General features: G+C 39.6%; 1 protein-coding gene and 2 long non-coding RNA genes across 9 annotated transcripts; 2 read left to right on the top strand and 1 right to left on the bottom strand.

Annotated features, from left to right (window-relative positions):
• The first annotated feature begins 26,177 nt into the window (after window positions 1–26,177).
• Window positions 26,178–28,559, top strand: LOC139082427 (uncharacterized). Its single transcript, XR_011538401.1, has 2 exons — window positions 26,178–26,240; window positions 28,420–28,559. It is a non-coding gene; the product is annotated as an uncharacterized lncRNA (long non-coding RNA).
• Window positions 28,560–56,178: 27,619 nt separating this feature from the next.
• C3H16orf87 (chromosome 3 C16orf87 homolog) lies at window positions 56,179–141,071 on the top strand. Of its 7 annotated transcripts, XM_070613550.1 has the most exons (6): window positions 56,179–56,317; window positions 85,386–85,482; window positions 119,100–119,196; window positions 132,745–132,781; window positions 133,505–133,687; window positions 140,029–141,071. In XM_070613550.1, the coding sequence occupies exons 3-6, from the start codon at window positions 119,161–119,163 to the stop codon at window positions 140,145–140,147; spliced, it is 375 nt and encodes a 124-aa protein (XP_070469651.1). In that variant the 5' UTR covers window positions 56,179–56,317; window positions 85,386–85,482; window positions 119,100–119,160; the 3' UTR covers window positions 140,148–141,071. The 7 variants fall into 7 exon arrangements, with proteins under 7 accessions (XP_070469651.1, XP_070469647.1, XP_070469650.1 ...); XM_070613549.1 differs by lacking the exons at window positions 56,179–56,317; window positions 85,386–85,482; window positions 132,745–132,781 and adding exons at window positions 114,309–114,639; window positions 136,154–136,239; XM_070613546.1 differs by lacking the exons at window positions 56,179–56,317; window positions 85,386–85,482; window positions 132,745–132,781 and adding an exon at window positions 114,301–114,639.
• On the bottom strand, window positions 75,298–79,661 carry LOC139082426 (uncharacterized). Its single transcript, XR_011538400.1, has 3 exons — window positions 79,407–79,661; window positions 76,603–76,671; window positions 75,298–76,217 (listed from the first exon to the last, which is right to left on the bottom strand). It is a non-coding gene; the product is annotated as an uncharacterized lncRNA (long non-coding RNA).
• Window positions 141,072–144,179: the final 3,108 nt, after the last annotated feature.

Here is a 144,179-nt window from a genome sequence, read left to right as displayed (position 1 = left end):
TGTAGGGGAGAAAGTACTGGAAAATCTAGGTTTCATCATGTTACTTAGCCTTTCTAAGCCTAGTTTTGCCATCTGTAAAATGCGGTAACATATGTATGTTCTGGCGCTGGGGAGAAAGTTCACTGAGGGAGCTGTGTAAAAGCCGAGTTTGGAGCCTCTTGTGTGGGTTGCTCTCATTCATCCTCGTCAAGAGAATGCCATGTACTTTGATTAAATAAATTGACTACCGATAAAGGGAAAAAGAAGATGGGGAGAACAAGGGAAACCAAAGACCTCTCTGAGTGTTCCCGGGTTAGCGAACTGGTTTGACCCACCGAGGGCCCTGGAAAGTTATTTGGGCTTCTTATCACTGGTTCCACCCCCAGCACCTGTGTCTACACTAGCTCCTCGTCAGCCTCTGTCTCGGTGGCCAGGTACTTAGTCTCCAGGTAAAAGATTCTCCCCCAGGGAGCTTAGCTTCCCTCAGGATTCCGCTGCCTTCAGTGTCACATTCTTACCCTCTCTGTCCAGTTGGGAAGATACACACCCCCCACACTCCCCTCCACTGCCAAAACACACTTAACCTTGACCTGCATATGATGTAAACACAGTCCCTCACTGTTCACCCAGAGTTGGTGTACTTCCTGCTGTCTCTGCTCCTGATCAGAAGCGACAGGGGCTGGGAAGGAGGGTGGGCTTAGAGAGGTAAACACAAATCCACTTGCACAACTGGGAAAAACAGTGCGCAGAACACAGCCCATCTACGTGGGCTCCCACGTCATCATTGTAGAAAACAAGTTAGTGTCCCAAATATGTCCTTTCCCAACCTGTCATGATTGCACAAGGAGGAAGCTCCCTTGCTTTCTTGTGCAACACAATTTATAGTTTGCAAAGCACTTTCTTGCTTATCACTGCATTGAAACTGATAGACATCATCCCCATTTTACAGATGAGCCTCAGAGAGGTTAAGTGACTTGTTCCGGTGGCACAGTTAAGTGTAGAGCAGGAGCTGTGATTCCTAACCCAGTGCTGCTCTCTGGGTTTGGAAATTTGAGCTGCCCCTTGCAACACACCACACGCAGCCCTTATAAGGCTCTGGGTGGTAGGTGTGATGATGACGGTGGTAATAGTGTGAACTTTGCCTTTATTTTGCCCTCTGGATCAGATTGGGGTGAGGCAGGAGCAGCCTCCTAAATATTAAAGATAAAACTGGATTGAAATGATCATGAATGCCCTCCCTGTCAGCTGGAGGAGAGCTTCAATACACAGCAAACTCTTGATGACTCACACAGTTGGGAGAGTCGTGTGTTGGCAAGACATGGTACCACTCTTCATTCCTTACTCGGCGAGTTCTTCCGGGGCACCTGCCATGTACCAGGGACTGGCATGAGCTCTGGGACGACAGTGAGTCACACAGATGGCCCCTGCCTGCACAGAACATACAGTTTCCTGGGAAGGCAGATATCAGTTAGATAGTCGCACACATAAATGTGACTACAAACTGTGTTAACTGCTGAGGAGAAAAAGGACAAAGTTTTATGAGCACTTCCAGCCCAGAGATCTGAGCAAAGGTTTCCCAGAGGAAGGGCCCTGGCAGGACGTAAGAGATAGCAGTACTGGCAGGTGTGGTGGACACGGAGATGTGCCCTCACTCATCAAGGGAGAACTTGCTTTCCACCAAGAGGGTGTGGTCAGCACACGGCCTCCTCCTGTCAGTGCCGCGGGGGTCTGCCTCACCTGCCCAGAGCTGCCTTGCTGCCACGCCCTGGGGGAGAAGCCCATCCCCAGTGACTGAGCCAGACTCGGGAGGCGCTGGGGCAGTGTTTGCTCCAGGGTTTCCCTAGGAGGTTGGCTGAGGCTTTGGCAGGCCTGCATCACAGTTTTTCTTTCTCTGCCTGATCTTCCCTCCTCCCACTTCTTCTTACAGGAGTGGATCCCTAATATCCGTCTTGCACCTCACTCTATCTCAGTGTCACTGGTGAGGGGGACAGCATGCCAGGCCAGGGACCACTGAAGGCCTACAGGTCTGAGGAACTCGAAGAAGGCTAGAGAGACTATAGGCACCTAGTGAAGGAGGGACAAGGCTCGAAGACAGGGGTCAGAGGTGAGCAATGTTAGGACGTGCAGGGCAGGTCCTAAATGGAAGAATTTTGGTTTTCATCCTAAGAACAATGAGAAGCCTCTGGAAGTCTTAAGGTAGGGGAGTGACATGATCATATTTATGTTTAAACTTCTGCTCCATGGAGGATGGATTGGAGGAGGGCAATGGAAGGTACAGGAGGATGAACTGGAGCACCAACAAGGTCCACTGTTGGCCTGGACCAGGGTGTGGGTGACAAGAAACGGGCGGGCTCTTCTGCATCCCCAGGACCTAGATATTACCTGTGACAAATAAAAATGGCAAGCAATAGGATATATTGGAGTATATGAGGAAGCCATTTGGTATAAACCTAATTCAACCTGACTTTGTTTTTTCCAAAAGGGCCTGACTGTGGCTGTTGAGCACGCATTGCATATCTGCTTAGACATTTCCTATGGCCAGAACAAAGGCCCTTGAGACAAAGGTGCAACTTCACTCCCCCTCCCACATTGGCATTTCCTTAGGGATAAGCATCTTTCCTTAGGCTAGGAACTGATTGCTGCACTCACCTTTGACCACCCAGCTCACCTGTGACCACTCAGCTGGAGACAACAGACTGCCACCCTGCCGTGTTCACTGAGACAGGAGACCTACCTGCTGTTTCCATCAATCGCTGTGCTGACAGAGCAGTCTCGCGACTATGGTAAAAGGGACATTTCAATCCTATGTGAAACACCCTGTTTGGGGGTATATAACCACTCTGTGCACCCCACTTCTTTGGTGCCCTTTCTTCCTTCGGGAAGAAAGGCCCCGGGTTATCATCCTCAGATTTAAGCTCAGAGTAAACTCACCCAAATTTTCATTTATAGATTGGTTATGGATTATTTTCGTCGACACCTGGCACAGAGATTTTCAGTAAATTTTTGTTGAATGAATGAGTGAGGAAGTAGATTATATAAGGTCCATGATCTCGAAGTGCTTGCAGTCCAGCCACAGATTACATAAGGTCCATGATCTCGAGGTGTTTGTAGTCCGGCCACAGATAGGCAGTGTGTGGTTACGTGTGGTAAGGGCAACCCCGAAGAGTGCAGAGCAGCCAGCCCTCAGAGTCAGGGAGAGCCACCCAACTGAGCAGGGATGATGAGAAATATTCGTAAATAACCACAGAGCAGAACAGAAAGTGAGAGGGTCTTCCGAGAAGAGCACATGGGCGCTGTGGGGCTGCAGGAAGAGACAGATGACCTCCCAGAACATCAAATTGTGGGGACCTGGAATTGGCCACCCCAAGATATGTCTCTTTGGCATCAGGATTATTTGAGGCTGATTGCTTTTGATAAACTGGGACAGGGAAGGAGGCTCTGAGGAATGGAATTTGCCCTTTGTTGGGACACCTTTGCATTTGTAGGGTAAATCTCTATCTGTAGGGGGTGCCTCCCTCTCTGTACCAGGAAGAAGAAGGGAGATGGCCTTCTCTCTGGAAGCTCTTAATCAATACCAAAGGCAAGGACTTAAATCTGCATTTTATTGTGCTCCTCTGGTAACCTCCTGTAACTAACTTCCCTCCCCCTCCCAACTTTGGCATTTCTTTAAGGATTAAGCATCTTTCCTTAGGCTAGGAACTGATTGCTGCACTCACCTGTGACCGCCCAGCTCCAGACAATCCACTTGCCTCCTGCTACGCCCTCGGAGATAGCAGTCCACTACCTGCTGTGTCCATCAAGCTCTGTGCCCGACAGGGCAATCTTGTGACTATTGTGGGAGGGACATTTCAGTCACATGTGAAACACCCTGTTTGGGGGTACATAACCACTCTGTGCACCCCACTTCTTGGGTGCCCTTTCTTCCTTCGGGAAGAAAGGCCCCGGGCCATGGTTCCTCATAAAACTTTGTTTAATTTTCTCTTGCTATTCTGTCTCATGTGAATTTAATTCATTCTCTGGCCAGACGAACCCACATTTGGGAAGAGGAAATGTCTTCCTCCCCTACAAAATTATGCTCAGGCTAGGTGCTTGGGTGACTCAAAGGTAACTCTTAGTGCCTCGCTCCTAAGGACGCTTGGGAGCTGGGTAGAAGTTAGTGCTCTTGGTAATCAAATGCCTTGGCTAATGGTCCAGGGCAGTGATTCTAAAGTGTTGACCAAGGAGCCTCTGAGTATTTGCTCAAAATGCAGATTCCAGAGCCTTGCTCTAGACTTTCTGGTCCTGAAACTCCAGGCGTGGGTTTGCCCAGGGATTTTCCTTTAGGCAGGATTCTGATGTGCCCTGAAGTCTGAGAACCACAGGTGCAGGGCAAGGCTGGGCGGCATCATGGTGGGAAAAGCCCGGATCAGGGAGTTCTGAATTCTGGTTCCAAATTTGTCACTAATTTGACGTGTGATCTTGAGCCAACGCTCTCACCCCTGCTTGGGCCTTAGCCTCCTCAGCCACAGAACTACCTGTATTTCCACCTGATTTCTGAGAACTGGCTTTTCTGAGAGCTTGAAGACATCCCAGCCTCCCCTTCCAACCCAACTGCCATGCCTAGTGACAGCTGCAGCCTCTGCTCACTGAGCCTCAGTTTCCTTACTTTTCAGGGAAGTAAGGGCAGTATCTGTGTCAGAGGGTTGCTGAGAGGATTAAAATGATATTTTAAAATTTATTTTTCTTATGGATATTTGGGTAGATTAGAAAGTCTGAAGGGATAAACACTCTATTGTTAGTGGTGGTTATCTTTAAGTGGTGGGATTATTGATGACTAATTTTTCTTTTTGACTAATGTTTTAAAACATAGTAATAAAAAACTTTAAAAAGTTAAAAACATATAAACACGGAATTACCATTTGATCCAGTAATCACATCTGGGTGTATACGCGAAGGATTTGAAGGCAGGTATTTGTACATCGACGCTCACAGCAGCATCACAGCAGCTGAAAGGTAGAAACAGCGCAAATGTCCAGCAACAGGTGGCTGGGTAACAAGGTACGATGAAATAGTATTCAGCCTTTACAGGGAAGGAAATTCTGATACATGCTACAACGTACAGGAAACTTAAAGACGTGCTAAGTGAAAAGGGCAAAGGCAAATTATGCAAGCACAAAAGCACAAATATTGTATGATCTCACTTATAAGAGGTATGTAGAGTAGGCAAATTTATAGAGACAGAAATTACAATAGACTACCGAGGCTGGGGGAGGGGAACCAGGGGTCATGGTTTAATAGGGACAGACCTTCAGTCTGGGATGATGAGAAAGTTCTAGAGGCGGATGGTGGTGATGGTTACACAACAATGTAAATGCACTTAATGCCACTGAACATACACCTAAAAATGCTCAAAATGCTAAATTTTATGTTCTGTATATTTTACCATAATAAAAAAATGAACAAGAATTTCCTGTGTAATGCAAGAAAATTTAAAAAGGGAAACACTGTAACTCTTAGGATGGCTATGGCCTTGTTTTAGACACCGCTACTGAGCTGTTTCTGGGCATCAGGACACATTTGCTCCAGCTTCTCTCTCCCTCTGTCTCTGCCACGTACCACTCAGCTCCCATCCTTGCTCCTCATGTTTTCCTTTCTAAAAATGGGCCTCATTTCTTTTAAAGTCGGGCTTGGGTTTTTAGGGGAAAGTTATGGGGCTTCATTAAGATCCCACCTGCTCTGAGACTCTGAAGCAAATTATTGCCTCTCTAAGAAGCACGTGTCAGTTGAGGTGAGCTAACAGCCAGGACACAGTATCAGTAAGCTTTCAAAACGACGTGCAAAGTGGGTTAAAGACTGACGTGATACAAAACCAAGCTCGACACAGGCGACTGGCACGTTCACCGTAAGCGTAATTTATGAGGATTTAGACTGAAAACGGCATTTCACAAAGGCAGGATTACAGTTCCGTATTACATTGATGACATTTCAAAGCAGAAGCAGGCACATTGTGGTCTTAGCAGCCGACTTGACAAAATCTGGCAGCGCTGGAGAATGAGGAGAGGAAAACGTCGAGGAGCGGCGGCGCAGGGGCCGCGTGGAAGCTGCGGGAGTGAACACAGGGTCTTTGATTCGGCGTGTGTGTTGCTCCTTGCAGGCCTAGGAGGAATCTTGGCCCTTACCCCTGCCGTGCGGGACATTTGGGAAAGACTTCAGAAACGTCCCAAGGGGCTCTTGTGAAGAGATCCTAGGCAGCAAACTCAATGACTTTAGCTATTCAGGCCCTAAACCCGACCAAATATTAAGCAATGGCTCAAATCAATATTCCTAGCTGGTTTTCCAAGTTTTCCCAGATATTTTCTTCATGAAGCCACAGAATCTTTCACCAGAGAACCTTGCAAAATAGTTTTGGGACCTAGGAACTTAGAAAAAATATTTATGAAATACCGTAATCCCTTAGGCTTTGGAGTTCTTATTTATTCTTTTAATTTTTAAATTCTAGTTCTTATTCATTCTTCAGGCCCCTCTGTGTTTTAAGAAAGCACATCTGTTTCTTATTTTATGCCTGGGGTAATGGGCACAAATATTTACCTAGAATATTATTTATGATTTGAGTTTAGCACCAGGGTGGCCTGGCACAGAGCTTTCTTTATTAATAACAGTATTATTAAGATTATAGCTACTATTTATTAAGCATTTTTAAAGTGTTGGGTACTGGGCTAAGCACTTTACTGCAGCATCTCTTACAAGCCTCAGAATGACCCTATGACATACTTACTACTACAATCCCCATTACATAAATAGGAAAACCAACGCTCAGAGAGATTGGGCCACTTATCACAATCACAGAGCTAATAAGGGGCTGAGCTGAGACTCGAACTTAGAACCTCAAAGGTTAAAGGCTCAGTCCCATGGGGCCAGTCCTGAGGCATAGTAGTTGGGTTCAGCGGAGTCCACTTCGGCAGCCTGGGTTGGCAGGTTCAGGGTCAGGGCATGGACCTACACCACACATCAGCCATGTTGTGGCGGGGACCCACACATAAAAAGTGGAGGAAGATTGACACAGATGTTAATTCAGGGCTAATCTTCCTCACCAAAAAAAAAAAAAAAGAAGAAGAAGAAGGTTAAAGACTCTGTCCTACAAGACTGTCCTGACTTCTGACATCAGTCACTAGTGAAGTTCCCAAGCTACCCATGCTTCTGCCCAGATAACTACAAACTCAATGATTCCTATGACACCCCCACCCCAACCCCCTGCTCAAGTTCAATAATTCTCTAGAGTGACTCACAGAACTCAGGAAAGTCCTATATTTATGATTAAAATTTGATTATAAAGGACACAACTCAGGAGAAGCCAAATGAAAGGGATGCATAAGGCAAGGTATGAGGGGGCAGGGGCACAGAGCTTCCATGCCCTTCTCTGGGAATGCCATCCTCCCAGCATGTTCAGATATTCACCAACCCATAAGCTCCCCAAACCTTTGTTCAAGAGTTTGTATCAAGGTTTCATTATGTAGGCATGATTGATTGCATCACTGCCATTGATGATTGAACTCAATCTCTGGACTCATTCACCTCCCTGGAGTTGGGAGATGGGGCTGAAAGTTCCAATCCTCTAATCAGGTACATGGTCAACCCCTCCCTTGAAACTATCTAAGGGCTCACCTTGTTAGCATAAACTCAAATATAGTTAAAAGAGGCTCATTATGAATAACAAAAGACACTCCTATCACTCAGGAAATTCCAAGGTTTTAGGAACTCTGTGCCAGGAACTGGGGAAAAAAACAAATGTATTTTTATTATACCACAACAGCATATAGTTGAATCCTGTTTTTTAAAAGCTATTCTGCCAGTCTATGTCTTTTGATTGGGGAGTTTAACCCATTTATATTTAATTACTGATAGGAAAGGACTTACTATTGCCGTTTTGTTTTCTGTATGTCATGATTTTTCTGTCCCTCATTTCCTCCATTACTGCCCTCTAACGTGTTTAGTTGATTTTTTAGTGACATGATTTGGTTCCCTTCTCATTTACTTTTGTGTGTGTTCTATAAATATTTTCTTTATGGTTTCCATGGGGATTGCATATAACAACCTGATATTATAGCGATCTATTTTAAACTGATACAAACTTAACTTTAACCACATACAAAAACTATTCCTTTATAGCTCCACCTTCCCACACTTTCTGTTATTAATGTCACAAATTACATATAGATTTATAATTATTTTTTATGCTTTTGTCTTTTAAATCCTGTAGAAGAACAAAAAGTGTAGTTACAAACCAAAATTATAGAATGTTGGTTTTAATATTTGTCCACTTCTTTATCTTTACTGGAGAACTTTATATTTTTGTATGGCTTCAAGTTATTGTCTAGCATGCTTTCATTTCAACTTGAAGGACTCCCGTTAGCATTTCTTGTGGGGCAGGTCTAGTGGTAATGAGCTCCCTCAGCTTTTGCTTACCTGGATATGTCTTAATTTCTCCCTTGGTTTTGAAGGACAGTTTTGCTAGATAAAGAATTCTCAAGGGCCAGCCCCATGGCCGAGTGGTTAAGTTCACACACTCCGCTGCGGCAGCCCAGGGTTTCACCAGTTCGAATCCTGGGTGGGGACATGGCACTGCTCCTCAGGCCATGCTGAGGCAGTGTCCCACATGCCACAACTAGAAGGACCCACAACTAAGAATATACAACTGTGTACCAGGGGGCTTTGGGGAGAAAAAGGAAAAGAAAATTAAAAATTAAAAAAAAAAATTCTCAGCTGACAGGTTTTTTATTTCAGCACTTTAAATACATCATCCTACTGCCTTCTGGTCTGCAAGGTTTCTGCTGACGAGTCCTCTGATAGTCTTATCACGAATATCTTGTAGTTGATGAGTTGCTTCTTTCTTGCTGCTTTAAAAATTCTCTCTTCGACTTTGTCTTTCAATAGTTTGATTATAATGTGTCTCAGTGTGGATATGATATCTTTGGCTTTATCCTAGTTGAGAGTTCATCGAGCTTCTTGAATTTGTATATTCATGTCTTTCCTCAAATTTGAGAAGTTTTCAGCCATTATTTCTTCACATGAGCTCTCTGCTCCTTTCTCTCTCTCTCTCTCTCTCTCTCTCTCTCTCGTCTCCTTCTGAGACTCCCATAATGCTAGTCCACTTGATGGTGTCCCATAAGTCCCTTAAGCTCTGTTCACATCATTCTTTTTTTCTTTTTGCTACCCAGAATTGATAATTTCAAATGATCTGTCTTCAAATTCACTCTTTCTTTCTTCTGCCTGTTCAAGTCTGCTGTGAATTCCTCTAGTGAAATTTTCAGTTCACTTATGGTATTTTTCAGCCTCAGAATTTCTGTTTGGTTCTTTTTGTAATTTCTGTCTCTTTGTTGGTATTCTTATTTTGTTCATATGTAATTTTCCTGATTTCCTTTATCTCTTTGAGCATATTTAGGGCATTTGTTTTAAAGTCCTTGTCTAGGGTCCGGCCTGATGGTGCAGCAGTTAAGTGTGCACGTTCTGCTTCAGTGGCCCGGGGTTCACTGGTTCGGATCCTGGGTGCAGACATGGAACCATGTGGTAAGCCATGCTGTGGTAGGCCTCCCACATAGAAAGTAGAGGAAGATGGGCATGAATGTTAGCTCAGGGCCAGTCTTCCTCAGCAAAAAGAGGAGGATTGGCAGCCTTTAGCTCAGGGCTAATCTTCCTCAGGAAAAAAATAATAAATAAATAAAGCCCTTGTCTAGTAAGTCCAAAGTCTATGTTTCTTCAGGAATTGTTTCTGGAGATCTATTTTGTTCCTTTGGGTAGGCCATGTTTTCATGTTTTCTTTGTATGCCTTGTGACCTTTGGTTCAAAACTTGGCATTTGAAAAAACAAGCACCTCTCCCAGTCTTTGCAGACTGGCTCTGTACAGTGAAAGACCTTCACTAGTCAGCCCGGTGTGAAGGCTTAAGGTCTCCTAGGGACTTTTCTGGGCATTGGCCTTTCCTGCACCTGTCTATGTGCTTTTCCCCCAATTCTCCCATACACACGGCAGGTTTTAAGTGTCTTAATTTTCCTAAGAGTCTCACTCCTGTTTTTAAAAGGGTCTTAGCTCTTCCACTGTCTTCCTCAATCAGTATCTCTCGCCCCATGCATGTCTGGGTTTGTAGTCTCCTTTTGGCTGTCACGAGCCATTCCCACTGCTTCCCACAGCTTCCCCTAGCCTGAGATCTGAGCTGTGCCATGTGTGGCTATCTGAGCTCCAAGTTAGGTGACACAGGGACCAATCAGACAGCTCCCACACAGATTAAAATGTTGAAAATTAGGTCCACTCTACTCTCTCTGGTTCATGGAAGAAAACTGGGGACTGGGCTGCTACTTTGCCTAAACCACTCTGTGCCACACTAAGGAAGGGGTGGGCAGTGGCAAGTAAAAACACCATGAAACTTCCTTCCATTTTGAATGTGACTTTTTCTTAATTGGACGTTTGCTTGGTTGTTGTAGAGCTTTGACTGATTTCCAGAGCTCTTATTAAGTTATTTTAGCTAGTGTCTAGTTGTTTATTTAATGTTTCCTTGGGGGAGTTGAGGGCCTAGATCTTCCTAGTCTGCCATCTTGCCAATGTCACTCTAAGCATCTTTTTAATAATGCCTGACCATAGTCAATTCTCTGTGGTCTCCACCAGGTAGGTAACAAGTGAAATGGGATAAGCCAGGGCCTGGTAAAGACACCAGGGATGTTGGTGTCTTTAATTCCTCCATGCTGAAAGAAGACCAAAATGTCAGAGCCAAAAGGGCTCTTGTCATTATCCAGCGGCTTCCCTTCTCCCTGTGAAGATAGGGACCAGTGGGGGTTTTTACTGCTGCCCAGACCATCGGCCAATTGGGATCTGAAATGAAGTGTTTCTCTCTCCCTTCCCAGGAATAAAGTTAGCTGCCCGCATTGAAAACAGCTTTAAAATTTTCTGTGTGCTTTCTCTTTGGTCCTCTCATTCAGTTTTCCAACCACCCTGAAAGGTGAGTGCGATTAACCTGTTGTGCAGATGAGGAAACTGGGACTGAGAGATCTTGAGATTTCTTCTAGGTCACGTGGGTTATCTAGTGGCAGAGTCAGAGTTTCCAATTTGAAAGCTATGTCTGTGCCATGTGATCAACTCTAATTCTGCCCATGGCTGAAGTCACATATCCAGTGTGGAGTCACATTCTCTGCCTCCATGGACAAAGGGCGTGCTTCCTCCTCATAAAGGTGACAGGGTGAGGGATTGGGGAGGCCAGATTCCAGAACGTGAAAGGAGTTCGGACCCTTTAGGACCATTGCTGATGGAAGATCCAGCAGGGATGCAAGTTCCAGTTGGAGGAGGATAGGGGCTGCTGCTCACAGGCTCCTTCCTTATAAGTGCAAAGAAAGGTGTCAGCTCTTAAGCTAAGATCACCATTCACAAGGAGAAACTTGAAGTATTTCTATACCTGGATAACCAGAACGGTGGCCTTCCAGCTTCAAGGCCCTGGTTCTATGCCTTCAGACTCTCTTTCTTCCTCGGATTCAGGTGCTGTGCTTGCTGGATTAGATATTGAGAGACAATTTGGTCCCCTTTTTCACTGCCTTAGGATGCAGAGAACAGAGGCTCTTGGCTTTTGAAAAGTTTGGGGAAACAGAGCAGAGAAAAATAATATATATGAGCAAAAGGCAAATGTTACAAAGAGCTGATGATCTTGTACTAGTCTGGAGCACCCAAGTCCCTGCTGTGGTCGGGGCCTCGCAGAAGTCAAGAAAGGCTCCAGCCACTCCATTGCTCAGGGGTCACTTTAATTAAGGGCGGAAAAAGGCCAAAGCAGGGTACCACAATTGTGATATCTTTTTATTTATTGATATATTTAATAAATTTTTTTATATAAAATTTTTCAAACTCACAGCAAAGTCGGACACCCATATACCCACAAACTAGATTCAACAATTGTTACCGTTTTTGCCATATTTGCTTCATCTATATACAATACACTTCATCAAATCAAAGATGCCATTGATTGTAAGACACTTCATTTTATATAACGATAAGAAAGAGAAAACACTACCATTTAATTGTTAAGACACCACCAATTTCTAAGATGCATTCCATTTTCAGGGTAAAGAAAAAAACGTGTGTCTAAAGAGTATGTGTTACATAACTCCATTATATGAACTTCTGGATCAGGCAAAGCTAGTCTACGGTGAAAGATCATTAGAACAGTGGTTCTCTCAGCCGGAGGCAGGAGAGAGGATTGACTGGGAAGAGGCAGGAGAAAATTTTCTGGGGAAAATATTCTGTATTTTGATAAAATAATGACATTTGTCAAAACTCATTTAACTATAATACTTAAGATCTGAATATAATGCATAATACTGTATGTATTATACTTCAATTAAAAAATTAAAATAACAAAATATGACTTGGAATCAATTTTTTTTGCTAGAGCATTTTAAAGTAGATTATAGTAAATTCTTCAGCATGTGTGTCCAAAAAATAAGAATATTCTACTCCACAACTACAATATCATTATCTCATGCATAAATACAATACCGTTATATCATACCTAAAAATTGAACAATAATTCTCTAATATCACCCTTAGTCCATATTCAAATTTCTCTGAGTGTAATTGTCTATTTTATTTTATTTTTATTGTTTTTAAAATTTCTATTATAAAATGAAACACATATACAGAAAGCCACACCAAACATACGTATAGCTTGGTGAATTATTGTAAGGTGAACACTCATAACCACCACTCAGGACCAGAGATAGAACTTTGCAGCCACCCCAGAAGCCATCTACATGCCTCCTCTCAATCACAATGACCCCTTTTTCAAAGGGGCCACAATTCTGAACAAGATTCCCTGAGTTTTTGGATGTTGATAACAGGTTGTTGGTTTCTGTGACTTCTATGCTCAGTTCAATTGGATATAAAATCTTTGGCTCACATTTTCTTTGCTTGATATCTTAATTATATGACTATTTTCTTCTAGCACAAACCATTGCTGTTGAAAGTCTAATGAAAATCTAATTTTCTTTCTGTTATAATTCACTTGGCCTTTTTGTCTAGATGCAAAAACAGCCAATTTCACTCTTTAAATGTCTTGGTGTTGGCCACTGTGGGTCAGTATTTTGGGTATAAGGTATGCCTTTTCAATATCTAATTTCAGATCTTTATTTCAAGAAATTTTTCTTGAATTAAAACTTTTAGTATTTGTCAAGTTGTTCCCTTGATTTGGTTTTCTTTTGTAGTTACTCCTATTGTAATGTTTTGTCACTTTCTCTCCAATCTTTTTTCTTTCTTCTTTCTTTATTTTTAATTTTAAAACTTTTGTCTTTTTTTCACCTTCTGTTTTTCATAAGGCAATATCTGCAGTATGTAGTTACTCTTGTTTTCTTTCTGGTTTAGTTTTGAAATAACTTATTTATTCCTAATTTCTCCTGAGTTTTATCACTTAATTGCCATATTTTTCTAGTTCTTTTTTTTTTTTTTTTTTGAGGAAGATCAGCCCTGAGCTAACATCTGCTGCCAATCCTCTGCTTTTTGCTGACGAAGACTGGCCCTGAGCTCACATTCATGCCCATCTTCCTCTACTTTATATGTGGGACGCCTACCACAGCATGGCGTGCCGAGTGGTGCCATGTCCACACCCAGGATCCAAACTGGCGAACCCCAGGCCGCCGAAGCGGAACGTACGAACTTAACCGCTGTACCACTGGGCCGGCCCCTGTACTTTTCCGGTTCTGATTTATGTTATTCTTTGACATCTTGTACCTTTTCAAGTGTCTTTTAGTTGGTTGTGAAATATTAGTTTATACTGTTGATCAGTTTTGCGGCAGGGAACTCAGTCGACTGGCTTTAAGAGTCCATGTTGCCTACACTGCTCCAGCCCCCTCAGAGCTGATCAGAGACCCCATGGACTCAGTCGATAATGGCCAAACCCCTGTCATTTCAACTGCCTTCCCATGAACACTTCTTTTGCTGGCCCATCAGATGCCCTGTTTCTTCCCTCTGCTGTCCCCTGTGTAAATATGGATGTCACGCAGGTCTTATAGTGCTGCTGGTGGTGGTCCTCACTCTCTTATATTTAGGAGTTTTGGGGGGACACCTTATTATCTGGCCTTGCTGTAGATGTTGGCCATAGTTTTTGGTTTTACTATCTAGGTGCTCTGTGTTTTTTGTTTCTTTGTTTCTTTTTTGATGGGGAGAAGATTCAGGGAGAATAAGAAACTATGACACCGCTATGTCTTTTCAGAATTCTCAGGGAGGGAAAGGGAGCCAGGTCAGCTCAGGAAGCAAACTGTTTTATTTGCTCCCATGGCCGGGCCAGGACCGGACCGTGTGCCATGTTCCTGAACCACGGTTAGGTGTGAATAGAAGATGGTTCCCAGAAAGCAAGCTGTATTTTTTAATCCTATACCAAAGAAGCAGAAACACAACAGATGTTCACTACAGTGTTTCGTATAAGGTTTCATTTGAGGGGTTCCAAGCATTAAAAAAAACAGTATGATAACATGCATCCAAAATAATCCAATTACATGGCTTATCCTTTAACTATCTATTTTAAAGTTAACTTTTAACTATATGAATAATTTACAAACACATTTCTTTGTAAGAGAGGAACACACTGGAAAAGGCTAAAGTCCTCTTTGGCCACTCCTCACTGACCCGGGTCCCCCGGCTATTTTTTGATGCCTGGCTAACTTCACCCCATCTTCACAAGACTTCTCATCCATGACTCTGGCCTGCTGAGGGGGCATTTAAAGTCGCTTTAACATTAACCAGAGGGAATGCAATTTTGCAAGTGAATCCATTAACAGCTATTTTGGGGGATTATCTATGTTGTTTTTGTCTTCCATTTGTGCAAAAATGTAAAACTTGAGAAGGGTTGACAATTTTAGAAACTTGACTGTTTCTCTGTTCTTCAGCTTGGTGAGGGCCCTCAGTCATGGTTTCGTCTTTGATCAGCAAGCTTACCATCATAGCATTGATAACTAATGGGCTTTCGGGTTGAGCTTTCACAAGGTTTATTGAGATTATTTTCGTTAGGATGCATTGTGATTCAAGTTGCAGAAAACCAGGCTCACATTGACTTTTAAAGAGGGATATATTGGCACTTCAGGAGTCGCTGAATTCAGGGCTCTCAAATCGGGTCATGGCCATATGCCCTGCCCAACTGCAGGGGGCCCATTATACTGTATGGCACAAGCCCTGCACTGTGTGCACTCTTGGCCGTGCCCCTGGAATCCTGTGCTGTGGGTCCCTCTCTTCGTTCTGCTTTCCTTGTTCGTTGACTCCTCCTCAGCAGCCTCCCTTCACAGCAGTACAAGAACAGTAGCAGCTTTTCTCCCACCTGCTCCCATCACCAAAACCAGGAGAGAATGGAAGACTTCTTTCTCCCCAGGAGCCCCAGGAAAAGTGCCCCATGGCTCCCTGGCTCTGATTAGGTCACAGGCCCAGCCCTGAGCCAATTATTGAGGTCGGGGGAATGCTGATGTGCCGATTGGCTCATGCCTGGTCAAGGTAGCCGCTTCTTCAGAGCTTCTTGAATGAAGTGGAAGGAGGAGGGAATCAGTCATGGTTAAGAGAGTGGCGCTGTGACAAGGGACAGCTCAGCCTGGCTTAGATGGCACCCCCCTCTTACAAGACAGCATATCACGGTGGTTGAGGGTGTGGACTGTGGAGCCAAATGGCCTTGGTTCTGATATTGGCTTTACCATTTAAGGGTTGTATTACCCTGGGCAGTTCCCAAACATCTTGGGGCCTCAGCTTCCTCATCTGAAAAGTGGGGGATGATAGCATACCCCCCATAAGATTGTTGTGACATAAAATTGACTAAATATGCGCAAAACACTTAGAGCGGTGATTGGTATGGGATGAGATCTAGATAAGTCTTTGCCATTATTGATAGAGATTAAATGATCCTGGGGAGAGTGTAGGGGAAACGCTCTGTACAGCAAGCACTGAATAAAGGGTAGGATTCCTTTGGCCTAAGACTGTGAGATCCAGTGACTGGACTACTCCCTTTCATCAGCTCATCCTTCTTGGCATGCAGTAAGCATTTGCATGCTGCGCTGCGGTTCGCATTGAGGAGCTCTGGGGACGAGGGCACAATTGTTGGAATGCCATTAAGGACAACCTATGGTGAGATTTAATTCACAAAAATTGTCCTAGAACTTTAGACTCTGATTCATGATTCCACTGACAGCTTCAGTTTGTGACCCAACACGCTGATTTATAAACCATTTCTAGCTCTCCTCTTCACTTCGTGCAGCCATCCCGCAGATGACTTCAGCTGCAAGTAGAGGGGAAGCTGGGGACTGCGATTGAACTTTGCAATGAAGCGTTAACTGTCCTTCTGAACAGTGCTTTCTTCATAAATCCCAGGTCTCAAACATGGCAATTAAGAGAAGCCTGAGAAACAAAAGAGGCTTGTGTTCCAGCCTTCTTGTCCAACTGCTCACTGTTGAATCCTCTGTGCCTGTGTCTTGGCATCTGATTTCCGTCAACAGTCTCCTCCCACCCCTTTCTTAGTAACAAGCTCAGATCCTGGCAGCAAATGGCACGTGAAGCTGGGCACATTTTATTCCACATAGACAAGGTTATATAAATCTTCCTGTTTTAAAGTAATTTCTTTTGCCCTTTATTTCCTTTCTGTACCTTTAGGAGTCTGCTTGGATTCCTAATAGGCCACATCCCTGGCTGGCTTTGTTCTCTGTTTCAAGTGAAACATGTTGATTCCCGTGATCTTTGTCCAGACATTCACATGTTTATCGAGGGCCTACTACGTGGCAGTCACCCTCCCAGGTGCTGAGGTCATCAGACAGCTTGTCCATATTCTTTTAAGCCAGTTTTTTGTCCAAAAAATTCTACTTTTGACATTGCCCCCTTTAATTTTCTTTCTATTTTTAAAGAAAGGCATTGGCTTAGCTGAAAGACCTAGTCCAGGGTACTTACCCCCGTTCCAAAGGGGTAATGCCATGAGACTGAGGCTAAGTGCCCCCAATATGCCAGGCTGGTCACATTTCCTGCTCTCCCACGAGCTTCGGAGGCGTCCTCCTTCCCTCTTGCTTGTGCCGTCTCGCTCCCCAAAGCGAGGCCAGCGTCATGACTCTTCAGGGAAACTCCCCTGATCCCTCTGGTTTGTAGATGCTCCTCCCCCAGGCTCCCTGAGCCCACCGTTCTTGGAGAAAGCATTGCAGTTGCAATGTGAGCATTGATTTACTTGTCTGTCTCCCTCACTAGGGTAGAAGCAGGGCAGGGACCATGTCTGATTGGACTTACTATCCCCACTGTCTAATAGAAAAGTATGAAAAGAATGAATGAACGAATATGTACTGAGTACCTACTATGTACCAGTCTCTGTACTAGGGTCTAGTGACACCAAAATCTTGTCTCCTTGAAGATTACAATCTAATAGAAAGATACACACCAGGTAAATAATCACATGTCACTACATAATCTTGAACTGATCAGTGCGTTGAAGGAAAAGAACAGGATGGTAGCAGGTTGAGTGGTGGGAGGACCCAGAGGTTGGATGAGCAGGACTCTTACCTGGGTAGGAATGGAGAGGGAGAGCTGGAGGTGCTTTGAGGCAGGAGACCCCGAGGGGTGCTGAATGAGTCAATGGATAAGTGAGTGAGTGGAAGAGGAAAGGAAACCAGCTGCCTGGTCGTCATGGGCATCTGCTGCCTTGGCTTGTCCTGTGTCCCTTCTTCAGGTGACAGTACCCTGATTTCTTTTCTTGGGAATCCAAGCCTCCCTCATTCTCATCCTGACCGATGCCTCTTTTTAGCAATGGACACTTGACATTACCAAATTGGGTATGTCATCTCCCAGGCCTCCTCCCACACAATTAGTCTGGGGATGAATTTGGACCCAAGGCCAAGTCTGGGACAGTCTTGACAGAACTATAAAGAAAGACATGCATTTCTTTCAGCACTTGGGAGTTTGTGCTCAAGAGAGAAGGGAAGAGATAGATGGAGACAAATAAATTCCTGATGATTGTTTTTGCAGCACCTGGATCCAGCCATGCCTGAAACTCATGTGGATATATTTGTGTCTAAATTCACATAAGTAAGGCTCTTAAAGCTGTTGATGAAACAATTCTCCCATCTTTTTATTTGGCTTAAGCTCATTTTCACAGGGCTTCAGTTGCTGGCAACTAAAAGTGTCTTTATTAATACAATTATTTTAACTAATGTCACTCACTTGCTAAATCCAAATGGGAGTGGGGGAGACCAGCTAAAGCAATTGTGGAGGTCCTTTGGCCAGGGGGAAGGACAGCCCAAACACACCAATATTTCCTGCACCAGGAGGCATTCTCCCTAAACCTCTATGTTCCACAACTCTTCCCAAGGCACGCAGACCCTGGGGTCTGAATCGGTGTTTGAGTATCTAGCAACAAATGCACTGAGGGAGGGCCTGTAGAGAGAGATACAAACTGGAACCTTCCCAGGTCTTGGCAGGGCAGGGAGGCCCAGGTACCCTAGGTGCTGGAAAACCACGCACTGCGACTGTGTTGGAGGAATGTGCAACAAACCTCATTTATGAGTGGAGAGCTGGCAGGTGAACTGGCTTTTGCAGAAGTGTGAATCCTGAACCTGCAGGGCCAGGCAAGCTGGGACTATCAAAGGCTTCTGTGAGCAACAGCTCTGGTGGGTCACAGCTGCCATCTAGTGCCAGATGTCACCTTTTGCAAGTTGTTTACTGGCTGTTTCCAGCTGGAAGGCCTTTTGAGGGCCAATTAGAGGCAGGAGGTCGTTACCTCTGCCTTCATTTCAGGAAAAACCTCAAAATCAGACTTTCAGTGTTATCTCTAATTTACCTTCTTATATGTACAGTCTCAGAGCCAAATTGACTGGATGGGGGAAAAGGGCAATCATGTCACAGTGTTAAACTTGTGTTTCACTCCAAAACTCTAGGGTACTATGAATTTCATAGATAAACAGATTAGATATCCAGGTAGGAATGGACGAATGGGTGGATGGATGGATAGATAGAGAGAGAGAGAGATAATTTTAAACAATAACCCTGTGATGGTTATATTTACAATTCAGGGTTCTGGCAGGAAACAGGCAGTACACTCCAAAGGGCTGACTCGGGAGAGTTTAATGAGGGCTACTCACAAAGGATCGGGAAGGGACTAAGAAACAGTCAAGATGGGAGAGGCACGCTAGAGTTAGAGACAGTAGGAAGCCACTACCGCCAGCAGGCCTGATGGAGAAAAAGACAGAGAGGCCCCAGCAGGAGCTACTCCGGAGGAGAGGACCACTTGACAGGTGCTGAGGCCTCAGCTGCTGGTTCTTGGTTGGGTTCCTGAGAAGCACACCCTAAGAGGAGGGTTTAAGTCTCAGTGATTTATTAAGGAAGCACTCCCAGCGCAGACGGGAAGTAGAGTGGGACAAACAGGGCAGAGAAGGTGAGAAAGCCAGGCGAGGCATGATTTCAGGCAAAGTCCTGGGGATGGTAGCTTCAGCCTGATCCTGGAAGGGAACTTCGGAGGGTCGATCCTGTCTCAGAAGGTCTGCCTGGAGGCAGAGGCTTAGCAGTGAGGCTCTCGACTTGCCCGTGACCGGTCAGGTGGGAGGGGAGGAGAGGAAGCCGGGCATTCACTCCAGGCGCTGGGCGGTCTACACGTCCAGTGAGGATGAAGTGCTAACTGTGGGGCACTGAGAGCACCAGCTGTGCACAGCCGAAGGCGCTGGGAGCTGGAAGAGCGCACTGAAGATCAGTCCAAGGGCGTCCAAAGGGAGGTGGTGGAGCAGGGATCTCTGTCTCAAGGGGGATGGGAGCCTGTGAGATGTGACGTGTCTGTTGACTCCTGAAGGAGGAAGATGCTGAGATGGACTTTTATCTCTGTCTCCAAAGATGGACTTTTTGGAGTACAAGAGCTTTGTTTAGGAGAGAGGGCAATGCCTGTGAATGATGAACAGGGAGCCTCAGAGCACAATCAGATTTAATGTTCTCAGCCAATCCCAGCCAATGCCTCTGGACTCCCTGGAGCAAAGACTGTCCATTAGAGGACTCATGTATTGGGCAGAATTGACAAGGCCCTAGTACCCCTACCATATGCAGTCATTGGCTGGTATTTGGCCAGGAAAGGCATGGATTCTGAAGGTGGTACAGCTGCAGGCTGTCAGTCAATGGTGCTCCTTGCAGCTGAATGGCAAGTTATTTTAGAAGGGAGATCCAAATGGGGCACCTCCACAGCTGCCACGCTACATGAAATGTAGTGTATCTGGTTGTCTCAACCATCCCCCCAACACCACGAAGGAACAGCCTGCCTGCAGGGAGTACAAAAACAAGGGGCAGAGGGCAACATCTTTTTTCTCATTACCTAGACAGTTCTTTGTACTTATTTTTGTTATTGTTATTGTTTATAGACTATTCCTTTGTGGAAATTTGTAAAGTTTATAACAAAATAAAAGAATAAACATGAAATGAGGGGCGTTGGTGGCTCACATGAGCACATGGATCCAGCTGTGCCTGAAGCCCATCACGTGCTTTTTTTTTTTTTTGCTGTTGTTTTTTTTCTGCTTTATCTCCCCAAATTCCCTCCTGTACATAGTTGTATATCTTAGTTGCAGGTCCATGTGCTTTGTTTTTTGGTTATGTGAGCCAATAAACACCCTTTTTGCTTAAGCCATTTTGAATTGAGTTTTTAATTTTGGCAAAAGAAAGATTCCTGACTGATGTACTCCCTGACCCTTACTTTACTTAACAGTAAAATGGGGCTCATGATACCACTTTGCAGGGTTTGGGGAGGAAGAGGGAAAATGAATATAAAGCACAGGCACAGAGTAGATGCCCAGTACATAGTATTTAATCCTGTGAGAGGAAAAAGCAAAGGAGTGTCGACGAAAATAATCCATAACCAATCTATAAATGAAAATTTGGGCGAGTTTATTCTGAGCTTAAATCTTAGGGTTATAACCTGGGAGAGTCTTTCCACAAAGGAACAGAGCACTCCAAAGAAGTGGGGGTACACAGTGTGGTTATATATCCTCAAAGAGGGTGTTTCACATATGATTGAAATGTCCCTTTTACAATAGTCACGAGGCTGCTCTGTTGGCACAGCGATTGATGGAAACAGCAGGTAGGTCACTGTCTCGGTGAACACAGCAGGGTGGCAGGTCTGCTGCCTCGAGCTGGGTGGTCACAGGTGAGTGCTGCAATCAGTTCCTAGCCTAAGGGAAGATGCTTAATCTTTAAGGAGATGCCAACCTTGGGAGGGGGAGGGAAGTTGCACCTTTATCTCAAGGGCCTTTGTTCTTGCCATAGGGAATCTCTAAAGCAGATATACATGCATGCTCAACAGCCTCCCTCAGGCCCTTTTGGAAAGACAAGGTCAGGCCGAATTAGGTTTACACCAAATGGCTTCCTCATATATTCCAATATATCCTATTACTTGCCATTTTTATTTGTCAGGAGGCACAGCAAGGCGTGGGACACCTCTGTGCCCAGCGCAGGCCAGTTGCGCTGAGTTCACTGCTCAGCGAAGGCTGGTACCTGGCTTGGACTGTCCAGAGGTACCCAGCTGTAAAGGAAGGCTGGCCTCTCGAGTTGCTTTGAGCCTGTGGCTTTCTGCAGTGAGTGCTCTCTGACCGAGTGCGTTATTGGCCACGCAGGAGGAAAAGGAAAACTCTCTCAGGACAAAGATGAGGCTTCTCACCCTGTTTCTCCTTAAATGGTCAGTTCTTTGTATTTATTTTTGTTATGATTGTTTATAGAATATTCTTTTGGGGAAATATGTAAAGTTTACAACAAAATTAAAAGAATAGACGTGAAATGACCACATGCAGCATTGTGATGATCCCAAAGCTTTTTAGAAAAAAACACAAGAGAGAACAAAGACCTCTAACTTATAACTCAGGAGATATTTTTTGTTTTCTGAGGGAAATGGAAAATTTTCTATTTTAAAGATCTGCTGAGCTTCCCACTGCTCTTGTCCTCTCTCCTACCAAAAATGTAAAAGCTTTAAAAGGCTCCTTGGTAGAGACTTTGTGATTTGAATGCAAAAACAATGACAGGAGTGGAGGTGGGGGCTGCTGCATCTCATTTCTCCCAATCACCCTAAGGAAGTTCACATCCTAATTACAAAAGAGAAGAAAGAGTAGCTTCTAATGGCCACTGCGTTTCATCAAGTACTTAATACCTGTTATTAAAGAAACGCCGCCTGATCTAATTGGTATTGTGAGACCTGCAGCCACTTTAGAAAGATCCTGAGCAAAGGTAGAATTAGCATCAAAGGCAGTGAAAAGTGGACATTCCTGGCACCTGTCCTAGTTCTTTCTTTCTGTCTTCAAGTTGTAGGGACCTGGAAATGGCCACCCCAAGATATGTCTCTTTGGCATCAGGATTATTTGAGGCTGGTTGCTTTTGATAAACTGGGACAGGGAAGGAGGCTCTGAGGAATGGAACTTGCCCTTCCTTAGGACACATTTACATTTGTAAGGTAAATCTCTATCTGTAAAGGTGCCTCCCTCTCTGTACCAGGAAGAAGAAAGGTGATGACCTTCTCTCTAGAAACTCTTAACCAATACCAAAGGCAAGGACTTAAATCTGCATTTTATTGTGCTCCTCTGGTAACCTCCTGTAACTGACTTCCCTCCCCCTCCCAACTTTGGCATTTCTTTAAGGATTAAGCATCTTTCCTTAGGCTAGGAACTGATTGCTGCACTCACCTGTGACCGCCCAGCTCCAGACAATAGACTTGCCTCCTGCTACGCCCACCGAGATAGCAGTCCACTACCTGCTGTGTCCATCAAGCTCTGTGCCGACAGGGCAATCTTGTGACTATTGTGGGAGGGACATTTCAACCATATGTGAAACACCCTGTTTTGGGGTATACAACCGCTCTGTGCACCCCACTTCTTTGGTGCCCTTTCTTCCTTCGGGAAGAAAGGCCCCGGGCCATGGTTCCTCATAAAGCTTTGTTTAATTTTCTCTTGCTATTCTGTCTCATGTGAATTTAATTCGTTCTCCAGCCAGACGAACCCACATTTAGGTAGAGGAAAAGTCTTCCTCCCTACAAAGTCAAGGATAGACTAGATAACTTCTGCTGGTACTTGTCATTTTTATCTAAGTCTGTGGGACCCCAAAAGCCTACCTCTCATGTCACTTCATTTTTGGAGCCCTCTCCAGCATGCCCTGGAAGAAGCAGTTATTGCTTCTGTAGGGGAGGAGGACATTTCCTCTCCCCAAATGGGGGTTCGTCTGGCCGGAGAACGAATTAAATTCACATGAGACAGAATAGCAAGAGAAAATTAAACAAAGCTTTATGAGGAACCATGGCCCGGGGCCTTTCTTCCTGAAGGAAGAAAGGGCACTCAAGAAGTGGGGTGCACAGAGCGGTTGTATACCCCAAAACAGGGTGTTTCACATATGGTTGAAATGTCCCTCTCACAATAGTCACAAGATTGCCCTGTTGGGCACAGTGCTTGATGGACACAGTAGGTAGTGGGTCTGCTATCTCGGTGGGCCTAGCAGGAGGCAAGTCTATTGTCTGGAGCTGGGCGGTCACAGGTGAGTGCAGCAATCAGTTCCTAGCCTAAGGAAAGATGCTTAATCCTTAAAGAAATGCCAAAGTTGGGAGGGGGAGGGAAGTCAGTTACAGGAGGTTACCAGAGGAGCACAATAAAATGCAGATTTAAGTCCTTGCCTTTGGTATTGATTAAGAGCTTCCAGAGAGAAGGCCATCTCCCTTCTTCTTCCTGGTACAGAGAGGGAGGCACCCCCTACAGATGGAGATTTACCCTACAAATGCAAAGGTGTCCCAACAAAGGGCAAATTCCATTCCTCAGAGCCTCCTTCCCTGTCCCAGTTTATCAAAAGCAATCAGCCTCAAATAATCCTGATGCCAAAGAGACATATCTTGGGGTGGCCAATTTCAGGTCCCCACACTTCTTTTGGGTCCCAGCATCCAGGACGTCCCCCAATGATCCCTGCTTCCTGGGACACATGCCCTTATTTAGTACCCTCTCACACTGAATAAGGCTGACCTGTGTAACCAACAGGATATTACAGAAATGACAAAGTGTAATTTCTGAAGTTAAGCCATAAAGCACATTGTGAATTCTTCTCGTTCTCTCTTGGATCACTTGCTCTGTGGAAGTGATATCGACCCTGATATCAGTTTCCCCACACTAAACCCAGCATATATGGGGTTAAAACCAAAACACTCATTCCCTGCTTAGTCTCTGGTTTCCTGGCTCCAGAATCCACTATGCTCCATGGAGACAGACACCGTCAAGGACAAGCACCTGGACTATCTCCTCCCCACAAAGAGATACAGCTGGTGGGAAAGCTGCTGACCAGCAAGGTCATGAGCTCCCTCCTCTCTGCAAGTGTCTCCAGGCCAAAGACAGGCTGGTGGGAAAGCTCCGACCAGCAAGGCCATATGCTCCCCCTCCCCTTCCTAAAACCCCAAATAAAAACCCTTCCTTTTAGCTTTTTCGAGGAGTTTGGGATTTGAGCGTTAGCTGCCCTCTCTCCTTGCTCAGCGCTGTGCAAAAATAAAATTCCTACTTTCTTCCACCACACCCGGTGTCAGAGATTGGCTTGCTGCGCAACAGGTGAGCGAACTCACTTCAGGTTCGGTAACAATTTGGCGACCCAGATGGGACCATGTCCCAGGTGGACGTCTCGCCTGTGGCACACCAGCCTCTGGCTAAAGGCCTCTCTTGGAAGCTGTCCTGCAGCTGCCTGAGCCCCTTGTCTCAGGGACAGCCCCAAGTGGCTGGCTGCTAGCCAGACATTGTTGGCCCATGGCGCTTTTGCTTTGGTGGTGGAAGAAACTAGGTTTAGGACTTAGGAAGACGTCTCTTGTAAGTAGCTGGTAGTTTTTGTCTTTGTCCTTGTGTTAACCTTTTCCAACAGGACTGGCCGGAAATAATGGGTACCTTGGCAGCCCTCTGGGCTCCGTTTGATTTGAAGTCACCGCGACGCCCCGGCCAGGTGTTGGTGAGTCCCCCGGGTGTGCACAGCCGAGGCCCCTTGTCCTTGCTCATCTGGGAAGACCTGCATGGCGGGTCTCCATTTGTTGGGCACCCCCGAGTGTAGGACACGGACTAAGGTGGGGCTGGAAGCTCTTTGGTTTTTGGTCTTGGTCTTTGTTTTGGCTTCCATTTGTGGCCGAGGGTTTTTGGGAATGCGTGCTTGTTTGGTATTTGTTGTCTGTCTGTTTGTCTGTCCTTTTAAAAGTGTTAACATGGGAGATGCTGCATCTATTCCACCTAAGAGCCCCTTGGGAAAAACTGGCTGATGGTCGACCTATAGCTATAAGCCAATGTCTAAAGAGGGATGATTTTCTTTTGTAACGCCACGTGGCCACAATATTCTTTAGACTCCAGAGAGAGAAAAGATGAATCCTCAAGTTGGGAAACTTTTTAGAGAGCTCTTATGATCAACAACTGTTTTATTGGTACCTACGAAAAGACCAAATTAAGAGGAAACTATAATGACTAGTCTTAAGAACTTAATCAAACTTGGGATCTCAGCTTCTTGTAGTCTTACAGATGCTAATAAAAATGTTAAGTTAACAAAGAGAAATTAGGAAGGGAAGAGTCACAGGACTCATCTCAATGGGATAAATGGAACAGATATGAATGAAGTTAAAACAAAGCTTTTAATAAAACACTGCCTAAGGTTGGATGGGCTAAAGGGACCCGCCTATTGGCTCCCCAACATTAAAGGACATCAGACAAACCTGTTCTATTTACCCCAGTTTGAAAAATGTAAAAGGTCAGGACGCAAAAATCAGAGTGAGAAACCTGACCAACAATTGTTTGGGGCAACAGTTAGGCTACTAAGATTAATAAGACTATAAAAATTAAAATGTTTAAGCTAATATTATATGAAGAGGTTATTCAACTTTGCCTGGATGTTTTCTTTGGGAATAAATGTTATGTCTAACTGGGAATGCTTCCCCTGAACGATATTGTAATACCAAAACTTGTTAGTAGAATTCTAACGTAAGTTATAATTAAAAATATAAGGGTTAGTAAAAGTAAGATAAAGTTTTGTAAAAATTGATATACTTAAACAGGCCAATTTCAGTTCACGCAAACTGATGTATGCAATTGGAAAAGCCAGGTGCAACAACGGGGAGTCTGCTTTAATCTTTTGAGGCTTCTAAATAAAATTAGAAATACTTTACTGCCTCTTTAAGAGAAAATAATTAAATAATTAAACATGCCAGCAGCCAGAACCCAAATCTGCTGCTTTTGTCTACTCTCTTGCTGAGCTTCCCAGCAAGCTGAGCCTCGCTTCAACTCCCCCAAAATTCCTGATCTAAAATTGAGTGAGTAAAAATAAGTAAACTTTTGAGATAATTTGGATTGTAATGACCATTATGCAAACCCCTTTCAGAAAAGGATTCAAAATCTCTCATAATGGAATGTAGTCTTTAATGAATATGCAAAAACTTCTAAGAGACAAAGTCATTTAACATGATATAAAATGATCTTTGATGAAGGAAAGCCTGTTTAAGCTTGCTGGTTTCATTTAAAATGAACGTGTCCTCAAAGTTATGAGCATTGGCTACAATGCAGACATACAGCCTGGGTTTACTGGTCAAATGAGCTCATGTCATCTCTGTTACAAAATTTATCAGCAAAACTCATAACTCAGTATAATAGCTAATTTTGTTTAATGTCTCACGGAGTTTTTGTAGACGATCTAAATATAATTGTTAAGAACAGGTAAACTAAATAAATATATATATATAATTATACGTATAATAATTATATTGTGATATATGTACTTAAAACAACTGAGGATAATACTTCACTGCTGTAATGTCACATGAAGTTTTTAAGAGTAATTGTTAAAACTGGGTAAGAGTTTTAAGTACAATAATTATGTTTTATAGTCTGAATACTTAAAAAACAGCTTCCAAAATCTTTTTGGAAACTTAATTTTATAGTTTTACTAAGTTAAATTAAATAATAACAGTTTATTGGGTATCTAGGTCATTGCCACATAAGATAAAATATTAAAGGTTAACTACTGAGCATATATTTGTCTGCCTTTGGTTTCTTATATCAAAGAGACTAAAAAGTGCTTTGGTTTATTAATAAACATGTTTTATGTATGCTGAGAAATTTTCTATGAGAAAACGTATATTTCCAAAAGGTCTGTATTCAAGGAAAGTAAAATATATGTTTTCAGTAAAAAGATATAAAGAATGGAAATATTTTTGTTTCTTGAGTTGAGAAAGATAAATTTGTCCTAAAGTGCTGGGACAAATTCTGAATGTAAAAAAGTAACCAAAGGTTTGTAAAAGTAAAGCCCTAAAGGGATTTATGTATGATCAAGTTGTCCAGGATTAAAGTAAATCCAATTAAGTAAATACACTTATATGTCAAAAGTAAAGTGGTACAAAATTAAAACTTGGTTTCCTCTTTCTTAAAAGGTTAATTTTCCTAAATTTTTAATCTGCTCTTGATAAAAAGATTATAAAAAGGCTTTTTTTTTTGACTATTTTAACTCTGTTTCCCCTTGACTGTTTCTGTTGTCACTTTGAATGCCTGAACATAGTTTTGCAGTGAACTTTGTTTCCTATCTAAACAAATGTTTTAAAGCTTTTAATATTTTTGACAAGCTTCCCCCTGACACTAATATTCAAGTATCGAACAAAAGCTTTCTTTTGACCTGGAAGAAGAGGGAGAGTTTCTCTGGGGATTTTCAGAGGGCTCCTGGGACTTCTCAGAGAAATTTGCTCTCTTCCTATTGAAAAAAAAAAAAGCTAAACTAATAAGGCTTATTTTGTATGTTAAATTACATGAGAATCATTGTCAAATAAGTAATGATAAACTTTCTTAAATGGTATTATGTAAATGAGTGTTATTGATATAAATATTTTAAAAATTATCTGATCTGTTCTGATTGTCAGCTATAATCCTAGTTATTATCTCAACATGTTATATATCACAGATATGGTCAAATGCCTTTGTCAATTACCATTTTTGAATGTTTTGTTATTTATGAACAGTGGCTATTTTACTTTGATGTTTTTGCAAATATGTTTCATCTTCAGAGAAATTCATGGAAAGGACTCTGACACTCTAGAATACAGATTTCCAGTAAACGTTCAGATTGTAAAACCAAACTGAGTAAAAATTACAGAACTCCAACAGAGAAACTGATGACCTCACAAACTGCTGACAGATTAAGATCAAGAACCAATTACAGAGGACAGAATAAACTGATAGGGATGATTATAATTTTTATGACTTTTTGATTGAGATATTGCTGATTTTTTGATGTTTTGCTTTTTTCAGAGTTAAGAAAACCTTTTTCTCTCTTCTCTTAAAGAACTATGACTTACAACAATTTATAAACAAAATTGAAGCATTTGTTTTTTCCTCCCTATCTGAGCCCCCCAAAACACAAAAACTTCTGATAAGTAAGTATTCTTATTCTTATGGCAATATGGTTGTTTGCATAAGTACAATAAGAATCTGTTCTTCTTTTAACAGGACACAATTGGAAACACTGGTTATATTACCAAGACTTCGACTGGAATAACATATTTAAAAAAAACATACAGGCTTGGATATAACACAACAGCTTTTGAGGAATGAAGGTTGACATTCTGGAATAAAGCCACTTGGAAATATTGGCCTAGTACTGTGCTTATGGGTTCTGTAACCTGGTAAGGTTGAGCAAAGAATGTCGCTCCCTCTGGCAGGTACAAGGAACCTCAGTATTTTGGGGAACCTCACGAAGAGAGGGATTCGCCCAAATCTGCAGGTACTGCAGGCAGAATCTGATAACAGGTCCTTTGCTTGGCTTTCCTTGAGAGACCTTTAAAGTTCAACCTGAGATTCCTTATAAGGTTCCAGCAAAGCAGATTTAAAAGAGCCTATATGATCAATTACTATTCTTGCTGTACTTATGTAAATAATTATGCCAAACTTATTAAAACTAAACATTGTGCAAACCAGTTAGTCTTAATTTGGCTATGTCTAGTGAAATTGAGGGTGATTTTAGGGAGGAAGATTATGTTTCAACAGAAACTATAATACATGTTTATAAATATTGGATTTTAGTTTTTTCAATTGTCTTTGAAATTTTGTTTCACTTCTGTTAACTGGACTGGATTTTGAATTCTTCTAGTCTTCTGAAATATCTGGCTAAAAACCTCCAAATTGACATTTTCAGGGTTTTTTTGTTCCCATTATTTTCGTTTGGAGTCACTGAAAACTAAATCTGCCCTTTTTCCTAAAGCCTTACAAACGGAAGGTGGAAGACCCAATATAAACTTAAGAGAGATTCATGTCTACTGCTGTGTAAGCCACTCAAAAAGCCACCTGAGTGCCCGATGACACCATGAGAGACATTTCAAACTGCAAAAGATTCTTCGACCCTGACTTCTAGAAATCTTGATTGGCTGCCCCCGGGCTCAGAAACTGGTTTATAATTTGCTCCAATCATTAACCTTGTTCTTCTCTTTTTGTTTCTCTAGAAAAACTTCTTATTAAATACCTGGTTACTTACTTACATGATACAGGCCCACCTTCAGGAGCCCACCAGCATCACTGCCTTATTAAAAGACTGGTTCAATGAGATGAAACAACCTACACTCCATTTCAGCAGGAAGTAGCTAGATTGGTCACCACCCCAAATCCCTCAAGATTGAGGGACGGACATAAAATAGGGGGGAGTTGATATCGACCCTGATATCAGTGTCCCCACACTAAACCCAGCATATATGGGGTTAAAACCAAAACACTCATTCCCTGCTTACTCTCTAGCTTCCTGGCTCCAGAATCCACTATGCTCCATGGAGACAGACACCATCAAGGACAAGCACCTAGACTATCTCCTCCCCACAAAGAGATACAGACTGGTGGGAAAGCTGCTGACCAGCAAGGTCATGAGCTCCCTCCTCTCTGCAAGTGTCTCCAGGCCAAAGACAGGCTGGTGGGAAAGCTCTGTCCAGCAAGGCCATATGCTCCCCCTCCCCTACCTAAAACCCCAAATAAAAACCCTTCCTTTTAGCTTTTTTGAGGAGTTTGGGATTTAAGCATTAGCTGCCCTCTCTCCTTGCTCAGCGCTGTGCAAAATAAAATTCCTACTTTCTTCCACCACACCCGGTGTCAGAGATTGGCTTGCTGTGCAACGGGTGAGTGAACTCACTTCAGGTTCGGTAACAGAAGGCCAGCTGCCACGTCATGAGGACATTCAAGTAGTCCTATGGAGAGGCCCACATGGTAGGAACTGAGGCCTCCCACTGTCAGCTAGTGTGGTAGTTGTAAAAGATGTCCACAAACTCCTTGATACATGTCCCTTCAAGAGGTGGAGCTTAATTGCCTCCCCACCCTTAATTCCTTGAGTGTGGGCTGGACTCGTGGACTTACTTCTCACGAGCAGAATATAGCAGACATGATGGTTTGTGACTTCTGAGACCTGGTCATGAAAGGAATTGCAACTTTACCCTTGTTCTCTTTCTTAGATCACTTGATTTGGAGGGAATCCACTGAAATGTCGAGGACATTCACACATCCCTGTGGATAGGGCCATGAGGTGAGGAGCCGGGGCCTCCTGCCAACAGGCATGTGAGTGAGCCATCTTGGAAGCATATCCTCCAGCTCTAGGCAGCCTTCAATCTGCAGATGGCTGCAGCCCTGGCTGACAGCTTGATTGCAACCTCTTCATGAGAGATCCTGTGCCAGAACCCACCCAGTTAAGCTACTCCCAAATTTATAATCATTTCAGATTTTAATTAACTTCAAAAATATATGGTTTAATATTATTAGCTAAATTAAGGAAGGAAAATTTACTTTATTTTCACCGTAATATGCAAAACAAACCTTACTGTCTTTGTTTTGTGTTTTGTTTTTGTTTTGTTAGTGAGACCCGCAAGCTGTTCTAGCAAGTTATTGCTAATGGGGATGGTAGGAACCCCCGATTTACAGCTGGTTGGTCAGAAGTAGAGGTGGTGACCTAGGACTTAGGACTGGCATCTGAAACAGGGGTGGTCTTGTAGGACTTAGCCCTTAACCTGTGGGATCTCCAGGTAGTTAGTGTCAGAAATGAATTGAATTGTAGGACATCAAGTTAGCATCGAGGGAGTTGGAAAATTGGTTGGCATGGGGAAAAAAAACCCCACATACTTGGTGTCAGAAGTGGGAAATGCTATAGACTATATGATTCCATTTATTTGAAATGACCAGAATAGGTAAATCCGTAGAGACAGAAAGCAGCTTAGTGGTTGCCAAGAGATGGAGGAAAGAAATGGGGAGTGACTGCTAATAGGTATGGGGTTTCACTTGGAGTAAGGACAATTTCCTGGAACTAGATAGTGGTGATCTTGCACAATTCCGTGAATATACTAAAACCCACTAAATTGTATACTTTAAATGGCTTATGAATTACATCTCAGTAAACCTGTTACTTTAAAAAAGCCAACAATAGCAGACATTCAATATCTCCCATACAAATATTACTACCGTTCAGTCTTCTTATAAAGTAGTACATGAGGTTACTAAGACAAAAAAATCATAGGAGTACATGTCATTGGTGAAATACTGCATCAAAGATATTTGTCTGGAAATATTGGGTGAACCTCTTGCGAAGAGGAATAGAAAAATAAAGCCAGCAAAGTATTTTTCATTGCAACTTGATAAATACACAGAGATTGCTAAGATGTGCAATTTGAAAACAATGGTGATATAAAGGAAGAATTTTTTGCTGCTTCTCTGTTCACAAACAAAAAACTCTGAAGTGGGCACAACCATGAAAGATTATATTGTCAACAAATGCAGTTAGAGTTTAAGAATTCTGTAAAGTACGTTTTGATGGCACAGCTGCAACAGGAAAATACCCTGGAGTAGGGTACCAGATTAGCAAGGAAGGATCAGAGTATGAATTAAAACACTGATTCCTTCATTAAGAAAGTCAAGCTGTGGGGAGAAGATCCAAGATGGCGGTGTGAGTAGTCCTCTTTGTCTCTCCCCCTTCGAGTCTGCAACAAATTGGACATTCGTCGCTCAACAAGGGATATCCATACAGCATCTCGGGACACCTGAGAGACCCAGGCAGCTATACATCGGAAGGCAGCCGGACTTCCCTCCGGGAGGATGTGGAGATAGGGGGGAAATTGTCCGACCCGGACCGAGCAGCCTAGTACCTGCAAGCAGCTTTCTTTCAGCGGATGCCCCCAGAGCATCGGCACACACCTAGGGCAGGAGAGAGCGCACACCGGAGGAGCGACGGTGGAAACAGGTGACCAGAACCCCACCTAAGCCCCCCGCAATTCCACCTAAATGCAGAGGGAGGCTTCAGAGTTGCACACCTGAGTCCGCAGAGAGAGCTTCTGCCCGCCATTGGCGGGGAGGCCCCGCCAGGTGTCCACGGTGCCTGGAGGGTCCCGGAGAGAGTCCCAAGTGGCACGGCAGCCCACCGGCTGCCACTGCCCACCCCACTGTCTGCCGGACAGGGCACAGGATTGCCGGAGATCCCCTCGGAGAGGACTGGGGCTGGGTGGAGCTCCAGCGGCCAGCTCCACGGCCCTGGGGGGAAGCTCCAGAACTCAGGCCAGGCAGCGGACAAAAGCCTCTGCCTGCCATTAGCGGAGAGGTCCCGCCCAACATTCACAATGCCGGGAAGGCCCCGGAAAGAATCCCAAACAGCGCGGCGGACTGCCAGCTACCACTCCCTGCCCCACTGACTGCTGGGCAGGGCTCGGGACTGCCGGAGATATCCTGGGAGAGGACTGGGGCTGGGTGGTCCTCCAATGACCGGCTCCGTGGACTGGGGGGGAGACCTCAGAGTTCCACCCCGGCAGCAGGCAAAGCCCCTACATGCCATTAGCGGAGAGGCTCTTCCCAGCATCCACAACACTGGGAGGGTCCCAGAGAGAAAAATACCAGGCAGGGCAGCAGCTGGCCAGCTGCCACTGAAATCAAAGTCTCCAGCTGTCCCCCAGACAGGGCAAAGGGCTCCCCAAGATCCTGGGGGAGAGAACTGAGACTGGGTGGAGCTCCAGCAACCAGGCTCCGTAGCCTAGGGGGAAACCCTTCAGTCTCACAACAGCCTCAGCGAAAGCCTCTGCACACCACTAATAGAGAGCACCCATCCGGCAGCCACAAGGCTAGAAGACCTCGGGACAAAAGTAGCATAGCTAGGCGAGCTAACCACATACTGCAGAAGATGCCAATAGCTCTGCTGTGACCCATAATGGACAAGTGAGATTTTGTGGGTGCTGACAGTGACAGAGCTGCAAATATAAGTGATCCTACCCCTGGCTGCTGGAAAAGCCCATAACACCGTGGCAGACCCCAAGGAGGGAGCACGTCTAGGTGGTCTGCAACAGTAGGCACCAGCAGCCTGAAGCCTCCCCCCCTGCCGTGACAGCTCCCACAGCTGAAGAGGGAACCCACAGGACCACTGTGACTACGAGGAGGGGCCCAGGCCCAGTTAGCAACAGCTGATAGGCTTCCTGGATAGTGCAGTATAAACAGCTGCTCCCCCACCACACCAGTAGAAACAAGTGGAAGGAGTAACTAAACTCTATCTCTATGCAGAGGAACAAATCTACAACATCAAGCAATATGAAACAATATATTAAATCTCCAGAACAGAAGGAAAATAACAAATACACAGAAAACATTCCCAAAGAAAGTGAAATATGTAACCTAAATGATGACGACTTCAAAACAGCCATCATTAAAAAACTCAATGAGTTAAAAGAGAATTCAGATAGACAACTCAACGAGTTCAGGAGCTATGTCACAAAAGAGTTTGATACTATAAAGAAGAACCAAACAGAAATACTGGAAATGAAGAACACAATAGAGGAGATTAAGAAAAATCTAGACGCACTGAACAGTAGGGCCGATAATATGGAGGAAAGAATTACCGATTTGGAAGATAGGAATATAGATATGCTGCAGGCAGAGGAGGAGAGAGAAGTAAGACTAAAAAGAAATGAAGAAACTCTCCGAGAATTATCGGATGCATTTAGGAGATGCAACGTAAGGATTATAGGTATACCTGAGGGAGAAGTGAGGGAGGAGGGGGCAGAAAGCCTATTCAAAGGAATAATGGCTGAGAACTTCCCAAACCTGGTGAGAGAGACGGAACTTCATGTGTCAGAAGCCAATAGATCTCGAAACTTTATCAATGCAAGAAGACCAACCCCATGGCATATAGTAGTGAAGCTAGCAAAAGTCAGCAACAAGGAGAAAATACTAAGGGCAGCCAAGCAGAAGAAATTAACCTACAAAGGAACCCCCATCAGGCTGTCAGCAGATTTCTCAGCAGAAACTTTACAGGCTAGAAGAGAGTGGAATGATATATTCAAAAATCTGAAGGACAAAAACCTACAACCGAGAATTCTCTACCCCGCGAAAATATCCTTCAAATGCGATGGAGAAATAAAAACTTTCCCAGATAAACAAAAATTAAGGGAGTTCATTGCCACAAAACCTCCTCTTCAGGAAATGCTCAGGAAAACCCTCATTCCTGAAAAATCAAAAAAAGGGAAGGGCCTACAAAACCAAGAGCAAAGGAGATAAGTAGAAGGACAACAACAGAGAGTAGCAGCTCTCCATCAGAACAGATTAAACTATGGGACGAGAAACAAAGGAAATTGAAGTAAACTGGAAAACAAGACATAAAATGGCAGTGGTAGGCCCCCACATCTCAATAATCACTCTAAATGTAAATGGTCTGAACTCCCCAATCAAAAGACACAGAGTGGCAGGATGGATCAAAGAACAAGATCCAACAATATGCTGCCTCCAGGAAACACACCTCAGCCCCAAAGACAAACACAGACTCAGAGTGAAGGGATGGAGAACAATATTCCAAGCTAATAATGAACAAAAGAAAGCAAGTGTTGCTATACTAATATCAGACAAAGTAGACTTCAAAGCAAAACAGATAAAGAAAGACAAAGAGGGACAGTATATAATGATAAAAGGGACTCTCCACCAAGAAGACATAACACTTATAGATATATATGCACCCAACACAGGAGCACCAAAATATGTAAAGCAACTCTTAACAGAACTAAAAGAAGACCTTAACAAAAATACAATAATAGTAGGGGACCTCAACACACCATTAACACCAATGGACAGAACATCCAGACAGAAAATCAACAAGGAAATTATAGAATTAAATGAAAAATTAGACCAGATGGACTTAATAGATATATATAGAACACTTCATCCAAAAACAGCAGGTTACACATTCTTCTCAAGTGCGCATGGAACATTCTCAAGGATAAACCATATTTTGGGAAACAAAGCATGCATCAATAAATACAAGAGAGTTGAAATAATATCAAGCATCTTTTATGATCATAATGCTATGAAACTAGAAATCAACTACAAGAATAAAGCAGAGAAAGGTGCAAAAATGTGGAGACTAAACAACATGCTTCTGAACAAACAATGGATTATTGAAGAAATTAAAGAAGAAATCAAGGATTATCTGGAGACAAATGAAAATGAGAACACGACATACCAAATCATTTGGGATGCAGCAAAAGCAGTCCTAAGAGGGAAATTCATTGCAATACAGGCTCACCTCACTAGACAAGAAAAAGCTCACATAAGCAACCTCAAACGACACCTAACAGAATTAGAAAAAGAAGAACAAACAAAGCTCAGAGTCAGCAGAAGGAGGGAAATAATAAAAATAAGAGCAGAAATAAATGATATTGAAACAAAAAAGACAGTAGAAAGGATCAATGAAACAAAGAGTTGGTTCTTTGAAAAAATTAACAAAATCGACAAACCCTTAGCCAGACTCACCAAGAAAAGAAGAGAGAAATCTCAAATAAATAAAATTAGGAATGAGAGAGGTGAAATCACAACAGATACCAATGAAATACAAGGGATCATAAGAGAATACTATGAAAAACTATATGCCAACAAATTGAACAACCTAGAAGAAATGGACAAATTCCTAGACTCCTACAACCTCCCCAAACTGAATCAGGAAGAAATGGAGAATCTGAATAGGCCAATCACAAGCAAAGAAATAGAAACAGTAATCAAAAACCTCCCCAAAAACAAGAGTCCTGGACCAGATGGCTTCTCTGGAGAATTCTACCAAACATTCAAAGAAAATTTAATACCTGTCCTTCTCAAACTATTCCAGAAAATTGAGGAAGATGGAGTACTCCCTAACACATTCTATGAAGCCAACATCACTCTGATCCCCAAACCTGACAAGGACAACATAAAGAAGGAGAACTACAGACCGATATCACTGATGAACATAGATGCAAAAATCCTCAACAAAATTCTGGCAAACCGAATACAGCAATACACCAAAAAGATTATACACCATGATCAAGTGGGATTTATACCAGGGACACAGGGATGGTTCAACATCCGCAAGTCAATCAACGTGATACACTACATTAACAATATGAGAAACAAAAACCACATGATCATCTCAATAGATGCAGAGAAAGCATTCGACAAGATCCAACATCCGTTTATGATAAAAAACCCTCAATAAAATGGGTATAGAAGGAAAGTACCTCAACATAATAAAGGCCATATATGACAAACCCACAGCCAACATCATACTCAATGGACAAAAACTGAAAGCCATCCCTCTGAGGACAGGAACAAGACAAGGGTGCCCACTTTCACCACTCCTATTCAACATATACTGGAGGTGTTGGCCAGAGCAATTCGGCAGGAAAAAGAAATAAAAGGAATCCAAATAGGTAATGAAGAAGCAAAACTCTCGCTGTTTGCAGACGACATGATCTTATATACAGAAAACCCCAAAGAATCCACAGAAAAACTATTAGAAACAATCAACAACTACAGCAAAGTAGCAGGGTATAAAATCAACATACATAAATCAGTAGCATTTCTATACATTAACAATGAACTAACAGAAAAAGAACTCAAGAACTCAATCCCATTCACAATCGCAACGAAAAGAATAAAATACCTTGGGATAAATTTAACCAAGGAAGTGAAGGATCTATACAATGAAAACTACAAGACTTTCTTGAAAGAAATTGACGACGACATAAAGAGATGGAAAGACATTCCATGCACATGGATTGGAAGAATAAACATAGTTAAAATGTCCATACTACCTAAAGCAATCTACAGATTCAAAGCTATCCCAATCAGAATCCCAAGGGCATTCTTTTCAGAAATTGAACAAAGAATCCTAAAATTCATATGGGGTAAACAAAAGACCGCGAATTGCTAAAGCAATCCTGAGTAAGAAAAACAAGGCTGGAGGCATCACAATCCCTGATTTCAAAACATACCAGAAAGCTACATTGATCAAAACAGCATGGTACTGGTACAAAATCAGGTCCACAGATCAATGGAACAGAATTGAAAGCCCAGAGATAAAACCACACATCTATGGACAGCTAATTTTCGACAAAGGAACGGAGGGCCTACATTGGAGAAAAGAAAATCTCTTCAACAAATGGTGCTGGGAAAACTGGACAGCCACATGCAAAAGATTGAAAATTGACCATTCTTTTTCACCATTCACCAAAATAAACTCAAAATGGATCAAAGACCTTAAGATTAGGCCTTAAACAATAAGTCTTCTAGAAGAAAATATAGGCAATACACTCTTTGACATCAGTTTCAAAAGAATCCTTTGGGACACTATAACTCCTCAGTTGAGGGAAACAATAGACGAAATAAACAAATGGGATTTCATTAGACTAAAGAGCTTCTTCAAGGCAAGGGAAAACAGGATTGAAACAAAAAAACAGCACACTAATTGGGAAAAAATATTTACAAGCCACTTATCTGACAAAGGCTTAATCTCCATAATATACAAAGAACTCACACAGCTTAACAACAAAAAAACAAACAACCTGATCAAAAAATGGGCAGAGGACATGAACAGACATTTCTCCAAAGAAGATATAAGTATGGCCAATAGACACATGAAAAAATGTTCATCATCGCTAATCATAAGGGAAATGCAAATCAAAACTACACTAAGATATCACCTTACACCCGTTAGATTGGCAAAAACATCCAAAACCAAGAGTGACAAACGTTGGAGAGGTTGTGGAGAAAAAGGAACCCTCATACACTGTTGGTGGGAATGCAAACTGGTACAGCCACTATGGAAAACAGTATGGAGATATCTCAAAAAGTTAAAAATAGAAATACCTTATGACCCAGCCATCCCACTACTGGGTATCTATCCTAAGAACCTGAAATCAGAAATCCCAAGAGTCCTTTGCACCCCTATGTTCATCGCAGCATTATTTACAATAGCCAAGACGTGGAACCAACCTAAATGCCCAGAAACTGATGATTGGATAAAGAAGATATGGTATATATACACAATGGAATACTACTCAGCCATAAAAAAGGACAAAATTGGTCCATTCGCAGCAACATGGATGGACCTCGAGGGTATTATGCTAAGCGAAATAAGCCAGACAGAGAAAGATGAACTATATATGACCCCACTCATATGTGGAAGATAACATATAGACAAGGAGAACTGATCGGTGGTTACCAGGGAAAAGGGGGCGTGGGGGTAGGCCACAAAGGGGGAAGTGGTGTACCCACAACAAGACTAACAATAATGTACAACTGAAATCTCACAAGGCTGTAATCTATCATAATCTTAATAAAAAAAAAAAAAAGAAAGACAAAAAAAAAAGAAAATCAAGCTGTGAAAAAAATGTCAGCTGAAGTAAATAGTGCCTTTAGGGATGTAGAAAAAATTGTGAATTATGTAAAAATGAATACATTAAACTCAAGATTATTCCTTTTATTAGGTGATAATATGGAAGCTGATCACGAACAATTGATATTGTACATGATGATAGCTTGTAGCAAGTCTCCAGTGATGGTCCCGGAATGGACCAGGCCTCCTGGTATTTACAGTCAATCATCATTGTTTGTGGATTGCCTATTTACAAATTTGCCTACTCGCTAAAATTTATTTGTAACTGCAAAATCAATACTTGCAGTGCATTTGTGGTCATTCGCAGACATGCTCAGAGTGGCCAAAATTGGAGTTGGCTGGTGTGCACATTCCCACCTAAGGTGGAACAAGGTGACAGTTCCGTCTTCTTGTTTCAGCTCTCATAGTGTAAACAAGTGTCCCTTTTGTGGTCTGCTTAGTGATACATTGTTTGCATTTTGTGCTTTTTGTTGGTGATTTTGCTGTTTAGAAAAGTGCTGAAGAGCTGTCTACTGTTCCTAAGCCCAAGAAGGCTGTGATCACCTTATGGAGAAAACACATACATGTTAGATAAGCTTTGTTCAGGCATGAGTTATAGAGCTGTTGGCCATGAGTTCAGTGTTAATGAATCAACAATATATAGTAAATATATAGTAAATAAGGTGTCTTTAAACAAAAACACACATATAAAAAGGTTATGGATTAATCAGTTGACAAAAGTGTGACCAGAGACTTAAGGAACCTAACCCTGTATTTCTCCTGGGAGCAATGGTTCACTATTCACTAATTCAGAGTTCATGGTGACTTTTTAGAACCTAACTACTGCAAATAATGAGAATCAATTGTGTAGTTCTTTTTCACAGTGAATGTGGCCTGGCCCTGTGTTACCAAGAGAATCCAGTGGAAGTGATCCCACATGACGTTCCGAACCCATAAAAGCCTCACAGCCCCCACCTTGGACTCTGAGAATACTTATCCTGGGGCCCTGAGCCACCATGTAGGAGGTATGACTGTCTTACTGGAGAGACCGTGTGGGGAAGCCGTCAGTCTGTGAGGGGAGGGAGAGGAGCCCAGCTGAGTCCAACCTTCCAGCAGTCCCTACCAAAGCACTGGGCATTTGAATGAAGTAGCTTGGACATTCTAGCCCAGTCCAGCCTCCAGACAAATACTGCTGAGTGACCCTAGTTGACCTATCTCAGCCCTTCCTGGCCCACAAAATGGTAAGATATAACAAAATGCTGTTTAAAGCCACTAAGTTTTGTTTGTACAGAGCAATAGGTAACTGGAACATAGGCTGATGTAAGATGACCTATAGAGGGGAAATGTTCTGTCAAAATGTTTGAGGTATGGAATACACTCTTGGTATTCTGTGAGATAAAAAATCAATTTGGGGAGGCTGGCCCGGTGGTGTAGTGGTTAAGTTTGCACGCTCTGCTTTGGCAGCCTGGAGTTCATGGGTTCAGATCCTGGGCACGGACCTAAACACCACTTGTCAAGCCATGCTGTGGCAGCATCCCACATACAAAATAGAGGAAGATTGGCACAGATGTTAGCTCAGAGCCAATCTTCCTCACACACACAAAATCAATTTGAGGAATTCCACTTCTGAGATGGCAGCATGAAGAGCTTAATAGACTCAATACTCAGAGAAACAAGAATGACTGGTGGAAACCATAGAGAACAAAAAAGAAACTCAACTGTTTAAAGTCTCTGGAAATTGTCCTAAGGACATAAAGCAAACGAAGAAACATCTATTCAAGAAGATTTACTGGGGCTGGCCCCATGGCCGAGTGGTTAAGTTCGCACGTTCTGCTTTGGCAGCCCAGGGTTTCACTGGTTCGGATCCTGGGTGTGGACATGGCAGCACTTGTCAGGCCATGCTGGGGTGGCGTCCCACATAGTGCAACCAGAGGCACTCACAACTAGAATCTACAGCTATATACAGGGGGCTTTGGGGAGAAGAATAAAAAAAAAAAAAACAGATTGGCAACAGTTGTTAGCTCAGGTGCCAATCTTCAAAAAAAAATTAAAAGAAAAAAGAAGATCTATTGGAACTCGTTAAGAACAAGAGCCTGTGGCACTTGAACCTCCCAGCTCAGCTTGATGTAAGCACTACTCTGGGAAAATGTGGCCAAGAAGACAGGGCTTCCTCTCCCCTCAGCTCCCAATCCAGGGATATGGTGTCTCCCTGAGAAGAATAGGGCACCAACATATGTCAGCCCCTTCAATTCCCAGTGGAAGTGGCCAAATACCTGGTGAGTAAGTTTGGCCGAGAGATCTGAGGCTCCCTTCCTCCACATAGCCTCCACTCATAGGAATTGAGAATCACATCTGAAAAACCGTTGCCGAATCCAAGGTCTTGAAGATTTATGCCTATGCTTTCTTCCAAGAGCTTTCAGCTCTTACATTTAGGCCTGTGATCCATTCTCTGTTAATTTTTATATTGTATATGAGGTCAAACTTGATTCTTTTGCACATGGATATGCAGCTGTCCCAGCACCGTTTGTTGAGGAGACCGTTCTCTCCCTGTTCGGTAGTCTTGGCACACTTGTCAAAAGTCCATGGACCATTAAGTGTGAGGGTTTGTTTCTGCACACTCAGTTCTGTTACATTGATCTATATATGTCTGTCCTTGTGCCAGTGCCACCCTGCCTTGATTACCGTAGCTTTGTAGTCGGTTTTAAATGTGGAAATGGGACTCCTCTGAATTTGTTCTTTCTCAAGATTGCTTTGCTTATTTGGCGTTCTTGGAATATCAGTATGAATTTTTGGATGGCTTTGTCAATTTCTGCAAAGAATCCAGGTGGGATTTTGATAGGGATTACACTAAATATGCGGATCGATTTGGGGAGTATCGTCATCTTAACAACATGCAGTCCTCTAACCCACAAACACGGAATGTCTTCCGTTTGTTTAGACCTTTAACTTCTGTTGACAATGTTTTGTGATTTTCAAGTATACATTGTGCACTTTTGTTAAATTTATTTCGAAGTATTTCATTCTTTTTGATGCTATTGTAAATGGAATTGTTTTCTTAATTTCATTTTCATATTGTTGATTGCAAGTATATAGAGATAGAATTGGGTTTTGTATACTGATCTTGTGTCCTGCAATCTTGCTGAACTCGTTTACTAGTTCTGATAGCTGTTGAGTGGGCTCCTTAGGACTTCCTACATGCAGAATCATGTCATCTGCAAAGACAGATAATTTTACTTCTTTTCTAGTCTGGATGGCTTTTATTTCCTTTTCTTGTCTAATTGTCCTGGCTAGAACTTCCAGTACAATTTTGAGGTTCCAGCTTTTTAAAGATAGGAATTGGTCAGTCAGACTTGCTTATTTTTCTGTTATGTTCAGTATTTTTAATGATCCTAACATTTTACTTCTTCCTTTCTAATTTGGATGCCTCTCATTTCTTTTTCTTGCCTAACTGTTCTGGCTAGAACTTCCAAACCTACATTTAATAGAAGTGGTGAAAGCTTATCTTGTTCCTGATCTTAGAGGGAAAGCTATAGACTGAAAAGTCTTTCACCATTGAGTATGGTGTTAGCTGTGGGTTTTTCATATATGGCCTTTATCCTGTTGAGTACATTTCCTTCTATCCCTAGCTTATTGAGTGTTTTTTCTTTTTTAAAAAGTATGATAAAATGTACATAAAATTTACCACTTTGGTCATTTCTTTTTTTAAAGATTTTATTTTTCCTTTTTCTCCCAAAGCCTCCTGGTGCATAGTTGTGTATTTTTAGCTGTGGGTCCTTCTAGTTGTGGCATGTGGGATGCTGCTTCAGCATGGCCTGACGAGTGGTGTTGTGTCCATGCCCAGGATTCAAACTGGCAAAACCTTGGGCTGCTGAGGCAGAGCGCGCGAACTTAACCACTCGGCCATGGGGCCGGCCCCTACCGTAGCCATTTTTAAATGTACAGTTCAGTGGCATTACATACACTTACATTGTACAACCATCACTACATTCTACACTGGCAAGACTACAAATTAGCTTCCCTGCCTGGGTGAAGCAGCAGAATAGGCTTCGAGGTGGGCATGGCTCATTGTTTGCGGTACTGAATGCAGAACTGCACACCAAGTTCCCTGGCCAGGCAGCTTGGCTCTGCAGATGGGCAAAGCCACTGGCTGGGATCTCTGTTCAGGCACTGCTGCAAGGAGGAACACAGGCTGCTGAGATCCCAGTGCTGGTTGCTATCAGCCCCGCCCCCATACTCCAGCTCAATATGATCTCCAGTGGTCAAGCCCTGCAATCCCTGTGAGGTGAGACTTAAGTAGGCCTCCTGGGAAACAACGCACAACACTAGAGGAGCTGGATGCCCACCTTGGGCTCTCTTTTTCCCACTGGAGAAACTGTAGGCTCCAGGGGGCCCTCTTAGTGAGGTGCTTTGCCAGCCTGCGGGAGGGGTGATGCAATCACAATGTAGCCGGTTCTTTCACCCTTCTAATGCAGTCCTTCTCAGTTTCTATGTTCCAGGGGGTGTTTCAACCCCACTTTCACGTTCTAGGATTTTCAAAATGGAGTCTGTTCATGGATGGTTGCTAGTTGGTCTTCTTGTAAGGGGACTGAAGTCCAGAATGTTCTATGCTGCCACAGAGAAAGCGAAAGGAAGAGAAAGTATATTTAAAGCAATAATGTCTGAAAATTTCTCCAACCTGGGGAGAGAAATGAACATCCAGATTCACAAAGCCCAAAAGATTCCAAAAGGTTGAACCCAAAGAGGACTACACTGAGACTCATTATAATTAAATTGTCAAAAGTCAAAGATACAGAGAATTTTGAAAGCAGCAAGGGAAAATGACAAGTCACATACAAGGGAACTCCATAAGACTGTTGGCAGATTTCTCAACAGGAACTTTTCAGGTGAGGAGAGAATGGGATAATATATTCAAAATTTTGAAAGAAAATAACTGTCAACTAAGAATACTATACCTGGCAGAATTGTCCTTGAGAAATGAAGGAGAGAGAAAACACTTTCCCAAAGAACAAAAGCTAAGGGAGCTCATCACCACCAGATCCGCCTTACAGGAATGCTAAAGGGAATTCTTCAAGCAGAAATAAAAAGATGCTAACTAGCATCATTAAAAATATATGAAGGTAGGTGTAAAACTCATGGGTAATGGTAAATATATAGTCAAAGTTAGATTTTCTAATATTGTAATGATGGTGTGTAATTCACTTACCACTCTAGTTTAAAAGTTAAAAAACAAACATATTAAAATAACCATAACTACAAGAATTTGTTATTGGATACACAATATAAAAAATATGTAAACTGTAACATCAATACCCTAAAATATGAAAGGGGGAAGTAAAAGTGTAAAGCTTAGGAATGCTATCAAAGTTAAGTTGTTATCAGCTTAAAATAAAGTTTTATAAATATAAGACATTTTATGTAATATCATGGTGACCATAAAGGAAAAAAACTGTAGTAGTTACACAAAAGATTATGACAAAGGAGTCAAAAAGACATCAAAAAGACATCAAATCACAAAAGAAGACAGCAAGATGAGAATCAAGGGACAACAGATCTACAAAACAGACACTAGTAAGTCCTTACCTATCAATAATTACTGTAAACATAAACGGATTAAATTCTCCAATCAAAAACATAGAGTGGAGAAATGGATAAGGAAAACCTCAACAAGACCCAAAGACGTGTTGCCTACAAGACACCTACTTTAGCTTTAAAGGCACACATAGACTGAGAGTAAAAGGATGGAAAAAGAAAATTTAAGCAAATGGTAACCAAAAGAAAGCAGGGGTAGCCATACATATATCAGACAAAACAGACTTTAAGCTAAAAATGGTTAAAAGAAACAAAAAATGTCATTATATAATGTTAATGGGGTCAATCCATCAAGAAGATATAAAAATTGTAAATTTTTATGCACCAAATAATAGAGTACCTAAAATGTATAAAGCAAATACTAACAGAACTAAACGAAGAAATATGCAGCAATACAGTAATAGTTGGAGACTTTAATATCCTACTCTCAATAATATATAGATCAATAAGGCAGGGAATCAATATGGAAACAGCAGATTTGAACAACAGTATAGACCAAATGGACCTAACAGATATATATAGCCCAATCCATCCAACAACAGAATACACATTCTTCTCAAGCACACGTACAACATTTTCTAGAATACATCAAGGTAGGTCACAAACCAGGTCTTAGCTAATTTAAGAAGATTGAAATCATGACAAATATCTTCATTGACCACAATGGTATGAAACAAGAAACAGGAAGAAAAACAGGAAGAAAACTGGAAAACTCACAAGTGCATGGAAATTAAACATACTCCTAAACAACCAACGGATCAAAGAAGAAGTTAAAAGGGAAATTAAAAAGTATCTTGAGACAGAGGACAATGGAAACACAAGATACCAAAACTAATGGGATGCAGCAAAACCAGTTCTAAGAGGGCAGTTTATAGCTATAAACACATACATCAAGAAAATAGAAAGATTCTTCAAATAAACAACCTAACTTTACACCTAAAGAAACCAGAAAAAGAAGAACAAACTAAGCCCAAAGTTAGCAGAAGGAAGGAAGTAATAAAGATTAAAGCAGACATAAATGAAATACAGAAAAGAAAAACAATAGGAAAGATCAACAAACCTAAGAATTGGTTCTTCGAAAACATAAACAAAACTGACAAACTTTTAGCTAGACTAACCACGAAAAAAAGAGAGAGGATACAAATCAATGAAATCATAAATGAAACAGGAGACAGAACAACTGAAAGCACAGAAATACAAAGGGTCACAAAAGACTATTACGAACAACTATATGCCAAAAAACTGGACAACCTAGAAGAAATGGATAAATTCCTATAAACATAAAACCTACCAATACTGAATCAGGAAGAAATAGAAAATCTGAACAGATCAATAATGAGTAAGGAGATTGAATCAGTAATCAAAAACATCCCAACATAAAAAGCCCAGGACCAGATGGTTGCACTGGTGAATTATACCAAACATTTAAAGAAAAATTAATGCCAATCCTTCTCAAATTCTGGATACTCCTAAACTTATTTCACAAGGCCAGCATTACCCTGATACCAAAGCCAGATAAGGGCACCACAAGAAAAGAAAACCACAGGCCAATAGCCCTGATGAATATAGATGCAAGAATCCTTAACCAAATACTAGCAAACAATTTTTAGCAGCGTAATAAAGGATCACACATCATGATCAAGTGGGATTCATCCCTGGGATGAAAAGATGGTTCAACATCTGCAAATCAATCAATGTGATACATCACATTTATAGAATGAGAGATAAAAATCATATGATCATCTCAATATATGCATAAAAAGCATTTGACAAAATTCAACATCCATTCATGACTAAAATCTCAATGAATTAGGTATAGAAAGAATGTAACTCACCATAATAAAGGTCATATATGACAAGCCTACAGCTAACATCATATTCAGTGGTGAAAGGTTAAAAGCTTTAAGGTTAAAAGTTAAAAACCAAACTCAGAGAAACAGAAAACAGACTGGCAGTTGCCATTGGTGGGGAGTGGGGGAAGAAGGAAACAGGCGAAGGGGGTCAAAAGGTACAAACTTTCAGCTATAAGAGAAATAAGTTCTGGCGATGTGATGTATGGCACAGTGACTATAGTTAACAACACTGTATTGTGTATTTGAAAGTTACTAAGAGGTCTTAAAAGTTCTCATCACAAGAAAAAATTTTGTAAATATGTGGGGTGATGGATATTAAACTTATTGTGATAATCATTTTGCAATATATACATATATCAAATCATTATGTTGTACACCTTAAACTTATACAATGTTATATGTCAATTAGATTTCAATAAAACTGGAAACAAAATAAATCCATAAAAAAATTCCCCCATCCCTCTCCCCCTGGTCTGTAGTAACCACTGCTTTGCTTTCTGTGTCTATGAATTTGAGTACTCTAGGTACCTCATATAAATGGAATTATACAATATTTGTCTTTTTGTGTCAGGTTTATTTCATTAAACATACTGTTTTCTTTTTCTTTTTCTTTTTTTTTTGAGGAAGATTAGCCCTGAGTTAACTACTGCCAATCCTCCTTTTTTTGCTGAGGAAGACTGGCCCTGAGTTAACATCTATGCCCATCTTCCTCTACTTTATACGTAGGACGCCTACCACAGCATGGCTTTTCCAAGCGGTGCCATGTCCTCACCCGGGATCGGAACCGGCGAAACCCGGGCCACTGAGAACCGGAATGTGCGCACTTAACCGCTGCACCACCAGGCCAGCCCAAAATATAATGTTTTCAGGGTCTATCCATGTTTTACCATATATCAAAATTTCAAGTATACAATACGGTATTATTAACTATAGTCTATAAGTATAATATATAGTTATTAATATAAAGCAATATAAGTATGATTATTAACTATGTATAGCTATACGTACATTAGATCCACAGAACTTATTCATCTTATAACTGAAGGCTTGTACCCTTTGACCAGCATCTCTACATTTCCCCCATCCCTCAGACCCTGGTAACCACCGTTCTACTCAGTTTTTGTGACTTAGACCTTTCTTTGGTTTTATTTTGTTTTTTAGATTTCACATATTAGTGATATCATACAATATTTATCTTTCTCTTTCTGACTTATTTCACTTAGCATTATGTCTTTTAGGTTCATCCCTGTTGTTGCAAATGGCAGGATTTCCTTCTTTCTCATGGCTGAATAACATTCTATTGTATATATAGTCCACATCTTCTGTATCCATTCGTCTGTCAACAGACAGACGCTTAGGTTGTCTCAGAATCTTGGCTACTGTGAATAATGCTGCAGTGAACATGGAAGTGCAGGTATCTCTGAGACACTGATTTCATTTCCTTCATGTATATGCTATGAAGTGGAATTGCTGGATGATATGGAAGTTACTATTTTAATTTTTTCAGGAACCTCCAAACTGTTTTCCATAATTGCTGTACATTGTGTACATTGTTACGTTCGCACCAACAGGGTACAAGGATTCCCTTTTCTCCACATCCTCACCAACACTTGTTATCGCTTGTCTTTTTGATGATAGCCATCCTAACAGGTGTGAGGTGATATCTCATTGTAGTTTTGATTTGCATTTCCCTGATGATTAGTGATGCTGAACACCTTTTTATGCATGTGTTGAACATTTGTATGTTTTCTTTGGAAAAATGTCTATTCAGGTCCTTTGCCCATTTTTAAATTGGGTTATTTGTTTTTTGTTTTTATTTTTGCTCTTGAGTTGTATTAGTTCCTTATATCTTTTGACTATTAAGCCCTTATCAGATACAGATCTTCTTTAACTTACAATGGGGTTATGTCTCGATAAACCCATTATAAGTTGAAAATATCATACGTTGAAAATGCATTTAATACATCTAACCTACTGAACATCATAGCTTAGCATAGCCTACCTTAAATGTGCTCAGAACACTTACATTAGCCTACAATTGGGCAAAATCGTCTAACACAAAGTCGATTTTATAATAAAGTGTTGAGCGATGTAATTTATTTAATACTGTGCTAAAAGTGAAAAGCAGAATGCTTATATGGGTGCAGAAGGGTGGTAAGTGTATCAGTTGTTTACCAGCATGATCGTGGGCTGACTGGGAGCTGCGGCTCACTGCCGCTGGCCAGCATCAGGAGAGAGGATCACACCACACCTCGCCAGCTCAGGAAAAGAACAAAACTCAAAATTTGAAGTATGGTTTTTTCTAAATACGTATCACTTTTGCACCATTGTAAAGTTGAACAATAAGTCAGACCATTGTAAGTTGGGGACTTTCTGTATATGGTTTGCAAATATTTTCTCCCATTCCTTACGTAGCCCTTCATTTTGTTGATGGTTTGCTTTGTTGTGTAGTAGGTTTTTTTTTTTTTTAAGATTTTATTTTTCCTTTTTCTCCCAAAGCCCCTGGTACATAGTTGTGTATTTTTAGTTGTGAGTCCTTCTAGTTGTGCTATGTGGGATGCCGCCTCATCATGGCCTGATGAGTGGTGCCATGTCCATGCCCAGGACTCAAACTGGTGAAACCCTGGGCCGCCAAAGCAGAGTGTGCGAACTTAACCACTTTACCACGGGGCTGACCCTGTGTAGTAGCGTTTTAATTTGATATAACCCGCTTGTTCATTTTTGATTTTGTTACTTGTGCTTTTGGTGTCATACCCCCAAAAAATCATTGCCAAGACCAATGTCAAGAGACTTTCTCTCTGTTTTCTTCCAGGAGTTTTACAGTTTTAGGTCTTACATTTAAGTGTTTAATCCATTTCAAGTTAATTTTTGTGGGTGGTGCAATTTAGGGGTCCAGTTTCATTTTTTTGTGTGTGTATCCAGTTTCCCAGCACCATTTACTGAAGAAACAATCCTTCCCCATTGTTTGTTCTTGGTGCCTGTGTCAAAGATTAGTTGTCTGTATATATATGGATTTATTTCTGGGCTATCTATCCTGTTCTGTTGATTTATGTGTCTATTTTAGTGCTAATACCATACTGTTTTGATTACTATAGCTTTGTAATATAATTTGAAATTAGGATGTGTGATACTACCAGATTTGGTCTTCTCTCTCAGGTTTGCTTTGGCCATTCAGTATCTCTTATGATGCCACACAAATTTTAGGGTTATTTTTTCTGTTTCTGTAAAAAATGCCATAGGAATTTTGGTAGGGATTGCATGGAATTTGTAGATCTCTTTGAATGGGACAGACATTTTAACAATATTAATTCTCCCAATCCCCGGACAAGAAGTATCTTTCCATTTATTTGTGTCGTCTTCATCTTATCAATGCCTATAGTTTCAGTGTAGAGATATTTCACCTCCTTGATTGAATTTATTCCTAAGTATTTTATTGCTTTTGATGCTATTGTCAATGGGATTGTTTTCTTAACTCCTTTTTCTCTTGGCTCATTGTTTGTGTATAAAAATACAGCTGATTTTTGTATATTGACTTTTTCGTCCTGCAACTTTATTGAATTTATTTATTAGTTCTTTTTTGGGGGAGTCTTTAGAGTTCCCTCTATATAAGATCATGTCACCTGCAAGCAGAGACTATTTTATTTCTTCCTTTCCTATTTAGATTGCTCTTATTTCTCTTTTTTGCCTAATTGCTCTGGTTAGGACTTTCAATACTATGTTGAATAGAAGTGCTAAGAGTGGGCATCCTTGTCTTATCTTGATCTTAGAGGAAAGCTTTTAGCTTTTCACTGTTGAGTATGATGTCAGCTGTGGGCTTGTCATGTATGGCCTTTATTATGGTGAGTTACATTTTTTCTATACCTAATTTGTAGAAAGTTTTTTATCATGAAAGGATGTTGAATTTTGTCAAATGCTTTTTCTGCATGTATTGAGATGATCATATAAGATTTTTATCCTTTAATTGTTTAGTGGCATATCACAATTATTGATTTGCATATGTTGAATGAGCCCTGCATCCCAGGGTTAAACTCCATTTGATCATGGTGTGTAATCCTTTTAACGTGCTGTTGAATTCAGTTTGCTACTATTTGGTTGAGGATTTTTGTGTCTGTGTTCATCAGGGATATTGACCTGTAATGGCCTCTTATTTCCTTAGTCTAAACCGATTCAGTCCCTTTCCTCCTCCCTCCTAAGTTATTTTTCTCATAGCTTATTCCAATTTGTGTTTTGAGTTTGTGGTTAAAGTGACAAGATTGTCTTTGTTTTTGGTGTTTTCCTTCCCTTTAGCCTAATGCTATAGTTGAATATTTGCTATCGTAGTCTGATTCTGCCTATTTATCTCCTTACTCTGTGTTTTGTGATCTCTTTCTCCCTTTTCTTCTTTTTTCACATATGAGGGCCTTCTTGAGAAATTCTTGTACGGAGTGTCTTGTGGCTATGATGTCTCTTAGCTTTTGTTTGTCTGGGAAAGATTTAATTTTCCTCTCATATCTGAAGGATATTTTGCTGGATAGAGTATTCTTGGCTGAAGATTCTTGTCTTTTAAAGATTTGAATATGTCATTCCATTCTCTCCTATCTTGTAAGTTTTCTGCAGAGAAATCTGCTGAAAGTCTGATAGGAGTTCCTTTGTAGGTTATTTTCTTCTGCCTTGCTGCCCTGAGTATTCTTTCTTTGTCATTCATTTTTGCCAGTTTTACTACTATATGCCTTGCAGTTGGTCTTTTTACGTCGAGAAGTCTAGGAGATCTGGAAGATTCTTCCACACATATTTCCCTCCCTTTCCCTAGATATGGGAAGTTCTCTGCCAGTATTTCTTTGAACATGTTTTCTGCTCCATTCTCCTTCTCTTCTCCTTCTTGAATTCCTATAATTCTTATGTTACATTTCCTAATTGAGTCAGATATTTCTTGGAGACTTTCTTCATTTCTTTTTAGTCTTAGTTCTCTCTCTTCCTCTGCTGGAGCCTTTCAACATGTCTATCTTCAATTATGCTGATTCACTCCTCTATGATGTCCACATGAGCATTCAGGGAATCCATATTTTGTTTTATCTCTTCCATTGTGTCTTTCATCTCTAATATTTATGATTGATTCTTCTTTATAGTTTCAGTCTCTTTTATGAAGTAGCTCCAGAACTCGTTGACTTCGTTCTCTACATTCTCTTTTGCCTCGATGAGTTTTTTGATGATAGCTATTTTGAATCCATTGTCGTTTAGCTTACATATTTCTGTGTCCTCAGGACTGAGTTCTGGGTGCTTGTCATTTTCTCTCTGACTTGGAGATTTGATGTAGTGTCTGATGTTAGTGGAGGTGGGTCAGGTCTTTCTCATTCTGATATTATTCAGTTGCAGTTACTGCCTATTGCCACTGGGCAGGGTTTGAGAGCTGCATATTCTGAGCTCTCTGCCTTCAGCCAAGATCCCAGGCAGTGGAGGCGGTGCGGGCTGAGTGGGGGGAGGGGTGTTGTCTCCTGTGTGCACTCTGGGCTTTCTTGATCAGCTCTCACTATCTGGTCTCCTGGGGTGTCGCCTTGATGAGGTCACTCACACCACAGGAAAGCTTTCACTCTGTTAGAGGGCTTCCCTCTAGGCTGCAAGAACTCTAGGGGATCCTTGGTGATCCAGCAAACAAGTCACCCCTTCCCCGCTCCTTTCCTCTTGAAGCCTCCCATGGCAGTTACCGCAGTCTTTAGCGGAGGGAGCGAAGCTCTGTCTCACCCTGTTCCAGCTCCTCCAAGGTGGGCTCCAGCCTCTCCACCCTCTGTCATGTTGCTCCGTGTCTCTCTGAGGTTTTTGTGTTGTTAGGATGTCTTCTGTTGGAGTATGGATATCCCTTTTTGTTGTATGTTGGAGGGGAGTGAGTCCCGGGCAAGTTCACTCTGCCATGATGCTGACATCACTCCCCCATTTTATGTTTTTGATGTCACAATTTACATTTTTTTATTTTGTGTATCCATTAATAAGTTATTGTATTATAGTTATGTTAATACTTTTGTCCTTTAACCTTTATTCTAGAGTTAAGTGATTTACACACCACTATATTATAATATTAGAGTATTCTGAATTTCACTATATTCTTTACTAGTTTTTTTTGTTCATATGTTTTCATGTTAATAATTAGCATTCTTCATTTCAGCTTGAAGAACTCCTTTCAGCATTTCTTTAAGGCAGATCTCCTGGTGATTAACTCCCTCAGCCTTTATTAGTATGAGAAATTCTTCATCTCTCTGTCATTCCTGAATGACAGCTTTGCCAGGCAAAGCATAGTTGGTGGACAGTTTCTTCCTTTCAGCACTTTGGATATATCATCCCACTCTCTCCTGGCCTACAATGCTTGTGCTGAGAAAGACACTGATAGCCCTATAGAAGTTCCCTTGTATGTGAGTAGTTTTCTTTTCTTGTTGCTTTTAATATTCTATCTTTGATTTTAGACAGTTTTTTTATAATATGTTTGCAGTAGATCTCTTTGGGTTGAATTTATTCAGCCCAAAATTTATTGGGGTTTTGAATTATTGAATTTATTGGGGACCCGTGAGCTTCATGAACTTGAATGTTCATATCTCTCTCCATATTTGGGAAGTTCTGAGTCATTATTTTTTAAGTCAGCTTTCTGTCTCTTTCTCCTCTTTTCCTTCTGGGACTCCCATAATGCTGAAATTGTTTTGTTTGATAGTACCCCATAATTCATGTAGGCTTTCTTCACTCTTTTTCTTTCTTTTTTCTTTGTTCTTCTCTGAATAGAAAATTTCAAATGACTTGTCTTCAAATTCGCAGTTTCTTTCTTTTGCTTTATCGAGTCAGTTGCTGGTGTTCTCTATTGCAATTTTCATTTCATTCATTGTTTTCTTCAGCTCCACAGTTTCTGTTTAGTTCTTTTTTATGATTTCTATCTCTCTCCTAATACTTTTATTTTGTTCATGTGTTGTTTTTCTGATTTCATTGAATTGTCTTTCTGTGTTTTCTTGTAGCTCACTGATCTCCCTTAAAGGAGCTATTTTGAATTCTTTATCTGTCAAATCATAGACCTCCATTTCTTTAGGTTGGTTACTGGAAAATTGTTGTGTTCCTTTGGTGGTTTCATATTTCCTTGATTTTTCGTGTTCCTTGAAGTGTTGCATTGCTGTGTTTGCATTTGAAGAAGCAGACACCTCCTCCAGTTTTTACTGACTGGCTTTGGGAGAGAAATAATTTCTGCTAGCCTGGCTAGGGATTCTGAGACTTTCTCAGAACTTTTATATGGATAGGCCTGCTCCACACTTCTGGTTCCCTTTTGGTGGTGGTGGTGGTGGTATGATTCTTAGGACTGTATGACTTCTTTCAATCCTACAAAGCCATACCTAGAGCTGATAGCTTCCATTTTACTCTTCCTAAAATGGTGGTGAATGTTCAAGTTTCTTTGCTTTTTCCCAATCTTGCAGAGTTGGGCCAGCTTTCTATGTGTTTTTTTAAGCTCTCTGCCAATGCTTGTACTTGCCACTCTCAGGGGCACATACAGAGAGCAGACCACAAAGTAGTGGGGGGCTATGTGGGTGAGGTGGGGGGAATGTTGGGAGTTGGGGCCCACAACTGTGGGCCAGTTGTGGGGATCTGCAGGCAAGGCCTCTCCAGTAGTTTGTGGGTGGTCCTCTGAATGGAGTCTGTAAAGCAGTTAGTAGGAAGTGTGTCCCTTTGATGCATTCCAAACTCTGCCTTCTGTGCTCCCAGCCTCTCTCCAACCTCAGGTGTGCAGCTTACCTCAGTATTCTGGATGGGATGAGAAAAAAGTGGGTTTCTTTGGCAGTGTTCCCCACACCTGAGGAAGCTGGGCACTCTCTCACATGCTCTCACTTTCTGCTGTTGGAGAAATTGGGGGCCAAGAGGATCTCTCTTGGCACTGAGTTGTGCCGCCCTGTGGCAAGGGAGACACAGATAAACTGAAACTGTTCCTCTTACTCTCTTCAATGCATCCAATCTTGGCTTTTGTTTTTTTGCTCCAGGGATGAGCTAGAACTTCTCCACTGGACTCCCAGACTCCCAAAAAGGTACTCTTACCTGTGAGTGTTGTCAAAATCAATGTTCTTTGAGGGGAAGAAAGCTTTCTGCTTATTGGCAGAAAACAGGTATTCTCCCATCTTGCTGATATCACTCCTGTGGTTTATTTCATTGAATGGTTTTTGTATGTTGAACCATTGCTGGATTCCAGAAATAAATCTCAGTTGGTCATGACGTATAACCTTTTAATATGTTGCTTAATTTGGTTTGCTAATATTTTGTGGAGTATTCTGGATCTTAATATTTTAATGGAAGGAAGGAATGCAACATAGAGCAGTTAAGACTGAAGAACAAAAATTTAAGTTAGAAAGTTGGAAGAACAGTGATTTTACATATTGTTATTTATGTTTCATATTTTAACAACAATCATCAATAAAAGAGATAATGAACTTTACATTGCACATCTGTGAAAAATTATAATTAAATATTTTACAAATATGATAGAACAGTTTGAATTCTACTTTCCCTCAAAAGAAGATCCAAGCATAGAAAAATAATGTATCTGGAATCCATTTGTTTCACTGACAGGTATTTTTCCCCCCTGCTTTTTTCTCCCCAAATCCCCCCAGTACCTAGTTGTATATTCTTAGTTGTGGGTCCTTCTAGTTGTGCCATGACACTGAAAGGTATTTTACATTTTTTTTTTTTGAGCAAGATTAGCCCTGAGCTAACATCTGCCAATCCTCCTCTTTTTGCTGAGGAAGACTGGCCCTGAGCTCACATCAGTGCCCATCTTCCTCTACTTTCTATGTGGGACGCCTACCACAGCATGGCTTGCCAAGCAGTGCCATGTCCACACCTGGGATCTGAACCAGCGAACCCTGGGCCACCGAAGCAGAATGTGTGCACTTAACTGCTGCGCCACAGGGCCAGCCCCTTAACTTTTAACTACTACTCTATGGGATAAATTATTGTATCTAGCCACTTATGACAATTGGATATGAATTTTGAAAATACATCATCAGTTCGTTTTGGATGAAGGTTGAGAATGAACCATAAATTTACTGAAATGGCTTTAAAATCGATTCTTCCATTCCCATTACATACCTTCAAGAGATAGTTTCCTACCATGAGAACTTAGAAATAGTTTAGACATAATTTTTTCACTCCAAGTAGTGCTTTTATCAATTCAACCTAATTTAGATAGATGATTAAACAATTTCATTTGTCATACTGAAAGCTTTAAATATGTATACACATTGTATTTATTTGAAGTGTGCTTACAGGCATTTAATATGCAGAACAGAAATTTCACTCAGAACTTTGCTTTAGTTACAATTGTAGGACAAAAAGTTACCAGTGTAATAGCTATTCTCTACATTAAAAACTGGCAAATTTTCTCTGAGCAAAGTGTACAGTTTCTTAAATTATTTTCTCTCTATGTTCCAATTACTTATTGAAATGTAATTTTATATCTGTCAAATTTCATATTTAAAAAGTGAACTTGCATTTTCTATATTTTTTAACTCATTTTACGAGTAATTTATTTTTATCTTAATTTAGTAACTATCTATCAGTGACTGATAGATTACAGACAAAAAGGCAAAATGGTCCTTCATCGTGGACAGTAAAGTCGCACTCGTCTAAATAGCTGGGCTGCGCTCCCTGAGGGCAGACGATGCATTTTATTCAAATTTACATGACAGCAGGCCTTAGGCAATTCTTTATCAAAGAAATGAAGGGTCAATGTCCGACACTGGGTCTAGGGTGTTAATAAAACGTGTATTACAATTCCTCAGTGGTTAGACTTGCAAACAGTTACTGAGGTGTGTTAAATGCCAGGGTTCACCTGCCACCTCCTCCTGCGCGGCTGTTTTCCGTCCTCCTGGGGAGGGGGCGTGGCCAGCACCACGGCCCGCCCTATCTGTGCACTCGTTGGTCCAGCCCGACGCCCGTTACTGCCGAGGCCCGCCCAAACCACGCCCCCGCGGAGCGCGCCGGGCCGAGAGAAGGCGTAGCCATTGTCTGGCCGGACAAGCCAGACCGTGTGCTCTCGTGAGAACCGGGACGCGCTCGGAGACTCGCACGGCCCGCGGTCGCGCGCAGCCCCGCCCCCCCGGCACGCAGGCCCCGTGCGAGCTCGCGCACGCGCGCACCCGCCAGGGCCTCGGTCTGGCCCGCGAGGACTGGCGGGCCGAGAGCGGGCCGCTGAGGTGCGGGGGAGGAGACCGAGCCGCCGCCGGCGCCGAGGAGCATGTCTGCAAGTCGGGCCAAGAAAGTGAAGATGGCCACCAAATCGTGCCCCGAGTGCGACCAACAGGTGGGCGTCGGGGCCGGGCGCGCGGGCCGGGGGCGGCCGTTGGCCGTGGAGAGCCCTCGCCGGGGCGCCGGGCCGGCCGGGCGGGCGGGGTCTCGGTGGCCGCGGGCGGGCCGGGCGGGCGGGGGCTCTGTCGTGCGGCCGCCGGGCGGGCCGGGCCGGGCTGGGTGTGCGGGCCGTGGCGGGGCCGCCTGGCCGGCTCCGGGCGCGGCGGGCCGTGCGGCCGCTTTGTTCCCGCGGGCGGCGGGCGGGGCCGGCCTCTTAGATCTCGGTAAGGTGGTGATCTTTTTTTTTTTTTTGAGGAAGATTACCGCTAACTGCTGCCAATCCTCCTCCTTTTGCTGAGGAAGGCTGGTCCTGAGCTAACATCCGTGCCCATCTTCCTCTCCTTTCTATGTGGGACGCCTGCCACAGCATGGCGTGCCGCGCGGTGCCAATGTCCGCACCCGGATCCGAACCGCGAACCCGGGGCGCCGGAGTGCAACGTGCGCACTTGTGGGCTGCGCCCGCCGGCCCTGAGGTGATCTGAGTCTGTTCTCACAGCGCTCCTAACCGCACCAGGCATCGGCCTGGTCTGGGTCTTTAGTGCTACACCGCTGACTGCTAAGTCCCGTTAAAGGCCGGTGTCCTAGGCGCTGCCCTCCCGAGCCGGCGCACGTCCTTCTAGCTTCTTCCGGGTGCACCTGCCGCTGCGCCCCTGCGCTCTGCTGAGTCCGTGGGCTCCGGGGCCCGTGCAGCCGGAGGGGCGGGGCCTTCGGGCGGGGGGCGGGGCTGGCGCTCGGCCGCCTCCCCGGAGCTCGGGCCCCTCGGGCGGGCGGGGCCCTCGCTGCGCGGGGAGCGCCCCTAACCCCGCGGACGTGTGTCGCCCAACGGAGCGCTGTTTCACTGTTTCCTTTATGTATAAAATTTGATATTCTTAACTAGAAAAAGTTTATTTGAAACTGCCTCAGTTAAAACCGTCTGTAAGACATCTTTTCTGCCAAAATGCAGCCCTTAAGGTGTCTTTCTTTCCAGAATGTACCTCTCTCCTCTCTTTCCGTCCCTCAGTGAGAGAGGGTCTCTGTCTCCTCTAGTTCCTCAGCGGAAAGCGGTGGTTTTCAGTGCGCAGCTTTGTGTGTATTTAGCTAACTAACGTTATCCCTACGAATTTAACTTTTTGGTTGCTATTGTAAGTGGAATTGTTCTAAAAACTTCATTTTATCCGTGTTCATTAATTGTATATAGAAATACGATTTTTTTTGTTGTAGTAAAAACCCTAACATTCACCACTTAAAGCGTGTTAAGTGTGTACTTCGGTGCCGCCGTCCCCACCGTCTAGTTCCAGGACGTCGTCCCCGCTGCAGAGCGAGGCCCTGCTGCGCCCCCCCCAGCCCTAGCCGGCGCTGCTGTGCTCGCTCTCTCTGCATCTGCCTGTTGTGGATGTTTCGTGTAAATGGGGTCACGCAGTACGTGTCCTTTGACGTCTGACTTCGCTGGTGTAGCAGTCAGCGCGTCCACGTTGTGGCACGTGTCACACTTCAGGGCCGTCTGTGGCCAAATAGCGTCGCTGCGTGGGCGTACCACAGTTTGTTGTCCGGTCTTCAGCTGACGGCCGTTTTGGTTGTTTCCGCCTTTTGGCTCATGTCAGTAGTGCTGCTGTGAACGTTCATGTACAGATTTTTGTTTTAACATCTACTTTCGTGTGTTATATTTGCAGGAGTGGAATTGCTTGGATGTATGGTAATTCTGTGTTTAACTTATTGAGAAATTGCCAAATTGTTTTCCATGGCAGTTGCTCCATTTAACATTCCCACCAACAATATATGAAGGTTCTAATTTTTCCACATCCTCACCAACACTTGGTATTTTTTGTTTAAAAAAAATCATTGTAGTCATCCTAGTATTGTGGGAACTGGGATGTCATTGTCATTTTGATTTGCATTTCCCTAATAACTAAGGACATTGAACATCTTTTCATGTGCTTCTTGGTCCTTTAGATATCTTCCTTGGAGAAATGTCTCTTCAAGTTCGTTTTTCTTTTCTTTTCTTTCTTTCTTTCTTTTTTTTTTTGATGAGGAAGATTGGTCCTGAGCTGACATCTGCTGCCAATCGTCCTTCTCTTTTTTTTTTTTGCTTGATGAAGATCAGCCCTGAGCTCACATCTGTGTCCATCTTTCCTCTATTTTGTGTGTTTCCACCACAGTGTGCACCAAACTTGACAACTACACCACTGGGCCAGCCCCATCAGTTTTTTGATTGGGTGATTTTTCTTTTGTTGTTCAGTTCTAAGAATTTTTGTATATTCTGGATACCAGACCCTTATCAGATATATGATTTACAAATACTTGCAAAGATCCATTCTGTGGGTTTTTTCACTCTCTTGATAGTGTCCTTTGATGCACAAAAGTTTTTTTTTTTAAGATTTTATTTTTTTCCTTTTTCTCCCCAAAGCCCCCCCGGTACATAGTTGTATATTCTTCGTTGTGGGTCCTTCTAGCTGTGTCATGTGGGACGCTGCCTCAGCCTGGTTTGATGAGCAGTGCCATGTCCGCACCCAGGATTCGAACCAACGGAGCGCGTGAACTTAACCACTCGGCCACGGGGCCAGCCCCGCACAAAAGTTTTTTATTTGGGTGTAGTCCAATATGTCTATTTTTTCTTTTGTTGTGTGTGCTTTTGGTGTCATAAGTAAGAAACCATTGCCAAACCCTTGGTTGTGAAGATTCACCCCTTTTTCCATCTAAGCGTTTTATAGTTTTAGTTCTTATGTTTATGCCCTTGATCGATTCTGAGTTAATTTTTGTAGATGGCGTGAGGTACGGGTTCACCTTTATCCTGTTGTATGTGGATATTCCAGTTGTTCCAGCTCCATTTGTTGAAGAGACTCTTCTTTTCTCCTTGAATGGTCTTGGCGTCACTGTTGAAAATCAATCGACCATAGATACATGGGCTTATTTCTGGACTCTCAGTTTTGTTCCATTGATATGTCTGTTCTTATTACAGTGTTTTTTGTTTTTTGCTGATCCACAGTATTTTTTTGAAGACTTTTTTTAATTGAGGTGTACTTATAACATTCTATTAGTTTCAAGTGTACAACATAATGATTTGATATTTGTATATATTGCATAATGATCACCACAGTAAGACTTTATTTATTTTTTTTACAGCAGTTTTAGGTTCACAGCAAAATTGAGAGGAAAGTACGGAGATTTCCCCTATATCCTCTGCCCCTACACATGCATAGTTTCCCCCATTATTAGCATCCCCCACCAGAGTGGTCCATTGTTAAAACTGGTAAGCCTAGGGGCTGGCCCCGTGGCTGAGTGGTTAAGTTCGCGCACTCCACTGCAGGCGACCCAGTGTTTCGTTGGTTTGAATCCTGGGCGCGGACATGGCACTGCTCATCAAACCACGCTGAGGCAGCGTCCCACATGCCACAACTAGAAGGATTCACAACGAAGAATATACAACTATGTACTGGGGGGCTTTGGGGAGAAAAAAGAAAAAAATAAAATCTTTAAAAAAAAACCAAGAAAAACTGGTAAGCCTACATTGTCACGTCATTATCACCCAAAGTCTGTAGTTTACATTGTGGTTCACTCTTGGTGGTGTACATTCAGTGGGTTTGGAGAAATACATAATGACATATATTCACCATTACAGTATCATATAATAGAATATTTTCACTGCCCTAAAAATCCTCTGTGCTTTGCCTCCTCATCTCTCCCTCCTGCCAAACCCTGGCAACCACTGATCTTTTTACTGTCTCCATGGTTTTACCTTTTCCAGAATGTCATATAATTGGGATCATGTGATATTTAGCTTTTTCAGATGGCTTCTTTCGCTTAGTAGTATGTAGTGAAGGTTTTGCCATGTCTTTTCATGGCCTGTTAGCTCATTTCTTTTTAGCACTGAGTAATACTCTATTGTCTGGGAGTACCACAGTTTATTTATCCATTCACCTGCTGAGGGACATCTTGGTTGCTTCCTGGTTTTGACAGTTATGAATTAAGCTGCTGTAAACATCGTGTTCAGACTTTTGTGTGGATATAAGTTTTCATCTCTTTTGGGTAGTTACCAAGGAGCATGATTGCTGGCTTCTATGATAAGAGTATGTTTAATTGTACAAGAAACTGCCAAACTGTCTTCCAAAGTGGCTGTAACATTTTGCATTCCCACCAGCAATGAATGAGCGTTCCTGTTGCTCCACATCCTTATCAGCATTTTGTGGTGTCAGTATTCTAGATGTTGACCATTCTAATAGATATGTTGTTAGACTTAGCGTTTCCCTGATGCGTAAGACATGGAGCATCTTTTTATATGCTTATGTGCCATCTGTACATCTGTTTCGTGAGGTGTCTTTTAAGGTCTTTGGCCCATTTTTTAATTGGGTTATTTCCTTGTTGCATTTCAAGTGTTGTTTGTATATTTTGGATAATATTCCTTTATCAGATAGGTCTTTTGCTTATATTTTGTCTCAATTTGTGGCTTGTCTTTTCATTTTCTTGACAGTGTCTTTCACAGAGCAGGAAATTTTAATTTTAATGAAGTCCAGCGTATCAATTCTTTCTTTCATAATTGTGCCTTTGGTATCGTATATGAAAAGTCATTACCAGACCCAAAGTCATCTAAATTTTCTCTTGTGTTATCTTCTAGGAGTTTTGTAGTTTTGTGTTTACATTTAGGTCTTTGATCCATTTTGAATTAATTTTTGTGAAGCATGTAAGATCTGTGCCTAGATTGTTTTTATTTTTGCATGTAGATGTCCAGTTGTTCTAGCACCATTTGTTGAAAAGTCTACCTTTGCTCCGTTGTGTTGCCTTTGCTCCTTTGTCAAAGATCAGTTGACTGATTTATGTGTGTCTATATCTGGGCTCTCTGTTTTGTTCCATTGGTCTATTCTTTCACCACTACCATACTGTCTTGATTACTGTAGCTGTATAGTAAATCTTGAAATTTGGCAGTGCCTGTCCTCCAAACTTGTTCTTCTCCTTAAATATTGGATTGGCTATTCTGCGTCTTTTGCTTCTCTATATAAAGTTTAGAATCAGTTTGTTGATACCCACAGAATAACTTCCTGGGATTTTGTTTGAGATTGCACTGAATCTTTAGATCAATTGAGAAGAACTGACGTTTTGACAAAATTGAGTCTTCTTATCCATGAACATGGGATATCCATATATTTAGTTCTTTTTTGATTTTGTTTTGATTTTTGATTTTGTTCCTTAGTTTTCCTCATATAGATTTTGTACATATTTTATTAGATTTATACCTAAGTATTCTGTTTTTGGTGTGCTAATGTGAATAGTATCGTGGTTTTAATTTCAAATTCCACTTGTTCATTGCTGGTATATAGGAAAATGATTGACTTTTTTATATTAACCTCGTATCCTGCAACCCTATTTTGGTGGCTCATTTCAAGAGATTTTTTGGTTGATTCTTTTGGATTTGTACATAGACACTCATGTCATCTGCAAACAAAGTGTTATTTCTTCCTTCCCAGTCAGTATACCCTTTATATCCTTTTCTTGTCTTATTGCATTAGCTAGGTATGATGTTGAAAAGGAATGATGAGAAGGGACGTCCTTGCCTTGTTTTTGATGTTAGTGGGAATGCTTCTAGATTTTCACCGTTAAGTATGAAATTACCTGTAGGTTTTTTGTAGATATTCTTTATCAAGCTGAGGATGTTCCCATCTATTCTTAGTTTACAGAAAGTTATCATCACGTATGGGTGTTGAATTTTGTCAAATGCTTTTTCTACATCTATTGATATGATCATGTGAATTTTTTAGCCTGTTGATGTGATAGATTACATTAATTGATTTTTGAATGTTGAATCAGCCTTGCATACCTTGGATAAATCCCACTTGGTTGTGGTATGTGATGTTTCTTATACATTGGTAAATTCAATTTGCTAATTTGTTTCTTTTTTTTAAATTGAGGTAACATTGGTTTATAACATTATGTAAATGTCAGGTGTACATCATTATATTTTGATTTCTGTGAACACTGCATCATGTTCACCACCCAAAGTCTAATTGCCACCCATCAGTGTACATATGTGCCCTTTTATCCCTTTTGTTCTCCCTCCACCCCCCTCCCCGTCTGATATCCACCAGTCTATTCTCTGTGTATTTGTTTTTGTTTGGTTTTTTGTCTTCCACATATGAGTGAAATCATATGGTATTTGGCCTTCTCTGTCTGACTTATTTTGTTTAGCTTAATGCCTTCAAGGTCCGTCTGTGTTGTTGCAAATGGCAAGATTTCATCTTTTTTTTTAGCTGCTGAAGTTTTTATTGTATATATATATACCGCATTTTCTTTATCCAGTAATCTGTTGATAGGCACTTAGGTTGTTTCCAAGTCTTGGCTTTGTGAATAAGGCTGCAATGAACATAGGGATGGATATGTCATTTTGAATTAGTGATTTCGTGTTCTTTGGATAAATACCCAGAAATGATATAGCTGAATCTTATAGTAGTTCTATTCTTAATTTTTTGTGGAATCTCCTTACTGTTTTCCATAGTGGCTGCACCAATTTACACTCCCACCAGCAGTGTATGAGGGTTCTCTTTTCTCCACATCCTAACACTTGTTATTTTTTGTCTTTTTAATTATAGCCATTCTGACAGGTCTAAGTTGGTATCTCATTGAGGTTTTGATTTGCATTTCCTTAGTTATTAGTGATGTTGAACATCTTTTCCTATGTCTGTTGGCCATCTGTCTGTCTTCTTTGGAAAAATGTCTGTTCAGATCCTCTACCCATTTGAATTGGTTTGCTCATTTTTTTGTTGTTGTGTTGTATGAGTTCTTTATATATTTTGGATATTAACCCCTTATCAGATATATGATTTGCAAATATTTTCTCCCATTGTTAGGTTGTCTTTTTGTCTTGTTGATGGTTTCCTTTGCTGTGCAGAAGCTTTTTAGTTTGATGTAGTCACATTTGTTTGTTTTTTCTTGTTTCCCTTCCTTGAGGAGATATGGTACTAAAAGAGATACTGCTAAGACCATGATATCAAAGAGCATACTGCCTTTGTTTTCTTCTTGGAGTTTCGTGGTTTCAGGTCTTACGTTCAAGTCTTTAATCCATTTTGAGTTAATTTTTGTGTATGGTGTAAGATAATGGTCTACTTCCATTTTTTTTTTTTTTTTGGCATATGGCTGTCCAATTTCCCCAACACTATTTATTGAAGAGACTATCCTTTCTCCATTGTATGTTCTTGGCCCATCTGTCAAAAATTAACTGTCCATAAATGTGTGGGTTTATTTCTGGGCTCTCAGTTCGGTTCCATTGATCTGTGTGTCTGTTTTTGTGCCAGTACCATGTTGTTTTGGTTACTATAGCTTTATAGTATATTTTGGAATCAGGGAGTGTGATACCTCCAGCTTTGTTCTTTTTTCTCAGGATTGCTTTGGCTATTTGGGGACTTTTGTTGTTCCATATAAATTTTAAGGTTCTTTGTTCTATTTCTGTGAAAAATGTTGTTAGGACTTTATAGGGATTGCATTGAATCTGTAGATTGCCTTAGGAAGTACAGACTTTTTTTTTAAATTGAAAGTTTTTTTTTGTTTTAAACTCCTGCTTTCCAGGAAGATTTGCTGATTTACCCTCCCAGCTATGGAGTTATGGGAGTGCTTATTTCCATCCATTTGTTTTAGTTTTTTTTTCCATTATGCTACAGTCTGATCAATTTAACTTGACCTGTTAACAAGGCAAGGATAATCATCATCTATAAAGCTTTAGAAATTTGCTTTAAAATTACCTAAGTTATTTTTGATGAAGATGTAGGTTTAAAAATACAGACATTTTAACTGTTAATTCTTCCAATCTATGAGCACAGACTCTCTTTCCGTTTCTTTGTGTCTTTGATTTCTTTCAACAGTGTCTTATAGTTTTCAGTGTACAGGTCTTTCTGTTTGCTAATATTTTGTTCAGAGTTTTTGCATCTGTGTTTGTGAGAGATATTGGTCTATAGTTTTCTTGTTGTGTCTTTATATGGTTTTGGTATTAGAGTGATGCTGGCCTCATAGAATGACTTAGGTTGTAATCCTTCTGCTTCTATCTTTTGAAAGTGATTATAGAGAATTCGTATTTATTCCTTAACTATTTGATAGAATTCACCAGGGAAATCATCTGGTCTGGCGCTTTCTGCTTTGGAAGGTTATTAATTATTGGTTCAGTTTCTTTAATAGATATAGACCTATTCAGGTTGTCTGTTTCTTTTGTGAGTTTTGGCAGATTGGATCTTTCAAGGAATTGATCCATTTCATCTAGGTTATCAAATCTGTGGTATAGAGTTGTTCATAGTATCCTTTTATTATCCTTTTAATGTCCCTGGGATCTGTAGTGATGTTCCCTCTTTCATTTCTGCTATTAATAATTTGTGCCTTCTATTTTTTCTTAGCTTGGCTAGAGACTTATTGATTTTATTGATATTTTCAAAGAACCAGCTTTTGGTTTTGTTGATTTTCCTGTTTTAATTTCATTGATTTCTTCCCTAATTTTTATTATTTTTTTTTCTGCTTGCTTTGATTTAATTTGTTCTTTTTTCCTCTTTTTCTAAGGGGAAGCTTAGATTATTGATTTCAGATTTTTTATTTTATAATATATACGTTCAATGCTGTAAGTTTTCCTCTAAGCACTGCTTTCACTGCATCCAACAAATTTTGATATTGTTTGTATTTTCATTTAGTTCAAAATATTTAAAAAGTTATCTTGAGATTTCTTTTTTCACCCATGTGTTATTTCAAAATGTGTTGTTTAATGTCTGTATATTTTGTGATTTTCCAGTTATTTTGTTATAATCAATTCAGTTGTGGTCTGAGAACAGACAATGTATGCTTTTTCTTTTAAATTTGTTAGATCTGTTTTATGGCTCAGAATGTGGTCTATCTTGGTGATTGTTCCATGTAGGCTTTAGAATAATGTGTATTCTGCTGTTGTTGGATGAGGTAGTGTATAGATGTTGCTATGGTCTGAATGTTGTGTTGTCCCACAATTCATATGTTGAAATCATAATTCCCAAAGATGGTGGTATTAGTAGGTGGGGCCTTTGGGAGATGATGAAGTTATGAGGGTGGAGCCTTGATAAATGGAATTAGTACTCTCATATAAAAAAGATTCCACAGAACTCCCCATACCGTCTGCTGTCTCAGGACACAGTGAGAAAGAGCCTGCTATGAACCAGGAAGAGGGCTCTCACAAAAATGTGACCATGCTGTCACCTTGATCTTAGACTTCCTCGCCTCCAGAAATGTGAGGAGTAAATTTCTGTTGTTTATAAGGTACCCAGTATGTGATATTTTGTTAGAGCAGCCTGAATGGACTAAGATGCCGGTAATATCCAGTTGATTGATGATTGTTGCATTCAGCTGTGTCTTTACTGGATTTCTGATAAAGGGACGTTAAAGGGATGATAAAGGGATGTTGCTATTATTACTTTGAACAGATTGTTATCTGTTAGATCAATTAAGAATAAGAAAAATAAGTTTTTGTTTTACCCTCACTTGTTCCTTCTCTGATGCTCGTTCTTTCTTTATATGCATCCAAGTTTGTGACCTGTGTTATTTTCTTTTTTTCTAAAGAACTTCTTTGAACATTTCTCACAAGACACGTCTACTGGCAACATATTCCCTCAGTTTTTGTTTGCTTGAGAAAGTCTTTATTTCTCCTTCACGTTTGAAGGATAATTTCACAGGGTACAGAATTCCAGTTGGTGTTTTTTTCTCTCAGCAGTTTAAACACCACTCTCTTCTTGATTCCGTGGTTTACGAGGAGATGTAATTCTTATCTTTGTTCCTAATATTGATAAGGGTTTTTTTTTCCCTCTGATTTCTTTCAGAAATTTTTCTTTATTTTTGATTTTCTACAGTTTGAAAATGGTATGCCCAGGTACAGCTTTTCTGTAATTTATCCTGCTTGGTGTTCTCTGAACTTCCTGGATCTGTGGTTTGGTGTCTGACATTAATTTGGGGAAATTCTCAGTCATTATTGTTTCAAATATATCTTCTGTTCCTTTTTCTCTTTCTAGTGTTCCCATTATGCGTATGTTACACTTTTGCTGGTGTCCGACTTTTTCTGTATTTTTCAGTCTTTGTTCTCTTTGCTTTTCATTTTTGGAGATTTCTAATGATATAGCCTCAAGTTCAGAAATTCCTTTCTCAGCTCTGTCCAGGCTGCTAGTAAGCCCCTCAAATTTATTCATCATTTTTGTTAGTTTTTTTGATCTCTGTCATTGTTTTTGGTTCTTTTTTAGGATTTTCCTCTGCTTACATTGCCCATCTGTTGTTGTCTGCTGTCTCTCCGTTAGAGCCCTAGCATATTAATCGTAGTTGTTTAAGTTCCCAGTCTGATGATTCCAACATCCTTGCCATGTCTGGGTCTGACGCTTGCTCTGTCTCTTCAAACTGTATTTTTTGCCTTTTAGTATGCCTTGTAATTTTTTCTTGATGGCCAGACATGATGTACTAGATAAAAGAAACTGCTATAGATAGGCCTTCAGTAACGTGGTGGTAAGATGTAGGGTGAGGAAGCATTCTTTAGTCCTGTGATTAGGTCTTAGCCTTTTGGTGAGCCTCTGGACTGTGGACCTCACAAGTGCTCCTTATTCCTCCTATCCCTGCCCCCCCCCCCCCCCACATGCCCTGTGTCTCCCCTTAGATGGCTAGAGTGTGCTGGAGTTGGGTATTTCTCTTCTCTCGAGTCAGGTACTAATAAAACCATAGCAAGTTAGGCTTTGGTTAAATATTTTCTCCTGAGGCCAGGGCTTGTTAAGAATAATAGAGTGCTCTGGCATATTTCAAAATGCTTCCTTTTCTCTTCCTTCTGCCAAAAGCACAGGGGGATTTTTCTCTGATACTGTAAGAACCTGGTTGAGCTCCTGGAGGTAAAACTAACAAAAGTGTGGGGGACCTCCTATGGCTGAGTCCCCCTGGAGTTTTTCTTTCAGACATGTCCACACTGAGCCTCCAGCAATTTGTCAATTATAGTTGAGTTTTTCCTACCCTGGCACTGGTTCCTACAGAGGTTTTTTTGCTTTTGAATTTCTGTTTTGGTCAGTTTAGATTCTCTATATTCATCTCTGCTTCTCCAATTTTGGGGCAGTGGTTTGCCCCGGGACCTTACTTCTCTTACAGATCTAAGAAGAGTTGTTGGTTTTTCAGTTTGTTCAGCTTTCTACTTGTTAGGGCAGAGTGGTGACTTTCATGCTCCTTACATTTGGAACTGGAAACCACAAGTGCACAGTGTTTTGATTACTGTATCTTTGTAGCAAGTTTTGAAATCAGGAAATGCAAGTCCTTCAGTTTTGTTTTTCTGTCTTAAGATTGTTTTGGCTTTTCAGAATCCCTTGCAAATCATGTGAATTTTAGGATTAGCTTTTCCATTTCTGAAAAAAAGGCCATTGGAATTTTGATAGGAATTACATTGACTCTGTAGATCAATTTGGGAAATGCTATTTTAACAATATTAAAACAATATTAAGTCTTCCAATCCATGAACTTGATTGTCTTTCCATTTAATTTAGGTCTTTAATTTTTTAGCAATGGTATGTAGTTTTCAGTGTACAAGTCTTGCATATTCTTGGTTACATTTATTTCAAATTATTTTTTTTGATCTTATAAATGGAATTGTTTTCTTAATTCCACTTTTGGATAGTTCTTTGCTAGTGTATAAAAATAAAACTTATTTTTGTTTGTTGATCTTGTATCCTGTAACATTGCTGAATTCGTTCATTAGCTTTAATATTGTGTGTATGTGTGTATTGTTTAGGATTTCCTATTTATAAGATCATGTGACCTGTGAATAGAGAGAGATTTACTTCTCCTTTTCAATTTGGATGCCTTGTATTTCTTTTTCTTGTCTGATTTCTCTGGCTTTCCATTACAGTGTTGAATAAAAGCAGCAGCAGCAGACATGCTTATCTTGTTCTTGGTCTTTGAAGGAAAGCTTTCAGTCCCTCCTGTTGAGTAGGTTGTTAGCTCTGGGTTTTTCATAAATTCATTTTATCATGTTGAGGAAGTTCCTTTCTATTTCTCATTTGTTCAGCATTCTATCATGAACAGTGTTAGATTTTGTAACATGCTTTTTCTGCATCACTTGAAATGCTTATGTGTTTTTTTTGTTTCCATTCTATTAATGGGGAAGGGGTGTATTATATTGATTGATCTTCCTATTTTGAACTACCGTGGCATTCCTAAATCCCACATAGTCATGGTAGATAATCATTTTAATATGTTGCTTGATTTGGTTTGGTAATATTTTGTTGGAGATTTTTGCATCCGTGTTCATGAGGGATATTGGTCTGCAGTATTCTTTTCTTGTGCTGACTTCGTCTGGCTTTGGTATCAGAGTAATGATGGCCTCATAGAATGAGTTATGAATTGTTCCCTCTCTTTCGTTTTTTCAAAGACCTTGAGAAGGATTTAATTCCTTTTTTTTAGGGGAAGGAGTGAGGAAGATTCTCCTTGAGCTAACATCTGTGCCAATCTTCCTCTACTTTGTATGTGGGATGCCTCCAGAGCAAGGCTCGTGAGTGGAGTAGGTCTGCATCTGCAGGGGTCCGAACCTGCAAATCTGGGCCGCCGAAGCAGAGTGCTCAGAACTTGAACCACTTGGGCACAGGGCTGGTCCCGAGAAGGATTTAATTCGTTAAATGTTTGGTAGGCTTCGCAAGTGAAGCCATCTGGTGCTGAACTGTGCTTTGTTGGCTGTTGTTTTGATTATGATTCACTTTCTTGTTATAGATTTGTTTATATTTCTGTTTCTTCTTGAATCAGTTTTGAAAGTGTGTGTAGTTTTTAGGAGTATGTCCATTTCATCTGGATTAATTTGTTGATATAGTGTTTATAATATTACCTTATTATCTTTTTAATGTCTGTAGATTCTGTAGTGGTGTCCTCTTTCACACTTGATGTTTTGTTAAATTGCATCATTTCTTACATCCATCAATCTGCCTAGAAGTTTATCAATTTTGATAGTTTCACAGAACCAGCTTTTGATTTATTGATTTTTCTCTCTTGCCTGTTTTCTTTTTCATTGATTTTGTTTACTGTTTTCATCTTTCTGCTTTAGTTTTAGTTTGCTCTTATTTTTCCAGCTTTATGAAGAAAGATAATTAATTTTAGACATTTCTTTTCTAATATAATCATTTCAAGTTATAAATTTCTCTCTCGACACTGGCTAACTGCATCCCACAAATTTCGATATGTTGTTTTTTGATTATTATTTAGTTTATAATATTTTCTGAACTCCCTTTTGATTCTTCTTTGAACCTGTAGTTTTTAGAAGAGTGTTTAAATTCTGTACACTTGGGGCTTTCTAGATATCCTATTTTTATCGATTTTCAGTTTAATTCTGTTGTGGTCAGATGGCATTTCTCTAAGATTTTGGCGTTTTGGAATCTGAGAATTATTTTATGGCGCAGTATACGGTCTGCCTCGGTAACTGTCCTTGTGCACTTGAAACGAGTGGATATTCTTTCAGCTGTTGGGTGTTGTGTTCTACAAATTTTTCTTATCTTAAGGTTGTTGATATTTTCGTTCAAGTATCTTTACTCAGGTTTTTGTCTAGTTTTATAAATTACTGAGAGAAGTGTGTTAGAAACATCCACTTATGATTGTGGATTTGAATGTTTCTCTTTTTAGTGCTCTCAATGTTTGTTCATTTATTTTGAAACTCTATCGTTAAGCACATATACATTTATAATTTTCTATCTTCCTCATGTATTGACCTTTCTGTTATTAAATGTCTCTCCTTGTCTCCAGTAAATGCTGTTTATCTTGAAATCTGCTTTGTCTGATTTTATAGTAGCCAGTCTAACCTTCTTATACTTGCTATTTGTATGGTGGAATAGGAAAAACTCACTTCTCCCTCTCCTTTACTCTCATGTTACTACCACACTCCCGACACGTCTGATACCAGATTTGTGTGGTTTTTTCCTACACCAAGCAATTCTTTGTGACACCAGCTGGTTGTCCTAGAATTTAACTGAATTCTGATGACACTGTCTACTTGGAGATAGTGACATATACCGTAGATTAAGGCTCAGTCCCATGAGACTGCCGCCTACTTCAGATACCAATTGCAAGAATTTCCTACAGGTTTCCTACAGGTTCTCTCCTACTTGGCTACAAATCAGAGGTCCCCTGACCTCCTCTCCCTTGAATTCAGATTTTTGCTAGAACAGCTTACAAAACTCAGGGAAACATTTACTTATATTTACTAGATTATTGTATAGTAAAGGAATAATAAAGGATACAGATGAACAGCCAAATGAAGAGTTACTTACATAGGGCAAGGTCAGGGAGGTTCCCAAATGCTGGAGAATTGGGAGTTGGGCTGAAAATTCCAAGCTTCTGATCATGGCTTGGTCTTTCTGGTGGCCATCCCCCACCCAGGAGCCCACCAAGAGTCACCTCATTAGAACAAAAGATACTGCTGTCACCTGGGAAACCCCCAAAAGATTTAGGAGCTCTGTACCAGGAACCCACGACAGAGATTAATATATCTGTTTGTTCTATTATCTCACAGTGACATATGTTTTTTCTTTTTTTTTCTTTCAACCTGTTAGCATCTTTGTATTTAAAGTGTATTTCTTGTACATCAAACTAGAAAGCTCTTGTGCAGCGAAGGAAACCATCAACAAAATGAAAAGGCCTCCTACTGAATGGGAGAAGATATTTGCAAATCATAATCCATTAAGGGGTTAATATCCAAAATATGTAAAGGACTTATACAACTTAATATCAAAAAAACCCCACCCAACCTAATTAAAAAATGGGCAGAGGAGTTACAAGTAGATATTTTTCCAAAGAAGATGTACAGATGTCCAAAAGGTACATAAAAAGATGCTCAACATTATTAATCATCAGTGAAATACAAATTAAAACCACAATGAGGTACCACCTTACACCTCTCAGAATGCCTATTATCAAAAAGCCAAAAAAATAACATGTTGGTGAGGTTGTCGAGAAAAGGGAGCTCTTGTATACTGACGGTGGGAATGTAAATTGGTGCAGCCACTATGGGAAATAGTATGGAGGTTTCTCAAAAAGTTAAAAATAGAAATACTGTATGACCCAGCAATTGTGCTTTATCTGAGGTGTTTTATCTGAAGAAAGTGAAAATGTTAATTCAAAGAGAGAGATGCACACCTCTCTTCCCTGCAGCAGTATTTACAGTAGCCAAGATATGGAAATAACCTAAGGTTTCATTGATAGATGAATGGATAAAGGAGATGTGGGGTAGATATATACAATGGAATGTCACTCAGCCATAAAAAAGAATGAAATCTTTCCACTGGCGACAACATAGATAAACCTGGAGGATATTATGCTAAGTGAAATAAGTCAGACAGAGAAAGACAAATACCATATGATTTCACTTATATGTGGAATTTAAAAGCAAAACAGTTGGAGCCAGCCCTGATGGTCTAGTGGTTCACGTTTGGTGTTCTCATCACTTTGGCAGCCCAGGTTCACTTCCTAGTCATGGAACCACACCACTGGTCTGTCAGTTGCCGTGCTGTGACAGTGGCTCACATAGAGAAACTGGAAGAACTTACAGCTAGGATGTAGAACCATGCACTGGCGCTTTGGGGAGAAGGGAAAAAAAGCCAAACAGATGAAGAAAACAAAACAAAACCAGGCTCATAGATACAGGAACCAAAATGGTGGTTACTAGAGGGAGGAGGGTTTGTGGGGGGGGGTAGGGAGTGAAATAGGTGAAGAGGATTAAGAGTACAAACTTCCAGTTATAAAATAAATAAGTCATGAGGATGAATGTACAGCGTAGGGAATATAGTCAATAATATTGTAATAACTTTGTGTGATGACAGATAGTAACTGGACTTATCATGGTGATAATTTTGTGATGTATATAAATATTGAATCACTATGATGTATACCTGAAACTAATAGGCTGTTGTATGTCAATTATACTTGTATAAACATAAAGTGTGTTTCTTGTGAATAGCTTAGTGTGGTTTTGCCTTTTTGTCCATTTAACAATATCTGCCTTTTGATTGGAGAATTAATCCATTTGTGTTTAATGTAACTATTTATATGTTTGGATTTAATCTTTTTGCTATTTCTTTTTTGTCTCAGTGCTTTTTGTTCTGTTTCCCTTTTTCTTCCCTCTTTTGTCTTAATCACATGTTTTGGGTACTATGTTTTAATTTCTCTATGGGTTTTTTACCTTTTTTTTCTTTGCTTGAATTATATTACACAACCTAACATCACAGTCTATTTAGAGGCAATACTGGATTAGTTTAGGAAAAATATAAGAACTTTGTAACCGTCTAGTTCCCTTTAAAACTTCTCCCAATCTTTGTGCTATTATTAGAGTGATCAGTTTATATTCTGTTTACCTGCGAATTTCCTGGTTTTAGCACTGAAATTCTTCTGTATGGGCAACTCCCTCAATCCTGGGCAAATTGGAAAGGTTGGTCACCTTTGCTATAGTTATCATGTTTGTTACATCTATAAATGTTACAAACTCAACAATACAATGTTATACTTTTTGCTTTAAGTCAGAAGTGGGCAAAATATGGCTCCCATACCAAATCTGGCTCCTGGCTTGTTTCTCTAGGACCCACAAGCTAAGAATGGTTTTTGCCTTTTTAAAGAGTTACTAAGAAAAAGGAAAAAGAAAAATATGAGACACAGTTATGTGACCCACAAGCCTAAAATGTTCGCTCTGGGACCCTTTACAGAAAAACTTGCTGATATCTTCTTTAACCAATCATATGTCTTCAAAAGAAAAAATAGAAGGAAATAAAAATATATGTACACAGTTGTATTTACACATATATTTATCATTTTAAATTTGAGTAATTTTAAAAGACTGGAGAGCCTTTTTTTTTTTTCTTTTTTAAAGGAGGTATTAGCACATTGTTTTGGGAGCAATCTTGTGGATCAACCAAATTGATAGTTTTTTTTTTTTTTAAAGGAGCTAATTTTCTTTTCTTTCCTTTCTTTTTTTTGGTGGGGGGGGGGAGTTGGCCCTGAACTAACATCTGTTGGCAGTCTTCCTCTTTTTTTTCTCTTCTCCCCAAAGCCTCAGTACATAGTTGTATATCCTAGTTGTATGTCCTTCTAGTTCTTCTATGTGGGATGCTGTCACAGCATGGCTTGATGAACAGTGTGTAGGTCCATGCCCAGGATCCGAACCCCAGGCTGCTGAAGCAGAGTGTGTGAACTTAACCACTTGGTTGGCCACGGGGCCAGCCCCTATATTATGTTTTATACAAATGTGTCTTAAGGACAGTGGTGGAAGTGTCAGAGAAGGATTATACAAGAGAAATATAATTTATGTTTTTCCAGTGCCATGAAGCACCACCAGGATGAAAAGGATTTGGTAATGTTTTCCAAGGTGAGAGATTATTCCTATTCTTAGTCTAAAATTAAATTAGTTATGTTCTGACATAATTTGACTTGAGTAATTATAAATCTCTTTGGAAGAAATAACTTCAGTATTTAAAACATTTTTAGGGGCTGGCCCCGTGGCCGAGTGGTTAAGTTGGCGCACTCCGCTGCGGGTGGCCCAGTGTTTCATTGGTTCGAATCCTGGGTGCGGACATGGCACTGCTCATCAAACCACGCTGAGGTAGCGTCCCACATGCCACAACTAGAAGGACCCACAACGAAGAATATACAACTGTGTACCGAGGGGCTTTGGGGAGAAAAAGGAAAAAAAAAATCTTTAAAACAACTTTAGTAAAATCTACATAAAATAAAGTTTACCATTTTCACCATTTTTAAGTATACAGTTCCATGGCATTAAGTATATTCACAGTGTTGTACAACCATCACCACCGTTCGTTTCCAGAACTTTTCTTGTTATCCCAAGCTGAAACTCTGCACCCCTTAAACAACAACTTCCCATTCCCCACTCCTCCCAACTCCTGGTAACCTCTCTCCTACTTTCTGTCTATGAATTTGCCTATTCTAGGTAACTCATGTAAGTGGAATCATACAACATTTGTTCTTCCTGGTATTTTTTTGTGTATTTGTTGTTTTAATTATTATCTTAGGTATTTTTTTTCTGTTTTTCTAATAGAGCTATTTTGTTTTCTATTTGATGAATGTTTTGACACCGAGCATGATTTTATGAATTTTATACCTTCTAACAGTGATTTTTGCTTCTCTGTGTAATAAAGGATTGGAATGAATTGTTTATAGCGTGGTTACTTTTTTAGCTCCTTTTACTCTAGGAAACAAAATAAGACAAGGACTTTTTTCTTAGGTTTGTTTACAGTATTGCTTGGAAAAATGTAAAAACAATTTATGTTCAAGGAGTCAATTGATGTAGTTGCCCCTACAAACAATATTATCAGTAAATAATATTTTGGATTTTTTTTCTTTTTAAAATCCTGGAAATGCAACATTAGAGCAATTCATTAATAGTCTTCAACACAGAGTACACGTTGTATTGTCCTTAACTCTTGGATTAATAGTATCCAACTTGTCCAACCCATTTTACAGTTGTTTTTACAGGGAGCTCTTTTTATAAATGGATTTGGTGGAGGTAGTAGTAGTTTGTTGTTATCATGGTGATAATTAGCTCAGTTGCAGGAATGTTACGTTAAACCTTTTCATTACATAATGGACATCAGCCTGTTAATTGAATGTGAGTGTGTACTGTTTCTCATTTAACAGTTTTTGATAGTTCTGAATGTGGGCATAGATGATTTTCTTGGGCATATGTTTAGTCTTAAATAAGTGAATTAATACTTTTGAACTTGATTTGAACAAAGATGTAAAATGAAAAAATGATAAACATGCCTATCTCTGGCATATATATCTTTTTAAAAAATTAATGTTTTTAGTTGTGATTTGAAGAACCAAATGATATACTTAATAAAATGTGGACTTGGACACACCTGAAGTGCAGGTGTGTTTTGGAAATCAGTTATTAAAGTTTTTCTCTTAAATACAAGCTAGAGTTCTGCTTTTTCAGTATTTTTACTGTTGACTTAAACAAATAAAACAAACTGGTTATTTTACCAGCAAAATGGGTTTATTTGGGAATAGCAGATGAATTGCAATTTGAGACAAGCAAGTTACAGCAAAAGCCATAGGCAAACAAAAGAGAGGAACATTACTTTATAGAGCAAAAGAGAAAGTTGGGTGGGGCTGTTTGGACAAAACTCCATTGGTGGAAAGCAAGTTCAGGGTGGGATGGTTTCTCATTGGCTTGTTTGCTGGGCAAGGAGGAAATCTTCCTTCCTTCTGCTGGGGACCCAAACCTGCGAACCCTGGGCTGCCAAAGCAGAGCTCGCAAACTTCACCACTATGCCACTGGGCTGGTTCCCACATTCTCCCTTTTGATCAAGACCTTTCTTTGAAAGCATTGCTGATCAAGAGTCAGGTTTTCCTGATTCAGTGGCTTTTGTTCCTTGGTGCCAAGAAGAGAGCCTTCCTGGATGTTGTGTCTCATGTCAGAGGGAAAGTTCACAGATTAGAAACCTATTGAGGTAATATTTGAGTAATAAGGAGGGGTAGGAGGGAGAACTCAGGCCCTTCCCGTCTAAAGTCTATGTTTTATCAAGGTCATAAGTGTTGGAGATCATTTTGCAGTGTTGAATCAGCATCACGTTATTGGATATATTGTTTTTATAAAAGGTTTGGGAGGCAACAAGTACAAAACTTAAAAATAATTATACAAAACAGAATCAAAAGTAACATGACAGGGACCGGCCTGGGGGGGTAGCAGTTAAGTTCGTGTGCTCCACTTCGGTGGCTTGGGGTTTGCAGGTTTGGATCCTGGGTGTGGACATACGTACTGCTTATTAAGCCATGCTGTGGCAGGCGTCCCACATAAAAGTAGAGGAAGATTGGCACAGATGTTAGTTCAGGGCCAGTCTTCCTCAACAAAAAGAGGAGGATTGGCAGTAGATGTTAGCTCAGGGCTAATTTTCCTAAAAAAACAAAGAAAAAGAAAATAAGTAGCATGACAATTCCAAATTGTACGATGGTTCTAAAGTAGGATCCTAGGCCTGAAAGTAGCCAACTGAACAAATCAAGGGACCATGGAGAGCCAGGTGAGACTTGTTGCAACCAGTATGCTTGCTCCATGATTGTATGCAATTGAGTTTCTATTTCCCCAGAGGAGTTTGTCCATGTGCTATAGGTGGTGGCCACTATTGCACACCTTCCTGCTCGGCAAGTAGGTAATTGAGAGCTAAGACTACATTAGCTAGTGAGTTAAGTAATCATTGGGCTGCTACTGTTTTTGGCTTTAGAATTGGCTAGCTCTCTCAATATTAGGGAGAAGTTTCTAATCATGTTGTCACTGGCACTTACTTCATCCCAGGGGAAAAAGCCTCTTCTTCTGGAGGCAAATCCGGAGTCTTGTATGCTTCCTGGACGTTCCTGCTTAAGGTAACCATGAGGATTTAGTAAAGTGGATCAATGGGAGGCTTCTGTTAGTTAGGAAGAGAAAATAGAACAGTGAACACAGGAAGAGAACAAACTTGTAGAATTAACTGAGAGCATTGGGAAGATACAGTGGGGGAATAAACATGAAGTAATAGCTCTTCACAACTCTTCACAAAAATAGCAAAACTCTGAAGATGTATTAAGACAGTATTGTTATCTCAAAAGAACTGTTTGGAACCAAATAGGTTGCCCACTAATACAGCTTATGAGGTCGCAAATTCAGAAACCATGAATTTGGGTAAGAACCCAGAGTCAGTTAATAGTCCAGAGGAAAGAGAGACTTCTGCGAATTCTGAACTTTCTAACTCTTTAGAAAAAGCAAGTGAAAAGATTAATTTGTCGTAGGATTATGATGAGGCTGTTTCCAAAAGGCCATAATTAAAAGAGGTTTTGGGGGCCAGCCAAGTGGTTAAGTTCGCGCACTCTGCTTCAGTGGCCTAGGGCTTCACTGGTTTGGATCCTCGGTGCGAACATGGCACCACTCATAAGGCCATGCTGAGGCGGTGACCCACATAGCACAACCAGATGGATCTATAACTGGAATATGCAGCTATGTACTGGGGGGCTTTGGGGCGAAGAAATGAAAAAAAAAAAAAGATTGGCGACAGTTGTTAGCTGAGGTGCCAATCTTTAAAAAAAAAAAAGGTTTCCCTTATGAGCCTTAAAAATAAAATAGCTAGTTATTTTATCAGCAAAATGAGTTTATTCGGGAAAAACCAAAGAATTCCAATTTGGAAACACATTCTATGGCAAAAGCCATAGGCAAGTCCAACAATCAAAGGAGAGGAACATTTTTTGATAGGGAAAAAGGAGGAAATTGGGAGGGGTTGTTTTGAATGAAAGTCCACTGGAGAAAAGCAAGAGCTCAAGGTGGTGATGGTTTCTCATTGGCTGAATTGCTAGGGTAGTCAATTTCTATTCGGGATGCAATGCACATTTTTTTCTGTTGGGGTCTGTAATTGACTGTCTTTCCTGTAATTGACCTTGAGTGGTACTGTGCGAAAACTCCCCTTTCTGGCCTCCCAACTCCATTTATTTTGTTTTTTATATTTTTAAAGATTGGCACCTGAGCTAATATCTGTTGCCAATCTTCTTTTTTTCTTCTTCTCCCCAAAGCCCCCCAGTACATAGTTGTATATTATAGTTGTAGGTCCTTCTGGTTCTGCTTTATGGGATGCCACCTCAGCATGGCCTGATATGCGGTGCCACGTCCACGCCCAGGATCCAAACCTGTGAAACCCTGGGCCACTGAAGTGGGGCATGTGGAACTTTAACCACTTGGTCACAGAGCTGGGCCCAGAGATGCTCTTTATTTCCTTATTTAGGTGAGGAAGATTGACCCTGAGCTAACATCTGTTTCCAGTCGTCCTCCTTTTGCTTGAGGGAGATTGTCCCTGAGTTAACATCTGTGCCAATCTTCCTCTATTTTGTCTGTGGGATGCTGCCTCAGCATGGTTTGATGAGCAGTGTGTAGGCCCACGCCCAGGATCCGAACCCGTGAACCCTGGGGCGTCTCAGCAGAGCACACAAATTTAACCACTACTCTGCTGGGCTGGCCAAGGAGGCTATTTTTTAAACACACATATCGTAATTATTGTACCTAAAAATTCTTATTCCATTTTCATCTATCTAAATAATTTGTTCCCAACAATTATGTTCGGATTATTCACAAAAACTTCATGAGACGTTAGACAAAGTTGGCTGTCATCTCAAGTGATTTTTTTTTTTGCTCACAAATTTTGCTGCAAAGATAACATGAACTTATTTGACTAATAAACTGAGGTAGAAGAAAAATATTATATTTAATGCTGACAACTCTAAAGACCTACCTGTTTCAATTAAACCAACAAACTTAAACTAGCTTTAATTCTGATATTTTCTCAGATCATGTGAACCTGAAAAGCACTTGGGTGAGGTTCTGTTATATTACTGAAATATATTTTTTTAGGAATGCTTTATATAAGCATGTGATTTTCCTTAAGGCAATTAAATAGAACTCTTTTACAAATTAATTTTGGCAATACCATTCAGAGGTAGAAAAATATCACATATCTGTTACATACATACACAGACATACATAGCATACAGATAGACACAGAAATTTTAAAATTTTAGCCATATCTCAAGTACAAAACTCATACAAACTTTCTGGCAGAGTTAGGTTACCTGTTCAGGTGACCAGTTTTTTTTAATTGAAGGTTTTTTATTTGTATGCTAGAAGGATCCTTTTAGAGCTGTTTTTGAAGTCATTTTGTCTTTTAGAAACTTTAGCATCTAAATTACTTTTGGTTAAGTCGGTCCACTTAGTTATAAATGCACATCAGAATGGACTGCAATCTTTAAACATAAAACTGGATGGGGTCCCTGAGGAGGAGGAGTGCCCTCAAAGCATTTAGATGCCTGGGATCCCATTTCTCTGAGGTTTTTCTCCAGGGCAAAAGAAAAATTTCTAAACAGCCTGATTCTGATGGAATCATGCCAAATGCTAGCACACTTCTAATAGGCCTAATTACACCAAACAAGTACTCCTAGAAAGGACAAAGGCTTTAAACAGAAAGGATGAAGCTTTTATACAGAAAGGATGAAGGCTTTATAAAACAGATCTTGAATAAAGCTAGATAGCTCAAAATGCAAAGAGAGAAGAGATTGAATCTAGGAGAAAACTTAACCTCATACTCCAGGGTCGGCAAGAAAGCAGTGACCTCAGTGGGCTCTGGGTACCAGCACCCGTTTGCCCACCAGCCTTGGAGTTGTTGGGGGTCTTCTCTGGATCTCACTGCTGACACCATGTAATGTTAACCTAAACAAACAAAACAACCAGTTATTTTCCCAGCAAAATAGGTTTATATGGGAATAGCAGAGGAGTTGCAATTCAGGACAAGCAAGTCCTGTCCTGAAAAGTCACAGGCAAGTCAGCAAACAGCGGAGAAAACGGAGGAAGTTGGGAGGGGTTGTTTTGAATGAAAACCCGTAGGTGGAAAGCAAGAGTTCGGAGTGGTGACAGTTTCTGATTGGCTGAGTTGCTGGGCAAGGAGGAAATCTTCTTCCTGCTGGGGTAGTGATTGATGATTCTTCCTGTTGGGGTCTGTAATTGATGTTGAGTAGTAATGTGTGAGAGCTCTCCCTTCTGGCCTCCTGACCTCATTTTAAATGAGGTTTTCTTTATTCTGTTTCACATTACTGAAGTAAAAGAACTGTACCAGAATTTTAGTTAGCTTAATTAGTTTAATTAATAAAGTGCTTATGTTCGAGAATATAAGGCATCTTGAAATTACATGAATATAAAGCACTATAACTAGGCTTTATTAAAGAAAAACAGTAAGAGAATGGGCTGTTTTACATATGGAATTACAGTTTTTTGTCTGTACTTATTCTTGCTGGTACTGTTTTGTTGAAAATCATTTCTGGTTTTTGGTGAATAATTTTTGATTTAAGGATCATCATTAGTGAAACTATTTGGTGGCAGTATCTCTTCAAAAGTTTTTCTTGCAAGGGATTTAACTGTTAAAGTATGATGAAATGTCTAAATAAGATCACAGTGGATTGTATCATATCAATGTCCTGGTCATGATATTATACTGTAATTTTGCAAAGTGTTACTATTGGAGGAAAGGCCAAAATGTGTAGGGATCTCTGTAGTATTTTTTTTTTCAGGAAGATTAGCCCTGAGCTAACATCTACTGCCAGTCCTTCTCTCTTGTTTTCTTTTTTGTTGAGGAAGATTGGCCCTGAGCTAACATCCGTGCCCATCTTCCTGTATTTTATATGTGGGACGCCTGCCAGATCAAGGCTTGACAAGTGGTACATAGGTCTGCACCCGGGATCCAAAGCAGCAAACCCTGGGCCACCAAAGCAAAACTTGTGAACCTAACCGCTGCACCACCAGGCTGGCCCCTCTCTGTAGTATTTCTTATAATTGCATGTGACTCTACAATTTCCTTAAATAAAAAGTAAACAAAACAAATAAAAGGCAAAAAAAAAAAAAAAAAAGTAACAGACTTCTGTTTTTGGCCAAGGTGGAGTAATAGAGACCAGATTTATTCTCCCACCTGAAACAGCTATGAAAAAACAGATGAAACATTTGAAACAATGGTTTTGAAGACACTGGACATCAGGCAATGAAGGATAGTTACCCTGAGAATTGAGAAACAAATTAGATGAGCCCTATGGTTCTCCCAAGAGAATTCTTGGCTATGGCTTAGGGAAAGGACGCTCAGGAGTAGCATGGCAGGCTCTCTGAGTTGAGGAGATGGAGCCAAGGAAACAAAAAGCTGAAACAGGTCCACAATTTAACCCAAATAGAAACCCAAAATTTCCAGTTAGATTTTGTGCAACGAAAAGATAAAAGGGCTCTGATTGCCTTTTGTGCCTTGACAACATAGATTCTGAGTTAACTTTAACATCTGCTGAAGTGTACCAATTGACAAACCTTCATGGCCTTAATTGATACTGGGCCTCCAATTACAGTTGTATCTGGGAGCTCACTAAATTTAAACAAGGTACACCTATACTTTCAGAGAAATTACCAAATGTAAAATAGAGAACAGATAGGTGTGTCTCACCTTAACCATCAGAACTATTCCTTTGCCTAAATTCCCCATAGACATAGTGTCTCTTAGCCTAAAATATCCCATAGTGGGCATGGATGCCCTGACCCATTAAGTAATACATTAAAATTAAGTCTCTGGCACTTACCATCAGCTTTACCAAACGGGACCCCACAGACTTCCTGGTCCCCCCAGTTAAAATAGTTAACATGGCACAGTGTAAAGGGAAACAAGGCCTTCATGAATTGAAACCTCTGATACAAGAATTATTTAGAGAAGGAATTATCCTCACTGCTTCTCCATTTAATTAGCCCAATTTTACCTGATTTTTAAACTTGGAAAGAATGAATGGTGCCATGCATTCCATTACCACAACGTTAATGCTGTCCTACCCTTTAAGGCCTCTGTACCCAATATAATGGAAATTACTGACTCAGTCCAATCAATATCTCATAAATGCTTTGCATAGATTTAACTAACATGTTCTGGTTAGTGCCGTTTGAAGACTCTCTCAGCCATACCTTGCCATCATCTTCAAGGGAATATAATACACCTTTACCTAGCTACCCATGGGGTACCTCAACAGCCCTGCCGTCGCACCCAGTCTTTACAGTCAGGATCTTAAAGCACAAACCTCATATAATTGCCATAATGGCTTGTTTAAACAAGTTCACGTTCAGTTAAGTGAAACAGCACATTTCAGTCATCAGTTAACATTGGGAGAGTGAATTATAATAAAGTGCCTGACTCCCGTTTTTGATGTTTGATTGCTGACAGCTTTGAAGCCTCAGCATGTCTTTCCCCTCCTGTCCCACATCTGGGCAAGTTGATAAGAAAGGCCAGTACTCCCTCCTTTAGTGACAGCAGAAAGTTCAAATTGTGTAAGCCATAGCCACTCACATGCAGGAACCCTCACCCCAGCCCCTCCTCCTAACCACAATAAAAACAGAGCCAATCTTCTTTACCTGCTCTCTCAAGCCATTTTGGACCTGCCTGGGAGCCTGCCTTGTACTCCCAAAAAGCCTCTTTATGAAAGGCTTTTCATACCCTCCTGGTGCATGGATGGTATCATCAGTGTCAACATCTGAACCAAATTTTAGATAGGAGGTCCATCTGTCTCTGCAGGGTGACCAGAGTAGTAGAGAAAGGGTATTTTTCTCAACAGGTGCTGCTAGAACAAGTGGATATGCCTATGCCAAAAAACCACAACTTTTTCTCTAATTTTTCTAACTGTGGTAGGATACACATGACAAAATTTATCATCTTAACCATTGTTTTTTTTAAAGATTGGCACCTGAGTTAACAACTCTTGCCAATCTCTTTTTTCTTTTTCTTCTTCTCCCCAAACACCCCTAGTACATAGTTGTATATTCTAGCTGTATGTCCTTCTAGCTCTGCTATGTGGGACCCCGCCTCAGCATGGCTTGATGAGCGGTGCCATGTCCACGCCCAGGATCCGAACCAGCAAAACTCTGGGCCGTTGAAGTAGAGCACACGAACTGAACCACTCAGCCATGGCGCTGGCCCCCATCTTAACCGTTTTTAAGTGTGCAGTTCAGTGGTATTAAGTACATTCGTATTGTGCAACCATCACCGCCATCCATCTCCAGAACTCTTCGTCTTGCAAAATTGAAACTGTATTCCTATTAAACAATAATGTCCATTCTCCTTCCCCCCAGCCTCTGGCAACTACCCATCTATTTTGTGTCTCTATGAATTTGACTACTCTAGGTACCTCTTAGAAGTGGAATCATCTGGTATTTGTCTTTTGTAAGTGGCTTATTTCACTTTGCATAGTGTCCTCAAGGTTCATGTTGTGTAGCTTGTTTTGGAAAAATCTGAGGACTGGTGTTCTTTAAAGATTTAAAAAATTTTTTTATTTTTCCTTTTTTCTCCCAAAGCCCCTCGGGTACATAGTTGTGTATTTTTAGTTGTGGGTCCTTCTAGTTGTGGCATGTGGGATGCTGCCTCAGCATGGCTTGATGAGTGGTGCCATGTCCGCGCCCAGGATTCGAACTGGTGAAACCCTGGGCCGCCGAAGCAGAGTGTGCGAACTTAACCACTCGGCCGCGGGCCGGCCCCTAGGACTGGTGTTCTTTAAATGTTTAGTAGAACTCACTAGGAAGCCATCAGGTCCAGGGTTTTTCTTTGTTGGGAGATTTTTGATTCCTGATTCAGTTTCCTTACTAGTTGTAGTCTCTTATATTGTCTATTTGTTCATGATTCAGTCTTGGTAGGTTTTGTGCTTCTAGGAATTTGTCCATTTCATCTAGGTTATCCAATTTGTTGGTATACAGTTGTTCACAGTACTCTCTTATAATCCTTTTTTTCCCCCCTGCTTTATCTCCCCCAAATCCCCCCAGTATATAGTTGTATATTCTAGTTGGGACTGCCTCTAGTTGTGGCATGTGGGACGCTGCCTCAACGTGGCCTGACGAGCAGTGCCATGTCCATGCCCAGGATCCGAACCAGCGAAACCCTGGGCCGCCACAGCAGGGCGCGCAAACTTAACCACTTGGCCATGGGGCCGGCCCTCTCATAATCCTTTTTATGTCTGTAGAATTAGTAGTAATACCCCCCACTTTCATTTCTGACTTGGTAATTTAAGTCTCCTCTCTTTTTTTAGTCAATCTAGCTAAAGGTTTGCCAATTTTGTTCATCTTTTTGAAGAAACCAACTTTGATTTCATTGATTTTCTTTATTTTTCTGTTCTCTATTTTGTTTATCTCTGTTCTAATCATTATTATTTCCTTATTTTTCTTAGCTTTGGGTTTAGTTTATTCTTCTTTTTCTAGTTTCTTAAGTTGTAAAGTTATTGATTTGAGATGTTTCTTCTTTTTTTTAATGTGTTTACAGCTATAAATTTCCCCCTTAGCATTGCTTTCACTGTGTCTCATGAGTTTTGGTATGGTATATTTTCATTTTCATTCATCTCTAAGTATTTTCTAATTTTCCTTGTGATTTCTTTTTTGATCCATTGGTTATTTAAGAGTATGTTGTTTATTTTATACAAATTTATGAATTTTCTATCTGTTGTTGATTTTTAACTTTATCCTGTTATGGTTGGAGAAGATACTTTGAATGATAACTGTCTTTAAAAATGAACTTTGAATCTTGCCTTGTGCCATATACAAATAATATTTCAAGGTGGATCATAGACTAAATGAAAAACTTAAAACTATGAAACGTCTAGAAAATAGTAAAAAATCTTTGTGAACTTAAGTTAGGCAAATGTTTGTGAACTTAAGTTACTTAAGTTTCTGAACTTAAATGCTTGTCAAAGAATCTTTGTGAACTTAAGTTAGGCAAATTACAACACCAAAAGTATGACCCGTAAAAGAAAAAAATGATAAATTGGACTTCATCAAAATGAAAACTTCTACTCTGAAAGTCATCGTTAAGAGAATGGAAAGAAGATACAAACTGAGATTAAAATCTTTGCAAAGCATATATCTGATAAAGGACTGGTATCAAAAATTTTTAAAGGACTCTCAAAACTCAATAAGAAAACAACGCAATTTAAAAATGGGCAAAAATTTGAGTAGACATTTTACCAAAGTACACATATGGCAATTAAGCACATGAAAAGATGCTCAACATCATTAGTCATTAGGGATATGCATATTACCACAGTGAGATCCCACTGCCCTATTAGAATGGCTAAAATTAAAATGACACAACATACCAAGTGTTGGTGAGGATGTGGAGGAACTGGAATTCTCATACAGTGCTGGTGTGATTGTAAAATGGTACAGCCACTTTGGAAAATAGTTTGGTAGTTTTCTTAAAAAGTTAAACATACCTACCATTCCTACCATATCTACATTTTAGGAAATAATTTTTGTGCTTCACTTCTTCCCCTGGCCCTCATGTTAGCATTATTAACCATGTATTGTATGCATGGAACTGTAAAGGACTGGGAGAATGGGAAGGATATGATTCCTATCTCAAATAATTTTTATGAGGAGGTGGAGTTTAAATATATATGTGATTTCTGCCTTCAAGTAACTTATTGTGTGGGTTGACGAGATCACATAAACACTTGAAAAGTTTAATAAATAGTAAAATAGTAATATATGTTTTCCTTTTTGTCTTCTCTAGGTTCCTGTTGCATGTAAATCTTGTCCCTGTGGTTATGTATTTATTAATAGGAAACTTCTAAAAATAAAACACTCAGAGAAATCATCACCTTTTACAGGTAATTGTGAGAGTTTACCACCTTTCCATCTTTTATAGTTTGTATCATATAAATTTAAAATTAATGTTTATGAGTTAAGAAATTCTTTTGCTGGTGAAGTTATAATATTAAAATCTGTTGAAGTGCATCTTTGGCTTTTATTAGATACGATATGTCAGTTTTTGACATTGATTTGTTCTTTATCCAACTTAAATGTTAACTCCTTTACGATAACTTTGTAACAAATTTTAAGAAATTTTGATTTGAAAATGTTAACTGGAAGAAAGGGAACCTTGATTTAGTATTAATATAATCTTTTAAAGTACCAGTTACTTTGTTCAATTCACTGATTTAGACTATCTAAAACATTGCTGATTTTAATTTTGCTTGGGTTTGTAGTTTTCTCTTTAGTTGACAAATCTAGATTTATTCAGTAAGTGTATTCATAAAAGGTGGGGTTTTGTTACTACTATTTTTTCCTATGATAAGATCAGACATTCTAACAGTAGTGAACCAAAAATGGGAGCAGATTTATTACAAACATTTATTGAGTGCCTTCCAGGTATTGTACATCTAGGGTATACAGCAATAAATCTGCTACCAAGACAGCTTTAGTGCTGTCATAGTGCAGGAAGATACATACACAGGAATATATGTATGGAATATATAGGAAAAATATCAGCTAGTAATAAGTACTGAGCAGGAAATTAAAATAGGGTGCTGTCCTAGAGGTTGACTGGAAGGCTGCTTTTGATGGAGTGGTCGGGGAATGTATCTCTGAGGAGGTAATTTTAGCTAAGATCTGAATAGATAAAGGGGCTAGACATACGAAAACTAGGGAAATCGAATTCTAGGTAGAGGGGAAAGCAAAGATGAAAGTTGCAAGGCTGAACTTATTCTAGGAATGCAAGGTTGGTACAATATAAGGAAATCTGTTAATAATATATATCATGTTAATAAATATAAGGAAAAAATTATGAAGTTCTCTCTCTAGATGCTGAGAAACCCTTTGGCAAAATTCATTACCCATTCATGATAAAGGCAATCAAGAAAATAGGAATTGAGGAATACTTTTTAACTTGATAAAGTGTTCTAGTGTTAAAGCTTGTACCTTATTTAAACGGGGAGACACTACAGGTTTTTCCATTAAGATCAGGAACAAGGCAAGCATACCCACTGTTTCCACTACTGTTCAGCATTGTGGTAGAGGTAAATTAGCTAAGTCAATTAGATAAGAAAAATCAATAAGAGGCTTAAGAACGGGTAACAAAGAAGCAAAACGGTGTGTGTCTGCGGATCAGAGTATGCCTGGACCCCAGAGAATCAGTAACAAAACTAACTAAAACAGAAAGAGTTAAGTGAAGGAGGAGGATTTAGAATTAACCTACAAAATGTAAACAGAACATAGCGTTAGAGAAAAGCCCATTTATAATAGCAACATACAAGATTAAATACTTAAGAATAAATTTAATAAGAAAGGTGCAAAACCTATTCAAGGAAAATTTAAAACATTCCTGAAAGACCTTAAAGAAGATTTAAACAAATGGTAAAACATCGCTTGTTCTTGAATAGTTTGACTCAACATCGTAAAGATGTCAGTTGTCCCTAATTTATAAAATCAATGTAATCCTATAAAAATCCTTGCAAGTTGTTTTATCGTTACACAAACTGATTTTAAAGTTCATATGGAAAAACAAACATGCAAAATAGCTAGGAAAATTGTCAATTGACTTTAAGTAAGGGTCCAAAGGAAATTAAATGGGAAAGTGTAATCTTTTCAAAAAATGGTGTTGGGACACATGCTGGCTGTCTGTGTGCAAAAAATGAAGTTGGGCCCCTATCTCACACCTTACACAAAAATTAATTCAAAAAGGATCATAAACCTAAATGTAAGAGCTATTAAAACTATAAAACTTGTAGAGGAAAACGTAGCAGTAAACCTTTGTGACCTCGGGTTAGGCAGTATTTTCTGAAATATGACACCAAAAGTACAAGTGAGGGGGCTGGCCTCGTGGCCGAGTGGTTAAGTTTGTGTGTTCTGCTTTGGCTTCGCCCGTTCGGATCCTGGGCGTGGATCTAATACCACTCATTAAGCCATGCTGAGGCAGCATCCCGTAAAGCAGAGCCAGAAGTGCCTACAACTAGAATATACAACTATGTAGTGGGGTACTTTGGGGAGAAGGAGAAAAAAAAAGATTGGTAATGGATGTTAGCTCAGGTGCCAATCTTAAAAAAAAAAAGTACAGATGACAAAAGAAAAAATAAATTGGACTGTATCAAAATTTAAAACTTTTTTTGCTGCACATGATATCAAGAAAGTGTAAAGACAACTCACAGAATGGGGAAAACTATTTGCAAATCACATATCTGCTAAGGGACTTGTATCCAGAATATATAAAGCACTCTTACACCTCAATAATAAAAAGAAAAATAATTCAATTTTAAAAAATGGGCAAAGGATTTGAGTAGAATTTGTGCAAAGATATACAAATGCTCAATAAGTACATGAAAAGATGTTCAATATTATCAGTCATTAGAGAAATGCAAATCAAAATTACAAGATAGTACTTCATACCTACTAAGATGGCAATAATAAGAAAGACAGAAAATAAGTATTGGTGAAGAAGTGGAAAAATTGAAACCCTCATATGCTGCTGATAGGAATGTAAAATGCTGCAGCCACTTTGAAAGTAATCTGCCAGTTCCTCAAATGGTTAAATATAGAGTCACAATACGACCCAGCAATTCCACTCGTAGATATATACCCAAGAGAATTGAAAACATAAGTTGACACACAGACTTGTGCGTGAATGTTATTAGCAGCATTATTCATAATAGCTAAAAAAGTGGAAACAGTCCTGATGTCCATAAACTGATGACAAACAAAAGTGGTATATCCATATAAAGGAATATTGATAAAAAGAAAGGAAGTACTGATATATGCTACAACATGAATGACTCTTGAAAATGTGTTAGGTGAAAGAAGCCAGTCATAAAAGATCACACACTGTATGATTCCAGTTATAGGAAATGTCCAAATAGGCACTTTTATAGACAGAAAATAGATTGATGATTTAGAGCTGGGAAAGGGATAGGAGGAGAATGGGGAATAACTGTTAATGGGTAATTTCTTTGAGAGGGGCAAAAATGTTCTAAAATTAGATTCACAACCCTGTGGATATACTATAAAGCCTCTATAATTAAAACATTGTGGCATTGGCGTAGACAAATAGACCAGTGGAAGAAAATAAAAAGTGCAAAATTAGACCCAAATTCATATGGAAAGTTTGTATATGACAAAGGTATATTTCAAATCACCGGGGTAAAGATGGACCTTTTTTCTTTTTTTTTTTTATTGTTGTAGAGTATACTTAACATAATATTTATCATTTTAACCATTTGTAAGTGTACAATTCAGTGGCATGAAATACACTCACAATGCTGTGTCCCCATCGGTACTATTTTATACCTAAAACTTTTTCACCATCCCCACATAAACTCTGTACCCATTGAACAATCTTTCCCTTCCCCTCCCTCTGTCCCCCAGTCCTGTGCAATCTCTATTTTCCTTTCTGTCTGTATCCTTTTTATGGCTGATTAATTTCCATTTTATGTATGTACCACATTTTGCTTATCCATTCATCTGTTGATGGACACTTGGATTGTATTACCTGTGGTGATTAACTTTGGTGATTGTGAATAATGCTGCCGTGAACATTAGTGTACAAGTATCTGTTTGAATCCCTGGTTTCAGTGCTTTGGATATATAGTAGTCCCTCCTTATTTGAGGTTTTGCTTTCCGTGATTTCAGTTACCCGCAGTGAATTGCAGTCTGAAAATATTAAATGGAAAATTCCATAGATAAACAGTTCATAAGTTTTAAGTTGTGCACTGTTCTGAGTAGCATGATGAAATCTCACGCCATTCCACTCCATCCCACCTGGGAGATGAATCATCCCTTTGTCCAGCATATCCACACTGTATGTGCTACCCACCCATACTCAGTCACTTAGTAGCTGTCTTAGTTATCTGCAGTGCTTGTGTTCAAGTAACCCTTATTTAACTTAATAATGGCCCCTGGATCTATGAATATGACTAGTCTAGGTACCTTATATAAATGGAACCATACAGTATTTGCCTTTTTGTGATTGGTTTATTTCACTTAGCATAATGTCTTCAAGGTTCATCCATGTTGTAGCCTGTGTCAGAATTTCCTTTTTAAGGCTGCATAATATTCCATTTTAGGTATTTACCACATTTTGTTTATCCATTAATTGACTGATAGATACTCGAACTGCTTCTCCCTTTTGGCTGTTGTGAATGACGCTTCTGTGGACATGAGTGTACCAACATCTCTTCGAGACTCTGCTTTCAGTTCTTGTGGATATATTCTCAGAAGTGGAATTACCAGGTCATCTGGTAATTCTATTTTCAATATTTTGAGGAACTACCATACTGTTTTCCGTAGTGGCTGTGCTGTTTTACCTTCCCACCAACAGTGCCCAAGCGTTCTAATTTCTCTGTATCTTTGGCAACACTTGTTATTTCCTGTTGTCTTGTTGTTCTTAGTAGCCATCCTAAAGGGTGTGAGGCGATACCTCATTGTGGTTTTGATTTGCGTTTCCCTAATGATTAGTGATGTTGGGCACCTTTTCATATGCTTGTTGGCCACATGTATATTTTTGTTAGAGAAATGTTTATTCAAGTCCTTTGCCCATTTTTTAATCAGGTTATTTCTTGTTTTTGTTGTTGAGTTGTAGGGGTTCTTTATATATTCTGGATATTAACCCCTTATCAGATATATGATTTGCATATATTTTCTTTCATTCTCTAGGTTGCCTTTTCACTGTGTTGATTGTATCTTTTTTTTTCTTTTGAGGAAGACTAGCCTGAGCTAACATCTACTGCCAATCCTCCTCTTTTTGCTGAGGAAGACTGGCCCTGAGCTAACATCCATGCCCATCTTCTTCTACTTTATTGTGGGATGCCTGCCACAGCATGGCTTTTTGCCAAGCGGTGCCATGTCCGCACCCGGGATCCGAACCAGTGAACCCCGGGCCGCTGAAGCCGAATGCACAAACCTAACCTCTGCACCAGGGGGCCGGCCCCTGTTGATTGTATCTTTTGCACAGAAATTTTAAATTTTGATGTAGTCCAGTTTACCTATTTTTACTTTTGTGGTTCTGCACTTTTGGTGTCATACCCATTAAATTGTTGCCAAATCCAATATGAAGATTTTCCCCCATGTTTTTCTCTAAGAATTTTATACTTTTAGTTTTTTTTTTTTTAAGAGTTTATTTTTTTCCTTTTTCTCCCCAAAGCCCGCTGGTACATACTTGTATATTCTTAGTTGTGGATCCTTCTAGTTGTGGCATGTGGGAACCCCCCCTCAGCGTGACTCGAGCAGTGCCATGTCCGCTCCCAGGATTCGAACCGACGAAACACTGGGCCGCCTGCAGCGGAGCACGCGAACTTAACCACTCAGCCACGGGGCGGCCCCTATACTTTTAGTTTTTAACCTTTAGGTTTCTGATCCATTTTGAGTTAATTTTTGTCTATGGTGTGGGTTAGGTTTTAACTTCATTCTTTGGCATGTGGATATACAGTTTTCCCAGTACCATTGTTGAAAAACTATTTCCTATTGAATGATGTTGACACCCGTGTTGAAAATCAGTTGACCATATGTATGAGGGTTCATTTCTGGGCTTTCTGTTTCATTGGTCTTTATGTTTGTCCTTATGCCTGTACCATATTGTTTTAATTACTCCAGCTTTGTAGTTAATTTCAAAGTTGGGAAGTGTGAGTCCTCCAACTTTATTCTTCTTTTTCAAGATTATTTTGGTTATTCAGGGCCCCTTGCAATTCCATATGAAAATGAGCATCTGCTTTTCCATTTCTATGAAAACTCATGTTGGAATTTTGATAGGGATTGTGTTGAATCTATAGATACGTTGGGTAATATTGACATCTTAACAATGTTAAGTCTTCCTATGCATGAACACAGTTGTCTTTTCATTTATTTAAATCTTCAATTTCTTTCAGCAATATTTTCAGCATACAAGACTTTTACCTTCTTGGTTAGAGTTATTCCTAAGTATGTATTGTTTTTGATGCTATTATAACTAGAATGGCTTTCTTAATTTTCTGTTCAGATTATTCATTGCTGGTATGTAAAAACAAAACTGATTTTTGCTCTTGTCCCCTATAACTTCACTGAACTTGTTTATTAGCTCTAGTAGTTTTCTTGTAGATTCTTTGGGATTATTATTATTCATAGAATCATGTCATCTATGAATAGAAATAGTTTTCCCTCTTCCTTTACAATTTGGATGCCTTTTATTTATTTTTCTTGTCTAAAGCTCTGGCTAGAACTTCCAGTACAATGTTGAGTAGCAGTGGTGAAAGTGGGCATCTTTGTTCCTGATCTTCGGGGAAAAGTTTTCAGGTGTTCATCATTGAACATGATGTTAGCCGTGGGTAAAGATGGAACTTTTGATAATAGTGCAGGACAAATGGGTAGCCATTTGGAAAATGATCTATTTTTATCATGGAATGAATGATCTACTTTAGCATATTGATCTGAAACCTCTCTCCCCTATTTGTTTTCCGTTTAGGAACAACGGGGTAATTGCTTTCAGTATACTAGGGAGTAAAATAAAGCTACTCACTTTCCTAATATTTATCTTATAGTTACAATATAAAATTTTGATGACAGTATAATATGGTTTAGGTCGGATTTTTTTCTGCTTTTGTAATAGAAGATTAATTATTGACTTATTTGAAATAGCTTAATTTAGAATTTAAGTGAGGGAAAAAATAAATAGAAACCTTTTCCTTTTCCACTTTACCATCTTGGAAGCAGAGGGGAGGAAAAAGGCAGAAAAAGTTGCTGTGGAGTAGTATATACTAATAAGGGGCTGGAATTAAAGCTGCTGAAAAAGAAATCTTCCCTCTTTCTACTCTCCCCTGGGCTGCAAGGGCCCTAGGGCATCTTTGATGTGCGCACGAAGGAGCCTTCCCTCCCCTCTTGCTTCCCTCTTGGAAACCTCCCACAGTCCCGGATCTGTCTTTTGGGGAGGGAGGGACCTTTTCTCTTTCCCCGTTCTACCTCCTCTGAGGGGGGCTCCACCTCTCTGCCCTCCGTCATATGGCTGAGTGGGTCTCTCAGACGTCTTTTGTGTTGTGTGGATGTCCTCTGTTGGAGTATGAATGTCTTTTTTTTTTTTTAGTTTTTCTTTTTTTTTGAGTTATTGATAGGTTACAATCTTGTGAAATTTCAATTGTACATTAATGTTTGTCAATCATGTTGTAGGTGCACCACTTCACCCTTTGTGCCCACCCCCCACCCCACCTTTCCCCTGGTATCCACTAAACTGTTCTTGGTCCATAGTTTTAAATTCCTCATATGAGTGGAGTCATACACAGATTGTCCTTCTCTTGCTGGCTTATTTCACTTAACATAATTCTCTCAAGGTCCATCCATGTTATTGCAAATGGAATGATTTTGTTCTGTTTTGCAGCTGAGTAGTATTCCATTGTATATATGTACCACATCTTCTTTATCCATTCGTCTGTTGATGGGCACTTAGGTTGCTTCCACGTCTTGGCTATTGTAAACAGTGCTACAGTAAACATTGGGGTGCACAGGACTTTTGGGATTGCTGACTTCAGGCTCTTTGGATAAACACCCAGTAGTGGGATGGCTGGATCGTATGGTAGTTCTATTTTTAGTTTTTTGAGGAATCTCCATACTGTTTTCCATAGTGGCTGCACCAGTTTGCATTCCCACCAGCAGTGTATGAGGGTTCCTTTTTCTCCGCAACCTCTCCAACATTTGTTGCTATTAGTTTTAGATATTTTTGTCATTCTAACGGGTGTAAGGTGATATCTTAGTGTAGTTTTGATTTGCATTTCCCTGATGATCAGCAATGATGAGCATCTTTTCATGTGCCTATTGGCCATCAGTATATCTTCTTTGGAGAAATGTCTGTTCATGTCTCCAGCCCATTTTTTGATTGGGTTGTTAAATTTTTTGTGGTTGAGTTGCTAGAGTTCTTTATATATTAAGGATATTAAGCCTTTGTCAGATATATGACTTGCAAATATTTTTTCCCAGTTAGTGGGTTGTTTTTTTGTTTCAATCCTGTTTTCATTTGCCTTGAAGAAGCTCTTAAATCTGATGAAGTCCCATTTGTTTATTCTTTCTATTGTTTCCCTTCTCTGAGAAGGCATGGTGTCCGAAAAGATCCTTTTAATACTGATGTCAAAGAGTGTACTGCTTACGTTTTCTTCCTGAAGCCTTATGGTTTCAGGTCTCACCTTTAGGTCTTTAATCCATTTTGAGTTTATTTTGGTGAAAAAAGAATGGTCAATTTTCATTCTTTTACATGTGGCTTTCCAGTTTTCCCAGCACCATTTGTTGAAAAGACTTTCTTTTCTCCATTGTATGCCCTCAGCTCCTTTGTCAAAGATAAGCTGTCCGTAGATGTGTGGTTTTATTTCTAGGCTTTCAATTTTGTTCCATTGATCTGTGCACCTGTTTTTGTACCAGTACCATGCTGTTTTGATTACTGTAGCTTTGTAGTATGTTTTGAAGTCAGGGATTGTGATGCCTCTAGCTTTGTTCTTTTTTCTCAGGATTGCTTTAGCAATTTTGGGTCTTTTGTTGCCCCATATGAATTTTAGGATTCTTTGTTCTAATTCTGTAAAGAATGTCATTGGGATTCTGATTGGGATGGCGTTGAATCTGTAGATTGCTTTAGGTAGAATGGACATTTTAACTATGTTTATTCTTCCAATCCATGTACATGGAATGTCTTTCCATCTCCTTAGGTCGTCATCCAATTCTCTCAGAAAGGCCTTGTAATTTTCATTATATAGGTCCTTCACTTCCTTAGTTAAATTTACCCCAAGGTATTTTATTCTTTTTGTTGCAATTGTGAATGGTATTGTATTCTTGAGTTCTTTTTCTGTTGCTTCATTACTGGAGTATAGAAATGCTACTGATTTATGCAAATTGATTTTATACCCTGCAACTTTGCTGTAGTTGTTGATTACTTCTAACAGTTTTCCAATGGATTCTTTGGGGTTTTCTATATATAAGATCATGTCATCTGCAAACAGCGACAGTTTCACTTCTTCCCTCCCTATTTGGATTCCTTTTATTCCTTTTTCTTGCCTGATTGCTCTGGCCAGGACCTCCAGTACTATGTTAACTAAGAGTGGTGATAGAGGGCATCCTTGTCTTGTTCCTGTTTTCAGGGGGATGGGGTTCAGTTTTTGCCCATTGAGTATGATGTTGGCTATGGGTTTGTCGTATATGGCCTTTATTATGTTGAGGTAGTTTCCTTCTATGCCCATTTTGTTCAGAGTTTTTATCATAAATGGCTGTTGGATCTTGTCAAATGCCTTCTCTGCATCTATGGAGATGATCATGTGGTTTTTATTCCTCAGTTTGTTCATGTGGTGGATCACGTTGATTGATTTGCGGATGTTGAACCATCCCTGTGTCCCTGGTATGAATCCCACCTGATCCTGATGTATGATTCTTTTGATGAATTGCTGAATTCTGGTTGCCAAAATTTTGTTGAGAATTTTTGCATCTATGTTCATCAGTGATGTTGTCCTGTAGTTCTCTTTTTTCGTGGTGTCCTTGTCAGGTTTTGGTATCAGCGTGATGTTGGCCTCATAGAATGTGTTAGGAAGTGTTCCATCTTCCTTAATTTTTTGGAATAGCTTGAAAAGGATAGGTATTAAATCCTCTCTGAAAGTTTGGTAGAATTCCCCAGGAAAGCCATCTGGTCCTGGAGTTTTATTCTTTGGGATGTTTTTGATTGCTGTTTCAATCTCTTTCCTTGTGATTGGTCTGTTCAAATTGTCTGCCTCTTCTTGAGTGAGCTTTGGGAGATTGTAGGAGTCCAGGAATTTATCCATTTCCTCTAGGTTATCCATTCTGTTGGCATATAGTTTTTTGTAGTATTCTCTTATAATCTGTTGTATTTCTGCAGAGTCTGTTGTTATTTCTCCTCGCTCATTTCTGATTTTGTTTATTTGAGCTTTCTCCCTTTTTTTCTTTGTAAGTCTGGCTAGTGGTTTGTCAATTTTATTTATCTTCTCAAAAAACCAGCTCTTTGTCTCATTGATCCTTTCTACTGCCTTTTTCGTTTCAATAGTATTTATTTCTGCTCTGATTTTTATTATTTCTCTCCTTCTGCTGACTTTGGGCTTCATTTGTTCTTTTTTCTCTAGTTCAGTTAGGTGTGCTTTAAGGTTGCTTATTTGGGATTTTTCTTGTTTGTTAAGATGTGCCTGTATTGCGATGAATTTTCCTCTTAATACAGCTTTTGCTGTATCCCATATGAGTTGGTATGGCATGTTATCATTTTCATTTGTTTCCAGGTATTTTTTTATTTCTTTAATTTCTTCAGTGATCCATTGCTTGTTCAGTAGTGTGTTGTTTAGTCTCCACATCGTTGTGCCTTTCTCAGCTTTTTTCTTGTAATTAATTTCTAGCCTTATAGCACTATGATCTGAGAAGATGCTTGTTATTATTTCAATTTTTTTAAATTTGTAGAGGCTTGTCTTGTTTCCCAACATATGGTCTATCCTAGAGAATGTTCCATGTACACTTGAGAAGAATGTGTATTCAGCTCCTTCAGGGTGGAGTGATCTATATATGTCTATTAAGTCCAATTGTTTTAGTTTTTCATTCAGCTCCACTATTTCCTTGTTGATTTTCTGTCTGGATGATCTGTCCATTGATGTGAGTGGGGTGTTGAGGTCCCCTACTATTATTGTGTTGTTTTTAACATCTTCCTTTAGGTCTGTTAATAGTTGCTTTATGAATCTTGGTGCTCCTGTGTTGGGTGCATAGATATTTATAAGCGTTATTTCTTCTTGATGAAGTGTCCCTTTGATCATTATATATTGTCCCTCTGTGTCTCTCTTTACCTGTCTTATTTTGAAATCCACTTGGTCTGATATGAGAATTGCAACACCTGCCTTTTTTTCCTTGCTATTTGCTTGAAATATTGTCCTCCACCCCTTCACCCTGAGTCTGTGTTTGTCCTTGGGGCTGAGGTGTGTTTCCTGGAGGCAACAAATTGTTGGATCTTGTTCTTTAATCCATTTTGCCACTTTGTGTCTTTTTATTGGAGAGTTCAATCCATTCACATTGAGAGTGATTATTGATGCATGTGGACTTAATGCTGTCAATCTGTCGCTCATTATCTTGTTTTCCTGTGTTTCTTTTCCTGTGTGCTTTAGACTACCCATTTAATACTGCAATTTCTTATGCTGGGTTTCTTAGATTTTTCCTTATCTATGATTTGTGACTCTGTTCTGTACTTTATTTTAGTGTCTACCTTGAAGTTTGTATTTAGAATCTCGTGTATAATATAGTCTATTCTCTGGTGGTCTCTTACTTACTCGACCAATACTGATTTAGACCCTTTGCTCTTCCCCTCCTAAATAATTATTTTCATTTTTTATTCCAACTCGTCTTATTAATTTGTAGTTAGAGTGCTAAGATCGTCCTTGTTTTGGTAGTTTCCTTATTTTTACCCTAATGTTATAGTTGAATATTTGCTATCCTGTTCTGGTTCTATCCATCGGTCTCCCTAGTCTGTGGATTGTGTCCCCTTTCTCCCTTTTTTCTTTTTTCAAGTATGAGAGCCTTCTTGAGGATTTCTTGTAGTGGATGGCTTTTAGTTACAAATTCCCTTAACTTTTGTTTGTCTGGAAAAGATTTAATTTCTCCCTCATATCTGAAGGAAATTCTTGCTGGATAGAGTATTCTTGGCTGAAGGTTTTTATCCTTTAAAGCTTTGAATATATCACTCCATTCTCTCCTAGCTTGTAGGGTTTCTGTAGAGAAATCCGCTGACAGTCTGATAGGGGCTCCTTTATAGGTTATTCTCTTTTTTTTTCTTACTGCCCTGAGTATTCTTTCCTTATCATTCCTATGTGCCAACTTTACTATTATGTGCCTTGCTGTGGGTCTTTTTACATTGACAAATCTAGGAGATCTAAAACCCTCCTCTACACACATTTCTCCGTTGATCCCTAGATTTGGGAAGTTCTCTTCAATAATTTCGTTAAGCACACTTTCTGCTCCATTTTCCTTTGCCATATTCTCGGGAATTCCTATGATCCTCATGTTCTTACTCCTCATTGAATCCATTATCTCTTGGAGATTTTCCTCAGTTTTTTTAATTCTTAGTTCTCTTTCTTCCTCTGTCTGGCGCCATTCAGCCTGTCTGTCCTCGATTATGCTGATTTGCTTCTCTGGGTTGTCTACACGGGCATTCAGGGAATCTGTATTCTGTTTTATCTGGTCCATTGTGTTTTTCATCTCAAGTAATTCTCTTTGATTCTTCTTTACGATTTCAATCTCTTTTGTGAAGTAACTCCAGAACTCGGCTTGTTTCTCTATCTTTCTCTCTACCTCATTGAGTTTTTTGATTATAGCTGCTCTGAATTCATTATCACTTAGTTTACCTAATTCCAAGTCCTCGGGACTTAATTCTGTGTTTTTATTGTTTTCCTTCTGGTCTGGGGCTTTTATAAATTGCTGGATGGTCGAGGAGCGGTTTTTTCTCATGGTGGTAGACTTCAGTTGCAGTTACAGCCTTTCGCTCCCAAGGCCCTTGATTTATAGGGTCCCCGCAGACAGAAGCTTTTCCCCCCGTCAGCGGGTCTCCACTGAATCAGCGGCAGGAGTCCTGGATGATCCCCCGGTCGTGCGTCCCCTCCCCCGCTGCTTCCCGACCCACGCCGCAGCGATCGCAGACTCTAGGGGAGGGAGCGATGTTCTCTCCTACCATTCCAGCGCCTCCGAGGGTGTAAGCAAGGTTTATGATCTCCGCCTCCTTGGTACTGTAGGTCTCTAATGAGCTGGCATTATGTTTATTCTCTGAAATTCAGTTCTTCCAATCTTTTGTTGTATTTTGGAGGGGAGAGAATCCCGGGTCAGCTCACCCCGCCATTTTGCTCCGTCCACTAGTCATGAATGTCTTTTTCATTGTATGGTGGAGAGGAGAGAATGCTGGGCGAATTCCCTCTGCCACGATGCTGACGTCACTCTTAACGTATATTATTTTTATTCATCTACACCAAAATTTGTATGAAGGCAAGAGAAGTAAAATAGAGAGGCAAAAGAAGATAAATTCTTTAGTTAATAAGAATGTAGAAAACATAAAGAGGTCATGAAGTAGCAGTCACTTAGATCATATGAGACAGAGAAGAGAAAGATCTAAAAATACTTCTGTCAGAAAACATAAGAAACAGGTGTTTATCAACCCATTATGGGAGAATTTTTTTCCAACGTTAAATTTATCTGAGATCTTCATTTGATCATACTGAAAAAATTGGTAGGTATTGAGTTCCTGGATTTAAAAGCATAACTCGTATTTTAGTTCAAAAGTGTTTCTTCCTTGGTAGATGCTTATAAAATTACTGGAAATTTTATTCCTATTGGAAAGGCAAAAGACCTAAAAGTAACATCCACCTGACAGAAACTGATGGCAGCAGAGCACGGTGATAAAAACATGTACCCCCCACATGCAGTTACTGTTTGAACAGTTTTAACTTGACCAGGATTGCTAAAGTTGATGTCAGGTCTGTTTTCAGCTTTGTTGTTTAGTATTCTTAATGATATTATGCTCTTCAGTTTTATTTGATGATTGAGTTTTTATTATTTATTTTCTCCACAGAAGTGAACGATACCATATCTCTGAAAGATTTGCGAATACTTTTTTTATATGAATTTAAATTAGGACATAGTGCAGCCATGGCAAGTAGAAACATCAATTCTGTCTTTGGAGAAGGCTCTGTTAGTGAAAGGACTGTCCGGTGGTGGTTTGAAAAATTTCGTTCTGGTGATCTGAGTCTGAAAAATGAGCCTCGAGGGAGACCCAAATGTGTTTTAAATCAAGATCAGTTGAGAGCTATGGTGGAAGCTAACCCCAAAACAGCAATTCGAGGCCTTGCAGCTGACTTAGGAGTTTCTGCTACAACGATTTCTCGACACCTGGCTGCAATAGGAAAGGTGAAAAAATGGGACAGGTGGGTAGGTACCACACCAGTTGAGGGATGATCATCAACTGAGATGGTTAGAGATATGCTCATCCCTTAAGATTTGCCAGAGCAGAGATCAATTTTGGAGAGAATCATAAGCTTTGATAAAAAATGAAATTGAAAGTGATCTGGACAATGGTTGGATGTTGATGAAATTACCAAACATATTAAAACCATCATTGCAACAAAAAAAGGTTCTGGTAGCTGTATGATGGTCTGCAAAAAGGATATTTCATTACAGCTTTTTAACCCCGATAAAACAAACAGTAGCATCTTATTGTCAAGAAGATGAAATTATGTATCAAAAACTGATCTAAAAGCTTTCTGCATTGGTTAGCTGACATGGACCTATGCTTTTTTATGACAACATTTAATCACAGAAATAACAAACCACCATAGGGAAGTTAACTGAATTGGGCTAAGAAATTTTGCTACATCCATCATACTCACCTGACCTTTTTTCAGCAGATTACCACCTTTTCATCATTTGGAACTCTTTCTGAGAAACAGAATGTTCTCCCATTAAGAAGGAGTAATTGGAGGATTTGAATAAGTTTTTTTCTTTTTTCTTTTTTTGGTGAGGAAGATTCGCCCTGACCTAGCATTGGTTGCCAATCCTCCTGTTTTTGCTGGAGGAAGCTTGTCCATGAGCTAACATCTGTGCCAGACTTACTCTGTTTTGTATGTGGGATGCCACCACAGCATGGCTCAATGAGCAGTGTGCAGGTCCACACTCAGGATCTGAACCTGCGAACCCCAGGCCACCGAAGCAGAGTGCATAAACTTAACTGCTATCCCACTGGGCTGGCCCCTTGAGTAAATTTTAACAACGCTGAATTTCACAAATATGGTATATGTCATTTAATATTTGGGGAAATTTATCATTTTGGGAAAGCATTTAATGCTCACAGTGCATATTTTGGTTGAATAAAGCTTTTCTTTTTCTCAAAAATAGAACATTTTCATTTTGACCTACAAAAAGCCAGTTTCATATGGTTCAACCTGATACTTTCCCAGACCCTATCAGAGCATGAAGACTGAAAAGGTACCTGAGGCACCTAAGGAAAACTGCAAGCTGCTCCTGCGTTTCGGGGTTTTTCATTGGGGGAATGTGGAGCAACCCAAAGTGTATGTGTGTGTGAGAGATGCTTAGGAGTCAGTCATGTGAAGATCTGGGTCAAGAGCATTCCAAGCAGATGAGCAGCCTCATCAAAGGTCTCAGACTCTCAGAAAATATGTTTTTCATTTTTTTTTCTGAGGAAGATTTGCCTCACGCTAATGTCTGTAGCCAGTCTTCCTCCTTTTGCTCGAGGAAGGTTCACCCTGAGCTAATATCTGTGCCCATCTTCCTCTTTATTGTATGTGGGTCGCCGCCACAGCTTGGTAACCAATGAGTGGCGTAGGTCTGTGCCCGGGAACCAAACACGGGTCGCTGAAGTGGAGTGCACTGAACTTAACTACTAGGCCATAGAGCTGGCCCCAGAAAGTATTTTTTGAATAAAGAAATGAAAGCACGTAACATCAAAAGCTAAGCATACAGTAGACGTGGGTCAGTGGTGCTTTTGGATGACAATACTTACCCCATCACATAGAGCCAGTCCCTTCTTTCGTATGTTTTCCAAACTGCTTCTATGTTTTTAAAAAGTACAGGTGACTGATCAGAAACCATAATTAATGGCCTTTTTATGATTTCGTAGCTAGATTGCAGTTACTCTTTGTGGCATCCAGGAATTCAGTTGGGGTAAAAATATTGGGATGGTCCTCTTCCTGCGTCTCTCCTTCTTGACAACCTGCTATGTCTATTCCATGAAGGAGAGGAGAGTAAAGGAATCCTAAGAGGTAAGAAGTGAAAGAAGAACATCCTGGAATGGATCTTACCTAGAGAGAGAGAGAGTAAAAGAGAGAGAGAAAGAAGAGAGAGACAGAAGGGAGGGAGGGAGAGATGGAATGAAAATCTCCTAAAGTAGCATTGACCATGAGCCCAAGGAGTAAAACTGTGGGATGCTTTACTGCAAATTAAAAAAAAAATTCCTTCTTTTGGGTATAAGCAGCCCAGCACTATGACACAAGGCTTGGTGAGCAGTTTATAGGATGCTTTCAGTCCTAATTTACTCCCTTGATTGTATGTCCTGGTCTGGAGTCTCCTCCTCATTTTACTGTTCCATTCTTGGGTTTGTCAAGGAATCTACTCAATGTTTCTGTGGACTCTTGCTTACTCCTAAGAGAGTGAAGCTTCTGATTTAGCTCAGACTGATAGGGTAACAGGGCTAAGACCAGGAGTGTAGGAAGGATTTTATTTCAAAGGCAGCACAAGGGTGAGGCTAAATGGTCACAGAAGGCGAGAGCAGTGGCTTGGCCAATATGCAAGAAAGTGATGTTGTATAGTTACTTTGTCTGGACGGTAGTTGTTTTATGGCCATCCAGCCATCCCTCAATTCTCAGACCTCTTGTCAGACTTCAAGAGCTGGATACTAGACTTTGGTCTAAAACAATCAGTGGATATCCTTGTCCAGCCAAGTAAGTGGTTTGGGGAAACCCAAACAGAAGCAGTGAAATGTGATGAGACAGGGAAAGGAGCAGATAGAGGATGTGGAATTATCCTAGCGATTTCCCTTATCACCTCCAAAAAGGAGTGTAGACCTGAGAGACAGAAATGGGCCCTATGGTTCTTGTGAGCACCTGGATCCAGCTGTGCTTGTAACTGGTACTACTGTTAGTGTCTTTTGGTTATGTGAGCCGGTGTTTATGTGAGCCCTTTTTGCTTAAGCCATTTTGAATTGAGTTTTTAATTTTGGCAGAAGAAAGATTCCTGACCGATAGGCTCCCTGACCCTTACTTTACTTAACAGTAAAATGGGGCTCATGATACCACTTTGCAGGGTTTGGGGAGGAAGAGGGACAATTAATGTAAAACACAGGCACAGAGTAGATGCCCAGTACATTAGTATTTAATCCTGTGAGAGGGAAAAGCAAAGGAGGCACAGAAAGGCGTGGGACACCTCTGTGCCCAGCGCAGGCCAGTTGCGCTGAGTTCACTGCTCAGCGAAGGCTGGTACCTGGCTTGGACTGTCCAGAGGTACCCAGCTGTAAAGGAAGGCTGGCCTCTCGAGTTGCTTTGAGCCTGTGGCTTTCTGCAGTGAGTGCTCTCTGACCGAGTGCGTTATTGGCCACGCAGGAGGAAAAGGACAAAGATGAGGCTTCTCACCCTCTGTGTCTTTACTTTGGCAGTTATTTGTATCTCTTTCTCTTTTGTTTAATCAGAGACTACTCCTTTTTGGAAATATGGAATGTAAATGTTATGAACAGAATCAACACACAATGACTACATTTTCATCATTGTGATGGTCATCTTCCCATTGCCTTGGAAATTAGGAACAACAGCTTTAAATTTATAACTCTTTAATTTAGGAGCTATATTGGATTTTCAAGAAAAATGAGACGTTTTATACACACAAAGACCTGCCAACCATCTCAGTGCCCTCATTTGCCTTCCCTAGAAAAGAAGGAAAAGCTTTAAAAGGCTCCTTGGTAGAAACTTTGGTTTGAGTGTCAAAATAGAGTGGAGGGGCCGGCCCCATGGCCGAGTGGTTAAGTTTGCATGCTCTGCTTTGGCAGCCCAGGGTTTTCGCCAGTTCGGATCCTGGCATGGACATGGCACCTCTCATCAAGCCATGCTGAGGCGGTGTCCCACATGCCAACTAGAAGGATCCACAACTAAAATATACAACTATGTTACTGGGGGCTTTGGGAGAAAAATGAAAAATAAAATCTTTAAAAGAAATTAAAAAAAACAGAGTGGAGATAGAGGCCCCCCACCACATCTCCCTGAAGTAGCTTGGGCCCTAATTATAAAAAAGGAGTAAAAAATGGCTTTGAATAGCCATTTTGGTTTATTAAGTACATAACACCTGTTGTTAAAGAAGCGCTGCCTGTGCTAATTACTTATTGTGCGACTAGAGCACCTGCAGCCACTGTAACAGTACGCGTGAAGGATCCTGAGCAAAGGTAGAAATAGCATCGAAAGCCAGTGGAAAGTGGATTCTTCTAGTACCAGTCCTCAGTGTGTTGGATTCTCTCTTGCTCTTTCTATTTGTGTTTCAGCCACAATAGCCTCTGTTCACTTCCTTTAACCTCAGCTAATTTGCCCATGCTGTTCTTTCTGTCTGAATATTTGCTACTCCTCTTCACCTCATTAACTCTACCCATCATGCATATTTCCTCCAGGAAGTCTTGCCTGATTGTCCCAGCCCACCACGGGTCAGGCCACCTTGCTAATGGTCTTAGAGCCCCAGTATGGTTCCTTCATAATTGTGATCACAGTGGTTATATATTTATTTGTGTGATAGAATGTGTTTCTCAGTCTTCTCTGTTAGATTATAAGATTCACAGCAGAGACTTTGTTTTGCTCATAAGATCGTACCCCTATCAAAAGCACAAGGTCCAGCACGAAGTAGGAATGAGTAAATGTTCATTAAATGAATGAGTAAGTGTTAGGGCCAGTTTCATCCACTTTGTGGAAAACCTTTGTTTTGGTATCCGTGTAAGTAAGGAATGTGTTTGACAACAAATAATTGAAAACTTAGTGAACAGTGGCTTAAATAAATAGGTTCTGTTTCCTAAAACTTAGGAAAATTTTCAAACATAAAAAATCCTTGAATTTTACAGGGAACACCTGTATGCCAACCACCTAGACTGTACCATTGACATATTACTATACTTGTTTTATCACTTCTCTACCCATGTAGCCATCTTTTTTTTTTTTTTTGATGCATTTCAATGTAAGTTGCAGCCATTAGCACATTTCACCCTAGATAGCTGAGCATACATATTTTTACCTAGAGTTTGCTGTTTGCTTAAGGTTCTTGTTGAGATAAAATTTAAATTCAATAAAATGCCCAAATCTTGAGTATACTCTTCAGTATATTTTGGCAAATGCAAACACTTGTGTAACACAAACTCCTCTTAAGATACAGACTATCCAGGCGGGCCCCATGGCTGAGTGGTTAAGTTCGCATGCTCCGCTGCAGGCGGCCCAGTGTTTTGTTGGTTCGAATCCTGGGCGCGGACAGGGCACTGCTCATCAAACCATGCTGAGGCAGCGTCCCACATGCCACAACTAGAAAGACTCACAACGAAGAATATACAACTGTGTACTGGGGGGCTTTGGGGAGAAAAAGGAAAAAATAAAATCTTTAAAAAAAAAAAAGATACAGACTATTACCATCAGCCCAGAAAGTTCCCTCATACCCATTTTCATTTTATCCCTCATACCCATGCATTTAAATGGAATTGTACAGTATGTGCTCTTTTATGTAAGACTTCTTTTACTAAGCATAATGTTTTTCAAATTCATCCACTTTGTTGCATTTATCAATAATTTCTTCCTTTTAAAAGCTGATTAGTACTCCCTTAAATGAATATACCACAATGTGTTGTTTGTCTAATTACCTGTTTGAGAGACATCTGTAGGGGTTTTTTTTGCCCCCCAGTTTGGGCCTATTATGAATAAAGCTGTTATGAATATTCTTGCACATGTCATTTTGTGGACATGTTTTTATTTCTCTTGGATACATACCTAAGATAGGAAATACTGGGCCATAGATTATTTTATACTTAGTTTTCCTAGACCTTTTTCTAAAGTTATTACACCATTTTATCCCCCTCTCACTAAGATTTGATGTTATTAGTCTTTTTAGTTTTATCTATTCTGGTGGGCTTTGAGCTGTATCTTACTTGGAGCAATTTTTTTTCCTTTCACATTATAAGGAATCTAAGGAGGCAGGCCAAAGCTGAGGCAGCTACTCAATAATGGTGTCAGGGACCCAGTCACTTTCTCACTTTCTGTTCATTATTCTTAGTGGCTGATCATAATTCTGTGCATGTCACCTGGGGAAGACAGCCTCTAAAATGGCTCCCAGTGATCCTCGCATCTGGCTTCTCTTGCCCTTGTGTAATCCCCTCTCATTGAGTGTGGGCTGGCCTTCGTGATGTGCTTCAAACAGAATGCAGCAGAGCTGATGGGATGCCATTGCTGCAATTAAGTTATAAAACAACATGGCTGCTTATATATGGTGATGGATACAAATTAGACTGTTGGTAGTGAGCATGATGCAGTCCATACAGAATACTGACAAATAATAATGTACACCTGAAATCTCACAGTTATAAACCATTATGACCTCAATAAAATCAAAAAAATGCCCAAACTTTCCAAACACACAGAAAATAGAACAATATCAGACATCCATTACCTAGATTTAACAATGTATATTTGAACCAAGTAACACAGTAGTTCTTCCAAAAGAAAAAAAGAATGGCTTCTGTCGTGCATGTTCTCTCTCATTCTTTTTCGGATCAGTCATTATCTAGGGGAAGTTGGTTGCCATGTTGCAAGGCAGCTCTGTGAGAGCCCAAGTGATGAGGGACTGGGGCCTGCCAACAATCAAATGAGTGAACTTAGAAGTGGATCTCTCCCTCGTGGAGTATGCAGATGAAATTGCAGAACCACACCGGGATTTCTGACCCACAGAAGCAGGGATAATAAGTGTTGTTTTAAGCCACTAAGTCTTAGGGTCATTTGTTATGTAACAATAGATAACTATTACAGCACCTCTTTGTCTCATTGTCATAAGATGGCTGCTGTACCTTCAGGGCCTCCTGTTCATGCTCCAGAGAGTAAGAAAAACTGTGGAAAGCAAAGGACAATGAGAGTTTTTTTAAACAAATCTGTTCATTTTTATCAGGAACTCAGAACTTTTCCAAAAATCTCACTCAACAGACTTTGGTTTATATCTTATTGGCCAGAGATAACGCCACATAACCATTCCTAGTTAGGAGGTGGCTAGAAAGGGGGGCGGGGCCTGGATGGAGATTGCATCAGCCAACTGTCAGCGTCTGCCACGTTAACCATCTCAAAAACCCCACAGAGGAGTGAGGTCAGCATCAGGGCGGGGTGGGCTTTCCCAGTAATCTCTCCCCTCCACCATACAATGAAAAAGACATTCATATTCCAACAGAGAACATCCACACAACACAAAAGGTGTCTGAGAGTCCCACAACACAAAAAACTACATAACTCAGCCATATGGCAGAGGGCAGAGAGGTGGAGCCCCCCTCAGAGGAGGTGGAACGGGTAAGAGAAAAGGTTGCTCCCTCCCCAAAAGACAGATCTGGGACTGTGGGAGGCTTCCAAGAGAGAAGGAAGGGGGGAGGGAAGGCTTGTTCATGGGCACATGGGAGATGCTCTAGGGCCCTTGTAGCCCAGGGGAGAGTCCCTACCGAGGTGGGGGTGAACTCCTCAAGCCAACAGCCCAGGAGAGCACATAGCGAGGGCAGAGTGAGAAAACCCTGAGGGCATGCAGGAGAAAGCGCCCTTCCCCACCCCTGGCCCAGCACCAAGTCCGGTGCCTGGGATCTCAGCACAACACAGAGGGCCTCAGAATAGGCAGCTCTTGACCCCCACCCAGTGGTAATAGGTGATAACTGCAACCAAATAGTACCAGGAAGCGCAAAAACAGAGCCACGCGCTCTAGCAGTATCAAAAATTATATTAAATCTCCAGAACAGAGAGAATATGACAAGTACCCAGAAATCAGTCCTGAAGACACAGAAATATGTAATTTAAGTGACAGAGAATTCAAAATAGCTATCAAAAAAATCAACACGTTAAAAGAGAATGTAGAGAAACAATTCAACACGTTTAGGAGCTACTTCACAAAAGAGAATGAAACTATAAAGAATCAATCAGGAATATTGGAGACAAAAGACACAATGGAAGAGAAAACAAAATATGGATTCCCTGAACATGTGAGTGGACACCATAGAGGAACAAATCACCATAACTGAGGACAGACATGTTGAAATGCTCCAGACAGAGGAGGAGAGAGGACTAAGACTAGAAAGAAAGGAAGAAAGTCTCTGAGAAATAGCTGACTCCATTAGGAAAAGCAACATAAGAGTTATAGGTATTCAAGAGGGAGAAGAGAAGGAGAGTGGAGCAGAAAGCATGTTTAAAGAAATAATTCCAGAGACCTTCCCAAACCTAAGGAAGGAGATGGAAATCCATGTGGAAGGGCCTATCAGATCTCCTAAATGTGTCAATGTAAAAAGACCTACTGCAAGGCAGTACTAGTGAAACTGGCAAAAGTCAATGACAAAGAAAAAATACTAATGGCAGCAAGGCAGAAGAAAATAACCTACAAAGGAACCCCTATCAGGCTTTCAGCAGATTTCTCTGCAAGAGCCTTACAGGCTAGGAGAGACTGGAATGACATATTCAAATCTCTGAAGGACAAAAACTTTCAGCCAAGAATACTCTATCTAGCAAAAATATCCTTCAGCTACAATGGAGAAATAAAAACTTTACCAGATAAACAAAAGCTAAGGGAGTTTGTAGCCATGAGACCACCCCCCAACACACACACATACAAGAAATCCTCAAGAAGGCCCTCATACCTGAAAAAAGACAGAAGGGAGAAAGGGGTTACAAAGCATGGAGTAAGGAGATAGGTAGACAAAAATCAGAAAATTGTACCTATACATGAGAAGAGGTTAGCAAATAAAAATAGCATTAAAGATAAAGGGAAGGAGGGGCTGGCCCCATGGCCAAGTGGGTAATTTCGCACTCTCTGCTTCGGCAGCCCAGGGTTCCCCCGGATAAGATCCCAGGTGTGGACATGGCACTGCTCATCAGGCCATGCTGAGGCAGTCTCCCACATGCCACAACTAGAAGGACCCACAACTAAAAATACACAACTATGTACTGGGGGGCTTTGGGGAGAAGAAGGAAAAAAATTAAAGGGAAAAAAAGATAAAGGGTAGGAAAACACCCAAAACAAAGATAATCTTGTCATTTTAACCACAAACTCACAACACAAGATGGAATAAGATGTGAGAAAAACAACTTAGGAGGGGAAGGGGACAGGGACTGAATCGGTTTAGTCTAAGGAAAGAAGAGGCCACCAGAACGTGGACTACCTTATCTACAAGACTTTGAATACAAACCTCATGGTAACCAGTAAACAAAAAAGAACAGAGACATGAATAATATATAAGGACAAAAGAAAGAAACACAACATAACAAACTACATATCTCAATTGATAGACCAAAACACACAGGACAAGAAAGAAAGGAAGTGCAGGAGAACCGGAAAACGAGAGAGAAAATGGCAGCATTAAGCCCTCATGCATTGATAATCACCCTCAACGTAAATGGATTGAATTCTCCAATAAAAAGACACAGAGTGGCAAGATGGATTAAAGAACAAGACCCAACAATATGCTGCCTCCAGGAAATACAGGTCAGCTCCAACAACAAACAAAGGCTTAGAGTGAAAGGATGGAAGACAATACTCCAAGCTTATGGCAAACAAAAGAAAGCAGGTGTTGCGATACTTAGACAAAGTAGACTTCAAGATAAGACAGGTAAAGAGAGACAAAGAGGGGCAGTATATAATGATCAAAGGGACACTCCACCAAGAAGAAATAACTCACATCAAGGGACAGATCATCCAGATAGAAAATCAACAAGGAAACAGTAGAATTAAATGAAAAGCTAGACCAGTTGGATTTAATAGACATATACGGAACACTCCAACCAAAAACAGCAGAAGGCACATTCTTCTCCAGTGCACACGGAGCATTCTCAAGGGCAGACCATTGGGAAACAGGGCAGCCTAAATAAATTTGAGAAGATTGAAATAATAACAAGCATTGTTTCTGATCACAGTGCTGTGAAGCTAGAAATTAATTACAAGAAAAAAGCTGAGAAAGGGACAAAGATGTGGGGACTACAACATGCTATTAAACAACCAATGGATCACTGAAGAAATTAAGGGAGAAATGAAAAATTATCTGGAGACAAATGAAAAGGAAGACATACCATACCAACTCATATGGGATGCAGCAAAAGCATTACTAAGAGGGAAATTCACTGCAATACTGGCTCACCTTAACAACCAAGAAAAGTCCCAAATGAGCAATCTGAAGTTACACCTAACTGAATTAGAAAAAGAAGAACAAACAAAGCCCAAAGTCAGCAGAAGGAGAGAAATAATAAAAATCTGGGCAGAAATAAATGCAACTGAAACAAAAAAAGGCAGTAGAAAGGATCAATGAAACAAAGAGCTGGTTCTTTGAGAAGTAAACAAAATTGACAAACCCCTAGCCAGACTTACAAAGAAAAAAAGAGAGAAAGCTCAGATAAATGAAATTACAAATGAAAGAGGAGAAATAACACAACAGACTCCACAGAAATACACAGGACTATAAGAGAATACTATGAAAAGCTATATGCTAACAAAATGGACAATCTAGAGGAAAGAGATAAATTCTTAGACTCTTAACAACCTCTCAAAGCTGAATCAAGAAGAAATAGAGAATCTGAGTAGACCAATCACAGGTAAAGAGATTGAAACAGTAATCAAAAGCATCCCCCCCCCCCCCCCAGAACAAAAAGCCCAGGACCAGATGGCTTCCCTGAAGAATTCCACCAAACTTTTGGAGAGGATTTAATACCTACCCTTCTCAAGCTATTCCAAAACATTAGGGAAGATGGAACGCTTCCTAACACATTCTACGAGGCCAGCATCACTCTGATACCAAAGCCTGACAAGGACAGCACAAAAAAGGAGAACTACAGGCCAATATCACTGACTAACATAGATGCAAAAATCCTGAAGAAAATTTTGGCAACCCGACTACAGCAACTCATCAAAAAGATCATACATCGTGATCAAGTGGGATTCATACCAGGGACACAGGGATGGTTCAACATCCGCACATCAATCTACGTGATAGACCACATGAACAAAATGAGGAATAAAAACCACATGATCATCTCAGAAGACACAGAGAAAGCATTTGACCAGATCCAACAGCCATTTATGATAAAAACTCCTGACAAAATGGTGATAGAAGGAAATTACCTCAACATAATAAAGGCCATATATGACACACCCACAGCCAACATCATACTCAATGGGGAAAAACTGAACGCCAGCCCTCTGAGAACAGGAACAAGACAAGGATGCCCACTCTCACCCCCCTTTTATTTTTTCTGCTCTTTTCTCTCTCCAAATCCCCCCAGTATATAGTTGTATATTTTAGTTGTCGGTCCTTCTAGTTGTGGCATCTCACCACTCTTATTCAACATAGTACTGGAGGTTTTGGCCAGAACAATAGGTGAGAGAAAGGAATAAAAGGAATCCAAATAGGGAGTGAAGTGCTGAAACTCTCACTGTTTGCAGACAACATGATCTTATGTATAGAAACCCCTAAAGAATCCATCAGAAAACTATTAGAAATAATTAACAACTACAGTAAAGTTGCAGGGTACAAAATCAACTTACAAAAATCAGTTGCATTCTGTACTCTAATAACGAACTTACAGAAAGAGAACTCAAGAATACAATTCATTTACAATTGCAGCAAAAAGGATAAAGTCTCTAGGAGTAAACCTAACCAAGGAAGTGAAGAACTTATACAATGAAAACTGTGAGACGTTATTGAAAGAAATAGATGATGACATAACAAGACAGCAAAAGATTCCATGCACATGGATTGGAAGAATAAACATAGTTAAAATGTCCATATTACCCAAAGCAATCTACAGATTCAATGCAATCCCAATCAGAATCCCAATGACATTCTTCAGGGAAACAGAACAAAGAATCCTAAAATTCATATGGGGCAACCAAAGACCCCGAATTGCTAAAGCAATCCTGAGAAAAAGTGAACGAAGCTGGAGGCATCACAATCCCTGACTTCCAAATGTACTACAAAGCCATAGTAATCAAAACAGCATGGTACTGGTACAAAAACAGGCACCCAGATCAGTGGAACAGAACTGAAAGTCCAGAAATAAAACCACACATCTACGGACAGTTAATCTTTAACAAAGGTGCCAAGAACATACAATGGAAAAGAGATAGTCTCTTCAATAAATAGTGTCGGGAAATCTGGACAGCCACATGGAAAAGAATGAAAGTAGACCATTATCTCACACCATACACAAAAATAAACTCAAGATGGATCAAAGACCTGAAATAAGTCCTGAAACCATAAAACTCCTGGAAGAAAACATAGGTAGTACACTCTTTGATATTGAACTTAAAAGATCTTTTTGAATCCCATGTCTTCTCACACAAGGGAAACTAAAAAAAAAATAAGCAAGTGGGACTTCATCAAAGAGCTTCTGCAAGGCAAAAGAAACTAGGATCAAAACAGAAAGACACCAACTGGGAGAAAATATTTGCAAATCATATATCCGACAAGGGGTTAAACTCCATAATATAAGGAACTCACATAACTGAACAACAAAAAAACAAACAGCCTGATCAAAACATGGATAGAGGATATGAACAGACATTTTTCCAAAGAAGACATACAGATGGCCAATAAACACATGAAAAGATGTTCAACATCACTAACCATCAGGGAAATGCAGATGAAAACTACACTAAGATACCACTATACCCCTGTTAAAATGAGTTTAATCACTAAGACTAAAAATAGCAAATGTTGGAGAGGGTATGGAGAAAAGGGAACCCTCATACACTGCTGGTGGGAGTGCAAACTGGTGCAGCCAGTACGGAAAACAGATGGGGGTTCCTCCAAAAACTAAAAAGAGAACTACCATATGACTCAGCCATCCCACTCCTGGGTATCTACCCAAACCACTTGAAATCAACAATCCAAAGTAACATATGCATCCCTATGTTCATCGCAGCACTATCACAATAGCCAAGACATGGAACAATCCAAGTGCCCATTGACCGATGATTGGATAAAGAAGGTGTGGTACATATATACAATGGAATACTGCTGAGCCATAAAAAAAAGACAAAATCATCCCATTTGCAACAACATGGCTGGACCTGGAGGCTACTATGCTAAGCGGAATAAGACAGACTGAGAAAGACAAACAGCATATGACTTCACTCCTATGTGGCCTATAAACAAGCACATGGACAAAGAACAGTTCCGTGGTTACCAGGGAAGGGGTGGGGGAGGGCACGGGGTGAAAGGGAGCACTGACGTGGTGACAGAGCAGAAATAACGTACAACTGACATTTCACAATGATGTAAACTATTATGAACTCAATAAAAAATAAAATCCACAGAGTTAAAGACCTCTTCCTTAACACCCGCTCCGGCGTTCTTGAGAGATTTCCAGAAAAAAGACCAATTCAAATGAAACTTTCAGAAAACTGCTCAGGGTCTGGATGGTAGGGCCTGGGGTTCCTGATTCATGCCTCACGCTGTTCTCTTGGGAAAACTGAGGTACGATCTTCTGTTACTTATATTCCTCCAGTCCTTTGCAGTAGACACTTGAGAGTCATCCTGGAAATGTCCCTGACCACCCTCCCTCCCCCAGCAAAATAGCTCCTCAAGTTTTGCTAATATAATGGCCTTCATATTTTTATAATTATGTCCCTCTCTTTTACTGTCTTTCCTCTCCCCTTGGCTCAGGCCTAATACCTGAGGCAGTTTGCTGGGCCAGATATTCTCAACTTCAAATCTATCCTGTTACTCCCGAACTTATAATCCTTATTGCCCCCATTGTCCTCAGGATGAAGCCCAAACTCCTTCCCACGGTAGCAAAGATCCTCTATAGATGAATATGGCCCACCTCTCCAGCCTTGACTCTTTGCCCTGCACTTGGGTACCCAGAACAGCAAACTGTTGATCTCCCTGCCTTTGATTACACTGTCCCAGCTGCCTGGTAGGTCTTCACCTGTGATTGGGAGGGTCCACCTGACGTCCTCAGAGATTTAGCTTTGGACAAGTCTTCCAGAAAGCCTTCTAGGACCTCAACTCCCTCAGCACTGGGTCTAGTGGCCTCCTTAGCAGCTGTGTACTTATCGTTTTCCCTTTTAGGGGGGAAAAGGCCATATTAGGTTGACCTAGTAGAAAATTCAACTAATACAATTGGATTTGGAATGAAAAATACGTCTCCCTCCAATCCCTGCCCTCCAGTTTCTTTTCCAGTTTTTTCATGCACATGCAAGCGGAAATCTATTTTCATATTACGTTTGCAAAATTTTAAACAAGATGTTCTGTACCTTGTTTTTCCAATTAACACTGTATTTTTGAGATTATATTACTTCCACATAGATCTATCTCATTCTTCTGCAGAGCTGCTGTGATATTCTGTTGTATGCATACCTTAATTTGCTCAATTTGTTGATGGACGCTTCGGCTGTTTCTGATTTTTGCTATGAGAATCAATGCTGTAAAGTGAAACATCTTCACACAAATGGATTTGAGCGCAGGTGGGGAATATCTTTTCTTCAGATTCTTAGTGGTGGGATTGCTAGATCAAAGGCTAGGTGGATTTTAAATTTTGATATAACACTCTATAGTCATCTGATTTACTGTTTCCATCAGCAGCCCAACTCCGCTGTATTCAAATATTAGGCCGTTTACACCACTAGACTGCGTGTTTTTTCACCTTTATTATTAACATTTGTCTGGCAGAATTAGCCCTCAAATATTTGACTTAACGAATTCTATATCTGGTAGCGCCGAGTCCAGGCCTTGGCATAGAGCAATCTCATCATATGCCTATTACAATTCCTCAGTGGTTAGACTTGCAAACAGTTACTGAGGTGTATTAAATGCCAGGGTTCACCTGCCACCTCCTCCTGCGCGGCTGTTTTCCGTCCTCCTGGGGAGGGGGCGTGGCCAGCACCACGGCCCGCCCTATCTGTGCACTCGTTGGTCCAGCCCGACGCCCGTTACTGCCGAGGCCCGCCCAAACCACGCCCCCGCGGAGCGCCTCGGGCCGAGAGAAGGCGTAGCCATTGTCCCGCCGGTCGAGCCAGACCGTCTGCTCTCGTGAGAATCGGGGCGCGCTCGGAGACTCGCACGGCCCGCGGTCGCGCGCAGCCCCGCCCCCCCGGCACGCAGGCCCCGCGCGAGCTCGCGCACGCGCGCACCCGCCAGGGCCTCGGTCTGGCCCGCGAGGACTGGCGGGCGGAGAGCGGGCCGCTGAGGTGCGGGGGAGGAGCCCGAGCCGCCGCCGGCGCCGAGGAGCATGTCTGCAAGTCGGGCCAAGAAAGTGAAGATGGCCACCAAATCGTGCCCCGAGTGCGACCAACAGGTGGGCGTCGGGGCCGGGCGCGCGGGCCGGGGGCGGCCGTTGGCCGTGGAGAGCCCTCGCCGGGGCGCCGGGCCGGCCGGGCGGGCGGGGTCTCGGTGGCCGCGGGCGGGCCGGGCGGGCGGGGGCTCTGTCGTGCGGCCGCCGGGCGGGCCGGGCCGGGCTGGGTGTGCGGGCCGTGGCGGGGCCGCCTGGCCGGCTCCGGGCGCGGCGGGCCGTGCGGCCGCTTTGTTCCCGCGGGCGGCGGGCGGGGCGGCGGGGCTGAGTTTCAGCGAATCTGGAGATTTTCCCTCCTCACTGTATTTGTCACACTGTTGACGTAAGTCACCGCGCAGCGCGTCTTCACGTGGTGGTGAGCGAGACTTCGAGGGACGCTGCCCGCCGCCGCGCCTACAGAGCTGGCGTTTCTGCTTCTAGATCTTTTGGAAAGTGTCTGGTTCCATGGCTTTTCGAGGACTGCCTTCTGCGCAGATGTAGTGCCGCCGGTAGCCTGTCAGCTCGCGTCCTTGCTCCTCCGTCCAGCGCTCCCGGTCTTCCCGGGAGCGGCGCCGCTCCGAGGCCCCCGGCCCCGCCCCCGCCCCCGCCCCCGCGCCCTTCTCGCCCCCGCTTCCGCCCCGCCCCTGGCCCGCCTCCGTCCCGCCTCCAGCGCCCAGCCTGCGGGCGCGCTTCTCTGCAAGATGAGCGCGTCTCCTCTCCCCGGCCGCCGCCTTTTTGATCAGTAGTACCTTGAAATGCCTGGAGCCTTGTTTAATAAGCTGATTTTCGTGCATTCTTTAAGAGACAAGCTTGTAGGTTGACAAGTCTTGTAATAGAAGATGTTATATGTTTTAATCAAGATTTTTTTTATGAGCCGTGATAGAAATGCTGAGCAGAGGAAGATTGTGCAAGGAGAATTAGTTTATTGATCTCATGAATTTATTTAGTATAAAGTATAAAAACGATTTAGTCATAAATTCCAAAGTAAAGAGTTAATCTTCCATTGTTACCATTAAACAATTTTTAAAATTCTGAGAAAATTGCACTTTGCGATTTAAGTCTCTTTGCAGAAGATTATTTCAATATTTAAATCATTTCCGTTTGTTCCAATTAATTGTGCAGAAGTATAAGGTTTACATGGTATGCATTATACATTCCAGTTTCTATAGGGCACAAGTTAATGCAAATCCTGACCTTGTTTAACTTGGCATAAAGTAACCTTTTGGGAAAAATAACCTGTTTTTGATATCCTGGTTAAAGAAAGAGGAAAGGGTAATAAGCGTGTAGGAGTCCTTGTAACCGTTCAAGAGAATGTGATCACGTTTTATTTGGAAAGATCACATTAATTTTGTTATACATACACAACGCCTTCCTCCAGCATCCAAAACAAAACACCATAGATTGGGTGGCTCAAACCACAATAATTTATTTTCTCACAGTTCTGGAGGGTGAAAGTCCAAGATGCTGGCAGAGAGAGCTTTTTGCTGTCTCTTGATGAGGTACTAATCCCATCATGAGGGCCTCACCCTCATGACCTTACCTACGCCTAATTATCTCATCTCCAAATACCATCACCTTGTCGTTTAGGGCTTCAACGTAGGAATTTGGGGGCAGGGGACACACAATTCAGTCCATAGCAAGCTATTATGTAATTTAAAATGTTGGTTTGTTTTGTACTTTGTTCTATGTAGGTGGGGACTAATTAAAAGTTTTGGTGATTTTTAAAAGCGATTTATCTTTTGCTAAAAGTAAGTGAAGTGAATTGAGGAAAATAATAGGTTAATTTTAGCTTTCTAGTTATTTGAAGGTACAAGCTTCCTATATTTATAATCGAGGAAAAAATGTTAATCCAGAAAGCCATTTTTTAAACAACATTGAGATACTGCTGTTATTGTAAGTTGCGTGATGAATATTAAATTAGAATTTAGGTATTGTTTATAAACACTAATGTAAAATCTTTAAAGTTTGGGAAGATAGCCCTAGTTGAATAGATTTACATATGTTCTGTGTGTCTGTAAGTTTAAAGACAGGTAGAGATCAGCAAACCAGAAAGACCTAGATTTTCAGTTGCTTTATAACATCCCCTTTACATGCCTCTATTGAAAATATAGATCTGAAACATCTAAACCACAATACTTTTCATTTTCAAGGGGCTTCACATCCACTAACTCAAATTACTGAGCCATTTTGTGTGTAGTAGTATTCAAGATTCTTGTTAGTTTTCTGGTATCTTTTGTGTGTCTCTCTTTTTGTCTTCATTTTTTTTTAAATAGAGCAGCTTCTTTTTTCATTTATAGGAAATTTTATGTGACATATAGCAAATATGTCTAAACTGATTCTCTTAGCCGCAAAGGATATAAATGAGTTCTCCATAATGTGGTTATGTTTTTGAGCTTTTATAAATCAGTGAAACAATATAGGACAGGATTTTGTTTCTTGCAGGTTTTTTTCCCCGTTTTACTGGTAAAACATACAAACAACCTAAATACACTTTTCAAGGAATAAATTGATGCACAATAAGCCACCAATAAAGAAAACTTTGGATGTTTTTTTCCATTTTAAAATCGTGAAAGTACAAGTAAATAGGGAGAATATCAGCTTGTGATAAATGCCTTGTAGCATGAGAAGTTTCATTCCTGTTATCTTTGGCATTACAACTGAAATTTGCAGGAAGTTTAAGGTGTGTGTTTAAAATTCAAGTTGTACTGTACAGAGATTAATATTACTGAATTTGTCCACCCTATGTAATAATTCTTTTTATAGGATCTGGGTTGTGGCGGTGGTTGGTTGTTTTTTTGAGGGGTTGTGGTGGGAGGAAGGAACTTTCCATTTTAAAAAAGACATTATGGTGAATTAGCTCAGGCATGTGAATATTTCTTAAGCGTGAAACACTTTCATTAAGGGATGAAGATCAACCTTCACCTAAGTGAATCAGCGTTTGTGCATTTTTCATCTTAAAGCCCAAAGGACATTTCTCATCTAACTGCAGCACTCTGTGAATTCTGGATATGGGTTAATGTAATTTTCTTGAGAATGAGACAGAGACCTAAATTTAAATTTATTGAGTTTCAGTAGCTGGAAGAAATACTTGCTGAGTAGCAAAGGATCTGTTGAATAAGATCGTCATGTTTCTGTGTTTTTTGGCTAGCATTAATTTAAAACAATTTTCAGTATTGTGGATGTCCTTAATGATGTGTTTAAGTGTAAAGGAAATGAGTCAGTACCTTTGAGCTTGGTTTCTATGACGATGTGAAATTTTAAAAATGACAGGCATACCTATTTTGGACAGGTTTTACACTATTAAAAAATGTAATTATTATTTTTCTTTAATACAAACTAGAGATGCTTTGTTTAGTGTTTTATACAAAGAAAAAGAATTCTGCCAAAATTTTGATTTAGCTTAATTAGATCAAGTATTTATATTCTAGAATATGAGGCATTCTGTGCATACGTGGATAAAAAGCTTTATAATTGTTTATATTTAGTATTATAACTAAACTTTTACACAAGCAAAACAATAGGCAAATGGAATTTATCTTACAAAGGGAATTGCCATTTTCCGACTGTAATTATTCTGTGAATGCTTTTTGTTGAGATTAATTTCTGGGTTTTGCTGAACATGTCTTGATACCAAGGATTATTAAGGTTAATATTAATGAAACAATAATGGAGGGAAATCTAAAAATTTTTTTCAATGATTTTCCATAACATTTGGCTTAAAAAAAAGTATAGACTTGAAATAGAGAAAGGAGCCACTTGTTAAGTATTTTACAGATTTAGAAACAGAAACCTTAAGAGCTTAAGTGTTTTATCTAATGTCTTTCCTGGAGCCAAGACCCTAAGATCCTAGATCCTATCTCAATCCTACTTTCTCCTCCATTCTCTTTTGTTTGTACTGTACTTTTGCCCCTCAAACTGGTTGTTGTAAACTATTCTTTGTCTTTTTTTTGTCATCTTACCCTCTCATGTTAGAACATGAGTCATTTTCAGTTCTTTCCCCTTTTGAAATGTCTGACAGATCTACCTTTTCTCCATTTCCATTCTCACTATTCTGGCTGGGCCCTTACAATCTTATGCTGGGATTACTTTAATGACTTCTCAACCATGCTCCCTTTTCTAATTTGCTTATGTAAACTACTATTAAACTAATAGTTTAGGAAATGCTACCTTTTTTCCCATGTGTTTTTTTCTGGCTCTGACCTTATTATGGTTTCCTGTTGGTTACTCGCATCAGCACATGTATCATGCATTTACTATTTTCATGATATCATAAAGAATTAGGAGAATGTGAAGATGCGTAGGACACAATACCCACCTCAGATAATTTGTTGTAAGGAGGTGGGGTTTAAATAAATCTGTGGTTCCTACTTAAGTACTTTATCATTCAGTTCAGGAGACTACATAAACACTGAGAAGTTTAATAGAAAATAGAAATAGAAGTTTTATAGAAAAATAGTAATAATATATTTTGGGTTTTTTCCCTACAGGTTCCTGTTGCGTGTAAATCGTGTCCTTGTGGTTACATATTTATTAGCAGAAAACTTTTAAATGCAAAACACCCAGAGAAATCACCACCTTCTACAGGTAAATGTGAGAGTTTACCACATTTTTAGCTTTTTTATGTAGAAATTTAAAATTAATTTTCATGAATTTACTATTTACATTTTTGTTGAAGTTAAAAATTAAAATCTATTGAAGTATGCCTTTGCTTTTTATTATCTATTGGAAATTAGCTGGTGACATTAGTTTGCTGTTCATTCCATTTAAATGTTACCTCCCTTATAATGCTGATAAAGCTTGTAACAAATTTTCTGTTTTTTAGTTTGGAGGATGGAGAGCCATTGGAGAATTTTAAGCAAGGGAGTGACCTGGTCTGATTTTTTAAAAATTTTTAAATAGTTTAATTAAGGTATAATTGACTTTCAATAAGTTGCACATATTTAAAGTATACAGTTTGTTTTTGTCATATGTTTATACCAGTCAAACAATCACCACAATCAAGATAATGAACATGTTCATAATTTCGAAAAGTATTCTAGTTCCCCTTTGTAATCTCTCCTTCTTGCTACCCCCACACCTAGATAACCACTGATTGATCTGCATTCTGTCACTATTCCAGAACTTTATAAATGGAATCATACAGTATATACTCATTTTTTTGCCTGGCTTCTTTCACTGAGCATAATTTAAGATTCAGCCATCCTGTTGTGTATATCAATAAGAATTCATTCATTTTTATTGCTGAGTAGTATTCTTTGTATGGATATGCCACGATTTGTTTATCTGTTCACTGGTTGGTGGACATTTGGGTTTTTTCCTCTCATAGTGCTGGTAAAATTTGTAATAACTTTTAAGTTTTTTTAAAATTAGTGACTGGGAAAGTATAACTTGATTTTGGTGTGAATATAAGTTTTAGACATAGTGGTTATTTTTTATAATTCTCTGATTTAGAATATCTAAAAAGTAATTTTGTTTGAATTTTACTTTCCCATTAATGTACGCAAATAGGATTTATTCAATGGATATATTTATTAAAAGATGAAATTATGTTACTTTATTCTTTGATAAAATCAGAACTTCATGCACTAATGATCCCCAGATAGGAGTAGATTGATTACAGATATCCATTGAGCACCTTCTATGTGCTGGGCTCTGTTCTAAGCCGTAGGTGTAAAGTAATGAATGCATCTACTTTGTAGGCAGGTTCACGGCTGTTATGGAGCTTGCATTGTTATGGGCATTTGCTTGTGAACAAGTAAATAGGCGGAATATCAGCTTATGATAAATGCCTTGTAGGAAATTAAAATTGAGTGCTGGTCTAGTGTGTGACTAGAAGGCTACTTTTGATTGAGTGGTTGGAGAAGTCCTCTTTGAGAGGTGACATTTAACTTGAAACTGAATAGGAACAAGGGCTAGCCATGGTAACAGCAGGGAGAATCATAGCAGTCTTGATAGATGAAATAGCAAATGCAAAAATTCTGAGGCAGAAAAAGTGTGGTATGGTTTAGAAACAAAAAGGTCAGTGTGGTTGCAGTGTAGACAGTAAGAGCAGGAGAGTGTAGGAGATGAGGCCAGAGGGATAGGCAGGGGCCAGATTATGCAGGGCTTTGTAAACCAGAGTAAAAAATTTAGATTTTGTTCTTAAAATGTGAGGAGAAACTATTCCTAGGATGTGGAATGGGGCAAGGGGAAGGTGGCATGCTCTGATTTGCCTTTTAGAAAGCTCATTCTGGCTGCTGTCTAGATAATAGTTTGGGCGTACAAGATGGAAGTGGGCTGTTACAATATGTTAACTGAGTGAGGATGCCCAGGGTGGTTATAAACGCAGATAATGCAAGAATTATTTATATTTATGTCTGTGAGAGGTCTCTTTATCCTCGGTTATATAGAGGTGGCAGGAAAGTTGTTTAATTCTATTTTTTCCTCTGTCTGAGTTAGCTCCCTTTCATCATGAGAATGGACTTAATTTATTGGCTCTTAAAGGCTGTTGTCTGGATTGGTTATGTAAGAGTCATCCAGAAAGCTTGTTTAAAATGGATTCCTGGGTTGTTTCTTTTTAAGATTGGCACCTGAGCTAACAACTGTTGCCAATCTTTTTTTTTTTTTTTTCTGCTTTTTCTCCCCAAATCCCCCCAATACATAGTTGCATATTTTAGTTGTGGATCCTTCTAGTTGTGACGTGTGGGATGCTGCCTCAGCATGGCCTGATGAGCGCTGCCATGTCTGCGCCCAGGATTCGAACCAGTGAAATCCTGGGCGGCCAAAGCGGAGTGCGAGAACTTAACTACTCAGCCACAGGGCCAGCTCCCATGGATTCCTGGGTCTTATTCCCTAAGAGTTTGATTCAGGTATGGGAACCCTGGAATGATTCATTCATTAGATATGCTGGAGTGGCATATCAGCTCAGTTCTGAGTCTTCGAAATGAGTAAGATATGGTCCATGCCCCTAGTGGGACAAGTGTGTGTCTTTTTTTTTATTCAACAGATATTTTCGAGCCCCGTCTATATACCAATGATTCAGGTGAGAAATGAGGTAAGGAAGAAATCCAGCAAGGACAGAGAGAAGGGACAGATGCTACCAGTGTTAAGGAGTCAGAATCATTTCAACCAGAGGGAAGAATTTAGAATGATTCCCAGATTTCTGACTTGGATTACTCATTAGAAAGGGAATATAAAAGAGAAGATAAGTTTTGAGAGACAGATAAAGAATTTAGTTTTGGATGTAGTTGTGAAATATCATTCGTGTGTGGTTTTTTTCTTCCCAGTTGGACATATAGCCTGAAGCTCAGGGAATAGCCTCAGCTAAATAAATCCCTTTTGAGCCATCAGGGAATAGAGATGGTAGGTGACATCGTGGAAATGGATGGGTTTGTGCTACGGAGTCTGTAGGGTACGAAGAGGAAGAGTTCAGTGACTGAAGTCTGGCAAACTTCAATCTTAAAGGGGGGAAGTGGGTAGGGACGTTAGGTCAACTGAGAAGAAATGTCACCTGTAGAACAGCCAACAGAGTGATGTTACATAAGTCATGGTGATGAGTGAGAAGCAATTCATTATTATTTTACATTTAGGTTCCTAAGATTCTGTTGTTTAGTAAGTGTCTTTGTGACCTTGAAGTGAAGACGAAACTTTGAAGCCTAGAAATCCCAGGGAGAATGAAGAGTAACCAGCAAAAAAATTCCAGAAAGAATAGTTAGAAAGGATGGAGCAACATCAGAGACAGACTGTGCCATAGAAACCAAAGGAGGAAGGGTTTTTAAGGAGAAGGCTTAAGAGTATTCAAAGCCTGGAAAACAGTTTGATATTTCAGATGTGGGGTCAGAAGACCTGGCTTCAGATTTGGATGCCAGTTTTGTCACTGGCTAACAAGTTAATTAACCTCCACAAGCAGCTGCTGTTTGTGTATAGGATAGATTTATAGTACCAATCTTAGAGGAGTGAAATATAAAGGAAGTACGTATGAAAATGTCTACTGTAAACAAAGCTTGGTATGTTATAGGTGTTCAGTAAATATTCATTTTTACAGTTAAATTTCCTGAAAGTAAGATTTACCTTGGATAGTCCATAGTAAGGGAATTGAGAAGAGTATAGTTTTTAAAATCTCTACAGTTTATGAAGTTCTTTATGAATGTTGTCAGTGGGATCTAGAACATTTCAGTTTAAATAAGCAGAGAATTTATAGAAGTAAAATGAAAATGGATTCTATGTATCTGGAAAGATAGTCAGCTTTGCTAATAATCAGGGAAATGTAGTTGAAATAAAGGACCATTCTTTTTGCTCACCTTCTGACAAAAATGTAAAGGATTTCTAAGTGCTTTTATGAGTATGGCAAAATGAATAGTCTTATACTAGTGGTGAGAGTATAAATTGGCACAGTCTTTTTGGAGAACAATCTGACAGCAGTTGTTAAAAGTTTTAAATGCACGTAACCTAGAATCTAGACCTCTTTATCAGTAGGTCTGTAGCCTAGAGATATAATTGTTTATGATACACAATAAAATATTTACTAGGATTTTCAGGCAACACTGTTTATAGTAGCAAAAAGTTAAGCCAAATGTCATAAGTAGGGGAATGGTTAGTTAAGTAGGGTACATTTTTTAGAGAACAACGGTATGTGCTGATTAGAAAGAATGATGCAGATTTTTAGGTACTGATTTGGAAGAAATCTTTAAAACTATTTTAGAAAAAAGTGCAAAACAATACTTGTATGAACTTGTTTTTTTTTTTTTAAGATTTTATTTTTTTGCTTTTTCTCCCCAAAGTCCCCTAGTACATAGTTGTGTATTCTTCGTTGTGGGTCCTTCTAGTTGTGGCATGTGAGATGCTGCCTCAGCGTGGTTTGATGAGCAGTGCCGTGTCTGCGCCCAGGATTCGAACCAACGAAACACTGGGCCGCCTGCAGCGGAGCGCGTGAACTTAACCACTCGGCCACGGGGCCAGCCCCTGAACTTGTTTTTTACAAAATTTTTTTTCTTGTGATAAGTGCTTTTAAGATTTACTCTTAGCAACTTTCAAATATGCAGTACAGTATTATTAACTATAGTCACCATGCTGTACATTACATCCCTGTGACTTATTTATTTTATAACTGGAAGTACCTTTTGGACCCCTCTTCACCATTTCACCCACCTCCCCAACCTGCATCTCTGGCAACTACCAGTCTATTCTCTGTAACTATGAGCTTGGTGTTTTGTTCTTTTTTTTAATTCCACATGTAAGTGAGATCATATGGTGTTTGTCTTTCTCTGGCTGACTTATTTCACTTAGTATAATGCCCTCAAGGTCCATCCATGTTGTTGCAAGTGGCAAGATTTCATTCATTTTTATGGCTGAAGAATATTCCATTGTATATACACACACCACATTTTGCTTGTCCATTCATCTGTTGATGGACACTTAGATTGTTTCCACATCTTGGCCATTGTAAATAATGCTGCAGTAAACAGGGGAGTGCATATATCTTTTTGACTTAGTGTTTTTGTTTTCTTCAGATAAATACCCAGAAGTGGAATTGCTGGATCATTTGGTAGTTCTATTTTTTGTTTGTTTCTAAAACCCTACAAAATGATTCCTACATGTAGTTATTAATCAGTAAATGTATAGATGGATAGATCACTGGATATCAAGGAAGATTTATTTGCATAGTTAAACATTTAAAACAAAAAAGAGAACCATCTTTAAAGCTCAAATTGCACTTATTTTAAAAGTGAAATCAAAGCTATAAAAGATAATTTTAAATTTCAGTTTGTGGAAAACTCTTAGTTATTATTGTAACTTTGTGACATGCAGGAGGAAAATAATCTAAGTAAAATAGATTTATCTAGGTTTGGATTGTTCAAAACTCACGTTTTTCAAGTATATTAATTATCTTTGTATCTTTATAACATACATAGAAATAGGGAAGTAGGACAGTAAAATTATATAGACCTTTGTCTAGCTGAAAACACATATAAATAAACAAAATCTATTATGGAAATGAAGAGATTTTTACAAGTTTAAAATTAATTTTGGTCAGAGGAGGAGATGAGTATTCCAAATAAAACTGTATTAAGAAATGTTCAGTGTTTTGTACGAGTGCATAGAACCTCAAGGCAAAATATTCTTTGACGCCTTTCCAAATGAGTTAGGTATGTGTTGTTTCTTTTGTCCTTCTTGGGGGGCCAATATTAAACGGAGATACATTTTTTGAAATTAACTGTCTTGTTTATGTAGAATTTAATTTCTAAATTGAATGGTTGACTGAGATTTTAAAAAGTAGCCTTGAGATTAAGTCTTAAACTGTCAATTTGAAGATATTTCTTTAAAAAAGGGATGAAAGGAAATATTGTATTTCCTAAAATTGAGAGTACCTCAAAGGACCAAACCTTGAGCACTGTAGTAGTTATTCAAATATTTGATCAGTCTGTAACTACTGTAGTAGTTATCTATTTAAATATTTGGTCAGTCACCAAATACTGACAGAAGCAGTTTTTGGTGAGAACAAACCCAGTTTGTTCCAAATCTTTTAATTTGGTTTTCCAGATGGGTGTTCTGGCTGGTTAGTAATCTTAAGGATGCCATTTTGCATTTAATAACCATGGATATATCTTTTTCCTTTTAAAAATTTTAATTATAAAAACTATAAAGAAAAACTGAAATTCTAGATGAGATACTAGTTTATAAAAGACTTCTGAAGGTAAGAAAAAAGATTTAAAAGTAGGAAATTGGAATAGCTTATTAATATTTAACTGTGTATTTCTCAGTGGGTATAAGCTTTAGGTTAAGCTTAGTCAAATAACCTCCTTATTTTTCATTAGGGGAAGGAAAAAAGGGACAAAAAAAATTAAACCTAAACTTACTTTTCAAATTATTTTCTAAGATAAGTTAACAGGCACAGGCTGATAAATAAGCAAAAAAGTCTATAAATGACATATTCACTTTTCATTAAGGGGAAAAAAATGGAGAAATGATTATCACCAGTTCCTTTTATAAACCCAAAGTGATTGAGCATTAATTTAGAAGTAAGTGTTCCACAACTCAGAATTGCTTGACAATGAAGGTTTGGTTTTATTTCAGAAAACATTATTTCTTATGTGCTAATCACTTAAAATTGCTATACGTTTCATATGCACAACATGTTTTTTATGTAGTTTTTATTTTGCCTTTTGATGAAGAAATGCATAACTTCATCTCTGCATCTGTACTTTTAGGTTCTTAATCATATGGTTTATATAATGATATCTATATTTATATTTAAGACTTTTTTTAAATAGAATCCTCTGATTACTTCTAATTAAGACTGACTGATTTTAGGGCTGCTGCATAGCTGTCATACTAAGATTTCTTTCCATTGTACTCCAGGGATAATCTCACTTTTTCTTAGATACTATTATTTCTTTTAACCCGTGTGTGTTTATTTCTGAAACAAACTTTCCAGAAATTGTTTCACACCTGGAAAAAGTTTTCGTAAGAGAGAAGTGGTGGTACGTTTCCTCTCTCCCATTGTGAAGAATGCGTTTGCTTTGCACTCACACTTAAATGTCATTCTCATTCTTTGCTACTCAGTGAGTCCTTTCCATTTGAAGGCTCAAGTCTTCAGCTTAGGGCAATTTTTACCTGTTATTTCTTTTTCTCCATTCCTTTTTTTTTTCTTTCTGGCATGCTTATTGGATGATATTATCAGGATCACCATCCACAGAAAACCTGACTGACATGGGACTGGACGGATAGTTTACTTTTCCTGTTTGGTGAAGAAAGATGAAGTTGGCACTACAGGACCAGTGGGTCAGTGATGTCATCAAGGACCTAGGCTCTTCTCTTTCTTCCATCCTGAGGCTCTCATCCTCCTTGTTACAAGGTAGCTGTTGTACTTTGAGGCATCCCATGAGCCTTCCAAGCAGGAAGAAGAGGGACGGGCAGAGAGATAAAGGGGCATGCCAGCCATGCTTATGCCCTTAAAGAAAAATCTTTCTGAAAACCTTACCCAATTCCACTGACATGTCATTGGCCAGAACTAAATTTCATGGCCACTTCACTGCAGGAGTCTTGGAATGTGTATATCTTAGCTAGGCACCTTGCCTTCTTGAGCAGAACAAGATTCTCTTCTTGATGAAGAGGGGGAAGTGAATGTTGGGTGGATAATTAGCAGTTACATCATAGATAATTATTAGATTTGTTGGATTTTTCCTTCATTTCTCTTCATTGACTGTCACACATTCTCTCTCTTTGTCCTTTTGCCGTGTTCCAGGAAATTTCATTGGTTTCCCTTTCTAGATCTGTATGTCTGTCTTCAGACACGTCTGTTATTTAGCTTGACTTTTGCGCTTTAATTTTTAGCAGTTCATCTTGTTTTCTGGTTTCTTCTTTCATAAAATCTTATTTTTATCATATCTTTTATTGTAAAATATATGTAACATAAAATTTAGTATTTTAACCATTTTATGTATACAATTCAGTGGCATTAAGTACATTAATATTGTGTACTTAACTATCACCACTGTGCATCTCCAGAACGCTCTTCATCTTCCCAAACTGAGACTCCATATCCATTAAGCAATAGTTCCCCGTTCCCCTTCCCTACTGCCTCAGGTAGCCACTGTTGTTTCTGTGCCTGTGAATTCGACTACTGTAGTTACCTCCCATAAATGGGATCGTGCAACATTTGTCCCTTTGTGTCTGGCTTATTTCACTTTGCATAGGGTCTTTGCAGTTCGTGCATGTTGTAGCATGTGTCAGAATTTCCTTCCTGAATAATATCCCATTTTATGTATATATCACATTTTGTTTATCTATTCGTGCATTGCTGGACGCTTGAGTTGCTTCCACTTTTTGGCTATTGTGAATAATGCTGCTAATGAGCATGAGTGTACAAATACCTGTTCAGTTCCCTGCTTTCGTTTCTTTTGGAGATATGCCCAGAAGTGGAATTGCTGGATCATATGATAATTCTCTGTGTAATTTTCTGAGGAGTTGCCACATCTTTTTCCATAGCTGCTGCACCATTTTACATTACCACCAGCCACGCACAAAGGTTTTGGTTTCTCCACATCCTCACCAACGCTTATTATTTTATGTGCTTTCGATAATATCCATCCTAATGGGTATGAAGTAATGTCTGTGATTTTGGTTTGCATTTCCCTAATTATTAGTGATATTGAACATCTTTTTATGTGTTTATTGGCCATTTGTCTCTCTTCTTTGAGAAATGTCTATTGAAGTTCTTTGCCCATTTTTTAATTGAGTTTTTTTTGTGATTGAGTTGTAGAACCTGTTTTTGTTCTGGATGTTAATCCCTTGTTTGATAGATGTTTGCAAACATTTTCTCCCATTCCATGAGTTGCCATTTTACTCTGTTGATAGTGTTCTTTCATGCACAAAAATTTCTAATTTTAATGAAGTCCTAGTTGTCTATTTTCTTTTCTTGCGTGTACTTTTGGTGTCATATCCAAGAAATCATTCCCAAGTCCAATGTCATGGAGCTTTTCCCCTGTTGTTTTTCCTAAGCATTTTTGTAGTTTTAGCTGTTATATTTAGGTCTTCAATCCATTTTGAGTTAGTTTTTGTATATGGTATAAGGGTTAATTTAATTTTTTGTGTGTGTGGATAGCCAGTTTTTCCAATACCACTTCTTGAAAATACTGTTCTTTCCTCCTTGAATTGTCTTGGCACCGTTACTGGAAATCATGGGAATATACGTTTCAGCATTTATTCCTGAGCTCTCTGTTTTATTCTGTTGGTCTGTATGTCATATGGCAGTCCACTTTTTTGATTACTATAGCTTTGTAGTAAGTTTTGAAATCAGGAAGTGTGAAACTTCCAACTTTGTTCCTTTTCAAAATTGTTTTCCCTATTTGGGGTCCTTTGAGATTCCATATGAATTCTAGGATGGAATTTTCTACTTCTGCAAAAGAGTCTTATTCTTAATGGTATAATCTCATCTCATATCTCTCTGAAGGTATGCATTAGAATGTTAGAAAATATTTTTCTTGTTTCCTGAACTACCTGTGTTCCTCCTGTTTTATCTTGTTCCTTCTCTCTAACACTTTGTTTTCCTCAAATAGCTGATAATCCTTAATTGTTGATATTTATAAATGAAGGACTTCATTTATCACTGTAGATAACTTGCATGAATATCCTACACTGTTTTAAAGGTCTTTTTTTTTTTTCTGCTTTTTCTCCCCAAATCCCCCCAGTACACATTTGCATATTTTAGTTGGGGGTCCTTTTAGTTGTGGCATGTGGGACACTGCCTCAGCGTGGCCTGATGAATGGTGCCATGTCCGCACCCGGGATCCAAACCAGCGAAACCCTGGGCCCCCAAAGCGGAGCATGCCAACTTAGCCACTCGGCCGTGGACCGGCCCCAGAAGGTCTTTTTTGACACCAGATCTCTTTACTGTATAATCGGGAGGAGCTTATTGGCAGGCTTTTAGATGTAAATTAGGTGAGCTGGGGGCAGCTGTTGAATTCCATGATTGCCAAAATAAGGAAAGCTTCGTTCTAGGGCAGAGTGTGGAATCCCTTAGAGTATTTCATTTTTATGAGGAGCTGCCTTTGTTTGTTTGTTTCTTCTTTTCTGTGTTGTGGAGGTTCAAAGTTCTCTTAAACGTTGCTTAGTTCACGAGAGAGCTTTACTTCCTTATGTCAGTTGCTCTGTATACACAGGCCCAACTGTTCAGCAGTAGTCCTAAACGTAGTTATTCTGATGATCACCTTGTGGCCTGTTCTCCCTTACTGTACTGTTTGTCCTGTCCTGGGAGTATCTTTGGGAAGAACAGCTCTCCCTTCTATAGGAGCCATCTCTTATTCCTATTTTGGATTACAGTTTGTTCTATTCTGGTTTCTTAATCAGAATCTGTCAGCCTGTCAGTTTGCTGAAATTCTGTAGTTTTGGATCATTAATAGTACCCTTTCCTTGTTTCCAACTCTGCAGATTTATTTCCCTTTTTCCCTTTACTTTTTGCCTGTTTTAGTTTCATTTCAATGGTATTGTGAGAAGGTGGTGAAATAAATGCATGTGCTCAGTCTGATTTTATTTATTCATCACCACTTACTATGAGTAGGTAACGTTCTACGTTCTGTGAATAAGATAGACAAAGGTGTCCCAGCTTTCACAGAGATTATATTTGGATGGGGGGACATATTGAGCATATAATTAAAAAAAGACAGCTTATAGTAGTAGATTATAGTAGTAGTAGTAGATTCTAGAAGGTAACATGGGCTGGGGGGGTTCTGGGGGTGACCTATAAATTGACAGCTGAAGGAAATAAAGCCTGTCTTGTGAAGAGCCTTGGGAGGAGAGCTTTAGGCAGAAGGATTAGCAAATGCAGAGACTCAAGGAGAGGAAGGAGCCTGTTTTATTAAAAGGAAAGCATGTCTGGGGTGCAGTGAACAAAGTGGCTAGTGGTGTCAGATGAGATTGGAGAGAGGTGTCAGTTCTTGTAGGGACTTGGAGTCTTTGGTAAGGAAATTTGACTTTATTTTAAATATGGTGAGAACCAAACGAAAGGTTTCAGAAGGGGAGCCATACAGTTTGTTTTTATTTTTGTTTCTAAGATAATTTTGGCAGCTCTGTAGGGAATGTATTTGATTTGGATGTTGCCTGTGGAGGTGGAGAAAAATGAAGAAATTGTGGATGTATTTTGCAAGGAGTATCTTTGGACCTTTGGCTGATGTAAGCTTCAGTAAACTGAGCCACAAATGACAAGTTATTTGGCTTGTCCAACTGGTTGGTGCTGTTTACTAATATAATGAAGGTTGGGGGAGGAACAGATTTGGATGAAGGAAAATCAAGAGTTATTTTATTTTATTTTTCCTGAGGAAGATTCTACCTGAGCTAATATCTGTTGCCAGTCGACCTCTTTTTGCTTGAGGAAGATTCTCTCTGAGCTAACATCTGTTCCAGTCTTCCTCTCTTTGTATGTGGGTCGCTGCCGACGAGTGGTGTAGGTGTGTGCCTGGGAACTGAACCTGGGCTGCTAAATCAGAGTGCACCCAGCTTAACCGCTAGGCCACGGGGCCGGGGCCAGCCCAAGAGTTATTTTTTGATACATTTGAAATGCTTGTGATAGAAGGTGAAGCTGTAGGTAGGCAGTCTAGAACTTTGGGACGAGGTCAGAACTGAAAGTATAAATTTAGAGCCATCATAACAATAGTGTTTATTGTTTTGGGTCTATAGATTATCTAGGCAGAGTGTCAGTAAGAGAACAGGGCTTAGGGCAGAGTCGTGAGGCTTTCATATTAGAAATGAAGAGGAGAAGACAGCAAAGGAGATGGCTGGTGAGATAGGAAACCTGGAGAGCCTGAAAATCAAGTGAAATAATTTCAAGGACAAGAGTAGTCATCTTTGTTGAATTTTTGAGAGATGATATTAAAATGAATAAAGAGCAATGTCTGTTGGATTTGATAACAGATTTTTGTCCTTCTTGATGATCATTTTCATTGTGTTGGAAACTATACTGGAGCAGATTGATGAGTGAATGGGAGGTGAGAAACTTAAGGCAGAAAGTACAGGTTCCTCTTTTTTGAGAACTTTGGCTGTGAAGAAGGTTGCAGAGATGAGTGGGTAGCTGGAGGAACAAACCTAAATTCAGTGTCAAACTTTAAAAGGCATACTATAAAAAGCTTTACCTATTACTATTTCTTTCAACTTTTTTTCTTTGAGAAATTCTAAGCATACACAAGAGTGGAAAATGGCCAACCCTGACCCATCCACACCCACATTTACTCCTTCCCTTGCATATTATTTTTAAGCAAATTTCATATAGTTTCAGTTATAAATATTTCATTCTGTTTTTAAAAGATAGACCTTTAAAAACATAAGCACAGTAAAAGATTAACAATAATTCCTTAATATCAGTGTCCAACTGGTGTTGAAATTTTCAGGTTTCTCATAAATGGTCTTAAGGCTTTTAGAAACAGATTCCAAATGAGATCCACACATTGCATATGGGTGCTATCTTTATTTATTTATTTATTTGAGGAAGATTAGCCCTGAGCTAACATCTGCCGCCAGTCCTCCTCTTTTTGCTGAGGAAGAGTGGCCCAGAGCTAACATCCGTGCCCATCTTCCTCTACTTTATATGTGGGATGCCTGCCACAGCATGGTGTGCCAAGCGGTACCATGTCCGCACCTGGGATCTGAACCAGTGAACCGCGGGCTGTCAAAGTGGAACGTGCAAACTTAAGCACTGTGCCGCTGGGCTGGCCCTGGGTGGTATCTTTTCTTAGCTCTCTTTTTATCTGTTTTCTGTTTTTTTCCTTGCAAATTATATGTTAAAAATCTCCATCACCTGTCCGTCTGGATGTGCTGTTTGTGTCTCCATGGACTTTTGTTTTTCCTGTGAATTGTAATTTGGATCTAAGGGCTTGATGAAATTTGATTTTTTTTTTCACAAGAGTACTTAATTAGGGAAGTCTTCTATCAGGAGGCACATAAATTCTGCTTTATCCTTGTTTTTGTGATGTTAGCAGCTGTTGATGTTTATTTAGTACTTAGATCCTTTAGTTCATTTCAGGTTGAAAATGGTGATACTCTGATTTTGTCACTCCTTCTTCATTTTTTTAGCTGCCGTAATTCTAAAATGAGAAACTTCCCTTCATTTGCTCTTTGGTTACCTGTTGAATGGTACAGTTCTAATAGAAAAGGCAGGCTACATGCTTTATTGTTTTTCTTTATTTAAGTTTTCAAAATGGTGAGTTGGTTCTTTAGCGTCTTCCTATGGTGACCAAGTAATTTTTGCTTTTGTTTTTGTGTTTAATGTCATGTACTCCTGGTTTTAAGTATATTTGATATGTTTCAGTCTGTTATAGTTACTGTTTTTATTGATGCTCAAATTGTCGTCTACTGGTCAATGGGAGCCTCTTCAAGTTAGCCATTGAGTCCTTTAACTAGACCCTGTTTTCCTTGATAACTTTCTTGCAATCAGGAATAATTAAACACATCATCTGGTATATATCTGATCTGAGACCTGGAATTAACTAATTCTCCAAGGATATGGTATTTGAAAATAACTGTTACATATTTTACTTAAATTTTTTTTTAACTTTACAGTAGCCTATTGAACATACTTATTTGACAGTCTTTTAAATTGTTCCCTTTAGTTCTTGGGATATGAATGTTCTTATTTGTTTTGCCTCTTTACTGTTGTGATTTTAGGCATTTGGGAAATTCTCTTTCTTGCTTTTGCGTTCAGGTATGTATTAAAGCAAATTTTTGGTTTTTAGTTTGTTGTTTGTCTTATCCAACATTTTGATTTGTTTGGAGTGAAGGGGCTGGCTTCTTGCGTTACTTAATTAAATCACCATATTGACTAAAGTTCTCCTGTTGCTATTCCAGTTAGGGATTAACATGTTCCTAGAATGTCAGAAATGATGTCATCTGTGGCTAAAGTGAAAACTAACTGCTTACTTCCTTAGTGTTTTTATATTTGTTATGGATGCTTTCTGTTTGCTTTTTATTGGTAAGCTTAATATACTATGGTTAAGGTCAGTTTTGCTTTTGCATATTTGACATACTTCAAATCTGTAATTTGGGTAGGGGACAAAAAGAAATGGAATTTTTTTCCCTTTTCTAATACTTGACTATTTTTAATTGGAAGCAGAGAGAAGGAAAAAGGCAGAAAGGTCACTGTGAAATTGTGTGAACTTGTAGGGGTTGAAATTAAATGTGCCAAATAAAGAAACTTGTCTTCTGTTACAAGATTCCTCCTAACTATGTGTTAATGTGGATCTAAATTCCGTTAAATTTCTGTTTTTCCTGTGCGGGTGTGAGGGACATAGAAGTTGTGGTTATCATTTTATAAAATATGCCAGCAGCAAACTCTAGTGCTATTTAGAAGGAAAAAGAAGGCATTGAGAACTTGGGCAGGTAGTGCTTGCTAAGCTCTAAAGTATATCACTTTTACTCGTCCGTACAGAAAACAAGCATGAGGCCAAGAGGAGGCGGACAGAGAGAGTTAGGCGAGAGAAGATAAATTCTACAGTAAATAAGGATTTAGAAAACAGAAAGAGATCTCGAAGTAACAGCCATTCAGATCATATCAGACGAGGAAGAGGAAGACCTAAGAGTGCGTCTGCCAAAAAGCACGAGGAGGAACGAGGTATGAACAAACCCAGGCGGGTTTTCCGAGGATGAAGTTTGTCTCAGATCTTCATTAGATGGCAGTGAAGAAAGTGTTTGGGAGGCACTGAACTCCTGGACTGAAATCACAATCATATTTTAGTTTGAAAGCATTTCCTCTGAGGTAGATGCTTGTTAAAAAACACAGAAATTTAATTCTTACTGGAAAGCTAAAGGCTTAAGTAAAACTCACCTTGCTATAAACTAATAGAGTTCAGAGATGATAATTTGTAAATGGCTTCTGGAGAAGCCTATTAAAATGACTGTACTTTGGAGTTTATTTTGTTTTTTTAAGGATAAATCTGAGTTCTGTTCAGACTTATTTCAAATTGTTATACTATGTGCTTTAAAAATTTACTATTGAAAGTGTTCCTCAGTATGAGTTTTTAGATTGGTTATTGTGTCCTTCCTACTTTGAAGCAGCTTTTAGATAGTTAGGTAAATTCCCCTTGGTCCAAAATGCGTTTATATTTCTCCTTACGTATCTTCTCCTTTCTTCTGATAAGTAATTTGTCTACCAATAACTTGTTTTTAACCATACTAAAGCTTTAGCTTCTCTTCTTTGATTTATACATCTTTTAAAAAGCTTTTTATTATGGAAAATTTCAAAGATTACACAAGAGAAGAGAGAATAGTATAATGAAACCCCCATGTGCCCATGATTATCTTTTTAAAATTGAGACTTTGAAGCCAGTTATTAATGAAAAAAAAGGATAGTTGCTCTTTATAATTCTTTAAAAACCTCTGCCAATATAATTTCTTCTTTAGTGAAATGTGTTTATAATTTCTTATATTATTTGTGAGTTATGCTTTGCTTTTTCAAGTAGTCAGTCTTAGGTATTCAGGTATTCAAGCATAAATGTAGATTTCTCGTATTTTAGATGCTGAGAATTTTTTACCCAGTCACCATTTCTGTCTGCTTTGTGTGCTTTTATTTACATAAAGTTACTGCTGCTGGGGAAAATAACTTCACTGGTATAGCTGTCCCTAAATTTTATCAAAGTTAAAGATTTTTTAATATTGTATGGCCAAAGGAATAGCATTTATGTTGTATTTGACTGTATCCTATGAAGACCATACTTAGATACACCTTAATTTCTTGGGTAATTTTATTGCTTTTTCTCTTTCCTTCTATTATACTGCTCTTCCAGAGAGTTTGAGTTATTTTCTCAATTTGAATGTGCTTTTTTAACAATGGGATGATCAGAAAATCTATGCAAAAGACTGTTTCCGAAGGAAACGAAAAGTCAAAGAGGAAAGAGAAAAGAGGGAAATACTGGTTGGCCTAGAAAGCAGAACATTCTTTTCAATTGAGGTAAAGGGAATATAACCCAAAGAATGGAGAAGGAATGCTTCTGGTGGTGCTTGAGAGGAGATGAGAAAGCAGATGATGACAGTCTTTTAGTGGGGAAAAGAAGTTGATAGAGTTGTGCTAGGACTCTATATATGCAGATTTGAACTTTTATTTCATGTTAACTTGAAAAAAGAAGATTTATTTGGCTGTAAGTTTTTGTCAGGTATTTTCAGTTTATTCTAGAAAAGTTTTAAGAAAGCTAGTTCTAGAGTAAGATATGCTTTTATTTGCTTTTAGTACAAACAGGAAAGTGCTCAAGGCAGTTTTTGGAGAATAAACTGGAATCTCTTAAGGTAGGCCCAGGGGAGTGAGCAAACTTTTTCTGTAAAGAGCCAGGCAATAAATATTTTAGGCTTTGTGGGCCTTACAGTCTTTGTCGCAGCTGCACTGCTTTGTCGTGGTGGCTGGAAAGCAGCCATAGACAATATGTAAATGAATGTGCGTGGCTGTGTGCCAGTAAGACTTTATAGAAACAGGTGGTGGGCCAGATTTGGCCCCTGGGCTGTATTTTTGCCAACCCTTGAGGCAGACCATGTTTTCTAAGTATAATGCGGATAGAAAATATGAACTTTTGAAATATCTGTATATTTTAGAATAGACTTCTTTGATAGGTTTCTTAGTGTTAAGTAATTAGTTTAAATCAGTTTTGATTCCCTCTTCATAGGCAGTTGAAAAATTTGAAGCAAGCTTTACTTTTATTTTAATAAGGAAAACCTGACAATGTGTCTGAAAACATGTTTTTAATTGACTTTATTGTTTTCTGTATTTTGAAAAAGAGTAGGAAAAAGAATGGAAAAGGAACATTGTTAGACACCTAGATAATAACAAATAATAAAAACAAACCTTTAAACTTAATTTTTGGTCAGTTTAAGATGTTTTTATTTGTGGGGAGTATGATTATCCTGGATATTAGTAATGTAGGGGTGATATTTTAACTGATTAAAGTATGTTCTGCAATTCTGAGTGTTTTATTAGTGAACATATAGAATTAATGTAGACTTCAAGGTAAAGATGGTGGATTGAATAAAAACATCTAGCTCTGTACCCTACCAGATCCTAGTAAAATCACAGTAAAGGGATTTTTTTTTAAAGGGCAAAACTCCCAAGGACAAGGAATGGAAGAGGCAGCAAAATTCCAGGAGGTGAAAGCTGTTTGAGGAGACCCATGAAACCTAATTGTAAGCTCCTTTGGGGAGAGCTAAGAAAGAAGCTGATTTTTATTACACAATTGCCTTAAGGCAGGAATTTGTGCATCAGTTATGTCTGGAAGTGTAGAGGTGAAGGTGGAGCTAAAAACAAGATTGTTTGGAAGTCTCTTTTTTAATAGCCCCCTAGGACTGTTTACCTCATCCTCCCTCCAAGTTTGGGAAAGATAAGATAAAACAGAGTTTCTGGTCTAGGGAACACCAGGCATCAGTGAGGGCAGGGGTACTATGTGAAGATCAGGAAGATTAGGTGAAAATTTGAGATGATAAATATTGAGTTCAGGCTTATTTTATATCTTTCAGGTAAGAGATTAGAAGTATCTTCTCTAGGATACCAGATACAGATACATTCATTTGGGATTTCACAAAGAAATGGCCCAGTCAGATCATCCTAAAGTGATGCCCACAGTCAAGCTCCACATATGTGCATGAGCTAATTAACTTTTTTTGGTCCCGCTCCTAAACATGAGCACATTACCAAGAATTACCCAGATATACAGAAGAAAGCATCTAGTATCAAAGGCTAAGACCAAATCAACAGGGGAAAAAATAATTTGGATACAACAAGTTTTTGCAGGGAGAAGAAAAAATTAAAACTATCATTAATACTCTTCGCAAGAGAAGATATTGTAGTCTTGAAACAAGAGTAAGATGATATTTAAAAGGAAATTGCAAATGTCAAGAAATTACCTGGAAAATGAACTTTAAAATGTGAATCTTGGGGCCAGCCCCGTGGCTGAGTGGTTAAGTTCGTATGCTCCGCTTCAGTGGCCTGGGGTTTCTCAGGTTCAGATCCCAGGCGCAGACATGACACTGCTCATCAAGCCATGCTGAGCCAGCATCCCACATAGCACAACCAGAAGGACCTACAGCTAAAATATATAACTATGTACCGGTGGGGCAACAGTTGTTAGCTCAGGTGCCAGTCTTTAAAAAAAAAAAAGTGGATCCCCCCAAAAAAATGAACACATATATATATATATATGTTCATATGATTTGCAGAAATGAAAAACTTTAACAGAAGGCTTATAGACAAAATTGAAGAAATGTACCAGAACATAGAGCAATAGGAAAAGAGATGAAAAAAATAAAATGGGAAAGATAAGAAATTTAGAGGACCAGTTTGAGATCAACATCTGTAAATAATTGATGCTGCAGAAAATGAACATAGAAGATGGAGGAGAAGGAAGTCATCAATGAAATAATTTAAGAAATTTTCCCAAACCTGAAGGACGTTCAGTTTCCATGTTGAAATGGCCCACCAGATTCCCAGCCCAATGGATGGTTAAAAGTAGAGATTATAGGGGCTGGCCCCGTGGCCGAGTGGTTAAGTTCGCGCAGTCCGCTGCAGGCGGCCCAGTGTTTCGTTGGTTCGAGTCCTGGGCGCGGACATTGCACTGCTCATCGGACCACGCTGAGGCAGTGTCCCACATGCCGCAGCTGGAGGGACCCACAACGAGGAATAGACAGCTATGTACCAGGGGGCTTTGGGGAGAAAAAGGAAAAAATAAAATCTTTAAAAAAAAAAAAAAAAAAGTAGAGATTATACCAGAGCATTTCATCATAAATCAGATCTCTTTGGTTAAAGGGAAAATCCTTCAAGTGTTTGGAGAAAAAAGAATCAAATAATATTGGAATTAATACAGTGGGAAAAATACTACCCAGCCAGGAACAAACTATTTATATGTGAGCAACGTCAGTGAATTTAAAAAACATGTTGAACAAAGAAGCTAAACACAAAACAGTACATACTATATGATGCCATTTATATGAAGTTCAAGAACAGGCAAAATGAATCTATGGTGGTAGAATCGGAACAGTGGTTGCTGGGAGGGTGGGGAGGGATTGACCAGAAAGAAGCGTGAAGAATTCTGTATGTCTTGATTGTGGTGTGGGTTACATGGATGTGTATGTTTCTCAGAACTCATCCAATTGTACACCTAAGATCTGTGTATTTCACTGTATGTAAATTGAGCAATAATTTTAAAAATAAAAAAAGGTATTGGGTTTTCTTTTTTCAAGATTTTATTTTTCCTTTTTCTCCCCCAAACCCCCTGGTACATAGTTGTGTATTGTTTTTAGTTGTGGGTCCGTCTAGTTGTGGCATGTGGGATGCTGCCTCAGCATGGCCTGATGAGTGGTGCCATGTCTGCACCCAGGATCCAAACCGGTGAAACCCTGGGCTGCCGAAGCAGAGCATGAGAACTTAACCACTTGGCCATGGGGCCAGCCCCAGTATTGGGTTTTCTTAACAGTGGCACCAGTAGTAGTTCTAGGCAGACAATTTTTTGCCTTCATGATCCTAGGGGGATATCTACGAGTCCTTAGTCAACCACACTATGAGTTAGTGTAAAGGTTGACCAAAGACACTTTCTGACATTTAGGGTCTCAAAAAATTTGCTACCTGTACTCCCTTTTTCAGGAAGCTACTGCAGAATACATGTTATCAAAATGAAGACATAAACCAAGAAAGTTATCTTGGGATCCGGGTCACAGGGTCCAACTCAAGAGAGAGATGAAGAGAATCTGCAGCATGGTGTTAAGAGATTCAAGATAACAGTTGTGTAATAGACCTGGAAAACAACCGTTTCAGATTGGAGCACATCAGATGACTTGGAGAGATTTCTTCAAGACGATAACATTGATATAATACATAATATGTCTAAAATTCTGAAAGACACACATAACTAGGAGAGAGTTTGGGTTGAATTAGTAATGAAAACCTAAGCAAATGAAAAAAGAGAATCCCTTCAGGGAAAACAATGTGCAGGAAAAGGAAAATAATTTACATAGAATAATGTAAACATTGAATATTGATCTCACCGAAATTGTGATATAATGGGGAGAGTGTGGTACAATACGTGGAAAACAACAAAATCCTAATTTTCCATGGGAGAAAGTCACTTAATAATGCCTAAAATCAAAAAACTAAAAAGTAACATCATATAAAAAATATTAGAGATAGAGACATAAAAACAAAAAGGAACAATTGAAGAAAAAAGTAGTTGCATTTGGAGAGTGGGAAATGTATATGGGGGGAGGACTTCTGTTTTTATAGCAAGTTTGGTAAAAATGATTTGACTCTAAATTATGTGCATGTTTACCTTTGATTAAAAGGTCAAAACAAAATTAAAAAACAGGAAAAAGTAGAATCATAATAGAGCCTGAGAAAATTTGGAAAAATGTACACAAAGCTGTTAATTGTGACTTTAGCTGGCTCATGATAAAATAGATGATTTTTATTTTCTTCTTTGTTTTTCTATATTTTTCAAATTTTCTACCATGAACTTGGATTACATTTGTAATCAGGAGGGGGAAAAATAGACATAAATGTTCATTATTCTTATTTTCTGTAGCAGGGCTAAGGTGAAGAAGTTAATATATTCATAAAGGCACCACTGATGTTCAGAAGGGACCATCTTTAGGGTGAGAAAATTCATTTTGACCAAGACAGTGAGCTCATACTAGTGAGGAGAAGGAAATGTTTGAGAGTCTTAGAAAAATGATGTAGCTATTAGACTATGTATAGAAACATACATCATTTCCATTTAGTCTTAGAATTTAGTTCATGGCATTTCTATAACTCTTTTGTGTAATTTTTAAAAATTTTCAGTTCAGTAGCATACTTTATAACACAGTGTACACTGTAGTATAACGTATAATATTTGTCATTTAAAGAAATACTTGAAAGCTTTAAGTTTTTTTAAAAAAATTACTGCATCTACTGCCTTTATATTAAGCTTCCCCTTTTTCTTTTAACAGAGAAACAGGAAAAGGAAATTGACATCTATGCTAACCTCTCTGATGAAAAGGCTTTCGTGTTTTCAGTCGCCTTGGCAGAAATAAATAGAAAAATTATCAATCAAAGACTTATTCTTTGATATTTGTCTGAAAAATGTGTCGAAACTTTCTTCAGGATTACATCAGCAAATTCTCGAACAGTCACGGACTCTCAGGAGCGTTCTGACTGCATCAATAAGGGCCATCGATTGTTTTTTTCCCCCCTGTCATTTAGCCTGTGCCACATTTGGGAGCAAAACTCTAGGCTTGGACTATTTTGGGATTTCCTTGTTTACCAAGGAGTGTTGTCAGTGTTTTGTGTTTGGGACATAAGTAAGTATATATTTACCACCCCTCCCCCCCCCAAAAAAACTGGATGGCTATTAAAGGATAAAGGGGTAGGGGTGGGAGTGGAAGTGTGAAAACTAGGGAGATAAAATGCTTAATAGTATTCGGGTTTGCCACCAGAGATGCAATATTTTAAATACTTTGAGAAAGAGTGACTTTTAAAAGTATATATTTCAGATTTTCAGCAGTAACAGATTGCATATATACAGTTCAATTACTTTTAATAAATTGGCAATTGATATATTATTGAATGGGGAATTAAGAATATAAACTGTAAATTTTGTCTTAAATTGATTTTTTTCTTGGCCTTTATTTTTATGACTTAAGGTATGAGTTGTATTTTGGGAGATACTTTCTAAACAGTTTGGAAGTTTGGGTGCTACATGAAGAAAAACGTTTAAGGATATATCATACTTTAGATATAAACACCTTGTTTTCTTGAATGTAATTTATTTATTGGTTAAAAAAAAAACTTTTCTGCTCTCAAGATGGTGCCTGTTAACCTAAACATAAAATATATTTATTACTTACAAAATATTTCTTAGATAGCCACTTTTAAGCAGTAATGTTTTATCTGAATGGGTGTTCATTTATACATCCTGATAATTATTTAAATTGTTACTTAACCCCACTCTGGAAGAAAAAAATAAATTTAATATTGAAATTAATAGATTAAATAGTGTGGTGTAAGCTTTTTGTTCTAGTGAAGTTTGTGAAATATATTTGACTCAATTTTTCTAGTGTTAAATGATATTTATAGTTGATTTATTTTGTACTAAATGTTTTTACATTTTTGCATATCAATTTAATGATTAACATATTCAGACTTGACAGTAACTCCCTTATTTTAAGTGCTCCCCACCCCCAAAATCTGTTTGGAAGTCCTACCTTATTAGGGAAGGTAGTCATCAGTTAGACTTAGCCCTTACTTAAAAGAATTTTCCTTTCAGTTTCAGCAGTAGGGTTGTCAGCTTCATCATGCGTCTCTCATCCATCACTTCCCAAAAGAAAAAAGGTTTACCTTTTTTTCTACTTTATTTAAATGGTAGCCAGCAGAGGGAGCTTAAGAGGTACTCTAGGTAGAATGTAGAATTTTCCTAAGAATTCCTTTTCTCTCAATCCCCATATTTACCTGCAGGTACTAGTACAATTATCTTGTATACATTTTAAAGCCCTAGTAATAAAGTTTATTCCCAAGAATACTAGTGTGATTTTATTTTTGAAACATAAGAAAATAAAATTAAAAATTACAAATAACTTAAAAATTCAGGCAGAGTAAATTCACATTTCTTGAAGTTTCGGAAATACTTTTAAAAATAATGATTAGGATGGCATGATATCTGTATTACTTCCTCAAAGTAGTATGTCATGAGTATTTTTCCTGAGATAAGCATTCAAATTGAAAAGTATTTGACTTTCTAAACTCTGGTAATTACACTTGATTCTGTAATTCTGGCTGTAACAATGTCTTAGCAGTATACTTAATTTTTACTCTCCTTTCAACCTGCATGTTTATCCTTTAAATGTGGAGAAAGTAAGCTCTTTATACACTTCGTACAAAAGTATTCATCAAATTTGTTTGATTCTGCATACAAAAATATGCTCTAGATACAAGTCATCACACTGCCAAATGGAATATATTCTTCCCTAAAATATTTGTCTATCATTCTTTGAAACTCCTTTAAAATTATTATTTCCATTTTACCTTCTGGTTTTGATTTGATACTTTGTTTTCTTGCTAATTTTCTTTAAATTTCACTGGTATTTTCTATCTTTTTAGCCTTTTATGTTTTTTATAAATGAATTGCTTATTTCACTTTGTACGTTTTTAATGTATAGCTGTTTTTTTTCCCTCTTTTACTACTGTTATTATAAGCCTTATTTTTAGTTTGGAGATATATATATTTATCTATATATACACACACTTTTTTTTTTTTACCATTTCTAGTTATTCTTTTGTGCTGTTTCTACCCACTTATTTTAGGTTGTTAGTAGTGTTCATCACTCACATATTACGACTATAATAATGAGTATCCTAACATACAAAGTGAACTCTCCGGAATAACAAGTATGACACACATAATAGAGGCTGTAGGCTGAACCAGAATAATTCTTTTTACCACGGTCAAAAGTTTTCCTTCTTATTATTAAGGAATCTGTATTGTTCTCTTATTGTTGAGGGTCCCCCCCCCGCCCTTAATGTGTTATCAGTTTACAATCTGTATGCCTTTTAGTTCTTTTTCCTTGCCTCATTGCACTGGCAAGGACTTCAGTACAGTGTTGAAAAAGAATGGTGAGAGAGGAACTCTTTGCCTTGATTCCAGTCTTAGAGGGAAAAATATTCAGTCTTACACCATTAAGTATGATGTTAACTGTAGATGTTTATTGTAGAATAACCTTATCATATTAGGGAATACCCTTCTATTCCTGTTTGCTGAGAGTTTTTATCATGAACAGATGTTGCATTTTGTCAGACGGTTTTTCCATATAAATTGATATGATGTTGTTTTTCTTTAGATGTTAATATAATGGATTACGCTGATTGATTTTTGATGATTGAAGTCAGCCTTGCATTTTTGATATAAATCTTACTTGGTTGTGTTGTATTATTATTTTTATATATTGATGAATTCTTTGTTGAGAGTTTTTTACTCCTGTGTTCTTGAAGGATATTGAGCTATAGTGTTTTTCTATTGTCTTTGTCTGGCTTCGGAATCAGGTGATACTGGTTTCGTATAATGAGTTGGGAAGTATTTCATCCTTTTTTATTTTCTGGAAGAGATTGTGAGAATTAATATTATTCTTTAAATGTTTGGTAGAGTTTGCCATTGAAACCATCAGGGCCTAGAGATTTCTGTTGCAAAAGGATTTTACTAAGAATTCAGTTTCTTTAATAGTTGTTGAACAATTCCAGTTATCTGTTTGTATTTGGGAGAGTTTTGGTAGTTTGTGATTTTCAGGGAGTTGGTCCATTTCATCTAAGTTGTTGAATCTGTGTGTCTAGAATTGTTTGTAGGATTCCCTTATCTTTTTTCTGTTTCGGGGATCAGTGGTGTTCCCTCTTTCATTCCTAATGTTAGTAATGTGTGTCTTTTCTCTTTTTCTTTTTTTGTCGGTCTTACTAGAGGTTTTTTAATTGTATTGCTTCTTCAAAGAGCCAGCTTATGGTTTATTGATACTCTCTGTTGTTTTTCTAATTTCCATTAATTTCTGCTCTTTATTTCCTGCCTTCTGCTTGCTTTGGGTTTATTCTTCTTTTTCTCGTTTCTTATGGTGGAAGCTTAGATTGCAGATTTTAAACTTTTCTAACTGAAGCATTTAATGCTATAAATTTGCCTTTAAGCAAAAACTGTATTTGCTTTAGCCCACAAATTTTGTTGTGCTGGATTTTCATTTTTGTTCAGTTCAGAATATTTTCTGATTTTCTTTGATGTTTCTCCTTTAATTTCCAAGTGTTTGGAGGCTTTTCCACTTATCTTTCAGTTATTGATTTTTAGCTTAATTCCATTATCATCAGAGAACATATTTCGTGTGATTTCAGTTCTTTTAAAATTATTTGAGTTTGTTAGGACCTAAGGATACAGTCTGTCTTGCTAAGTGTCCATGTGCATTTGAAAAGAATGTGGAGTCTGCTGATACTGTTCACTTCTGTATCTTTGCTGATTTTCTATTAGTGTTATCTATCACTGAGAGGAGTGTTGAAATCTCCAACTATAATTATGGATCTGTCTGTTTCTCCTTGTAGTTCTGTCAATTTTTGCTTCATGTGTTTTGAAGCTCTGTCT

The sequence above is a fragment of the Equus przewalskii genome, chromosome 3 (assembly GCF_037783145.1).
Source record: "Equus przewalskii isolate Varuska chromosome 3, EquPr2, whole genome shotgun sequence".
Taxonomy (NCBI): domain Eukaryota; kingdom Metazoa; phylum Chordata; class Mammalia; order Perissodactyla; family Equidae; genus Equus; species Equus przewalskii.
Note: the sequence above shows the minus strand (reverse complement) of the source record. Positions and strands in the feature narration are given on the sequence as shown.

What these genes read in the sequence shown, in the direction of transcription:
- C3H16orf87 (XM_070613546.1), top strand. Translation starts at nt 114,574, where the DNA reads ATGTCTGCAAGTCGGGCCAAGAAAGTGAAGATGGCCACCAAATCGTGC. An exon ending in GCCCCGAGTGCGACCAACAG is followed by an intron (nt 114,640 to 119,099) that starts GTGGGCGTCGGG and finishes TTTTCCCTACAG; the next exon opens with GTTCCTGTTGCGTGTAAATC. An exon ending in GAAATCACCACCTTCTACAG is followed by an intron (nt 119,197 to 133,504) that starts GTAAATGTGAGA and finishes TCGTCCGTACAG; the next exon opens with AAAACAAGCATGAGGCCAAG.